The sequence below is a fragment of the Anoplolepis gracilipes genome, chromosome 2, assembly GCF_047496725.1.
Source record: "Anoplolepis gracilipes chromosome 2, ASM4749672v1, whole genome shotgun sequence".
Classification (NCBI taxonomy): domain Eukaryota; kingdom Metazoa; phylum Arthropoda; class Insecta; order Hymenoptera; family Formicidae; genus Anoplolepis; species Anoplolepis gracilipes.
This window is the reverse complement of record NC_132971.1, coordinates 19,232,501-19,345,597: the sequence shown is the minus strand read 5'-3', so window position 1 is coordinate 19,345,597 and position 113,097 is coordinate 19,232,501. Positions and strand designations below refer to the sequence as shown.

Sequence of the window (113,097 nt, the reverse complement as noted above, 5' to 3'; positions counted from 1 at the left end):
TTTCATTGAAAATGTCTGTCCGTTGCATCATACCGACGTTAAAGGCCAAAGTCGTATTTTTGCACACCCGATAATGTTCAATGCTACATGACAATAATGGAATTTCGAATACAATAAAATACCTTTGGGATCTATTGCGGTAGTGTCACCTACCACCAACCTCATCTCTTACGAAAGTGCTAAATACAAAGGGAAAAACTAAAATAAGAAAAAAGAAAGATCTCCTATGCATAATATAACGAAAAGCAATGGTCAAAATAAGAAGTGTCTGTGTACGGAAGTGTAAAAAAGCCGAAAAGTTCAATTGGATATAAATCAGGTAAGGCGCGTGGCGTTGACGCCATAGTTCTGTCGAAGGAAAGTACGTTCAAAGAAAATACCGATATGTCCTTTTCCTTTACCGACTTATAAAGAAGATTAAGTGTTTAGGTTACAGACAAATATTCATGAACATTTCAGAACTTAAAGAATTTTCTCCTTCTTTTTTTGTCTTTAATATATAGACTCGAAAATGTGACTCATGTTGAAACATAAGTTATCTTTTGATGTGAATAAAATTTTGCGAATATGTGATACTTTATTTTACTTATCCAACGAAGAGAGACATTATTTTATCGATGAATATCGTTTCTCAGTGAAAGAATTAATGAAAGTAAAGAAATGAAAGTAAAGCGATAACAAAATCATCGAATATTACAATGAAATGTAATTAACATTTACAAAAAATTATAATTACATAAGAAAATATTACTAATAAAATAAATATAAAAATTCATGAATCCAAGTACTTACAGTCAGATATTTTGATGAATTAAAAGATTGATGTAATATATGTTTAAAAAAATTTTATAAATACACATACACTACTAATTTATTACTTAATTTATTTCCTTTTAATTCATAAAAATATCTAACTGTAAGTGCTTCATTCATGAATTTTTATATTTATTTTATTAATAATACTTTATTATTTTAATATTTTATTATTTTTATATTTATTTTATTAATAATATTTCATCATTTATGATACTCCAGGAAATGCTCTTTATCTTCAAGCATCTGATAATATTATTAATCTGTTTAATTTGAATCCTGGCATATACAAGTATTGTATTTGTACGGGGAGGGGGAGGGGGAAGGGGAAGAGCTGTGCCCTTTCGATGAATAGGGCGTTCGAGTTAAGAAACTGGCGCGCGTTTATTTATAACGTTTAAAGAGAAGCAGACGCAGAGAGCGTGCGTGTACATGTGTACGTGTGTTGTATACCTATCTACCTACAACCGTACCTACGTTTCCCAGACAGGCTCTCTCGGCAGCTTTCTTCTGACATAACCGAATGAAGGCGCGGGCCGCGGTTATGCAATTCGAAAGTGCCCGCCTTACTTTACGTATCGCACTGAGGATATACGGTACCTTATGAAGGAGCGTACCGTTAGGTCGCGTACTTTTACTCAACGTTTGGTCTCCAATGAAAAGAAGAGAGAATAGGAAGAAATAAAAAAAAACCCACAACCTGCGTTTAAGAAAATAATCATTCTTCTTCAGCTATTCAAATTTAAAATATAAGACATAATAATTCAAGAAATATAACATGTAAACAAGCTCGTTTAATTTAAATGTTAGAAATTAAATGTTTTTATAATAAAGAGATTTATTTGTTAAAATATATAAAGGGAATTGGATCTCCCTTTCTCTTTTTCTCTCTTCTAAAATTATCATTATAGCACAAAAAAATGTCATAACTTTTTAATATTTAACATCAAATAAAAATTTTAAATAGATTTATACACACACACACACATATATATATATATATATATAAAATTTATAATTAAGTTTTAGCAAAAAGTAATTTATTCCATAGACATTCCGTAGACATTTTTAATTAAAATCATATTTGCATTTGTTAAGAACGCTGTATGACTAGAAAAGAAACATAACAATTTTGAATCCTATTTGTGTGCTCAAGCGAATATGATATTAAATATCTGACGGTTATATATACACTTTCAAATATTAACTGAAATAATATTCACGCGCGAGAAGTAATAAATCTTAGAATTACACGTAAGCAAATTTGCCCGACTATATTTTTATCTATTTATTGAGTTGAGTGTGACTAATCCGGCGATCATGTTGCCAAGTCAGAAGTATCATTGATCAAGATGTTTCGATATCTGGCTTAATTTAACAAGACTGACTGATTACTACTGCGATGATTATTGAGAAAAGTCATTAAGTTTTATATATATATATATATATATATATATAATTTATATATTTACATTGCGTGTGTCTTGAAAAAAAGGTTAATTCAAACAATTAATACCGTCGTTACTTCTTATTGTATATAAAAAGTATATTATATATTAATAATTAATACATTATTACTCATCTAGAGTAATCGAAAGAGATGCAGGCAATCAAGAAATATAATTTATTTTCCTGAAACCGCTTTTTCAAATAAAGAATAATGATATAATATTATATTTCTAGAGTTAATGCAAAATATCTACTTTTATGCTACAATAATATGACAATAATAAATATCTACATATCCAATATTTTTTTTGATGAAAGAGAGAGATGTCTAAAAAATATCCAACGATATATATAGCTGCCCTCGCGTCTAATTTTTTACGAAGGCAAAATGTTCTCACTGCCCTCAGTTGTGTGAGCTGTGCGGCTGTGAAAAACTTTGAGGACAAAGTGTCTTCCGACGGGGATTACGTAAGATCGATGCAGGTCCTCGCGTTGCGAGAGCTCGTCTGGGTATTATATTAAACGGCGGGACGCGCGCGAAAGAGAGTTGTGTACCTATCTACCTACCTACGGAGGCCGGCGTGGTTGGTGCACGCGTGTGTTACAATGTAAAAGCCTGCGAACGGTGAAAGTGAGCAGTGCTTTCCCCCGTATAAGACGGCTCGCGTCTCTCTCTCCGATGGTCTCCTTTAAACGCATGCATTACGTCGTTATGTCATAACTCGACGCGCGCGAAGGTACGCACACGTGTGCGCGCCGCGCGTATTTCACTCTCTTTGCGTACCTTTTGAAAACGCATAATATGTGGTTTCGATGATACTCTACGAGCGCGATATAAACGCAAGACACTCCGATAATCGTACCTAACTACTACTTGTCGGGTCTTGGCGAAGAGTTTCCTGTTTTTACTACTCTGTTTTGATGTTGTCAGATAAAGTTATACGTATATATTATCGTTTTAGTTATACTAATTGGTTTAAATACCGATTGTTATAGATAATATTCTTGCTATAATATTTTCTTTGAGTCACAATATTGTTATATTATTAATACAGTAGATTATATACATATAATGTTCCGCATCATATGCTTAAGTTATATGACACTTATGGATTATACAAAATTTAAAAAGTGTTTTTTTAAAAAAATATATAACTTTTTTAACACAATTTGAAATTTACTTATCATTTAATAAGAAAAATAATTTCAAAATAATTTATCTATTTGTTGTGTAGAATGATTTATCACCTTATACGAATCTGCATTATAGAAGTATCACGTTATACAGAGATTTATTGGAATTATATATATATATATATATATATATATATATATATAATGACTTGATTATAAAAATGTGAAGCTTAATTAATAAAATTTTGTGCGTGTGTAAATTATACATACGCATATCTCAAAACAAAATTTTATGGTCCATTTTCATGCAATATTGTATTCTCTAACACATCAACAAGTTGTCACAATATTATATAGAAACAGTTAGAAGATAGGTAAGTAATAGAAGATTTCGTAAATCCTTCCATCACACAAGACATCGACGATTGGTTAAACAGTAAGTACATAAACCAGCCAGGATCTTTTTTCGTTGACCATTGTGAAGTGTTTATAACTATTGGGTTGAATATATTCTCTATGAAAAGCCGATGTGATTGCCGAAAATAAAATTTCGCAAGCCCGCATTTCTAAAGTTAACAAACCTTTTACGTAAGAAATTTGTCATTGATTCCATTACTGATAAGGATAATCCGAAAAGCCTTCTTATGCACAGAAGCATACTAAGTGATCGATTTAAATATTTTAAATATTCTTTATCGCTTGTCATAATGAAGGTCGTATAAAAATTTTTTTGAATATACCTAGAAATGATTAACCATTGAAAGAAAATAAGAATAGATTCGCATAAAAGAAAAAAATTTTTATAACAAATTTTCATATTACTGTCATTCCACACAGAGAGGTATTTAAATTTCATTTTTCTTTACTTGTAATTATAAATCTACGATATTAAAAGAATAAAAAATTTTAAAGACACATTAAAAATTAAATACATTAAAAGATATGCTAAAAATTAACTTATCTTTATACAGAGATTTATCTCTATACAGAGATAGATTCAATCTCTAATTGTAAACTTTATAATATCTCGAAACTGTTATCTTAAAACTTTCTTAATTTTTTACGCTCATTAGAAAAGAACTGTTTAGCATAATCAGCTGATAGATTGATGGTTCTTCGGCTTCACGATACCTACAGAGCGAGCCGATAAATTTCCCATTCCTTTTAGGTATATAATTACGCATGTCGACAATAAAATTATGTGCTTCTATCACATGGTACGATGCGTATTTTTACCCTATGGCGATACGCAGCATTGCTCGGAGCATGAATATTAGGCAATCTAATGCGTCCAAGGCTAGCTGAGCCTTGAGCCGCCTTTCCAAGTGTTTCACTAACTCGACCAACCGCTCGCTCGATAGCGATTACTGGTCAGAATCTCCTTACGCTTAATTTTGCGATTGCTCTAAATGTTCTTTCTTTATCATGCAGAAAGAACAACTTCTTCGTTCACGCTGTTTCGTAACGTACTACTTTCACTATCAATAAACTTATACCTATCTTCTTTTCATCGAGAAGATAATATCTAGATGCAATTTATAGATACAATTTCTTTCTTCTGCTTTACATTTTAGTTAAAAAAAGAAATAGTATATTTATTCCGTGTAGTGGTATTATTATTTAATCATTTACTCTTTATAAAATCTGACATTGGAGTTTTATAATTTTTTAATTATTTATAAACTTTTAATACCTTTTTTGCTATATTTAATAATTTATATATGTTTGACTCTCTCTTTCTCAATTTGAAAAAATAATTTTTTATGTTAATTATTTTCTATATATTATAGATATATTTTTATAGAATCGATAGAATGTTAGATACATGTATGTATATGAGTGTACTTTATAGTATTGTATTCTTGTATACATACTCTCACGATTCATTGATTTCGATTTTATCCTCAATGGCATCGTATCGATGCCGATAAACGCGTGTGTCTTTGGCCTGTTTGTTCATCGCGATTTGGATCGGCAGTTCTCCGCACCGGGGGAACCAGTTTTTCCGACTCGGATGAAAGACCGGTTGGATCGCGCGACGGTTTATATAGCTGTCCGAGGCCTGATTGTTTTACCTAGTCTAACTGGAAAGCACGGTAGTTACTATTTAAGATGAAGATAAGCGGTAAAAAGTTGCATCACAGTGATTGGCGCGTTATTTACGAGTGAATCCAAACGGCTAAATGTACGATATTTGCGAATAAAAGAATCGTGACTTTTCACTTATCCTCGCAAAACCAATATTTGGGTACTAAAAAAATGTCTGTAATAAATGTTCTCGCATCTTTTAATACTTAAATAAACTTGACAAGCATTTTCAGATAATTAATTAAGTTTGATTGAAATTCGATTAAATTCTACTTTTAGATTTTAAATTCAAAAAGAGCCGTCTTTGTGTGAAACTTTTATTTTTGTATTTTAATATGAAAAAAATTGATATCTTCTAATTTTCTTGAAAGGATTATCTTGAATTTTATTGCATTTGAGATATTTATTACACAGAATCGAGATGTTGCAAGAAACTCGAGGATCGATTTCTATTTGAGAGATACAAAAGACCGACTGTGTGAAAACATTTCCTCCGTTACGACAAAGTAATGTAATTAGTTTCTTGTCCGACTGCCATCTTTCCATCCCCACCAAGTGTTTAACGTTTGTTTCCTACCAACCGGACGCAAGAACGAGTGTCTCGTGCTCGAATTATGTAACGCCGCACTTTCGTCGGCGTCTCTTATGTCAGTGCGATCGTATAGCTATTGCACGTGGTGAAGCGTCGGTAATTTTTTTTTTTCTTTTCTTTCTGTGTCTAAAATTAATTTTCTTCGCAAGGATTGTGTCGCGCGACCGTCAGAGTATAACAGTGGAAGTAAAATATGGTCTGTTCTTATTAAAATGTGAATAATGATTGTCTGTTGTAACATAACTTTAATATAATTTTATAATCTCTGTAAATATCTTAGTCAATATGTATATTAAAGATCTGCGTATAATTTCTAAACAATATTTCTAAAAAAAATTTTTAATTATGTATAAAAAAAAAATATTAGAAGCAGACAAGTTTAATTTGCGGAACGATATGATTGTTGACATTAAAAATTGATCAACTTGTTATATCAACAGGTTATATGAAACTGACTCTACAACTTGCAGATAAAGTCATATCTGAGCATATTAATACTTCTTCTTAATGTTAATTCACAAATTTTTGTTAATATAATTATTTTAATTCAAGACATCAGTATGCATAAATGAAACGTGCGTTATTTTATATAAGCTTTGAATTAATAAACCGATTGAGGAAATAATAGTTTCTATTACCTGCTAATTATTACGACATTACAAGTCAATATCTATTGTCAATATTTATTAAGTCAGAGAGAAAGTTTTGTGATATCGTAATGCCACCAATGATCCATGATGGCGTAAGGAGAGTGGGGAACGTCACTCGGCCTTTCACCCTACCGAATATTCGTAAAGCAATTTCGGGTGATGTCTCTTAAAAATTGTGTCCGATCTACATATTCGAATTTTAACAATCACAGATTACATTTACAATTTTATATTATTCCTTCATTGCTTTATTTACAGCTATAGAATAGCATTGCTAGGCAATTAAGGCATGCACAATAAATTTTATTCCATGTATTATATCATCCTTTTACTATTTTTTTATTATCTAGTCATTATCTTGTGACTAGTATCTATGCCGACAAATTGTTAATGGAAACTTAAATCGTAATTTGCATTTTACGCTATTGTTTCTTTATAGTATCGCGACGCGAGATCAAAGTAATTGTTGTTTTCATGCGTGCACGCATTGGACAATTATAATTATTCACTATTAGCATTGTGCTAATATATACTGTCATTTTAACGTGCGACAAGAATTACCGGTTGTCAAACGTTTCGATCGCGTGTAACTTAAATGTTACATTTGAAAAAAAATCCTGACGTTAATGCAATCAAACGGGTGTTTCTGTTCCGTCAGAGAGAAAGCACACTGTGCTTATATATGTATGTGTGGAACACTTCTACTCTCGAAAATTGTATAACCGAGAAGGCCCTTTAAGTGTTTGCTCGTGATAAATAATGTGTCGACAATGCTGAACAAACCGACGTGATAACCCAGAAAATCTGAACGAGTTTGCTCTGACACTTCTCTATAAAAGCGTGGTTAAAAATAATCATGTAAGTTTTTTTTTTCACAGATTTGCGTTGAGTTACTCTTTTATTTATCCACAAATCGAACGAACCGCACGTTGCATATATTTAAAAAATGCATGAGCATTTGATATTCGATACTTTGCTAATCAAAATTCTTAAATCATTCTGTAATCAAATTTAAAAAAAATACTCGGTGATGATCAATTTTTTGCTTAGTAAAATTTTGTTTAGAATTAATGTTAATAATTTTTTTCAAACTAATGTTCAATTTTTTAAATAAAAATGCGAACTCTCAAAGAGAGATGATAAAAAGTTAATATCACCAAGCTTTAAAGATGTAAATTAGAAATCGTGAGGAATTATATTCTCTCGATTTTTCGACAAGAAAACTTTGGGGGACCTCTATTAACGTATACCGGTTCTCTCTCGTCATCGTGACACGAGAAGAGAATCCACGCGGATCGAGATCCCAGCGATTCGTGAGCCGAGGCATAATCTCGTCACACCGCGGGCTTTACGCTTCGTAACAATGCCCCGACTTTCTCCGTCACTTTCATTTTCGTTGGTCGGCTGGTCGGACTCTTCTCCCCGCTTCTCTCTCCTCTGGATTAAGAAATAGTGCGTGCCCCTCCGCCGTGCCCCGCGCCGCGCTTACCGGGCCCTCCATCCGCCTGCGGTTGGCACCCGCGATTTTAGAAAGGGTCTCCTACCTCCTCTCTCTCTCTCTCTCTCTCTCTCGCACGTTGCTCCGTTCCGTATTGGTACCCTTGCGTTATGTTGCACCTCGCGGAACGTGAGGCACGCGCGACGCGCCCTTTTCCTACCTCGCGTGTTGTTTCGTACATTAAAATAATAATCTGGAAATAGGACACTTTAACATGTATCATTTAGGCTTATTATTTTTATTATACAAATTATATATGTGCAACAACAAAAAATCTTAAAATAGATATAAATACTAAAATATAAATATTAAAAATGTATTAAAAACTTTTCCAATTATTTTTTTTTACAGTATTAAAAAATAGTCATTTTTCCTTTTGATGTTATAAATTGATAAAATTATAATTAATGTATAATTATAATCAATTACTGATGATTTTTTTGTCAGTCCTACGTCGCTCTTATAACAACTATCGACGAGCAAAGAGAGAGATAGAGAGAAAGAGGGAAAGTATAAAACGGCAATATTTTTTTAACACGTATATTTCACTTTCCGTTGAAAAATAATGCCGTAAATCGTCGTAGGAAATAATAGAATCTGCACAAATCAACTCTCTCGGCGCACCGCTGTTATTATTCGCTAGAGATATTTACAATGACTGGAACTGTCGTCCGAAGAGGGATTCTTATTTCTGAAGGCGAGGGGTTGAAGCGGAAACGAGACCGGATCCTTAACACCACCGGATCTCCCACCGTTTTAAGAGGAGAGGAGAAGGGAAAGTAATTGGGAGAGTAGAGTAATACAATGTAATTTCGCGCGCGGAAACTAGCAGCTTCCGATTACACAGCGATAGCGAAAAAGTGTGCAGTTACAGCCTACCCTGTTCCTCCATTCCAAAAAACACTCACGAGATACGAATACATCATAGAATCCGACGATTTTTCGTTAAACCCACAACTTTAGAGCGTCGCAATAAATAGTAGCGAGCGAGATAATTATTAAATAGCGATATCGATAATTAGTTAATAGATGTGCACCTGGCAGTAATACGAGGAGAGAGTCACTCTCGTAATGTTTGCACGGTAAAGTCGATAGAGCAGACAGGGGTAAAGGGTGGGAAGGGAGAGGGGGAGAGGAGGGGAGGGCTCAGGATGAAGAGGGAAACGACGAGTAAAAGACGAGTGCGATAAAGTTTTGTGGTCGTGATCAGGAACGCATGCGACATTTAACACATCGAGTACATTTAAAAGTGCCTTACATTTGCCTCGCGCCGCAAATGCGATCTCTGAGCTCGCATGCTGTTCGATTTGCACCTGTTGCTCGCACGAAAGATGCGACGAAATAAATCAATTGTGATTAAGTGCAGAATTGTCTTGGGAAAATGGTTAGCCACGTACATTGATCATTTGTTTGTATCATTATCTTTCCTCTCAGTGGGAATTAAAATGGGAATTCGAAGAATGTAAATAGTTGATAAGACTCTTAAGACACGCAGGTAATTTTTAAAATTTACTCATTAATAGAGAAAGAAGATTTAAATCTCAAATAACGAAAATATAAAATAATTCTAAAGTAACAATGTCACGATCGATAATTTACGTCACGTTTTTTTATCAAATCGTATCTTTGCATACGTGAGAAATGTGTGTCATTAAAAGAAAAAACGAAGACTCTATTCTGATATATGTACATACTCTATAATATTGCTCTCTTGGGTATAATTCAATTTTATCCTGCGATATCAATCGCGTAGCGTGTTTAATACATGGATAAACGTGCTTTCTTGTCCTTCGTCTCGTTTGTATGCCTTACCAGCTTTAGTTGCTATTTGCGCAATTGCGCTTGCAACAGAAAAGATATGAAATAAGCACAATTGAATTAATACGATTACAAATTAATACTTTGGTATCTCAACATTACTCTTTTTCGCATATATTCTTATTCGTTTTAATAAATATATAAGATATAGAAAACCTATTTTATAGAATATATGTATATATATAAAAAAATAAAAATTGTTAAAGTTAAATTATTATTATTTTTTATAACATAAGACTAGATATTAATTATATATCTTACAGCTAGCCTCTTTATCAGACTCTTTTTATTCTTCTTTGGTAATTTTTTCTATATATGATGGAAATGTCATGGCGAAACCTTTCACCGTGTTTGTGTTCCGACATCTGCGATAATTTTATTTACACGACACAAAAATTCAAATAGCAAGGAAATGTTAAATATCAATCTGACATCAATAATGCAGCATTTCTTGATCCATTTAGCTATATAAAAATGTAAAAATATATGTTTTGCGTACCGAATAATATTTGTAAATAATACCAATTTTTTAAAAATAAACATTTAACTTTGATCTCAACGTCTATTATGAAAAGTTATTTGTATAATTGCGTGTAAAATTAAATAAAATACAAAAATATTTTAGATGTACTTCCTTCAATAACCAAATCCCATAGAACAGACGAAAAATTCTTGTTATTTTTGTTCGTATTTTTCATCTTAGTATTGTTCGATTATTATGTGACACGTCATAGAGGTCTGAATCAACAGAAAAGATCGCTAGTTAACGTACAGTCAAAAGGTTCGAGTGTCGAGATAATTTCGTACGCGGGGCCATTTTCCCGAGACCTGGTATTAAAATTCGACATCATTCTTGCGAGGTGCATTGGTGCTCGATGTCGACGACGCGAGTCGATGACGGGAATTCGAATTGGCATTTTCGTAGTGCAACTAATAAAGTATGCCTAACTACAAAGTACGTATAGTTTTTCGACTGCCCATTTACGCAACACATAACGTGCGGAGGTCATTTGCGACAACAATGGGATTTCTAAGTGTCCGGAGCTTTGCCTTTGCTGTCTCCATCCGTTCCGGTCACGATTATTCGAAGTTTCGCAATCAACGATTGATAATGAATAATGATCGAGCGACGCGGTCGGGTCGCCTTTCTGTACGGCTTACGTTAGATTCGCCTCGAGGCATTTTCATAGCGGAAAACTCGCGCGATTTGACAACGTACGGGCTCGACGATGATGGCGCAAACTCCCGTAAAGCGGAATGAATGAAATGCACCGACCTAATTAATCGATGTTGCGCGTTTACAGCCGTCTTATATAACGAATGTGTACATGTATCGTGTGTAGCGTTATATAATTTTATTAATATTTATTAATATTGTCTCTCTTTCTCAAATATGCAAAAATTATCTGTCACCGCTAAATTTTAGAACTTTTATCACTTTTAATATTTTCAATCTTTACATTTTATCATTTTTTTTTTTTTTTAATATAAAACACAAGTCTTCGTAGCAAATGCTTCAAGAAAACTTATCGATACGTATTACTTTCTCTCTTGTTTCGACATATAATTCATATTTCATAAATATATATATATATATATATATATAATAAAATCGAATGAAAGCGTATATTTGCAATACATTCCTCGCAAGTACATCCTACAAAACTCCGTTCTGACTGAATGCTGCTTTTCGTCATTTTATTTTCACGTTCTTGAGCAATAAATTCAAAAAGAGGCAGCGAGCTTTCTCAATGAATTGAATGCATGGCTTTCGCCATGGGAATTAAGTGATTCGTGGTACGCGTTAAGACGGCTATGTATTTGCAAACACTAATGAATAGAGCTTGAAGAAGTGACATTTTCATTCACACAGTCGCCTGAATCTCGCATTACAACTGCATCAAAAGGATAAAGAATTGCCACGCCGCAGGCGTACCTTGTGTGCGCGGAGACTGCGCATTTTCATGATTAAAGCAAAAGACCGCGTCTGTGAACTGTAACAATCTTTGTAAGATACATTCGAATAAATTTAACCAAGTGAAATGAGATTACCAGGGAGAATATTATTGTAGAAAGGATTTTCAACTTCTCTTGACAAGTTATTTTATAAATTGCGTATATAAATTGTAGAGAATTTTATGTAATTCATACGTTCAAATATTAATTATAAAGAACAAGAGAGAGAAAGAGAGAGAAAGAAAGAGAGAGATAGAGAGAGAGAGAGAGAGAGAGAGAGAGAGAGAGAGAGAGAGAGAGAGAGAGAGAAGATATAAAATATAAACTTTAATTAAATAAAAAATACCCTGAATGTGTTTGGCTTTGTATTACACATTCAATCTATTTGATTAAATTGACGACAAAATTTTTTTCATCGTGAAAGAAAAAGAAATATGTTTTAAATCATCCGCATTTAACACTGTCGAAGATAAAGCTCTTTTTTTAAAAATATTATCCGCGTTTTTCGCAGAAATCATTCAAATGCGAGATACAAAATATGTAAACGCACGTCCTAATTGCTATGGACGGATATGTCCTTGCCGATTATTTTAATCTTCCTTTGTGAGTTCTCGTCGATTAGACGACAATATTCTATTTTGATTCCTAATAGTAGCTGGTAAACAGAATTAATCACAGTACAAATGTCATCTGATATTACTATCGTTAAGGGCAGTATGTCGCAAATGGGCAGTGACGTTCAATTCCTTGCGAATTTGATTCTATTCTCTCTTCAGATCTTCAATTTGATTAAAAACTTAGTGGACGTACTTTCGGCGTTACGACTTTACGAATCGCTATAGTCGCTTGGTTATACTTATATATCGACTCGCAATTCGCGATGCAATCCAAACTAATTTTTTAATCGGCCGTGTGTGCATAAATCTAAACCGATCCATCATACGCTGTCGATCGCGGACGGACGATTTAAATAAATCCGCCTAGCGCATCGTGAAAATCTTGCAAATAGGCGAGCAATTGAGGCATGGTCGGCCGATTCCTGGAAGGACCGAGCCAACAGGCTTCCATACAGGCAAATAGTTCATCGGGACAAGGTCTCGGCTGAGCAAGTCGATATCCGTCTCGAAGACACGCCATCATCTCAAACGGATCCACCTCTACGTATGGCTGCTGACCTAGTGTCGCCAGTTCCCACAGGAAAACTCCAAAGGACCACTTGAAAGAAAAAAAAAAAACATATTGCCTAATACAATTAAATGTGTTTGTGTAGATAAATATGTAATTATAAATAACTTATTTTTTAATTGTTTAAACAATGAAATAACCAAATTGTCTTTTTAATACGCACGTGTATATTTTTATTATTTTAATTTTAAAACAGAATGAATTTGTAATGTATGTAAAAACATTGAAAATTCAATTCTTTCCTTGGAAATATTTTGTTAGAAATATATTTATTTAGTCAATCCGCGATATGTGTTTCCGCGAAAAAGGCAATACAGCAGTTGGATCTATCAGCATAAATTTGAATCGTACCACGTCGGTTGCCGTGCTATACTCATTGCGCTGAAGACTCTCCAATGCCATCCAGCGTATAGGTCGATTCTCGTTATCACCGAGACAATGGTAATCCTGAGGGAAGAGATCTCGAGCCAGGGCAGCGTCAGCCAATCTCACGCGAAGGCTGCTCGGTTCGATCAGACAATTTCTGGCAGCGATATCCCTGAAACGAATAATCGAGCCTCAAGTGGAAATGATCATGTTGACATCTCGATGATAACCGTGATGGACGAGCTCTATACATTACGAATAATAAGCTTTAATACGCCGAAAAAAATATTGTTGATTAAAAAAAAATCGCTTTGATTCAATTCAAACGTCTATGTCGCGAGTTGCCTCAAACATATGCAGTTGATTTTTCTACATGGTTGTTGAATCAATAAAAAATTTTCTATAACTTATTTTATATACAGTCTATTAAATTAAATTTCACTTAAAAGACTTTATTCAATTACATAATAAAAAAATTATTTACTTCATATTTAAAATTCAAAGTGAGTACTTATTTGTTTGAGAGGAGTAGATATTAAATACTAAATATATCAAATATTTAAAAAAATATTAAATGTCAGAAAAATTATAATTTATTTTAAGTTTGAGAAAAGGCCAGTCTTTTAAATCATTCTTGTACTAATGGCTCGTAATAATAACTTATGGCTAATAAATAACTTATTCATCAATAATAAATTTTAATGATGTTTTAGAATGGATAATAATTTACCTATGTAATAATCCTCGTCCGTGAAGAAATGCTCCAGCTCTAGCAACTTGTGCGCCAACATGTACCAAATCTCTAGTTACTGGATGATGATTTCCATCGGTAAGATAGACCTTCAGATTTAGTTCACCGGATGTACTTGTATAAGCCAACAAAGGGCATGAACTGTCCAGACAAGCAGCCGCCAAAGAAGCGATATTTGAGTGAACTAATCCAGCTAGCTGCGAACCCTCAACTACTAAAAGAGACGCCTGGTAAGCGGATGCAACTTCTGGAATAAACATAATTATATATTCAGTTTCAGTGATAAGAATAGTAATCAGAATATCTACGTAATAATCATGCGTTTATTTCATTAAACAATCTTTAAACAATTTTTTCTCAACAAATATATCAAATAATTATAATTAAAATAAATAAAATAATTATAATTCAAATATGTACAATAAAATTTAGCATTCTATTTAAATAAACGATTTTATTGTTTCAATAATCTTTTAATAAAAGATAATAGATTTATCTCTTTACTTTATTCAATTGGGTATGTAATTAAGAATTATTTCATAAACGTTTGTGAATCAAATAATTATATAATAAGTTAATGTATAAAAATTGAATCATAATTATTGGATTTTACATTTAAATAGAAAATAAAAATTGATTTTTCCAGTCATAGAATACAAGTAACCGATAGCAGATATTATAACTTTCTAGTTTATCGTAAACCGATATTTTAGTAGTCATATCTCGTATTTCACGTAATAGATGATCATAATTTAAATTATTTTAATAATTGAATAATTAAAATCTTTCCTAAATTTTCCTATCTTTTTTATATTACGTCAATTTTTTAATCTTTAATTAATAATTTCGACTAAACTAAGAAAAAATTGTAATTAAAAAATCCCACGTTATACGTTGCTCTATGCACAAATACACTACATATATCATATTAACGTAAATTTTTTAATATTTTTGTTTCAAATTCAACATCACCTGTGACAGTTTTTATTATGACTTCCTGTTCTCTTCCAGCCAATTCCAAAGTTCCTTTGTATACGCGACCAAAAGTACCCTCTTGCACGAGAGTACGGCAATACAATGCCGATCTCGATACCGCGAGCGCTCTGGCTTTCTCACACGGATCGGTTGACTGAAAATTGATGATACATATATTTTAGTTATGTTATAAATATTATATATATATCGATATATCAAGCACATTAATTATTTGAATAATTCTTAAATAATATAAAAGATATCTTTTTTTAAATTTTCCATACATGACAAATCAATTACCATTTTGTGCTTTTAAATCACGAAGTGTATTATGAACATTTAACAAATTAAAAATAAAATAATTATGTTAAAAAAAAACAAGCATAGAACTGATCTAAAAAGAAGATTGCGACCAAAAGAAAGAGAGCAAAACAAGAAATGATATCAGTATAATCAACATCCACTTCGGATCTTGTCCGTTATCTCTTGGAGAAAAATCGTTGGATTATACAATTATTTATATGTTAGTAGTTGACAACTCACGCTCGCTGTCGTTTAAAATCTCAATCGCGCGCGCGGACGGGTGGGTTTGCATAATTCATAACCTTCCAAAAAAAAAGAAAAAAAATCCCCATCGGGCGGGGATTCATTAAAAAGGCATTTGTCGCGTGTAAGGTGACGCCGACGAGACCTCGCCGCGCGGGTCCTCCGGGGAAGAAGCCTCCCCCCGGGCGTCGTTATGGCATCGTGTCGCGCGGCCCTCTTTGTTCGCCAGACGGATTTCCATTGGTCCCCGACGTAAAATGCGAGAAAGCTACGCGACGCGCGCGCAGGAGGGGTGACTATTCATTAATTTCAATTTTCCGGAGTTTTGCCTTCGGCCCCTCCCGTCCCCATTTCAACATACGCACACGCGTACACGCCCACGTATAGACAGCAACGAGAAGCGCGAGGGAGAACGGCGGGGACTGGATGGAAATGGAAAAAAAGGGGAAGGAAACGCGACGGAAAACCAGTTCGAAACACGTCGATGCGACCGCGTCGCAAAATTACCGCGCGATGTATTGGATTCGAGGAAAGGGAGCGGGATGCGACAGGGGCAACAGTTCGGATTCGAATGAACGGTGCGGTTGGTCCGCGGAGAACGGTCTCGGAAATTATTTACAAAATTCCCCTGGATAGCCGCGGGACGCTCGATGAAAATGCAAACACCGCGGCTAATTCCGCGGCTTATCCGAGGTCTGTGATTATTACGGAGGCGAATTGTGCCGGCGCGCCTGACGAACGTTGTTTTCGCGCGAACCACTGGCAAGAGTCTCGGAATCCTCGGAAGCGAACGCGGTTCTCGTCGTCGATCTCGTTTTCCCTCGCGGTTATATTTTTTCGCAATACTCGGTCCACGTTCTATACGCGTCCGCTATGTGTGTGGGTTTTTTTTTGTTTCCCGATGAAAATGTGATGAGCGAGATGGAAATTGCCAAGTAGGGACCCCGTTTCGCGTGTTAGAGGTGCGAATGGAATTCGTTGTTGCGTAACGAAGCTATAAATATAAATTAGATTAGAATTAAGAATTTAAGTCCTATCTGGTATCCGATTGTCATAAATTCATTAGTGCGATTAAAATTCTGAGACTTAACTTATAATTATATAACTTGATGTAATTTCTGATTAAATTTGACATATTGGATGAAATGGCAATTTTGAGGAGGATGCAATAGAATAAATTCAATGTACAGGGAAAAAATGTACGACTCGATATATTGCTCACAATAATTATTTTATTTTGTATTAAGTGATATATAAAATCGTTTGCTTATTAATCAGCGCGAGCGCAGGAGAATATATTGTGAAAATATATTTAAACGAATCGTTCGAAAACTAGTAATATATCTAGTAATGAATATTACTTCATTATTTGCATTACGGAATCGAAGTATCGAACGCGCAGTGCCATGGTCGAGCGTTTTTAACTCATCCAGTGCGGGGAGGAGGGGCAATTTGATTTATTTACTGAAAGGCTTTCGTCAAACATCACGTTCGTTCGTTCGTTCGACCCGCTGAAGGCGCTCTAAAAGCTTCGTTTTCAGACTACCATGCTCGACATGCCCAGAGCACTTTTAATTCGACTCTGCCGATGTAATAATACAATTTTCCGTCTCACCCGATTAAAAAACGACGGCTTCGGCATGACGGAGCGGAAGTTCGCGACGGCGAGAATTAATTAAATCGAAGAATCGACTTTTACGTAACTAATAATTGCGTGGCGTCAGCTCGATACATCGCAAAGTAATTGCTAATTCGACAACGCAATCGTTGCGAGGGACGCTAGCATTTTTTTCTAATTTTATTACTACTTTAAATATATGAGGTTTTTTTTTACCCTCGAGATTATTAATGTACAATATTATACACCGAGTCTTTCGACCTCGCGGATTTTTCAAAATAAACTGCTAGACGTTACTCTCTTTCCGAAATAAATCGCGCGTTTCGCTCATCGTCAACTTAGCTGTCGTGGAAACATCTTCACAGAAAATTTAAAAAATGTGAAATTATTCTTTTGCTATAGTTAATACCTGGAGTTATTTTTTCATTTACCTTCTCAAAATATTTTCAATCAGTTGGGCTCGAATTTCTCTCGCGGAAAAATAATGATAATCTTCTACGATAAAGAGTTCGTTGATTTTGCGGTTGATCTCCAATAATAATAATACACGCGTTGACAAATAACTAATTTGTTCCGTTACGTGGAGTTGGCGCAAAAACGTGGATCAAATTGAGATATCGGCAAATACACGATCGGTTATCTCGACCACGATGGTGGTACATATGTCTAACTTTTACGAGGAAAAGAAAAGGGGATTGTCGCGTCCGGACAGGCCATGCGGAAAATGGCCGGGTCGCCAGGCCATTTCCCTGCGTCCGACTCGCTCATACAGAAACCCACGGAGGAGAGATCCAGGAGGGAAAGAGAAACGACCACGGGTGTGTGTTTGTCCTCGTGCCGAAGATCGTTTCCCCGATAGACAGCGCCAGGTAATGGCTTCCCCAGCAATGGGATCTCAAGCGTATCGTTTTACAGGGTTGGGGTAAGACGCTGTCGCTGGATTACGTCAGTCGGTCGGTCCGAGAAGGCTGGCTGGAGGGTCGGGAGGGTAAGTTTTCACGAAGGTTCACGGTTACATCAAGCTGTTAGTGTATGTACGGTACGTGCGGGTACTCGTACGTGACTATATACATGACGTGTCCTTACGCGTGTGTGTATTTATATGCACGTGTATATGTGTGTTCACGGGGTCGGTTACGTTCGAGACGAAGCGTCGCGTCGAAGAGGGTTGTAGAGATGAGGGAAGAGGGGAGAGCGCGTATACGCGCGTATACCCGGTAAATTGATCCAAGATCAAAGCCGAAACAATCACAGGACCCACTTCCACAACCGCTCTCTGCCTCTGCCGGCTCCCTCAGCTCGATGCCGATCCTCACCCTCTCTTTCGTGTCTGAGGAGGGCAAACGCCGGCGTCAGCTACGGCAGCTACCTATAACCGTGTACGTACATGCATGTATAACCCGTTGCCTGCCGACACACTCTCTTTCTCTCTCTATCTTTCTTGTGCCTGATAATGTGTGCAGGCGTGTATATATATATATATATATATATATATATATATATATATATATATATATATATATATATATATATCTTTTTTCGGGGAAATTAATGCAAAACGCTTGTTTCGTGAGAAAGGACGTGGCGCGAACGCGCGATTCCATATTTATTCGACATTTTCGCGCGACCCTTCGCTCTTCTCTTCTCTTTGATTGCGCACTTTTGCGGAAAGATACTCCGGAGGAACGACGAGTAATAGCGGCGGGTAATAGCGCGTGCTTTAAAACGCGGTAGTTAAAACGACGCGGCGGCCCGTGACACGCGGCGATTGCGTGTGCGGTCGGTGATTGAAATCGACCTTTATCGCTTTTTTGCGGTCGCTCGTAAATATCACTGTACGTATGTGTAACGTGTATGAACGACGGGTTAGTACGCGCAAGGGTACTTACGAATTGCTCTTTATCTTCACATAAAGAGATGGTCGTATTATTAAATTAATCGTGAAGAAATTAAGCTAATTTCTTAAGCAATTACTATATATACGTTCTTTTTTGTTTAAGACATAAACAAATTTTTTTCTACATCTGCTGTGATAATAATAGATATACAAACTTTACAAAGAAAAATAATAAATATATGTTTATAAAAAAAAATATTGCTGTTGAGATATATTTAAAAATGATAGTTTGTATAAAAAAAATATGAATATAATTTTAAGACGCACTTTTCGTCCCGGATAGATTAACACAGATATAGTTGATTAATTCAAAATTCACATTATTAAATCAAATTTAAATTACTAACCAAAAGTTCATAAAATTAAACGTGAAATAACTGTGACAGTAAAATATATCTCTTATTAAAATATAAATAAAATATATCTCATATTAGAAACTTTCAACTTGAAGGAAAAAAATTTTATGGCATTTTCTTGAAGAAATAATTCTAAGGAAGTGATCGATGCGCCAAACATCTCGTTTCGCCGAACGCGAACTCAAAGCTATGAAAGGGATCAAAGACGCGGTCAGTCGTGTCAAAGCAACGATAGAACCTGAAGGAGAGAGAGATTCCGCTGGAAAGGCAGGAATCGGCGAACACGCTCGAGAAGACGCAAGTCGAAGCGAAAAAGGCACTACACGCGTACCAGCTTTTCCCCTACGTCTCGTCTCGTGAGCCGGGCAGAGGGGCGGGGGTTGTAGGTCGGCGGGTTTAGAATCGCTGAATAAAGAGCCGAAGGGCTGCAAAGGGTTGGGCGCCAAAGTTGTCCGTGGAAAGCGGCTCGCTCGGCCGCAAACTCGATAAAGTTACGAGGCGCGGCACTCATTGTGTGTGTGTATATATGTATACAGGACGGAACGAGACGAGAAGAGATGGGACGGGACGCGGGATGAGACAGGAGGAGGAGTCGTCTCGCACTGTTTCCGCTTCCGGTAGTCCGGTGGTAGACGCGGAGTTCGCGATAGCGAAGTGAAAAGAGACTCCGACCGGGGAAAAATCGGATTTCCTGACGCTCAATGCGAGTTTCTCGTCCATCCTCGAATCTGTTTCACGGACTATTTCGTCGTGCTATCTAAATCTATCATTAATCCTTAAAGAAGAATCAAATATACATATATATATATATGGGTCATTTTTTTGACCCTCCATATCCATAATTTAACAACAAAATATCCAAAAGACCTTAATCAATAAAAAAATGTTTAAAATGTATTTTTTAACTCTTTTTTATACATATGATTATTTTCTTTAAGAAAAATGCCATAAAATTTTCTTGCTTTAAGATAAAAGTTTCTAATATATATTTTAGTGTTAGTTATTTGACACTTAATTTATCAAGGAATATATATATAAATCTTTTTATAGATTTTTTTCAAACTACGACAAGACATTGCGATCCATATGTGATCAGGAATAGAGCAAAAAATGTATAACTTATAGGCTAATTATTTTGATAATTAAATTTCGAGTTAAAATTCTGACAAGCTCTAAAATTTATCTCGATTTAAAGTTTCTTATATTTCAAGTCTCGAAAATTATATCAGTGCCTTGACCTATTGTGATCCCAGAAAAGTGAAAAAAATTTTATTTAAAACCTAAAAATCCCTGAATTTGTGTCATATAACATAACAGCCATAAAGAGATATAAAAAAAGCCACATAAAATGGCATTTTACATGAAATGTGAATTAACAAACACTTTGTACATATTTTAACATCAAATAGATACATACAGTTCCGCTTTAGCATGCTCGCTAAATCGTTGTCATCGCATACCTGGCTCAGATGCGTCACATGGCTCGCCGCGTAGTAACTCGCTCTGGAACCGCACGGCCTCGCGTACAGCGGCTCGAGGTCGGCGATGGTGGCGTAACTTCCGGAATTCGCACTTCCGGGTCGCGGGTCGACTCTAACCAAGACGGAACTTCTAGCCAGGCCGCCGGTGTCAGCCGCCGAGTAACTGCAGCAGGGCAGAGTTTTCCTGAAAGGCGAAAGGACTCTGCAGCCGTGCGCGATTGTTATACCCGGGTTAATTATCGTCACAATGGTACCGTGTTGAGAAAGCGAGAGCTCGAGTAAAATTGTCTGGAAGCAGAAGCTGCGAAAGCCGCAGCGAGATGATTTCGTTGAAACATATTTTAATACGCTGTGCCGAATCTCTTCGACAAATCTAATAATCTGCGGACGTTGAGAATGTCGTCGAGAGGATTTTGGTCGACCATTTCACACGGTGTGTGTGCTTTAAATCGTAAATTTTTACTTTTTCTCAAGGTCATGAGAATATTAATTTTCTTTCCTATATGTTATTGTATATTAATCTCGGAGCAATTATATGATTTTATGAATTCAACGAAACTTGAGCTGTAGCTACGAATTATTCGTAAATAATCAAAATATTTATTATTTTTATCCACTTTCTTAAAATTAATATTTACATGGTTAATAATGAATTTAAAATTAAACATTTTTAAACACTTTAATCTGCATTAATTGATCCATGTTAAATCATACATTTCGTAATTCAAAAATATTTAATAAGCTTTATTGTCAGAGTCAGAAAATATATACCTTAACTGTTAATTTCACATCACTTTAATTTCGCCTGGGGATCACCGCGTAATAAGCTCTTTTAACAAGCTTTTCCTACAGGACTGTTCGGACAGTAATATGTCGGAGTAAACGCGTAGTTCAAATTACAACATCGTTTACGAGATAGACGGTCGCTTTATAAAGTCCGGCAAATACACTTGTGCCAGCAAAAGATAGAAGAGCATAAGTGGGAAGAACGGTGCATTATCATATTTCAAAAGCGTGCTCCATTCCGCACCTTGTGCATAACCTTCAACGAGAAATTATCTTCGACAAGAAGTTTCTCGGGTACTCCCCCCTCTTCTCTTTTCGCGCTTTCTCTCTCTCTCTCTCTCTCTCTCTCTCTTTCTCTCTCTCTCTCTCTATCTATCTATCTATCTTCAGGAGGATTTACATCCCGTCCCGGATGAACTCTCGAGGAGCTTGAAATGATCCTTTCTCTCTCGTACCGACAATCTCACGATAAAGAAAGGCGTCAATTCGATTCTAACTGGAGAAAAGCTATTTCTACCTTCGACTTAACCGATTTACTTTTGAATGCAATTTATCTCTATTCCACATCATTGGTCTAATATTACACCTGTATTTGGTTTGCCTTGCCTCTCTTTCTCATTTTTAAAGCATATATTTAGCATTATAATTAGCGATTTATAATTAAATACAATAACTTTAATATACGTGTATGTATATGTATAAATAAAAAGGAATCTTTTATTTAAATTAATAAAAAACAGAATTTGCATTTAAATATTCCATATTAATAATAGAATAATATTACCTTTTTAAGAGATCAATGGAAATCATTCTTGTTGTACCTTATAACTTTTGAATTTACAATTAATCCTACAATCTAATCTACAAATTTTTGTTTTTAACATTAAATTCTCGCAACAAGTATTTTCAGAGCAGGTCGTTAAATTGGGACAAAGACGTAATTTCCAAGCAGACAATCTGGAAAGAGAGAAAAGAAGAAACGAAACGGAACGACGACTGGAAAATAGCGGCGAGAAATAGAAGAGAATATTTTTAGCGATTTATTGGCCATTTCGTACATGTAAATCTGCCGCCGAACGTATTCGTTAAAAAGACGAGCAGTAGAAAAACGCGTACGGCCATCGATTTCAAATATCCCCCAGTTCGTCCATTCGTGTCCGTTTATTTTTACGCGACCCTTACGGAAGCGTTTTCGCAGCCAGATCGACTTCCGGCGAATCTGTCTACGCTCGTGAAAGCGAGGGACGGAAACGTTAAAGCGTCGTTCGGAAAGTAATATCATTTTTGTAACTCGTGAGCGAGTAATCGCGCTGAAATTTTCATACATCGAAAATTTATGGTGAAACCGAGAACGTGCCTGCCGTAATATTATCGGTTCGAGCAAGATCCGTAATTCCTTTTAATATAATCTAATATTTTGTAAATAAGAACGGCGTACAAAATGTCATAAGTTCAATAACTTTCTTTCAAAAGAAGAGGCAATAAAATTGTGCAAGCTTTACAATAAATTACGAACAGATTTTATCGTAAAAATAAACTTTAAATTTATTCATTTATTTAACAAATTAAACCCTCTAGCACATGGTAATGTGAAACAAAAATATATACAGTAATTACAAAAAGATAAATAAAAGGTGTTCTAAAAAATATCCTTTTTTTAATATCTTTCTAAATATATACACAAACATTAATAACTTGTGTCATATTTAAGATCAAATGTGAAGAATTATTACAAACTGACCCGTATCTTTATATATCTATCTATATATACATATATACGTGAATCTTCTTATTATAAAAAAAAGTCAATAAGTATACGTGCATCTACAGCGACGGAAAGACCAATCGAACCAATATCGAAATGCAAAAATAAACATCTCGGCGAAGGGGGAGCGAAAGTTGGAAGACTGCAACGAAATCCCGACGCGAGTTTCGTGAGTGGCGTAACTACTCTCGAGAAAACTTTTCGCTGCTTGCCGAATCTCGAAGGCGCCTTTTGTACGTCGAGTTCGATGCGGCAAGAAGGGCTTACGAGAGACGAGGGCGGCCGTGTTCGTTCGAGCGAACGGATGTAAAATCTGTAGTTTTACCCGCCGGCGAAGGATGTACGAAGGAGGGAAAAGAAAGAGAAAGAGAGGTAGAGAAGGAAAGACAGACCGAGGGAAGCAAAGATCCTCGTTCCTTCGCGTGTTATCAGGGTGGAGAGACTCAAAAGAGCTAATATATCCCGGGAGAGACAATTGGTCTCTGCGTCAGGAGGAACGCGAAGGCGCGTATAAAATAAGGGCGCGTCCCCTCCTTTGGGTTCCCTATAAAGGCCACTTTGCCATGCGATAAATATTTGATGTCCTCCGATGCGAGATCATTGTTACGGATGATAGTGCTCGATCGCATTCGTATCACGCACCGCCACCAATCGCGCGTTGTTTGTTGGAGCGAACATCTGTTGCTTTCTTTTTCAAATACTCCGGTCAGTACCGCGGTGAGATATTGATTTCAATTCCACGACAGATTGGCGTGTAATATTTCAATCTCGCGTAATATAACGCTGGGATTTAACGTAATATATCTTCCTATGCGCAGCATTTTTTTATCCTCAGCCTGTGCAGATCGATAAAAACATCGAGAAACAGATCTTATGCTTTGTAAGAAAAAGTAATTATAATTTTAACAAATATATATAGGCTGCCACGAAAAGTTTAGCTTCATGGTGAATGATTTTAAGTGTGAAATATATGCGTAAAATATACGTACACACACACACACACACACACACACAATTTTCCATCAAAGTTCGTCGAAAGAACAAATTCGCTGTTTATCGTTAACAGTATTAAGAAAAATTCGTCAAGAAAAATTTGCAAGGGAGGACATCAAAGAAGCTAATAAATATCCGGGTAAAAGACAATTCGCCCTCTTTGAAACAAATAATAGGGGAACAGAAGGAGGTGGCAGTAAAGTGAAGCGAAAGTGGCTTTGCTTCTGCTCAACTCTCCGACAGTATGGTTTCTATCTACATTCGAGTCTGTCGATTATATCCCGAAGTAGATGTGAAACGGAACATTCGATACACTAAAGTATAAAATAATTACAGTGAAAATAACGATCGAACTTTAAAAGCAACGGGTAGAAGTTTTCTCATAATATTCATCGTTAATGAGGAGACGGGTGCTAGAACACGATCTGCTTTTCGTTTAACGAGAAAAATTCATGGACGAGGGCTTTTCAGGACGCTCGATATATTCAGACAAAGACAATTTACCGACAAAAATAAGAGTCAATCCTATTAAAGAAAAAAAGTGGGGTTTAAAATATACTTTACCGCGTATCAAAAGATTCGAAATTGTATAGTGTATACGAGCAAAAATGATATTCTGTTCTATTTTAATAAAAATTTACATTGCAAAACAAGATAGAGAGAACTGCGTTTATGAACTTTACTCGCTTTATGAAAAATGGAATAATAACATTTGTTGTAAAATAAAATCAATTGATACGAAGCATTTACAAATGTTGAAAACATAGGTCTGCAGAAATAATTTTTTTGCGCGGCTTTGATTCTTGACGAGAGTCTTGTATGGTTTAGATCGTAGTTTATTTGAAGCTCGATTTTACTTGTAACAATTTTTAGTCATTTCAATTGAAAAATGTGTAAACTTTATTTAAATAAATATTAATTATTTTATATATATATATATATATATATATATATATATATATATATATTATATATTACATTATATACATTTTATTAATATATATTACTGTTAATATTAAATATTGATATTAAAAATTAATATTACGAAAATTAAACAATAACACAAAAACTGTTTGTGTTTGGAATAAACGGATTTGATGTTTGGAATGAACGTAAAAAAACAGATTTTATTCGAAAAAAAGAAACATTTTTATTAAAAGTGTGTCTAAATATTCGCAGACTTATTTAATCAATGTGAACAGAGTATCGTTTCAGAGGATCAGACGCGATATTAATTTCAGAAAAAATATCTTTGCAGCGAGTCCACTCAACTTATCCGCGCGACACGGTAAAAGGCGGTCGACGAACAAAGAAGTATAAAGCACGAATATGGAAAGAGAGGTAAAAGCGGATCCTCTCTCGACCCTTTACATCCTCCTTACATTCTCTCCCGCAGCCGGTCTCACGAATACAAGGTGGAGGGTGCGTATAGCTATGCAATAAAATGTCGGCTGCCGTGCCAAGCGGCCGACGGATCACTGGCGGCTTATTGAAAGGATATTTCATTCGGACGAGTTCCTCCTATCCAGCTTATCCCCGCGAATTTCCCGCGGGTGTACGAAAATCTTTTCGTCACCCTCCCTCCCTCCGCTCCACTCTCTCGCCCCTTCTATTTCCTCTCCCAAACAATTCTTTTGCTCGGCAGAAAATTCGCGACGTCTCGCAAAACACGTGCCCGCGACTCTTTCGTTCTCGAACGACTCGCGGAAAATGAAAGCGCGATACGTGAAAAGCCATATATACGACTCGTCTTACGCGAGACGGTAACGTCTTATGTAGTGGAAAAATCTACCAGCACCGATTTGTACTTCTTTCTTTTCTTTTTTTTTTGTTGAGCGGCGCAGGAAAAAGACGGTGCTTTGAAATGCGAATTTAATAAGTGATGTAAAACGGGAACCTGCACAACGTCCACGTTATTCTTCCTCGTGTCGGTTTTTCTCGAGCCAGACGTCGACTCGAAAATCAGCGGTAACGCGTTACCTGTGTGTGTGTGTGTGTGTGTGTGTCTGGAGTTATTACTGTTCCAATTATACTTCTTACTACCTCGTTTTTAACAATGCGCGAGCTTTGTTAAATAATTCTAACAAACCAAAGATTATGGCCAGGAATATATCAGGACAAAGTTTCCTTTCATTCTTTCTTACACCTACTTACTTTTTAAAGAATTCATTCTTGGACTTTTCTAATAAGAAGCGTGTTTTTAATCTAGACATTTTATAAAATATCGAAACAGCGGGAAAGTATAATACGTCGGAAAAGTAAATTACGACATAAAATACTCACACTACCACGCTTTTCTATATAATTAATGAAAAAAATTTACTCACTGTGATTCTTGAACGCGAGCCTTGCTGTTACGAATGTATAACGCACTGGCGACACTGCCGACGACAAGAATTAAAGCGCATGCACAAGTAGCTGCGACGTAAAGTGCACCGGCACCGTTCACGAGCGGATCGGGCTCCAAACGCACCGAATCGTTGCTGGGTGGAGTCTCGACACCTGAAAATAATATATAAATTAGTTTATTATTTCTTACACAATCTCTATACATTACTCTCCTGTATTTTATGCAATTTTAAAAATCAATATACAAATAAATGAAAGGGGATATATTACATTCGCTCGAAAGTTCAGTTATTGTCATAGATAAATTAAAGCTAATTGAATTAATTTGAAAAAAAAAAAAAATTCCTCCTCCTTTTTCATAAAAAATAAATTTTTCAACATGTTAAATATCAAATTAAAGTACTTCCCTCATGTTTTAATTTTTCAGAAAATGTGATAAACCATATACATACACATATAGTAGCTGTAATATATATATAATTTAATTTAATTTAATTTTGTTTATGTTTTATGGAAAAAAAATTGTTAGGCGACTCGTGAAGCCTCTTCACGTTTTATTCGACGAGTTTTATATCCGTCACCAAATATAAATGTATTCAATCTACAAAACTCGCACGACCGCCATTATAGTATCGGCAATCCATTTTGTCAATTGGAGCATTTCCACTCGAGCCACGTGCTCGAGATCCGAATCTATCGAGAAGCACTGGACGCGGATCGAGCCATTGTTTATAGGTATCGCGGCGCTATCGAACAAGCAGGAATATCGACGAGTCGTGGAAAGTGCTCAAAGAGATCTCACTTTGATGGCAAGTCATTGGCCGCAAACCACGAATTTTCCAGCAAGTGCTATTTCATTCGATTTACTTTTACCTCGCAAATAGTTACGCATTTCTCACGCGCCGTGGTATTCTTACGTTGCATACTAACGACTCCATCGTTTTATTCATCATTTTCTTTTATTTGTTTGTAAATAAAGTTTCAACAGACTATACAATATATTTAAAATTTTTCTCGAGTTTAACAACATGTATCTCTAAAAATCTCAATTAAATAATCGAATTTCCCTTTGTTTTTAAATTTATTAAAATGTCCCGACATATCGACTTGAACTTTATAAAGTATTTTCAGACATAATTTTAATTGAAATTTAATATGATTGAAAAGCACATTTGATAAGGAATTTAGGACGAATTAGCCAAACTCTGTTTCGCATCACGAAAGAGATTGCGAAACAACGAGTTTATCGAGACTTTCCTTTCTGCGTCGCGCACGTTTACATTTTTCCGCCATACTTGGCTTTCTGATATTTCTTTTCTCTCTATCTTTTCGTGCGTTGTGAGAAGTAAAGACTCGGGTCGAATGGAGCGGCGCCTTGTCGTCTCTTATAAAGGTAAATAACGTGGCCTAGACGGAGGAACTTTAGCGCGAGGGCTCAAAAGCTTTCAAGAACCGAGCACGTCAGCCTCGACTAGGATATGCCGAGGAAAAGAGGCGCATCCTTTCGGAGCGTCATGATAAAATTAAGTAAACTCCATCAGTTCTTAACTCGTGCCGAGATTATAGCGTCGTATAATCCTTAAATGCGTTCCTCCAATTTCAGGCGTTGCTCGAGTGAAATCTAAAACAACTCTTCATTTCTTCGCTAACTTATCTTTTTATGCGAACGAGCAAGATAGCCATTATCACAATCTGCTTCTCTTCTGACTTACAACTTTTCGCGCGCGTAAATAATTTTTTCCACATAAAATCTCGCAAAGTTATTAAATTTCCTCCTACATTTTCTTGGCGAATTTCTAATACCCTCTTTTTTCAATTTAGTAAAACGTTTTAATTATGGAAACTCAATCTTACTCTCTTCCGCTTGTTAGTATAGTATAAATGTGAAATGCAAAAAGATTTTAAAATTTTAGAAAAGAATGACACAAAACTCTGTTAAATTGACAAAATTGTCTTCCGATGATTTTGATTGTGGATATTAAATAGTAAGATGCTATTTTTCTTTATATATTTGAAAGCCACAATTTTTTGTGTTGTAAAGTAATTCTAGTAAGTAACTTCTATATCAGTTACAAAGAGAGAAAATGGTATGACTCTCTGAAATATTCGTCAAGTTGTAGTTGCGGTGAAAATAATAGTGCTTTAAAAATACATACCGCCTGCGGCGTAAGAAAATTCACGACGAAAATTAAAACATTGTTGACGTAATGCACAGTCTTTGCATTGTTCTTTTCTTTTTTCCTTCCTTCCCATCAGAAAGAAACTGGAAGTCAAAATTCTTTTACATAAAGACTTTACGATGTACTATCCCTTAACGTTACATTAAAATATGTAAACATGTTTGTAAGCTATTGTTACTTTATTCCAAAACAATGTTATACCTTTATATAAAATTCTAATTTTAATTATGAATAAAAATCATCTTTTATTAAGGTTTCAATTATAATTCTCACAAGCTATCAACGACAAAGCTGAAGAATGACTTCGTTCGTCTGTTTTTGCTCTTTAATTTTCCATGTTCTTTAATTATCAACAACTCATATGTAACTTGAAATTTATTATTAAACTTAACATTTAAATAACTAACATTCTTCATACTTTACTTTCAGCATTATTATTCTATTGTCTTCCTGTAAAAAATCATAAAAATAATTTTTCACTTTGATAAATACGTTACGGGCTCTAATAAGCCTCGATATTTATCTCTTTTCTCTTTTTCCCTCGCTCATTTCAGGAAAGAAGGAAATAGACTTCGTGCTCTTGCCAGGATAACGTAAACCAAGCAGATCAGCTTTACGTGATAGAGCACATCGCCAACACGAACTACGAGGAACGAGACGAGAAAGAGTTTGCTCGAGCGCGATGAGACGTGCGCAGGAAGCAACAGGAAAAGAAAAAGTTAAATAAATCGTAGTAGCCCTCGGCGTTGCACTGCAGTATCTTAGGAGCAACTCGTTCGCATCGTTCCTTTGCGGAGTCCTTCCATCTTCCTAAAATGTTTCTCTCACTCGCTACGATGCATCTCAGAAACGGAGCATCTTTGAGAGGTCTCTACTATTTCAATGTTAAAATTGCAATTGCGTTATCTTTTTTTTACACTTATCTAACAATAAATATAATTATAGCGCTCGGTATGTTTTTTACAATATTTTAATCTATCATGTTTTGCTATTCTCATTAAATTTATATCACGTTTACATTATTATGTGATATATATTTAAAAATGGTGTAATACAGATATGCTATATCTTCATTTCGTTCCGATCACGCTAGTAATATTGAAGCATCTATCGACATAAACTGTCGCGATTGATTCGCGACACTCAAAGAGCGACTATGAAGTCGGGAAGGCGTGTTAAGAGCGACTTCTCAATTAAATCCGACTGAGCTATGCTATCCGCTACCATCAAACAGACCTTAACCGAGATTTACGGAGGACCGGAATTAAGTCTCTAGAGGATTAACAGGGTGACCCTCTACGAATCGCGTTCCCTCATTCGCCGCGAGCGCTGTGGACTTTAGAAACAAATTTAGTCATGCTGAGAGATTCGCGTAAATCATGAAATTACACCTTTGGTATATGCGCGCTGATATGTTTATTTTATTTTATAAGTAAGAAAATTCAATGATAATTCCGAGAAACATATTTAAATTCTTATGTAAAATATTTACTATCATTTGTCAATCTTATTGATGCACGATTTCAAACATTTTTTAATACTCTTTAAATATAGTATGTATGCCTTGCAAGAGTTGTAAACTATTCACAATAATTCAAAAAACATCGATATTTTTCATAGATATTGAGACGAAAAATAATATAAATATTTGAAAACAACACAGAAAAATATAAAAATCACAGAACGTAGAATATATTGCTTCAAAATATCAACAGAAAAAATATCTAATATGTAGATTCTCAATGAAAAAAAAAATTCAAATCGTTAACAATTTTAAATAACAAAATAACTAAAAAGTTAAGAATCACAGTTTGCACATTATTGAATCTCTTTTTTTTTTTCAATTTGACATCAATAGTTTTCGATATATATCGTCTTCTTCGCGAACGTCATCAAATATAGAGAGTCCCGTGCAGAGAATTCGATTATTTTCGAGTGATCTCGAGACGCTTTCAGATTGCTGCCAGGACCTCTCGAGCTCGAAACGATCGCCAGGAGAGAAGGACTCGTCAGGAGTCAGTTTCTTTGGCGTTGCGGGAGCGAACAAGGAAGAAGCAAATTCGACAAAGCAGGAAATCTGCTCTTCAAGACGCGACTATGGTCCTCACCACGGTGATGCTTACTTATTTTCGTCCTTTTTCCTCCCCTTCAAGATTCCTGTCCACCTCGTTTTTCTACGCGGTCGACCCTCTTGATCTTCGACGAAGGAGGGATCTTCTCGGTACCTTCTCTTCTCTTTCATTAAATACACCGACCTCCGACGAAATTCAATTTTACTCGGAGAATTGCTTTTTGTTGTACCGTCGCCTGCTTGGGTAACCAGATCCGGATCTGCGACTTCTTTCTCTCTCTCTCTTCCTTCTTTTCATCTCTTTCTTATTTACTGTCCATCGAATCGTTCTCTATGTATCACGTAAATATACTTGTGTGTCTTCATGCATGACAGCAACAATCATTTATGAACATTTTAATATAGAGACTTGAAACAAATATTAATTTAAATTTGATAAGAAAAATTCTGTTTAATATAATAAAATGACGTAAAATATCAAGTATGAATATATTTTGTATAAAATTTCTTTAAAAAATTTACTCTTGATTTCACGTTTAATAATATTATTTCAGAGAATGATAAAATCACAACCAACTGTTGGTCAAAAATAGAAAAAAATTATTCTCAATTTAAAAATATATTTTTATTATCTTTTTGATTCTACAAAATCCAATTTTTACCTGTTTTCATCAGATATTAAAGAATCAATTTTCTTCTTAATTAAAAAGATGGAGTACACAGGATCCATCGCTGTGGTTTCAATTTATTTCGCATGAAACGTTTATTTATCGAAAACTGTGTGCAAAATTCATTTTGGTTATACAAAATCAGTATAAAGTATTATGGCGCTAAAGAGAGGGACGAAAATCGAGAGGAGAGGGGGGGGGGGAGGATATTTGCCAGATTGCATTCATCGTTGCTCCAATGGTTTGTTTTTTCAGAAAACACGTTTTCGAGATCGCGTGAAGTTTGCGGAGTCGAGAGAACCGCCTGTGAAGTACCATGCGTACAAGTTTACGAGCACCCTTGTCGGAAGTGGTGCGGAAATTACGTTTGTACCTTCACTCGCGTCCGTCATAACATTTCCATTTCTACTCGTAACGTAAACTACATGTGTATATATAATTCCATTATCTAAACATAATTACTTAAACGACCATGCGTGCCTCACCTTGTATTTCTATAATTTGACAATATTTATTTAGCCTTGAAGTATCGGAAAACTTCCAAACTGATTGTTATTCACTTAATAAAATAAATATTAATGATTATAATAAAATAAATAAATTATAACTACTTTCAATAAGACTTTTAATAAATAAAATAAATTATGTTCTTACTAATACTGTTAGATTATAGAAACGTTGCGATTTATAAATCTATAAATCTGTAAATCTTTTTCTATAAATAAAAAGTATATATTATACGAATTCAATCTTGTACATTCTAATGCAATTATGTAGATATTTATACTTCTTTTCTATCAATTTCTCTTCGCCTTATATGCAAAAGTAGTTTATCACATCAGCTCTATTTTACATTTCAAAAATTACTCTCTATTATTATTATTTTTAGTATTAAGTAAAACGCTTAACATCATGACGTCAAAGTTACCAAAAATCGCTCACTCTAGAGTCCATAAATCGCGTGGATAAATTGAGTTTGCGCGTGACGCGAAATGAATGCGCGTTTCTGTTTTAATCGCGACCACGTCGAAACTGTCTCGCCGTAACGAAGGTATTCAGTCGGGTTCGCGAACGCACTAATTAAATCCGATATTACGTAAACGAAATAATTATCAACAGGCAGCAATGGCGCCAAAGTGAGCACAGATGAATAAAGGCGCTTTCCGGTGTGACTCGCTCACGTACCGCAGAATATATGAACAAGAGAGCGAGTAAACCATATGTTACATAGATTACAGAGCTTGAATAGTATCATCTTTTGAAATGAATCTTCATATAACACAGTGTAGATCAATATTACCGCAATAAATAATAGCGCATAGAAATTTACAAACCTTTCGCGCCAATTTGACATTGTAATCATGTATCAATGTGTCTGTTTCATGGATTCTTAAGGAATGTATTTAATTTATGTAATTTTTGTTTTGTATGTATGCATTATAATCAAATTTATTAAATTAACAATACAATCATAAAATATAGAAATAAATCTAAATCTCAAAAAGTCAAATAAACATTATTCAGAATTAAGCAAGAATTGCAATTTTAATTAGACAAGTAGAAACGCCACTAAATGGAAGAGTTACATAATTCACACTTTAGCATTTTCATATTTCAAGTGAGATAAACGGCGAGTGGCGTCATGATTTTTTCACAGACTCTGAATAAAACAAGCGGAAGGAGAGAACACGCGGCATTCCTTCAACAAAAAAGAGAAAAAATCTAGAATCCGCATCTAGGTTTTCGGTTAATGCGTGGCTGCCATGAAAATCGCGGAATTTCAAGTCACATTGAATTTCATGTGCGAGAGAACAATGAAATAGATATACCGTTTTCTCTCCATTTCTTCTATTTTAGACTCTGTATATATTCTGTTGAATGGAATTAGTAATATTATTACTGATAAGCAGTATATAATATAATTCAGTTATAAATATAGCACTGCAAATAAAATGAAATCTCACTGAAAAGAATTAATTAGCGGTAGAGATTAATTTTTCAGTGCAATCTCTCTGCTATAACCAGTGAAATATAAAATGGAAGAACAAAATATAAGTGTTTTTATTGTAGAACAATGAAATACTCATTTTAAAATTTTGTCACTGCTTTAATCAGTGACATTTTCAATGATTTATTTTAAGAAAATCCTGGAAAATACGAAAATAATGAAACACAATGTATTTCGTTTTTTTTTTCAGCATTTAACATGACGATGTCCTACGACATGATCCGACACTTTCCAGATAATCGTCACGTATAATGCGGGCGAGGCGCTATATCTCAAACTAGATATTTGCACGTACCTTTCAAGCAGATCTTGTTCCTCTTGAAGACCAAGACGGTATCGTTGTACCTAGTGCCGGATGGTGCAGTGACATTCAATCTCAGCGCCAGAGGAATTTCGGCGCTAACAACCCCCGAACAGGGCAATCTGATCCTGAAGACTTGCAGGGTGACTGGGACCTCGCCCCTCGCAGAGACGTTCACTCTGGGTGGCAGCAACGCCATCAACCCGGAGGACGGTCCACCCAGCACTCCCACCACGTCATAATCCAGCTCCATGGAATATGGTAACTGTGTGAGAAAAGGAGTTACGTCAAAAAAACTTTTCTTCAGAGAGAGAACAGCGTAATCTTACATTACCATTGTCGCGAAGTTTGGGTAAACGACAGTTTTTAGCAGAGACGAAAATCTTTGAGAAAAACCTGATTTACTCTCGTGCTCCGATTACAAACTGCCCTCTCACGAGTCGACATTTCGCACGTAAAAGTAGTCCAGTTATCGTCCGCCGGCCGATAATCTGGCATGTAATAAAAATAGCGCCGCGCCCATAACTCACGTGGAAAAGCCGGAGACTCGCACGGTCCCTTCGTCGCGCACACCGCATACGATTGCACATATTAACATTATATTATAGATATATATGAATACGTATCGCCGCCGGTATCGGCCGGCGCATGCGATATTTCACGTTAAATCCCGCGCGTCGGTCTATTTCGTATTTACTGCCGCCTATCTCGTAATTTTTAACCCCGAGCCGAGGTGACGCAGGAGACCACGGTAGGTAGGGTAAAAGCACAGATCCTGGCGGGCACGATTGTACCGACCCCCCGTTCTGTCACACTCGAGATTGGCCCACCTCGAACGACGAGTAGTATGTTCAGGCACGCCACAAGTTTTACGAGGTGGCATAAATAACCCGGTTAGTGCTTCGTGATGCGGTGTCAACGGAAAGGCGACTCCACCCTCTCGACTCACCGGTAATCGTCGTAATCGTCGCGACGGGGGGTCGCACGGTGGCGTGACACCTGCCTATCGTACCCCCGTGGCGAACCGAGAGATCGCGCGCGCTACCTTTTCTCTTTCTCTCTTTCTCTCTGGATATTTATTTTTTTTTTTTTTTTTTCCAAACGTGTACGTAAGTTGCGAAACGTGAATGGACCGTGCACGCGTGTGCACTCTTCGTGCATGATACTCCCTCCGTTTCCCACTTGCGTAAGAGATACCGCGATGGGGGTCTCTATATCGGGACTCTCGAGCAGCTCTTAGATCATTCCGACCTTTCCCTTTAATTACAGAGAGTGCCTCAGTTTACGGTGGACGATTTATTTTGATTCAAGCATCGCACACGCGAATAGTTACTCACTGTCGTTGACATTGCTAGGTAAAAAGAGATCGTACAGAAGTTATATAATTTTAAGCATTTCTAAACTATTAGTGCAATTTTTAATTAGGGATTAATTAAATTTTTTACTTGACTTTAACAAATAAAATTTTATATTAAACATTAAATCCCGTTGGATAAAAGGGATAAAAATTTTTACCATAATAAGTCTAATATAATCTTCTACAGAAGATTTATTGTAATATCAATGACGCGCGCGATGTCCAACTTTTTTATAAAAATTCCATTTAACAAACTTTCCCATACAAACACCGGAGATGGTTAATAGAGCTCTCTTGGAGACGGGAAGATAAATGATATTTCCGATTCTCTTCAGACAGGCACGCGAGCTTTTTCATACTGAATGCGTTCATCCGGGCATTCGTCCTAATTGACGGTAACTTAATGACGATGCGGTTGAATCGAGGACGTGATGTCGAGGGTGCTTTCGAGACGGGACGCCGCCATTTGCCTCGTAATCGCTTCTCGGGGGTGACGATGACGTGACATCTATCCGTCGCGTTCGGGCTGCCAGGAATAAAACGTGTTTTCACCGTTCTACCTACGCGACACTAGTAATTGACAGAAGTGCCTCGTTCAGTCGTCGAAAAGCCACCCTTTTCTTTCATTCGCGCGCAGCCCTTTTCTCCCACGATAAATCAACTGCGAACTAAACGCGTTCACGTCTCTCGGAATTGCTCTCAAACGCGATCGGTAGAGAGAAATGGCCAATATCTCTAAACAAATCTGGATTGATTTGTAGTACGAAACGGTACAAATATATTTTAAAACACGAAACAAGATTTATAACTTGTAACAAGATTTATAAAAAATAAAATCCACTCAGACACGATATCAATAAATACTATCTATACTGACAAATATACATTTAAATAATCGTGTAAAGTTAAATTACTTTGCAATTGCGTAACGTAATTACAATAAATATTTCTTTCATTGTAATATAACGTTATTATTTTCGACAAAAAAAGCAATATATATTCTTGATGTAACTGTAAGTATAAATATCTCTTTTGGAAAGAATTTTCGCTATCGGGCGTATATTTTGCATTTCTTATTATCGCTCGTTACAAATTTCTCGATAAAAATTCGCGAAATACATCGCAAATCTCGATTCTCCTCGTTCAGCATCATTCGCGAAAGTACGAGGGAGACGTATAAGAGTGTACAAGACACGAAGGGTTCGAGCGATTTCCTGCAGCTGTAAGCGTTTGCTTAATATCCAGTCTCGGATTCCTGTAATAGCGTAAAAATGTTTGCTCAAGAAGCATCCGTTCTTATCGTGCGTCTCTCTCGAATCTAGAGAGAACGTAGTCATGGGCGTCGACATGACTTTTCCTGCGACGGCGGAAATTTTCTTGAAAAAAAAAAAGAAAAAAAAAAAAAAGAACTTGGAAACTTTTCTACTTTTTTTTTATTAATTAATGACGACAGCTATACGCGCAACATTAACCTTAAACACGTGTATTGCATTTAGGCTTGAGTGAATTTCAGTACTTTCAGTACTTTCTTATTAAGGCAAAATGGGACTTTGTGAGGTTCGTTAAACCACAATGCGCTCTTAATGAGTTTATCACGTAGTTATTTCACTCCTATAATTAACGACGAAATTCTCCGTTATATTTTTCACGCGAACAGAGTTGAGGGGTGCGATGGCACCCCGTTGTACTCCCGGCGACGCCCATGACGCCCAACACGGCAGTGTCGCGTGAATTGCGATCCGTCAACCTTCTCCCGTATCTTCCCCGTGTATGTGTGACGCGTTTTCGCGCGTGTTTCCGTGTACAGAACACTTGGATTCTGCTAGAAACGACGAGAGAAGCGACGAGTGTACCACGACGAGCGCCATTGTCGCTGTCGATGAAAAGGAAGTCGTATAACACGGGGAAATCCTATCGTTCGACACCAGGAAGGAAACGCCCGTGGCTTTTAAAGGGGGATAGAGAGAAAGAAAGAGAGAGAGAGAGAGAGAGAGAGAGAGAATGCACCCCGTCCGCACCCTTGCGTTTCCCCGCCCTCGATTTATACCGAAATTATGCCGCGATTTTGTATTATCGGACAGCACCAGGGAGAGAATATTAAAGGAAGGCGGGCTGATTTATCCTGGAATTATTCCCAGCTCCCGTATTATTCGCGTCCTTGTGTTATTCCAGTGAACGAGCCCGCCGGTTGATTCGGCTGGATACGCGTGAGCGATGAAAAATGTGCGGCCATGCGAAAAGTACGATGATAAACGCGGCATGAAGCGTACAGAAAAGAGTCAACGCCGCCGATCGCGGCTTCGGTGATTAATCGTGGCGCCGGGGATTTTCGCGAGATAGGTTTCAATATCGCGAATCAGTCGAGCATATGTTGTAAACACTAATAAGTTTAGACGTGATATTTCTTATCGGCCCTCCCTACGTACTGTTAACATTATTAGACCTTTTTTTATTTGCTGCTCGCATTTTGATAAATACGAAGACACTTTAATCTGATATCTCTAAAGAGAATTACTCACAATTTGTAGAATCACTTTAAATAATAATAATTTTAAATAATATTAAATAATATTAAATGATAATATTAATTAATGTTATTCTAAAAAAAAATATATATATATATATATATATATATATATATATATATACATGAACAAAATTTTTTAAATGTAATATTTTAAATGTTAATATTGTAAATTAATATATTACATATATGAGGATTGATGTATTTTTAATCTCTATACAATAATATGTTTATATTTTTTTTATATCAACAAATATCAATAATACGATTTAATTGAAATAATAGTTAGAGAATGTCAATTTTGTCTTTTTCTGATTTTTAAAAGATTTAGTATAACGAAAAACATAATCGCTAATGTACTCATAATATAAGAGTTATTTTATGTTTTAATCCTCATTTAAATGCACAGCCAAGAAATCTATTATTATTAAATGTTTTTATCTCTCATTCTTTGATCACGAAAATATTTAAAAATTCGCTTAATTAAATTCTCTTGTTATTTTAAAGAGAATAATAAAATTATTGTAATTATTATCAAATAATGAACCTACTGTGACAAACATGGTTTTTAAATTGAAAGAAAACGCATTAAGCAAATATCATCGAAACGTAGTTATATCGCAAACATTTCCGCGTAACCAAAAGTACATGATTCCAACCGATATCCATCGGTGCGTGAGCCACGAAATTAGTCACGTGTCGCTAAACACTCGAGGCACTGATCGTGTAATTTTTATGGGAATTTTCCGCTGGATCTTTTTACACGATTGAATCCATACGGTTTTATCCTATATCATACGGACGGTCGATTAAAATAACATATTTTCGAGTCTTTTCACGGATACCTGTTTTCATTTTAAATTTAAATTTGAGAAAGCAATGATATATATTTTCGTTAACCATACAGTTTCAAATTAAAAATTAAAATCTTGTTCGCTCGGTACAATGATGATAAAATATGAATGAATAATTTTTATCCGTATAGACACAAGTATCCGTATACAAACTGATAAAATCGTAAATTTTTTAATTGCAATATGAAATATGATAGTTTGATACAGTAAAATTAAAGTTTAATTACATTTAATCTCTCTCGTAAAAAATATTTTATTTAGAATAGAAGCCAATTTTCTATCTATTAATTTATATTATATCTTATCAATATTGTATAGCTCACTGTATCACTAAATTATCTCTAAATAACTATCAAAATACTACTATAATTAAATTTTTCGATTTAATACTTTATATTTGATCCAAATTAATTGTAATTAAATCTAATTAGTTTAAAAAAACAAACGTTTCAAATATAAACATATCAATGAAATTTTATTTCTTTTTTTATAGAATATCTATACGTGAAAAACAGAGAGGTGAAAAAGAAAAGTACATCGAGGGGAGGAGGCCAGCGAGATGCCTTGCTTTACGAGATTCCTCCTATGGTTTCCCTCTTGCTTTCGGTGTGCAATAACGAAATGCCATTGGTCTTTTTGCGTGTCCACTTTTCGTATCACCGCTGAGAACCCTCACACTTGAACTGTGGTGGACGAAAGTTTCGAGTTTACGCTTTGACTCGGTTCTCTTTTTTTTCTGACCAATGACCTTTACACTTTAGACGCAAGAAATTAAATTGAAGTCTTTGACAGCAACGCTATAGCAGACTCACAGTGTATTAAAAATTTCTCAATACACACATGAGATCTGGACGACAATAACTTTTTTTAAAAATATGCTTCCTAAACAATTTACAGTTTCAGACCCATAAAATAAAAATTTGAAATATATAAATATATAGAAAGAGAGAGAGAGAGAGATTTAATCGATCGCAGAAGAAAATTCAAATTAAAATAAATCCATCCGTTGAGTTTAAATACGATATGCTCAAGTTAACTCTAAGTACGCTTTAGATAGAGAAAATAATGCTAGATTAAAACTATATGAGCAAAATTAAAATTCTTCATAAAAAAAGAAAAATGACTAGGGATTGCAAACATCGCGTGCGTGCGAGCGGAAACCCCTTTAACATCCCTCTCGGCATTTACTTACAAGGCGCTCTTTAGAGGCACGCAACGGACGCTTAGTCTCGCCATAATATCTCAATCATATATATATGTATATATATATATATATATATTTATACATATAATATATAACCGCTAATGCTCTTATACTTAGATAGACGACTCGCCGCTTGAGAGACGAAAGCGACGCCTCTTCCTCTTTCGGACAACATTTATACGGGAGGCGTCTTAATGCCACTTTCGACGACACGATGAATTAATCACCCCTCGTTCCAGCGTCGTCTTTGACTGCCCTTCCCTAACCGTTACTTCGTAGGCAAATGAATGAACAAAAGAAAGAGAGAGAGAGAGAGAGAGAGAGAGAGAGAGAGAGAGGGGGGGGAGAGACATAGGGGAGGAAGAGGCGGAGGGCGGTTGCAAAGAGAAACCTTAACAATTAACCATCGTCATTTATATATATATCAGGAAGTGTAATGATACCGACGATACATGAGATTAATTAGGTGATAACAGGTAATGAAACTGATTAATACCGTTGCTACTACGAATAGACGGTATTCTCCCTAATTATGAGAGAAACAATAATACGTTTAAAAAAATAACTATTCTTTTATCAAGCACAAATTTTTTAAAAATATTTGAGTTACAAAATTGTGCATTTTTTTGTCTTCTTGATAATAAATATTAAATCTTTAGTTAAACATTTATTGACTGAAGAGATTGAATCATAAAATAAACTAAATAATTCGTGCATGATTTGTTTAAAATTTGTTTATGTATAATAATATTGTTTGTTATAATTTAAAAATTGTATACGCAAAGCATCTCTTTTTTTAATTATCAATCCCACAGCACATCAATCCTACGTTTAGACGCGTTAAAGTTTTTAATCGTACGAAATTATAATATATATGTTTTGTATGCACAGTTATCGAAAGATTATCTCTGCATTAATTTTCGGAATTACGCAACCGCGACGTAAATGACGACTTAACGACCGGTTTTAACGCTTTAATTATTAGCTCGACTGTACTGGCACGAAGAGAACAAGAACGTCGTACAAAGGGTGCAAAGCGAAGCAAGGGTGTGTTTGCGCCCTCGGTGTTAACGCAATATACTCGCTTTAGGGCGCGACGCACTTAACATGTGTACACGAACGCTGCCCGTCTGCGGACTGTCTGTCCATGTGCATCCATATTCCCTTATATGCTCTCCGTTAGCGTCTACAACGAGTTCGTCCCTTCCTTTGATTCTCTCCCTTAATGATTCGTATTCTTTGTAGCTGTTAAATTGGGTTTAATTATTGTTTGGAATATATTCTGCTAAGATGGATCATTCAATATTTAATTAATGCTTATATAATTTAACTATGTATTTGTCCGTACAATATCCCTTCGGGCGTTTTTTCTTGGAGAGAATGGTTTGCAGATTACTTATTTCGTTCTTATTCTTTATTTTTATTTTTCTTGTTCTTTCCTTATAGCTTGTAATATATAGTTAGCGATATGTTAGACATATTATATACAGTCATGATTTTAACATGTCTGTCGCAATATACATATCACTGCGCCAATCCCTTATTCATTTTCTTGAGCTTCATATCCCCAGGCATCACTTGTCTTCGTTATCTCCATGAAATATGAAATCTCTTGCCTCTATAACGTACCGTCTGCTACCACTCCTTTACCTTCACTATGTATACGTTTTCCTCCTTTAGTGCTTGTGGTTATTATTCTTTATTTCTTAATTCTCAGAATATGTATATGTATATACTCTATGCGATGTGTCTTGTGCATACATTGTTTACGTATTCTCTCATTCGCATCAAAGACAATGAAGAGCATCATTAATAAAGATAACAAAGGGAAAGCTACAGTAATGACAAGATAATGAGAACAAAGAGTAAATCGTATAAAATAAAAATTTACGCTTGAAAATGGTACGATTCGAAAGAATATAATAACTATTTGATGACTACAAACGAAAAAGTCATTAAGGTAAATTGAATGGAATCAGTGAATAAATTTTTAATGCAAGTCAATTTTCACACATCCCATTCTACACATGTATAATAATGTTGTACTTCGACCAGTTACACATATGAATATGTTTAAGCGTTTTCTAAAAATTAATCAATCGGTCTTTTAATTCGCCGACATTCACCTTTGGATCTATTATTACATCGATAAAAAGACAATTTATTTCCACTTGCGACTCCTACTTTGTATTTACTTTAAAAACTTCTTCAGGACTCTCGACGTCCGCCGGGGTGCAATATTCCGGACCTCTGCCATCGAGTTAACCTCGTTGCTGGGCGACAGGGTCTAATCGTGCAATACTAATTTTATTACGCGCAAGTCCAGTTAATTGGCGCCAGAAGCGTATAAATTGCAGCGGCTTGGCGACACTCGGCTCGTACGGACCGTAGGGACGTGGGGCAGTTTATCCTTAATGCGAAAACATTGCTTCCCCCTCGGCACCCTCGGTAGTAAGGGACCAGGTCGGGAGGTAGTCACGTAAAGGATTGCTGGAATTCCCGCAGGAATCTCGTGCGACGTCTACCTAGTGCTTACTTAGAAACCCGAGCGGTTCTCCACCGATATATATTGAACCTTGTAATCTTTTAATCCCGCCAGCGGCTTATTGGCGAATGGACGGGAAAAAAAAGAAACATCATCTCTTTCAACGACGACGTACGTAACGGACGTCGTTTTAAATCTACCGACGGAAATCTCCGCGGAAATCGAGGCGGCTTAACGGTGCGGTTACCGAGGTCGGGTGCGAACTTGGCGGGTAACAGCGGCGAAGTTCTAACCGAATCCGATGGCCCCGCGAAGTCTGCGAGCGATTAGAAGTCAAAGTTAGAGAACGCCCGTTATCGCGCGTGAGGCTTCCATTATTTCGCTCACGGCATTGTGCTCCATCTGTGACGTAAGATATTTACGCTAAAGATAACGCCAGGTAAATTATGCAACGTTGTAATGCCTTAATAGTGAATGCATCATATAATGCAATAATGTTAAACTAATCGCGAAACATTAGGTACTCTCTCGCATAATATTTTACACTACGAGTAATACGAGATACATTCTTTAGCATTATTTTAACGTTTTTTTTAATAACTAATAGAAAGTGTGAGATAATTTTGAATTAATTATAAAACATTATAACACGACACGACACTTTATGGTAAAAATAAATCAAAATTTTTTAAATTATTATAGATAGTACATAACACTGTGTTATTAAAAGAAAAATACTGGATATTTCTTTCTTGCGAGTGATTATATGTTTTTTTTATTCTTTACATTATTTGTCGATCAAGATTTTAGCCCTCCCTCTCCAGTCTTCAAACTATATTCTCTACTTCAATATATTCCATTATGCGCTGTTTACACGGCAGACGCTTCTGTAAGGAAATGAAAACGCCCTCGTGCACGATAATGGAAATCTGAACCGCACGGGAGAAATTAGTTTCTTTGACCAATAAAAGTGGCTATGTATTGCCGATAGAAATGAACGAATTCCACAAATTATTTTCCTAAATTTCCTACTTGACTTTATCAATGAAATAAAAAGTAAATCTTATATAGTTGAGATTCTTTTATCTAATCTAATTTCTATTTTATTCGCGCGTTTTCAATCTATATATATATATATATATATATATAATATATATTTATGCCATTTAATATTTAATTTTTAACAAATTGAAAGTAATTGTACAATGTTATTATTTTAAATCATAACTCTTTATATGTATTTTATATGTACTTTCATTTATAAAAAAAAAAATAAATTCATTTTATTCTGCAATATCAATATTATAATATTATATTGATTATTTATTAATGCTCTTTTTGTATGAATATAAATTGGCTCATTTATGTCGCATTATAGCTATGTATATACTTGAAACTACTTAAACACAATAATTGTAATCTCTCTTTTTTCGTTTCAATCACTACACTCTTTTATGAAGCTAAATATCTTTTTAAAGTTTAACAGTTGCAAATAAAAGTCTAGTATTTATAATCTGTTATATAAAAAATACTATAAAGAGTGCAATGATTGTAAAGAGATTTTAATATTAATGATGCGCCTGTAAATCTTAATAAATTGTATGTAATCCGTTTTATTTTATCTTTTACAATCTCAATATTATAATAAATTTTACTCTCTCTTATTTCCTATATCACGATACATATATATATATATCGACGTATCAAGTCAACTGCAAACGTTGAATAATGAGTACATCGTATCCGGCAACAGGAATAACGGTAATTAAGACAGACAGCGGGCGGAAAGACCCGTCTACTCTTAACATTGACTTAAGATTCGTTTACTTGGAGCGTTGTTCGAAAGATACCGCGAGCTCGAGGAGGTTCATCGAGAAGGCACAATTCGGCGAACCGTTTATCCTCGCTCACATCCGCAACGCGACAGGGACGGAAGAGGAGATTGGAATGACTGAAGTCCTGATGAAGGGTGGATGGTGAGGTACGAACGGGGTGGAACACGAGGGGAGGGATCGGGGAGAAAGAGGGGTCGAGGGTACGTAGGGCAATTTTCGCGTAATTCGATGGGGCGTGATCGTCATAGCAACCCCCGGTACCCTCCGTCCACCCTCTCTGGAAGCTGCAGCCTGTTCAAACAAGCCTCAAACTCCATACTAGGCTCGTATTTATTCTCTCTCTCTCTCTCTCTCTCTCTCTCTCTCTCTCTCTCTCTCTCTCTCTCTCTCTCTCTCTCTCTCTCTCTCTCTCCTCCTCTATTTATCTCTCTCTTTCTTGTTTCTATCGTCTCTCCTTTTCTTTCCCTCTCTCTCTCTCTCTCTTCCTCGCTATTCGTCTTTCTGTGGCTGCCGCATACCGCATCCGTCTTTCATTGTCCATCTCTCTCTTTCGATGCTCCTAACTCAAATCCGTGAACGGTACTCGGAACAGAATTTCAACAGTTGCGATAACTACCTGGATTCCTTCTATACTACACTGGCAGTGACGGTTCAATCATTTCATAGTAATTACTTGCGCGTTGATGTAGCGCCGTTGTACGCGAACGTAAACGCCGCGCGAGTTGACTAGCAACAACAGAGTCGTCCTCTCTCTCTCTCTCGTGTTTCTCAGGACGATATGTATCCGAGCCTCAAAGCTCGTCATTTAGTGGCCTGCGACCGGCAGAGAAACCTGCGGCCTGGCTCTCCGACGTGCCATAATACGGTCAACCATATGCGTCTCGTGGCCGCGGCTGCAATTACGTTCTCGCTGAGAATAGTCTGCTTGCAACGGGGCTTCATCGTTTATCATTGCTGTACCAAGCGTAATTCGTAAAGCGCCATATACAAACCGCCGCAAAATGGCTTTCGTCATGATACGACCTTAAACCTTACACACATTAAAATCTTTTTTTTAATATTTATATTCCGATAAGAAATATGAGGGAAGCGAAAACCTTTTCTTCATCTGATCCTATTATTTTTCGCGATAAATTTACGAATAGTCTTGATGAAACTTGTTTAAAATTTTTAAATTTTATAACAACTTTTTTATAATAAATGTTTTAGTGAATCTAGAAATCTAGAGAGTGCTCGCGACAGAGACATATAAATTTGCACGCGCGTTTCACGCGTATAACATCACTAACCATGCCTACTATTACAGTAATTTCTATGTAAATTAAACGCAGAAAACAAACACATATGTTTCTCGTTATTTCCGAAATGTTTTAATTAAACATACGTTCAATGAGGAAAGTTCATTGCGAAATAATGACTCGTCGCCATTATTTCCGTATATAAATACTCGAAAATTGCGTTTCTAATTCTCATCATTTGCACGTCCATAGCTTCTCATTATCGACCAATGCAGTCGCGTATGTCGATCGAATCCCGCAGAATTCCACGCGGACGAATATTTCATACTCTGTGATCATATAACGAGTCGCTTTAGTGCCAGCCGGGGCTGAAAAACAGCAACAACGAAAAAGAGAGAAAGAGGACTCGCTAACGAGATACCGTAGCTTCATCTCGCGACAAAATCAAACTTCCATTACCCATTCCACAGATAGGCAAAGCACTAGCAAACGACAGCAAGATTACTCATCGAAGTACCTAATCTCACCTGTAACTACTTCATCTTTCATTTGCCCGTTTTTAATTAACAAAGTTGCGCGTCGAAACTCGACACTTTTATACGAAACCAGATTCCTTTTTAACTTGTATATATATTTACCATCATGCATTTATAACAACACTTAAATATATGTCCGACCATCTAAATATTAAATTATTTTATTACATATCAGAGCAACTGCGTTGTTCGTGTATCTCTCCGTTTTTAAATTTAAAAGTAAAGTTTTACAAGTTTTTGCATTTTATTAAAAATATATCAAGCATCGTACTTATTCCAAATTAAAATCTAATTGGCTAAATTTTTTATTATTCATTCATATGGTTTTTCTTATCAAAACGATTCAATTGTCTATTTGAGCATTATAAACCATTTAAGCGCGTTGGAACGTGAGAGCGAGATCAGATTAAATTCTTTGCGCGCAAACCGGCGAACTTTTCGCTATCTCGTTTCGTTCGTTATCCTCCGCGGCTAGATGGCCGAAAAATGTTTACGTGCGAAACACGTAGCGAAAGACAAAAGAGATAGCATGAGGGTAGAGCTGCGAGAGCAAGGGAAAATTTAAGTTAACGAAACACAGACGCACGCCCCGCGCGCGTATTTCGAGAGTCCTCTCGTCGCGGAGAGATATATAAATTACCGTGCGAGAGTATTGCCCGAGCCACGCTTAATTATAAAACCGATAAATTCATCCCGTGGGACACGGGACAGACGTCTGGAATCCCGAGGTTGATAAACGAGCCCCTGATCCCGACCTCCTGCCTTACACGCCCGTCTACCGGCCACCCTCCGTGTCCTCTCTTCGCTTAAGTCGCGTCCTCCCGTACGTCGTACGCGCTTACGCCTCGATGGACTCGCATCATTGAGTTCCGGAATCTGGACGACCGTGTAATTAGATCCTTGGCCTCCGCAGACCTAACTATAATTACATTTATGTTACCTGCGAGGTTGTGCCGGCTATGAGATACCGGCCCGTCAAGGGACGTCCCTCGTGGGATCAAGTGTACGCGCAAACGCTCTCACACATTGTCCACTTTGAATCAAATTTTCATATCGAATTTACACGTTCGTTCCGTAATAACTTGTTCATTTCGGAAACGCTGTTGCGGAAATACTTTATTACAGAGATTTTGCGCAATTCGTTTATTATATATTACATATAAATATACATTCTTTAGGCTCGTTTATTGACACGCTTAGAAAATTGTACTAAATAAAGAAATTAAATAATTTATTTAATAATTAATAATCATTCTTTATAAATGAAGAAATTAAATAATTTTAATCTAAACATTACTTTTTTAAATTTACATATATCTATGAAGTAAGTTTTAAGTGTATACAATCCTTGTTAAATATTTAGAATAATTCTCTCTTATATGTTAAGTAAAATATGTTGGAAATCATAATATAAAATAGAGATGACTCATTGTGCAAAAATAAATCAAAAAGAAATATTTAAAAAAATAAAATCTTGTATTGCAATATATTTCATAATACACGTTTTATTTATTTTTGCAGAAAAAGAGAGAGCGAGAGAAATCATCTTTTTTCAATTGTGCTGCGCAATTTCTGACAGATGTCTTTTTGTATAATATAAAACTCTATACACACAAACATATGCAACATAAAATATGACATGTATTCAAGCCAGCGAAAAAGTAAAGTTTCGTTCTTTTCAATATTTTTCATTTTAGAGATAATAATTTTTATTACTTATTTAAACTATTTCAAGCAAGATTCTCGTTATTTACACCATTAAATTGTTTTAAATAAGAACCTCATTTATTATGTACACTAAGAGTAGCTTTGGACACTCGAGCTCAGTCTAACTGTTCTAAATCGCGTTAGATGCGAAGATTTAGATTCCTTACAGTTTTAATCGTCGTTAATCAAAGAGGCAGGTATGGACGTAATATTCCATCGATTCTCAAGTACTCGCTGATGGAAGGCGGACGCTCGCTCAATTTGGCGCGGTTCCAAAGCGGACAGATGTCCGTAATTCTCAGTTTGATAAACGAGCGCTTGATCCCAAGTTTCCTATAAAGTAGGAGGTGCCTTCAAGAGAGGCGCCTTCATACCTCGTCCTTATCGTGACACGTTCCCTGTATATTGTGTCCCATATATATTTTACATTATATTTTATTTTTAAGGATAAAACTGACGGCGCGGAAAGAAATAGATTGATGCATCGAACAGTGCCTTAAATAGATATGATTGTAACGATTTGTATAAGATTCTTTTATCGTAAAAAGTGTACCTTAATAATAATAGAACGTTTAAAGATCTTTATTTCCTTCCCTCCTCCGTATTATTTAGATGCTTCTCAACACAAATTATGCAAATAAATGAATATATATATATATATATATATATATATATATATATATATATATATATATATATATACATACTTGTTGAAATTGTATATTATTAATTCTCATTATTCATTTATTTGCATAATTTGTGTTGAGAAGCATCTAAATAATACGGAGGAGGGAGGGAAATAAAGATCTTTAAACGTTCTATTATTATTAAGGTACACTTTTTACGATATATATATATATATTTTGTAAGAATAAAATGGCAAAAAAATATAACGATGTCATTATTGAGAACGATTGTATATCCATGAACGAGGATGATTTTATCTCCTACCCTCTTAACCGCTCCGACGATTATTGAAGCACTTAGGTCGTTTGCTCCCCACCGAGATATTAATTCTCAAGGGGTTTAGTCGATTCCTTTTCTCGGGTAGTCACTCTCCACCAGAATCTCCATGGCTCGTCTACGACGAGGAAGAGAGAGAGAGAGAGAGAGAGAGAGAGAGAGAGAGAGGGGAATGGATTCAACGTAGCGGGTGTCGCCACAGTAACGAAGACTTCTCACGCATATAACGGATGCATCCGCGTATGGACAGGGACATATACACACACACACATACACACACGCGCGGCCGATATAGCATGGCCTTCCACCGAAGTTTGTGAACTATGAGTGAACCTATCGCAAGGACAAATTTCCTCATCTAACTTTCTCCGGGTAGATGAGATGATCGCTCAATGCCAGCGGCACCGACGCTACTATCTTCACTATGGCCCAGCCCCGCGCCCCCCCCCACCCCCCGTCCTCTTCCCCACCCTCCTTCTCACCTTTCCCCTCTCCCACAAGGGAAAATTAATGACGGAATCCGGGAGTTTTCTATAGGCAACTTTTACGTCGGAGATCCACGGCACCATCGAGTAGAACAAATTCACAAGGGAGACGAGGCACGAGGAGAATAACGACAATAGGTTCCCACCGACGCGGTTCGACACGAGGATGGACATCGCCGTTATCGTGTTTTCGTTCGACAAAGCTCTCGCGTTTAAATTGGCGGCGTGCTTCACGTCGGCGACGAACAACGTAGCGGGTCTTTTGTCGATAAACGAAGCGTCGTTGAAACGATAACGATGATTTATGTGCTAAATTCCCTCAGCGCGATTGTGTTTCATGTATTTTGATCAACAAGTATTTAATCGACAGCCACAAAATGATGAAAAATTTTTTTAATCGAAATTTTGTGATTCTGTAAAGTTAGAGATTCAATTTGAATCTTGCATGTTATATAAAGTATCTCTTTATTTGCGATTATTTATTTCAGTGAAACTAGAGTAATTTAAAAAAATTGTTGTACACACTGGCATAAGAGCATGTTCATTGTTACATAATTCGTGTATTCATGAAAATTTAATTACTTTACGCTGTGGAAGCTTTTAATCGTGGGCAACGCGTTCGCCTGATTTAACACATTAAAATTTTTGTCTGAGGTTTCACTAAGTCTCAAATGTATTATAGAAAAATTAGAGATGATTAACTGATTTTCGAATTAATGAAAATACAAAATAATAACATTTGCAATGCTTGAACAATAACAGTGTGTTTCGTGAAATAATTGATCTTTGAGATCTAGTAAAGATATATTGATAGTCGTCACGTAAAAACTAATAGTTATATTATATCTATAAAGTATGTATTTTGTTTAAATATATATATAATTTTTTTCATATCTTAAAAGTATTTTTTTATAATTCTTATTATTTCACTAAACAGTTACTTTAGCACACTGTGTAAAGACAAATGTATAGTCGGGGTGTCTATTCAAAAATCTTGTAAAAAAAATCCTTGAAAATTCCCAGATTTTCTACGTAATTTAGTTTAAAATTCCAAGTAAAGAGAATATTTTCCAAATTTTAATACAACTTTCATTAAAATAAATTTTTTTATTACATATATTTTCTAGTGTTTTTCATTTATACAAAGGAAAAACAGAGATCCTCTTAAGTTTCAAGTGTTAGATTTATAAATGTACTAAAAAACACTGATTAACTCTTCTAAGATAAGTATTTTCTTTCGCATAATATTTTCATTTCTTTATCATTAAAAATTATAAAAAATCGTCAGTGGACAAAGTAAGCAGGGTGAACTTGGCGTCTCGGTTTGTTCCGAGTCTTTTTTTTTAATAGCCAGAAATATTTATTTAATCTATTAAAAACTCTAAACTATTAAAAATAAAACGAGACCATTCTTAACAATTAATGAGTTTCCATAAAGTGGAATGCCAGTTTTACACAGACGGCTGACTGTTCACAATTGAGAGCAAAATTATCAAAAAGAAAGATTTCGAAAAAAATTCCTGAGACTTCTCTGATTTTTCCAGATACAAAAGAAATCCGTGAGAAATCTCCAGGCTTTTGCATGTTTTTCCAGAAAGTAGACGTTCTGACGATGACAATGTTTAAATAGAAATTTGAGCCGTGTTAAATGAAATTTTAAACAAAACACGAGATATGTTCATAATAACACGTGGCACTAGTCATGCGTTTTATAAATCTAATAAGCCGAAATTTTAATTTGAAATTGCTCCAATAATCAGACTCTCGAGAGACGACCGGCATCCGAAGCGCTTCGAGGACGCGTGATTTTCTCTTTCCCTCTTTTCCCTCTCCCCTCGCGTCGATCGCTTCACCCTATTTATCTATCCGCCACGGCAACGCGCGTCCCTCGCGTACCCTCATCCCATAACGAACTTTCCGTACGTCGCGTTCCGCGCACTCCACCGCGCCATTGAAAAGTCTTATTCTCGCAGGAATTAACGAGTTTCCCGAAGAATCGCGCGGAATTACATTGCCGCGCGTCGCGTCGCGTCGCGTCGCGTCGCGGCGCATGCAATTCTGCAAGTTGGAATTGAATCTACCAGCAGCCCGAAGAGAAAGGGGACGGATTCGATCCTCTCGCGGAAAATGCCTCGCGATGGCGCCAGGGAAATAGGGCTTCTGACACGGGGAATGAAATTATTAAAACGTCAACGCCATGTATATCTGACGATGAAAGCCGTTACGGTGTCGCCAGACGCAAGCCTGAAAATTAATACATATACGCGTCATTTGGCGTACCTCTCCTGATTTGCTTTCTGCTCTAACAGAATTCTTTCTCGCGAAAACTGCCGTGAATACAGAATCCCCGTGCCGTTTGACGTCGGAAAAAGAGATTATCTATATTTGGATTTTCAAACGCGTCACAACGGGACTATTAAAATAATGAAATTCAAAAACCTCTTGAAAAAATGCATCCTGTTGTATATGCTTTGGCAAGCTTTACTAATCGTGTAAAACACGTATGTACGGCCCTTTCATTTTAATATGCAAACAGTTGCAAATAAATAATTTACTCATTACAACACAACAAGTATTATTTTTCTCAATTTTTATGCTGCGTATGTATGTAAATGCTGTATACGTATGAATATATAAGCCACTCACGTATAAAAGTATACGCATAAAAAGATAAGATGCGTTAAATAATTGCTTATCAATTGTTTCGATATTTGCCTGCCGCAAGCTCATGCCTCGAATACAAGCGAGATATATTCACAGCGACATTTTTATTATTTCCTATTGCAACAATAATACCGGATAGCCGTCGTAGTAGAGAAAATATGAACGTTATCGAATCGTGAATATCGATATCGCGAGTGGGGTATCGAAACGACCACGAGTACTTCTATATCCCTTCCGCTCTGCTTTCTTCCCCCAACGGATACAGAGTCGAATCTCCACCTACGCTATCGAGCAAGTATTTCTAGGTGCAGCACTGTATTATGCATTCACCCCTCTCCCTCCTCCCCTCCCGGAGCCCGCGTCGCAGGGGTCTACCGTATACCTTAACATAATAAGGTCGTATTATGCAGTATATACAAAATTTCCAGTTTAAATGCGGCCCACGTTCGGGCCTTAACGTCTTGTTCGCGGACATTCGAGAGTTTCGAAACTCTGTTCCTTTCGTTTCGAAAAGTTGAGTTGAACTTCGGAACGATTTACTAAATCGACACAATGTGCACTTCACAGAACGGCATGGAATGTTAACTATGAGTAATGCGCTATTATTCGTAAGTTGGCGAACGTGAATCAATTAACTTCCTATCGATCGAGCTGTGTACTTTATGAAAAGCATCGGGTTGCAATAAAAATTATTCTCCTTCTTCTTCATAAAGATGCGGTAAATAATGTACCATAAATGTTAAAAGAAAATTCAGTTTATTTAATTTCAAATATAATTTATATAATTCAATTATGCCACTCTTGTAATTATATATCCAATTATAGTATTTTGTCAGAGTGAAAATTTTCCTGTTACAAGACACAACAAGGTATCTAATTATGCGTCAAAGTATATAATGTGTATAGTTAAAACTTATATGCGTTTATTCTATTTAGACAAATAGAAATACTCGTGTGAGATTATGATATTACGAGATTATAATGTAATATTGTGCGGATGAATATATGTCTGCTAGATTACTGAATTTTATAAGGATCAACGTGCTCTGCTGGGTGCATTTACGCGTTTTAACGAAGATCCGGAGAATAACGGTAAATTTTTTATCGACTCTTGAGTAATCCCAGAGGGCAATAAACGGTCTACATCGTTTTCTCGCTTCGACGTTGCAAAGCATTACAGGGTACGATCGTGCCATATGGAATTCCTTTTTGAATATTTTATATTATGGACGTGCGGATATTTCTCCAACAAGGTTTCTGCATTCAACAAAAAAGCTACTCCGTCAACACCGATTTTTCACATCATGGAAACATGAAGCGTAATGCAAGAAACCGAGAATCGCGTATCACACTTTATCCAAATAAGATTTATTATTTCATTTTGTGTCAATTAAAACTAATTTAAAGAAAAAAACATTTAGTTGATGTATAAAATAAAATTCTTGTAATGTCAAAAAGTTAACGTATAATAATAATATTACAAAATTTTCTTTTCAATTACATTAAATCAATTAAGTATATTTTAATAAAAAATTTAATTCCGCTTAAATTGAGATATTTTTTGTAGAAAATAGAATAACAACATTATATCAAATTCTGATATACTCGTGGAAACGTTGGCTCTGACTTATAAACAAGTAGCCACGCAATGTCTATTGAAATTACCACACGCGGTATGATAACACGGTGTAATCTACCATCGTTAAATCCGGCACAATCACCCCTTCGTCATTGTCTCTCGTTACATAGCGACGAGCGTGAACGTCCTTCGACACTGAAATCTTCCGTGAATATTTCAGGAAAATTACCGCGTGTTCGTCGGGCCGCTCGGGTTTCCAGCGATTATGCCGTATAATCCGCGGTGAGTGCGTTTGTCACGGCCCGCCACGACGACGACGGCGGGTTGGTGTCGGGTGTCCCCGTGGGTGATATTCCCTGTTATCCGAAACACGAGGCTGTTATCCCACAGCACTTACCATACGTAAGCGCCGCGATGGCCGGAAGAACGACGAGACGGACGGATCGTGGGGGCGGGAAGCCGCTCCCCGGATTACCGCGGGGACATTAATCACCTCCGCGTCACCCAGCGTGATCTCAGTGAATTTGCAATTAATTCGAAATTGCCGTCATCGTCGCGAAGAGCCCGTCGTTTACATCGTATATCGAAGCGGTCCAATGCGGACGATGCACGATCGCCGGTGATGAATGAGCCGCGGCTTCGGTCTCATTAATTAACGGAAGTGGCCGGAATTCGATGGAATTCGCGGATGCGGATCATTCGACGAAGCAAATGCCGGATGAGCGCATCACCAATTGATAATCCGGTGGTTAAGGGATACGTTTTCGGAGAAATAGATTGATCCGTTCTTTGCGCGAAAATATTTGAACAACAGGTAAGACTCAAAAGTACGCGGCAATAGTAGATTTTCGACAATAAAATCAATATATAAGAAAAGTTTATATTATATTTTTCAATAAATTTTAAATAAATCTTTTTTTTTCTTTTTTTAATTTAATAGCAATTTAAATCGATATATGATTATAAAGAATATATAAACTTTTCATACATATACGTGAATTAAATTAAATAAAAAGATCTATATTATGCACGAGAAGGCAATGATTGCTTGTTCGCGAGGATGCAACAACTTTTGCAATAATTTCTTTGTCAAATTTAGTACAGATTCAAGATTCGTTTAGAATCACTACTGAAATTCAATTACATAAATACGCCATTCACATGATAGACAGGACATACGCACATCTAATTGAAGAGCAGCCCCTGACAGATCAGACATGTCAGTCAGGATAAGACAAGAGCGACAGATCGTGACTCCTTCCGTAAGGGAGCGGCGCCGGACTCAATGTGGGCTACAGTAATATCTTTTTTTTCCTTACGGGGAAAGTACGCCCCGTCGAGTTCCCATCGGCCCCGAGAGACCGACGGTATTACAAGTAATTGTCGCCCTGGGGAGGACGCAGATCGACCCTACATCCACCCCAACCCGATCTCGAAGCGGGATAGAACGAGGGTGTAGGAGGAAGGAGGTAAAGCGAAGGAAAAATAGGTGGCCGAGAGAAGACGAAAAGAAAAAAAGAAAGAGGAAAAACACGACATGGAAGAAAACACGACAGGGAAAACGCGGAAATGGAAAAGAAGGGAAAACGTATAAGAGCGAGATATAAGAACGTGGGAGAGAATAACACGGAATGTACGAAAAAAAAAAAAAAAAAAAAAAGCGAAAGGAAAAGGAGAGGGGAAGGAGGAAAAGAAAAAAAGGAAGTTGAAAAAGGTCTGAAAGTGAGCGGGGAGAGAAGAAGAAGAGTACGACGTCGCTAGACTGCGACATCCACGTTTTCCACAAACCTTGCGCCGGTCTTCCCTGAGTCGAGGGAAAAAGTAGCGAGAAACTTTCGCCTAACAAGTGGATGATTCACAAATCATTCCCGATTCGTCGTCCCACGCTATCCCCTCCCCTCCCCCCCCCCCCACGCCGATGAGAAACTTCGTTTCAGTCTATATCCTTGCCCAGAACGACCAATAACTCGCACATCTCGCTGCAGGCGACGAATCGAGAATAGAGGAGGGCAAAAGGACGACATGGGAAAAAATAAACGCGTAATATTCTTCAATTCGCCATCGTGCAAATCGAGAATCTAATCGAGGGTGCTATCGCTTGAAGTTGCTTCCGCCTTCCGTATTATTTTACGATTTCTTTTGTCCTTCCAATGTCCTCGCTTCATTCCATTTTTCACTGTCGCAGTCTTCATGTCTTCCGGGGCAATCTCTTAAGATAAAACATCTTAAAAGTGAAAAATAGCGTTTCCTTCCTGTTCGTGTCGTCAACAACGAGGTCGACGATGCGGTTCCGTCGACATTTCACGACTCGAATATCAGAGGAATTATGTACATGAGAGCCTTTCGTCGCGATCGATTCATTCGCGGGGAACAATTCAATAGATGAAACCATCGGATAAAGCGAAGAACTAAGTGTCATGACTCATCGATCGAACCCGCCGGTTCAAATGGCCGGATTAGTTGGAACCTACATACTACATGGTGATATCTGACGGGAGATTCTTTCGTCTGATCACAAAATGCGCAAACGATACGACATTTTGGTGACTCAGAACCACGAAGGACACGTAGCGTTCTAATGATAAGGGAAAAGCTCTTGTTTTTGATGAACTGATAAAATCGAATAAAGCTTTAATCGAGTTGGTGCTGAATGTAGTATATAAGGATTATATCTCAATATTTATAAATGTTTTGAATGGCTTTCACCAAGCTTTTTTAACAGACAACAAGAACATTCAACACATATTCATAAAAATATTTCGAGATACATATATGACAGTATATCATTGTATGTATCAAATTTATATAATAATATAAATGAATTCTATAAATATTATATAAATTACATAAATTATATACATGTTATATAAATAATTATAAATAAATATATAAATAAATTATTGCTAAATTTTTTCATTTTTTCCAACTTGATAATGTAGAATTAAATAAAAAAAGTACTTGATTTTAAAAAGTAATTTTGCTAAAATTTTTAAAAGGAGTGTTTCTAAGAATATCTCCTTTCAAAATCATTGTTTAAATTCTATATTGTCAAGGTGGAAAAAAGTATGAAAATTTATCAATAAATTTATTTATACATATATTTATTTATAATTATATATATATATATATATATATATATATATATATATATATATATACATACAAGAAAGTCTCTCAAAATTAATTCCTTAAGACATACCTTGCGAAATACTTTCTCGATTCTACTTTAATTTAACATCGATTCTCAACAGGAAAACAATTTAAAATTAATTAAACATTCGCATTAAAATTCTTTGGTGGATGCAGCCATAAACTTGTCGTATCTACACGAAATTAAGCGACCAATTTCTGTGCACATTCTCATCTCGCTGCGCACGTTGTTCTTTCATTCTTTTGTATCAGCTACGGCCGTTTCTAGAAACGAGACTCTTCCATCGTATCGAAAGCAAGCAAGAGATAAGGCGAAACGACGGGTCCGTGATCACGGAAATGGTGCGATTTTGCGCGGTTAACGAACCTATGGATAAGTCCACCAAGATAACGGGCGAGAGTGGAGGGACTGGAAAACACTCTCTGCGGGATAAGGCGGAATCGTTGTGTTATTCCCACAACGACAATAAAGCGCCTATCCCATAATGGTACCGAGAGTACGTTGTACATCTACGAGCCTGTAGAAGAACGTCTTTTCAACGATCGCGATGTGGTCGTCGCGTCCAGGATTCGTGGCGCGGACATATCGACCTTTTACGGACGCTCGTTCTGAAAATCTCGAGATTCAATGAAATCACGATACGAGACTTCAACATGGATAGTGACAAGAAACGTGTCGACATCGTCATGAGCGTAGCTAGTGGGAAACAGGGAAAAAAGGGGGGCTTGCTCCCCTTCCTGGCACGAAAAAGAAATTTAAAAAAAAGTACAAAAATGTACCTAATTTCAACCGCATTTCAATCTACAAAATTTAATAAATAAAGCTATAATTGAGTATATACAGTGTATAATTAAAAATTAAGAAATTCTAATATTTCATGAAAATAAATAAAAACGTTAGGAGTTTTTCATTAACTCATTAAGATCTCAGAATTTTTCGCATCTTTTATATTACTTGATAAATTTTTTCTTCTCCCCTCTACCTGAATGAAATCCTGACTACGTTCATAAACATTGTCGAAAGAGACTTTAGAATCAACTAACTCGAAACAAATCGATATAGACGATCGATGTAGAAATTCTTTTTTTATAATCCTTACTCCTATTTATATAATAATTCTATTAAATTACTTGTGGTAGAGATACATCAACAGAATGTATAGTATTTTAAATAAAAGATATAAAAGTATAAATATTTACATAAGTTATTTTATATCTACTGGATTATAAACGATTAACGTAAAATAATAACTTATTTATACGTTAATTAAAATCCTATTTGTAATATTTAGTTAATTTTGTGAATAAATATTTCAAATGTACGAATATTTCGCGTCAGAGATTTCCATTAATCAATTTACATAATTATTTCTCTCATTATATGAACAGTAAAATATTTGAATATTGTTGTATTTTTACGAATTAATCGTACACTCTCATTCTATTTAATTTTCTCTTATATGTCTTTTAGATTCGTTTTTGCTCTACGTTTATTAAGTCATATTAACCGTCTTTATAAATTAATATTATGAAATAAATATTAGCTTTATTATTTTTCTATTTATTTTCTTTACATTTAATATAATATTTGAAATAGTATAAGAAAAATAATGTTTGAAATAGTCAATGCAAATTCGGGAATTTCAGACATATCAATAAGAATTTCTGAGTGTTCTTTTATTATCTTAATTAATAATTTTAATTATTGCATTTTTAATAAATATTTTCTCTATATATTCTCATGCCTGTCATTTTCAGAGAAAAAGTTTTCCAAATAATATTTTATATTTTAAACGAAACATTTTTAAGTGACTATTTCCAATATTTTGCGCTTAAAATATACCCATCGCTTGTCGCATAATAATGTGAGAAAAAAATATTCAAAATGATTTGAGAAACGTGGTCTCGAGCAGACTTGTGAAAAATAAATGTTAATTGTACTATCGGTATGTTCCATTCTCAAAAAATATATCTTTAAAATGTTCTGTCTTTTAAAAATATCAGTGAACGAGAATGGCTTCATATTTCTATAATTCTCAGTATTTCTAAACAAAGTCACACACATCAATAGCTAGTATATGATAATGGAAACATTAAAATCAATCGACAAAGGTTTATAGCAATTACGATCAATTAGATACGCAACGGTAGTTGCGGAATGCAGTTTTCCTCTCGTCATTTAACATCCCGATCGAGGGAGAGCGCGGCGACTTTTCACGTTTTTCCGCGTCCTACATCTCGTCACGAGGGGTTTCGAGGGCGCGTTCGGTTTCCTTGGTGACCGAAGGGAGCGCAAAACCGAACCACACCGGCTCGCTCCGTCTCTTTCATGCCCACGCCTCTATTCTATTTGTATTTCATATTGATAGAGTATTGATACAGCCCTCTGTACCGTCGTGTACCTCCCGACGAGCCCCTCTTAACCCTCGGCGAGCACAACCCCGGTAAACCACCGTGACGGGCCACCCATCCCGCAGCAAAACATAAACGAGGATATCCCGTGTGTTACCGTTCTGGCCGGGTCACGTGTTTACTTTGTTCCGCATTGTTGCGTCTCGTTAATGGCCGGCGGAAACGTTTTGCTCTCCGTGTACACGAGAGATCCGTTTCAACGTTTCCCTCGGCGAGGCGAATATGCATCCGCGTGTCGTGATTTCTTTTGTAACCCAAGACGTAAGAGGGATCTTGGAAGAGGCTCCGCCTGGATGACGGAAGGTACTATTTCCCGAGAGAAGACGCGGTTGGTTCTCTTTGTGCGCGTTTGTCATAGTATATACATGTATATATACTATGACAAACTATTACAAGAAACGGGCGTTCTTACGGTTTCGAGCATAAGTATTGAATAAAGACGCAATAAATAAACATTAAAATTAATAAATTAATAAATTAAAAAATTAATAAATAAATGTCAAAATTGTAATTTGTAAGCTCGAACGTTCGACACTCTCCGTTAGAGGTGGTTCTACTCGTAAATATACATACCGGGTGTCCTACGAGGCTTTGCCATGAAAATTCTAGGTCCGCTATGTTCGCCGGCACAGGAACGACGAAATTCATCGCGTACGTGTTGACCACCCCCTCCCGCACGTAGTACAACTCGGCCTCGAGTCCTGAAAGCAGAATAGCGAGGAGTGTATCGATTGGACGATCAATTATGAAAAAGCTGTACCGTGCCGTCGCCGGCAAAGTTTCCCTTCGCCAGCCCCGATGAATCGACCGATCGCAGACTACGGCACGTGCAGTCGCCCTTCTCGTTATAAGTTGAGGACATTGACCACAGTCGCGTCTTCTTTGCATGAAGTATCGTAGTCGTACGGAATACGTTTTGTATGGAAACTTCAGAGACGGAATAATTTTGTCGTTCGGTAGCACGCGAATGGTGCAGTTCAGAATCATCGTCATACTTTCGGTACAATCCTAATGCAAACTTTCGTATACTTTTTACTTTCATATATATATATATATATATATATATATATATATATTTATTCTTTACATATATTTTTACGAATCGCTGAAGAAAACGTATCAATGTATGTTTATTTTTTTATTATTATTATTATTAATACACTCTATGTATTTATAGCTATAACTTGTAGAAATATTTATTGAAAAATTAAGAGAAAAAAAAGCCAACAGAAAGGAAAATGCCAGTCGCAAACGTCAAGACGCGAAATTGGCGTGACAGGTGAGCGAGATCTAATGCGACGATTATTGTCGGCATATATTTTCTACAAGACGCGGAATCGTATCTCGACGATGTCTACCAAAAAATAACCACGAGGATGCCAGGAACGGATTTATAATACGGATCCCCGTCGATGCCAGACATATCCACCCTTTCTCCATTCTTCGCAGCCTCTTTTTCAGTACGGATCATGATCTGAAAATTCCTCCTGGGCACTCGCACGTACAGTCGCGTCTCCATCTCCCCCTTTTCTCCTCCCCTCTCTACCCCGAAAAAAATCCACGTCAAATAAATACACAGGGATCTGAATTTTCTCGGGCGATCGGATGCGTCATCCGTCTGCTTTCACGTATGACTACGCAATTCGATATCACGCTCGCGAACAAGCTCTATCAGACGTACCGTACGTACGTCATATTCGACGTCATGCGAACCGTGTGTCGTGTGGTCGTATTTTCTTCGCGATAAGATTCCTTTAAAGAAGCGAGATATTCAGATTCAGAGTGCTGTACAATCTCGGTAGAGAAGAAGCGCATAAAATGCAGTACAAGAGAGAAAACGAAAAAAGGAAAGAGCAAGTGGAAAGGATGTACTATAAATCTCTATATCGTAGTAGAGAGTACGTTGTGAGCAAGCGGAAACGGCGCACGTGACTTGGTAGAAATTAATAGTGTTAAAACCCGAAAAGTTTCTCCGTCTCCTCATAAATCGTGTTATATCGCTCTTAACATGTTTTTCGAGTTACACGCGCATTTTAGTTTGGAGTTACAACGAATAAATAGCTTTTCCTTGTTCTCAGCAATATTATTTCTCTGTATTTGTAAATTTGAATTGTTATGTATCATATTTTGTCGAGGACTATTTTTATTGTTCTATACTACTGTTTCAGACATCCTTACATCCGCGAATTGTACATCGAAGTCAAGAAAGTTCTGACTGCAATAGCAATTGAGAAAGATGGTCCGACTTTGTAGAGAGTTCCATTATTGCTTTTGTGCTTTCGGTTCTTTGACAGTCAAAGTACTCTATAACATTTAATATCTTGTTTGTGATTGCCATGTATATTTATATTCATTTCTAAAAATATATTAGATATGTTTTATATTTCCCTTAATAGAAGAAGCGAGAAAAAAATATAATATAAAAATATAATATTACTATTTTAACAATATTCTGAAAGTTATTAAAAATAATAAAAATAAAAATATTTGTGTTTAGATTCATAAGATATTTTTTAACAGATACGTATATAGATCTATTTATATGCGATAAACACATATGTAGATATATATTTGATTATATATTATATTATCGATTGCAAGATAGAATAACAAATAAAATGGAAAACTTCAAAAATCTCGTAATGGGTTGTACAATCTGTATTTCTTCGAGCAAAGCGTCGAAGCGAGACGCGAACGCTTGTGATACGGTTTAGCGAAAGCTTAGCGTTTCGTGAATATATACGTATACATTGAAATGCTAGTAGTTGAAGTTTAAGGCGGCATCGAGTGGAGGGAGTCGAGGGTAAGCGTAGTAAGAAGATTAAGTAACTTTCTACTCCGTGCCCCGGGTCTTACGAACGGAAGACTAACACTCGGCAGAGAAACTGATAATGACAGTCGGCCGTGTATTAAGCGAAGCATCCGCGAAATCGAATTAATCCTTCTGTACTCCATTTTATTATCAGGCGTTAATCCCGGCTAAAGTGGAGAATCGTGTCTGACTAAGTAAACGCGTTACCACTTGCACTTTAAGATGCCTCGAAATTCATTGTATAATATCACTGCCTAGTGATATTATGTTACGACTGCGACATAAATCTGTTACATGTTGGTATTGCAATTTTCTTTTTAATAAAAAACATATTTTATTATTCTATTTAGAAAATTCTTTCATAATTCTCTATAAAATAATAAAATTACTTCTCGCTTACATCATAATCGAATTATACTAAAAATTTCCATATTAAACTAACGTAAGTTTCATTCAAGTAGATAACTCCATTGCATTAATATGAAATTCAAAGGCTAATTTACTTCTCATCAAAATTCATACGTGAGCCACATCTCGTAAAAATAAAACAAATTACTTTCTAACAAAAAACTTTTTATTGCAAACGCCAGCGAGCAATTAGCTTACAGTTCCGGTCAATTAAATCGCTCGCTCGCAAATAATTGGAACAACACAAACAAACAACCGAAAAGTCGCGAATCTTTATTACCTATCCACTATGTGGCAAAATAACCGGGATGCAAAGTCGGGGATATTTATACGTCAGTTTATCAGTCGCAACTATCCCACGGGAATGCCGCGTAAAACGTAAAACGAGAACTGCTTCAAATATGGCTGAAGAAGCGAGCGTGAACTTGCCGAGAGAAAGAGAAAGAGTGCGTACTCTCGGTCTTTCTCCTATGCGTCGTAGAAGAGGTTCTGAAACACGAAACTCTACCGCGTGTCGGAAAGCCAAGGGTGGAAAATATTTCAGCAAGATAAATCTTAACCGATCCCACGAGAAACGGACACGCGCAAGCAACTAACTCGGGTGGATTAAGTTCCGCGATATCGCTCGACGGTTTCAAGCGGCACAACAAATGGACATAATCAGGTTGTCTAATGCGCGCTATGGCAAACCGTTGCATTATGTTGTCAAGATTACGTGGATGTTATATAGAACGACTCTGCGATCGTTTTGTAAGTTCCATTTTGTGATACTCATGATCTTCGTTTTGCCGTGCCGAAGAGTTCAAGACGGCAAAAAGTTGGCGGCGCAAACGAACGTGTAATTATATAGTATCACATCCCACGTATGATTTCGCACGGGTTCTTGCATTATTCATGTAAAATAACCGTGCAGAGTACAATTATAATGAACAAAATCAAAATCTTGGAAATTAAATCTGTTTTTTTAAATATTATTTTATGGTTTCGAAGGGAGAGTAATTTATTACGACAATTATTAATACATAATTTCTATCTGAAAAAAAAAAAAACGATATCAAATAAGATTTAGTCAAATTCAATTTTTATTTGGAACTGGATTTTTTATGAATTATAATTTTTCCTAATTCTACAAATATAATTGAGATTGAATCGTGAAAAGTTAATAATTTTGTAATTTATTTTGACGTTTTATAATATAAAATATAAAATAATATAAATGATGAAATAATAAAATGTGAAATATTATACAATAAAATTAAATAATCTGAAAAACAAAAATGTAGTTTAAAAATGTTTAATTCTGTTAATTATTATTGGACACCCTACAAATATTTATAGTTAAAGTTTGAGTTGATATAGAATCAGTTTTACTATATGTATACGTGTTTGGAAAAACTAATGCTATGATGTGTATTCTCTTTCTCTTAACGAATAAGCATTTTTTTCGACAACTTTATATTTTTATTTTGATTGAAATAAAAACTATGCAAAGTACTATATTTTTCATATTTTCTGACGTCTTAACTTTTATTAATAAAGTTTTGAATAAAGTCCCTCTATATAGTCATTTAATATCAGTCATTTAAAAGTTAATTGAAAAAAATTAAATATTGCTTTTTAAAAAGCTTCAATTTTAATTATGTTCATAAAATCATATTGCACGGCAATCGTTTCGTAGTCTTTTACATCGTGAGTTTTCAAAAAGTATTTGCACAAATTTGTAAAAGTTTCCTATCTTCCAAAGATGGAAATTCTACTAGACAAATCTGAATGATGCGGCGCGCGTGTACATACGAGCGCATACATAAATATCGCTCATTTTATCTTTTATTACATAGTTTTTGTGTCCCTTTCATATGATAAAATCGCGGTCAAATCCATCAAATCTCGTGACGTATCTTTCACAAGCACCCGCGCGAGATCACGGCGGGTCATAGGGCGATCTATCAATTTGCCGTCGAGACGGCACGGAAGAAAGAATTTAGGAAGAAGGGTGGCCAGCTCTCCTGTCTTATCCCGTGGGAGATCTCTTCTGGAAAAGAGCAGAGAGGATACGTTATGGGTGCTTCTTCAGGAATGAAACCTCGTCTATGTACGGGGCTCCCTGCTTTGATGGCGTTAAGTAAAATATCGTGTTTGGCATATGAACGACCAACGACTATTTTAGGCCATTAAAGCAGAGTGCGATTTCATCTACTGTGTTATCCTCTCGATTATCTCTGAACAAGACTATACCATCTCTGCGGACTATAATTATTTTGTTGAAAATTTTAATTAATATTGGCGAATTTACTATTAATGGTCTGCCCAATAATTTTCTCTTAATTAATACATATAATATTTAGAAACTTATTAAGAGACATATTAAAATTGATTATACGTGTCCTTTTAAGGTAGAAAGTCTCGTTCTAGAAACATATATCGTGCTAGGAAAATTGAATTAGCATAGGGATTGACGTTGTATCGCAGACTGATGCGACGCCAAATTGAATTTGAAATGAACGCGTGCGAGTAACTAGGTTTCGTATGATGTCCTCTGTCAATAACGTAAACGGTTTGTAAAGTTGAAATTTTAGAAACCATATCCCCTCCAAATATTATTTGTCTTGTTTCCAAATTATAAACATGAATGAAAATCCGTAAAGTAATAAAAGAGAAGAGCGAATTTTATATTAATATTGATTCCTTCAAGTTTCCACACGATAATCTCTTTCTGCAAAATTTTAATTGGCCTGTGAATTGGATAATTAAAGCAAATTAATCGTTGTCTTTCTTACCATGTAAAACTAACGAGTCTAATTTATTAGGATGAATTAACGCGCTAACATAGGCTTCTGAGGTCGTTCGCTTCTAAGCTTCTAAGACGATCCATTAACATTGCACCGCGTAATTTGTATTCACCTAACTATCGGACTGAGCGACGAAGAGTACAAGAATGTTCTTCAAGCGGATATTTCGGGCGCGCAGACGAGGGAAGATACGCGAGGGTTCGATCAGGGTCAGGAGCCAAGGTAAACACATTAAGGGTACAACATCCTGTGTAGGAGACACATCCCGCCGATGGGGAAACTCCACGCGTATGGTCGACTACAACGGAAATTCGAACGTCTCGCGGATCGCCGGAGATGGAAAAAGTCGTGCTGGGTCGATATATACCCTGGAAACTAATCTCCTGCGCTCGGATCTTGTTTCCCCCGATCATCGTTTCCACTCGTTTACCCCTTCGTCGATAACGTGCATGCTCCTTTCGACCATATCGTGGTCCATGATATTTACGCGCGTTTCAGATACTCGATTCTTACCCTTCGTTTACTTTGTCAATTCGCGGATTTATGATTCTTCGAATGTGTCTTACTTCGTAATACTTTGGCAAGATTTAGTGTTTTATTTTTTGTAATGTAACAATATTCCTCTTAAAGACGATATGTGATCACGATAAAAGTCAGAATTAAATTTTATTAATTATAATTATGTATATATTTTATTTATATATTATAATTATGTATATATTTTATTTATTTATTGTAATTATATATTTATTTTATTTATTTATTATGTATATATTTTATTTATTTATTATAATTATGTATATTAATTATTTATTTATTGTAATTTATATATTGTAATTTTATATATTGTATAATAAAGAAAAAATATTTAGAAAAATAAAATACACACATATACATACAAAAAATACATGCCAGATAAGAACATATATACATATATATTAAAATATAAAATTATAAATAGATTTCTCTGTTGAATTTTTTCACCAACTGATCTAAAGGGACCTTTATTCATGTAACAAATTTTATTGAACATACATATTTCTCTGATTGATAAATGTAATATCCTCGTAGAAAATATTACATATATTATATATATTTCTCATCAAATCTTGTACGTTCAAATAGTCGAATTATTTTGCATTTTTTTATCCTGAGATGTGAGACGACTCATGTTGAACTCTAATAAGAAGGAACCGCGAAAAAGCGATCGATACTGGTGCATCGACCGAACGCAATGCGGCACCTCGGTACGACCTTGAGCAGTTTCCACGATTCATTCTATCTGAGTCATTTATCGCGATCTCCGTCTTCGCGAGCCGAGCGTGTGCCTTGGAATCGGATGGAATTCCGGAGGAGTCATTTATTGTTCTCCTTGGGACGCGCGTAGAGCGCACGTCGACTAGTCGAATTTGCAATAAAGAAGATAGATGCGATGGAAGGAATATCGCCAGCAGCTAATCTTTTACTTTTCCATTCCGCTCGGTCTTCCTCGCTCATTCGTTATTCATTAGAGTCCAGCTTGTTTCACCGGTAAAGCGATACGGTACGAGCTGCGTTTCACTGCAAGAGACTTAACGATGTACGAGGACTTGAAAAGTACAAGTAACGTAACTAGTTATTTTCGTCGTGCGTCTTGAGGTAAGGATAAAAAATTTATATTATATATAAATCTCTCTCCGCATCCCGCATTAAACTAGCAAGTGAAAAATGTCATGACTTTTACCTTGGATTTTTCTTAGAGAAAGAAAAGAAATAAAACATGTTTTTTCTTTTATTAATAAATTTATTTACGTGACTTATACGTACTCATTATATCTTTCTTTTTATATATTTGTTTCTTTTTTCTTATAAATGCAAGCAAAGAGAAGCACATCCTTTATTTTATTTTAGCAACGTTACTTCGGATGTACGTATTAAACCGAGTAAAGAAGAAGATGCAATAAAGAAGGGTCGTTTGAGCAAGCTGACGTCACTTTTCGCAAATTATTTCGACCAAAGTCTAAACCAGGCTCCATCTCTTTGCTCGTGCGTTTTCTCTGAAACTTATCTACACTCGTGCAACGGTAACCCTCTCTCTCGAAGATCTTTCCTCCGTTCTATCGTCGGCTTTCTCTCTTCGCTCGGTTCGTTTGTATAGTTTTCGATGTTTCGTTCGAGGTTTCGTCGGATAGTTGGATATAGCGCAAAAGAGCCGAGGGCGAATGCCGCGGAAAATCAACGACGGAGTACCAAAGAGAAAAGAAAAGAAGAAAAACGAAAGAAAAGGGGAAAAACAAGAAGTGAAGAAAGACGGAAGAAAGACAAAGCGGAAGGAGCAAAAAGAAGCGAACGAGTCTTTCGGGACGGTTGTTCCTCGGAGTTGGCCGCGAAAGAGCGTCGCGTCGTCGTCTAGTTGAACAGGATGTTTGTCTTTAATTAAAATCAGTCGCAACTCGTCCGTTCCGCGAAAATTCGCCGTTGCTTCCCCTTTTCCTCCCTCCCCTAGCTTTACCCTCCTTCCCGCAATCGTCACCCTCTGTGTCTCCCGCCCCGCTGGTCGCTCGTCGCTTTGTCGGACAGAATTCTTAATATTCAATTATCCCCCCGTGCTTTTAATTAGTCGCGCATGGCCCCTCGAGCGCGGTTGTTCGACCGAGCGGTAATCGTTCCTAGCCAATAAATTTGTTGTTTCAGGTAGATTGAAACATTTATTAAATATTGATCCGACGTTACGAGAACGAGGTGAATATTACACGATCTGCCTCGTTACTCAATTATTGAATTTCGTTAATTTCCGGAATACCACGGAGGTTAGTGATAACCTGACGAATCGGCGCGCCATTAATTTGGACGATTGATAGGATACGTAAGCAATATTTGGGTTTCGCTCCCCGTCGAAAAGTCCGCGTATCCGGGTAAGTGCCTTATCTATACAGACGAGAAGCTAATATAAATTTAACTTTTCGTCGTTTATGAATTTGTACGACAAACATTCTCTCTACCTCTAATCATTTCCTCTGCTTATTTTGTAAATATACTATTGTGCAGCTGTAATTTACATTACATTTACATTTGCTCTCTATAATTCTAGTAAAAACAGAAACTAGATATCAATTCGCAAGAGAAAGAATTAAATATACTTTTAGAATTTATAATTATTATGAAATTGTCATTAAAACTTCTTTCTCTCTCTCTCTTTAAATGAAAAATCATAAACTCTCAATCATGTATATACAAGATGTAACTGAAAAAACATGACATATAATGGCAAATTCTCTGGCCAATTTGCAGATGATATTTCTTCAGCAAAAATATTGAGGCAGCAATCATTTTTGAGTTATAAGCAATTGAAAAAGAAGCGTTTCTTGCAAATTAAACTTTGGGGAGTTAAAAGATTTAACACAATTAAATTCTTCAGTTAATGTCAGGTAGAGTTTACATTAATAAAATCTTCAATTTTAAGTTACAAAAATATATAATGGCAAAAATTGGAAATTCGTAAAAAATGATAACCTCTGTCGATATTTTCACTAAAAAAAAAAACTTCTCCAAATTGGTCAGAGAATCTGGCATTATATGCCACATATGTTTTTTCATTTACACTCTGTATACATATGTGTGTACATTTATATATAAAAATAAATCCGCAGATTGATATTATTAAAGTGACAAAAGAGATTATTCCTTTTAAGAAATTAAACTATTTAAAAATCATTTGCTCTTTTTGAATAAATAAAAGTTCTCTTGCGTGTCGTTCTTTTAACAATTTAATGCGGAATGATAAAACCTTCCTGTTCCCTCAGCGACAGTAAATAGTTGAAGCTATAAACAAACGGAAGGTGGCTGACGCCGTGAAAAACTGTGCACGCAAGAGAAGCAGCAATGGAGGGATGAATGCGAAAGAGCCACCGCGATGCAAGAGCTTTCATTACATCGAGACTTCAGCTGAGCGGAGAAAAAGACCATTTTATTCGACCATCATCTCTTTGTTGGAAAAGTATTTCAGCACCAAACCAAGTGAGAGACTATTCACGAATTACTCGCAACACAGATTTCTCTTGGAAAAAAGCACATTCTATATAAACTGCACAATTGCAATGGCGCTGATGCATCGATCGTCATTGTTTGACTGTACGTGATGTATCCCTAACAAAAGCTTGAATCAGAATCGATGCAATCTACATTTTATTTAGTAACCGATTTTATGCAAAAATAAGAAAAATAATAAAAAAAACTTCTGTTGATATAAAACGCTTTAAATGTTGAATATTCTATTCTAAAAATTGTTAACATGAATACTCTAAAAAACCTGATAATATTTTAATTTTAGCTAGAAATTGCAAAGAGAAGAGATAATTTCTTTTCTCTTCTCTAACAATAAGATAAAAAGACGAAATCTGAAAAAACATCAATATACGGGCTCATGCTTTAATAATGGTCCAAGAAGTATGATTTGATCTAATATGCTTCAAGCTGACAAAATAAAATTGACATCGCGAAACGTCTATAGCTAGATCGATACAACATGTCGGTACGAAAACCGTTGCGATTCATTAGAACGATCGTAATGTAACGAGGCAGATAATGATCCAAGAAGTAAGAGAAATAATGGCGCGTTTGCTCAAATAAAGCGAACATACGAGGCGTAATTAGCGACAATTATTGCGAGAAGGAAAGTCGATGAGATACAAACGTGCCGACAGTTCGTTAATGAACGTAACACTGACGATATATCAATTTAATCGAACATACGTTAAGTGTTCCATTAAATTTTACAAATACATGTGTTTGATACTAGTATAAATGCTGCATTTAATTGAACTAAATTATAATAGTGCAATAATCCTAGCAGGAGAATTGTGAAACCTATGTTACTTTATTAATTAACTCTCTCACACACACGATATTCCTATATACATATTTCTACAATGTATAATTAAATTTAACTATACTTTTTTTCTATTAGAAAAAAAATTATTCTTTTTCTGAGAACAATTAATCAATTTACTTATTACTTTAAATAATTACATATTACTTTAATTACATATTACTTGAACCTAACAATTTTTCGCATAAATTTTAATCTAATTTCTTTGTAAATTTCTTTTTAGTTTCAATTTCGTATTTTATTTTGTGTCATAAGTTATTATAATTATCCAATTAGACAGCGATTAATTATCGTGTTCCTCTAAGTAGCGAACAAATTAATAAACTAGATTGCTAATGCTATCCTGGCGTTATTGCGAAAGCAGTCAATCTCTCTAACTCGCCTACCATCAGACGTTTTATCAGCGATCGTTAATCGCCCTCGAGTGACGGTACTTCCTCTCCGTCCTTCCCTTTCATGTCCAACCCCTCCTTCTTCCCTTCTTCGTTCTCCTCCCTCCTGTCTTGGGTGACGTTCCTCGGAATGCACATTCATTGCAGAGCTCAACAGGACTAAAATTTGATTACTTTTCTCACAACGTTCTACTTTACAATCGGTTGGCCATTTTCGAGTTTGCATAATTAAAAGAGGAAGGCGAGAAAATGCACATAAAGTAAATTCAAGTTTATTAAACTTCCTTTTTTTATCTATAGATTTCTGAATTAACTTGAATGTTTTTCTTTTAATAAAAATAAAAAAAAATATGGTTAAAAATAAAAATTTCCTTAAGTTGAAGTTTCAAAAATACTCTTAAAAAGTTTCTAAATATATTTAACTTTCTTAAAATATAAAGATAATACCATATATGTAGTTTACGCTGGAAATAATTTTAGTAAACTTCTGCAAATGTTTAAGGACTGGATATTAAAAATTGTAAGAAGAATATAGTAAGATATTATAATATTTCACCAAATTTATTAAATAAAAGTTCAATCACATGTCAGTCAAAGACTATAGAAAAAGTTTTAGTGAATCGGAAATTGAAGAATTTTTTAGTCTGCAAGAAATAATTCTCAATTCGCAAAGGTTATGAGAAGCAGAATTTTCGATCTTCTCGATTCATTTTCCTTTTTTTACTCGCTCTCCTTATGAAAAATAAAAGAGCTAACAGAGGTTCAGCTCACGGAGAAGCGTAGGAAAAAAGGGAGGCAGCGGCGCATACGTATCTGAAGCTTCCGCAAAAGTGGTTTTGTTCGCAAGATCGGTCGATCGCTACCGCAGCTTCTCAATTAACCGTCGCTGATTAAGAACTTCGCTCGACTGTTCGTGCACGGGCGATAATTAGGCGCGCTCAGCTATCCAGAATTTTTAATTGGGAGAACATCCGCTGAAAAAATTTTTGCTTCTCCGGTGACTGGCTGAGCAAGTTGCACAAAAAAAAAAAAGCAGAAGTTCCGGCGCTGCCAGAGAATGCTAATTTAATCGTCGAGTGAAACGCTCTGGCAATCGTATGAAAGTTTGCGTCATCTCGTGGCGATATTAATTTCGCGAGTCAATATCACCGTTTGTAAAGCGCAAATCGAGTCGTGAAGAAATCGCGATAATCGAATTGTCTCGTTTTAAAACCACCATTGGTCTAAAGACCTTAGGACCAAACTCTAGCTAATTTAACTGTTAATTAACTTACAGAGCGACCAAAATTTAAGAATTTATATTGTATTATATACCAGAATTATATAGTTAAAAATTTTCATGTTAATTGCCTTATAAGTTAATCAACAATTAAATTGATCAAAGTAGTTTTTAAAGGATATCTATAATTTACGACAAAATTTGAGACTAATTCATTTATAATTTTATATGTCGTATAATATAAGAACTATTTAAAGAAATAAAATATATACAAGATGTCTTAAAGCTTGTAAAAAAAGTCCCTGAAAATTCCTTAATTTTTCAAACATTTTTGTTCAAAATTCCAAATAAAGAGAATACTTCCATACAACGAGAATATTTTCCTACAAGAGAATTTTTCAATACAACTTTCCTTAAAATACATTTTTTTTATTATATACACATTTTCTGTTTTTTCATTTATACAAAGGAAAAACACAAAGCCTCGTTAAGTTTCTAGTGCTAGATTTGTAAATACTAAAAAAAAACTGAATAAGCTTTATTTTTAATAATTCTAGAGTTCTTCACAAATTAAACAGTTTTGATTACAGAAAAAAATTGCTCACAACAAAAGACGCAAAAGTTCACGTTGCGTCTCAATTTGTTTGCCAACGATTTTTTAAGTATTTCTTGTCAGATTTTAAGTACTTGAGAGTTACACAATAGTTTTATAAAAATTTTTAAGTCTCAAAATTATTAGAATGTCCATTTAACAAATTATATCACCCGAAATGTTAAACGTATATAAATATCGAGATAAGACACTGATCTTTCAATAGTTCTATCGACTTTAGATAAGATTTATATTATTTTTTTTGTATTATTTTCTTTGTGTTATTTTTTTCTGCAATCTTATTATACTTGCTAAAGAAGTATTTACGCGTATCTAGAACTCTGTTCAGATACGCGTAAAAATTATTAAAATATTTATTAAACAAAGATCGAGACGCCGTATAACACAAAATTTCATTTAAAACTGAGAACTACATATCAAAATATCGTTACGACCAACGACTCACTTTAATATTTATGTGTCCAGCGTCTCGGGTGATTTTTATAATTAATATTTTAATAATTGTTACACATAGAACTTTTTGCAGAATTATTGCAGCACTTTCACGCGCTTAAAATCTGACAAAAATGCTAAAACAAAATCATCGAAGCACAAAGTGAGGCGCAGCTTAAATTTTTTTCCCGCCATTCTTTTAATGACCGACCCTATTTGTTTAATCTATGAGGAATTCTAAAACTATTAAAAATAAAATCAAAACCCTCCGCAATTAATGATAATTTCCATGAGGTAAGACGCCAGCTTCACATATACCTAAATAGAATTGTATGAAATATCCTATGCAATAATCGCGACAAAAAAAATTAATTCCACGAATAATACGTAATAAATTATCTCATACGTAATAAATTATCTGATTGCTCCCAATGCCATTCCATGCCTGCTCATTTTCTCCTAATCCTTCGTTGATGTATCTTCAAAAACACTCACGCGATATTTTACACCACACTCCCGATATATATTACGTTTATTGATGCACGAAATCTATATCGGACTGGTCTATCTTCCCGTTTACGTATCGCCGAATGATAATATAATCACTGCGTACAACGCGTTTTAGACATACAAAACATTCGCTGTATACTTTTCCTTGAAATAATTATATAATTTATGTAAAACAAAATTTGCTTTTTTATACATTGTAGTTAGTTTTTTGCAGATTATCAATAACATTCATCAATATTAATAACGCAATAATTGATATAATCTAATGTTATACAATTTAATGTTTATAATTTATTTTTTACTTTTTACTTTTATATAAATTAAACACATTTACTATTTACTATTAAATTATGAATCTGTGTTTCATAATTTAATATCTAATACCGTGCAATACCAAGCATCAGGTTGTCTACTATTCGCATTATAAAGTTTCAATCACACAGCACTACGTCGAAAATCAATGTCGCAATGTCTCCAATGCACTGACCTGACTCCTCGAACTAATGTTCTCACCATGTTAATAACGATAAATGCTTCCTCGAGCTTCGAAATTATTCAAGTAGTTTCAAACAAAGTTATATTATACGCGAGAGAATCGTTACCATATTTATTCGTTTGGAAATATAATATAAATATATATTCATGAGATCTTCAATATTTTATACATCTGTTATGTACATTCACAAATAATGCTGGAAATAGATATACACAATTAATTTAGATAGTAACCTTTTTCTTTTTAATTATTGCGTATTTTCAAAATAAAATCAACAACAAGAGATACGAAATTTCTCTGCTAATTTCGCCATAAATCTATTATTGATACATTTCTAAAATTATTATAAGTTAAGATTTGAAATTGAAATGTATAATAAAAAAATTAAGACTATTAATTTTATGTTATGATTTTACTGACATACAAGCTTTTCTCTGAGACATAATTTTTCTTCAAAAACACATTTTTTCTTCCTTTAAGAAAAATACAAAAAATTACATAAGGCAATTTTCATAGAAAATGCTTCTTTTACAGAAACGTCAACCTCACCACTTATCGTACCACTTGCATACAACGATGCGTCGATGTCTTCCGCTATCTCTTCCATAAATCCGACGCGAATAACTCTCCCCTCAATATCCAAGTTCTGACAATACGTGCTTTGTATAGATATATCGCTTACGTATCGAAGCTATTTCTACTTTGAATTGCAACTTATCAGCGTACTAGCCAAAATTTAATCCAGAATGGTTGTCGATTTTAGATAAAGACTGTCGTAAAGTAAAGCTAATGAATATGTTGATGCCCTTTCTATTGACATAAATAATTTATATCCAGTATATATATTTTATATTTTTTAAATTTATTATTATAAAAAAAAAGATGTATAAGAAAACAATATTAAACATGTGATAAAACAGTATAAATTTTCGTTTACAAATATTAACGTACAAAAATATTTAATGAAGAGAGAATGTCTAATAAAAATATTCTTATCCAAATTTAAATAAAATTAATGAATATTTTCTAATATAAGTTTGTTTATTTAAAGAACGCGTGCAAAATTGTTCCTCACATTTTAACTTCACTAATTTAACACCACATTTTCCACTTTTAATATCTCATGATGTCTGACGACTAATTGTCAATTAGGATAATTGATCACGATGGAATGTACGCTCATTAGAATGTGAACGCGTAGCAACAATGTGGCCCCAATCACGCGCTGAATATTCATTCGACGTGCAATCGATATTAATTCTTCTAGTACCTGCGGTTTTTATCAACATGCGCGTTACGATATGCAGAATAAACGAATAACGTACACATAAATGCGCAATAAATTACTGAAACAGATAAATGGTTTTCGCGCAACGTAAAATCGAGAGCCAGATTTATTGGATATATTCATCAGTAATACTAATGATGTTTATTATCGTTACCATTTATCCTTTAATTTCTTAATGTTGCTGTCCTATGTAAACTTCGTCATATACATGTGATACAAAGAGAATAAATCTACGTGCGTAAAGATTTATTTTTTCAAGCATTTTTAAGCGCGTGTTTAAATCATACTCGAATAAAACATCAAAAAGCCGACCGACATCGCGATATAACGTGTGATTTACAAGTGTGGAGCGAACGATACGATATTATCTATCGCGGAGATCGGGCAATACGCGAAAAGAATAACGCAGAGGGGAGCGAACCCACCGATGAGGGAGAAAGGAATATAAAAAATGTTCGGGAATCACGAGCAATTTCCATTGGTCGCGGTAGAATGGCTATCGCACCTGCAGAAAGATTTCATACGATGATAGGTTTCGACAGGTACTGTGCGTGCGTGCGCAAGCGTGTGTGTATGTGTGTGTGTGTGCTAGATTTGCAATATGTGCAGCCGCAGAGAGCAACGGCAGACGGCGATTCCGACGATTTTCTGCGCATTTTGCGCTTCGATAGAAAGACTCTCATGCTCTATGGACTTTTTCCTGCTTTTACTTTGCCCGGTCGACTTTTTTTTTTCGCTCGACTCGAACGCGTGCATTATGCGCGGGCAATAAAATTCGATAGTTTACATATGTGAAAATACTGCCGACGCGACGCTCCATGTACCAAACTGAACGAAAATTTTGTTTCGAAAAAAAAATAATGCTTGGAAACGCGTATTTAGGTTCGCGTATATGTACATATACTGGGCGCTTTGCTTTATAAATTTGTTTCTATCGAAATGCGTTCGCGCACCGCGTCATGCGATTAAATGAAGGAATTAAATGACGCCAAATGTATGGAACGAGCTACACACGACAACGACACACGACAACGACACGCTTTTTGTCACTAAAACATTATCGATTCCATCAATCGATGTATACACGTTCAATTTACATGTACGTGTAACGATGTCAATGCTTAACATCATGCATGACACGTGTGTATATAAAGCATAAAGTGTTTTTTTTTTATTTTTTTTCATACTATATATCCTTGTTTCAGGTATATATCGCATATCCGACACGCGATATTTAAAAATACTCTAAAACGCTTAAACAAATAATGGTATACGATAAAAATATCACAATATTTAAAAAATATTTTTGATATAAATAAATCAGAATAGTCTCTCGCGAGAAAAAGAAATTTATATTAAATATATATATATGTATTTGAATGTAAAATTTGAGATAGACAAATTTTGACAACAGCATCCTCGGTAAAAGTATAATCAAAACGTGTCTACATAAAAATATTCAAAAACATTACTCATTATATTTAAATAACAAATGTGACGTTATAAAATACAGCATTTCGAAAATACGATGTTTTTGATCGGATGCATTTTTGCCGATTTGAAATAACATTTCATCGCTCGTGGTATGTGTACAAGGCTCGTATACACATAACGAGTTTAATGTTTGCCAATTAATACGAACGGATTTGACCCTAGCCGTGCACGTACAAATATGTTTAACCGTGCACGTGCGGATATCGACGATAGGCGAAACGTACTAATATGCAAGTGTCGGAGCGAATACCACGTAGCCTTCTACACCTCTATATACATATAATGTACTATTTGTACTCTCTCTACGAATATCCTATGAGACCACTTCGTACGTGACGCGTGCACGTTGTATTTGACACGTACCATACATCACGCATGAAACGATGAGTTCTCGAATCAATAGGAGTCTTTCAAAGCATCTAACGAGAAAAAAAATTAACAAACATATCGATATAGAAAACAAAGATACGATTTGTCAAAAACAATCATATCTATTTATTTAATGTGAAAAAATATTTTACTTGAAAAAAAACATATCTAAAAAGGCAATATTTTCTCTTTGAGTTTAAATTTATTTGTTTCATCTGCGAGTAGTTTAATTGGAGTTAATATTTGTTGTTAATTTTATATGTTTCAAGTTTAAATGTATCTTGAATATTACGCTAAAAAATATTTCTTCAACAAGATTCGTTTGGAATCAATTCAAATATTTTATCTATAATTTATTTACAATTTTGAAATTTAATATTTCAGAATTAATTTTGTTTCTTTAGGCGGTCTACCTACTTTTTTTGTAAGAAAAAGTCAATGTAGAAAAATGTAATAATGTGTACTTTAGCTATACTTTAGCTAGATCAATGATCTGCTGGAAGATAAATTTTCATCGGCGAATCTCCTCACGCGTTTGCGTAAATCACACGTGTCTGCTGGCGTGCAAACGAGACACGTGTAAATATGTACGAAATCGTGGATATGGGAGCGAATGGTGCGCATATCGCGAACATCGGCGTTTGTACGGTCATATCAATTTCCCGTGTAAACTGCCCGGCACAGCCGTATAAACCGGTCGACGTTCATGGATTGGATTGCAAATCAGCTGCATACTTGCTAGCCAACAAATTAACTGTGATATGTATATGATTTACTTTCGATATCGAATGGCTCATGTTTAAAAAGCCTTCTAATATATATATTTATTTCTCCAGAAATAACTTGTGCCATTGGGTATATAGATATATATTTTCTAAAATCTTCTAATATTCAATCACATAAAATTGATCAAATGTTTATCAATTTATTATTACTTATATTAAAAATTTTTGAATATAATGAGAGATAAGAAGAAAAATACATGAAAAAGAACTTTTTAACTTGTCATAAAAACAAATATATATTTATTCACACATAACACACAAGATGCAATTAATATATAATGAATAATACGAATTAATGGTGTTATTCTTATTATTTTTCTTTGTATCGTTTTATTAGAAACACAAAATTAATATTTAATCTCATGTTTCGTAAAAATTTAAGTCGTTTGTGCTTTGAAAAGGCATATATAAATTCATATCTCCCTCATATTAAGTTCTGAGTAATTAAAAAAAGCAAACAAAAATCTCATCGTAAAGATTATCCATCGAGATGCTTACCATCCTTAACCCTGCTCAATTTGTCGTAACTACGAAAGATGGAAATGCGTTGGTACATAAGCCGTTAATTACACAGTGAAGGCGTATTAATTAATCTATTATCGCCGGATCAAGGGCTATGCAATAACACACGCGGCTAAAGAGACCATTCCTACGGCGAATGCATACGGCGACGATCCTGCGTATGAGTATGCGTGAATGCGTGCGCGGCTATAAACCATGGCGGTTTACGTTATCGTCCGGTCGGATCTACCCGTCGGCAAACTACTGCAATTCGGGCTGACGGCGTTCCTCCACCTTGCCAGCTCCAGCCAGCGGCAATTTCGGAGAAATTGACACGGTCGGGTCCAGCGCGAAAATTACGCACGAGTGTGAAAAGGGTGGAGTAAAATTTTCGTAGCGTCAAAGTTTCGTAGCGTGACGAATGACAGACAATATAGAGTGGAAAGAGGAGGGAGAGTGGTGTGCATCTTGCGGAAGAAACTGTTATATATCATACACGAACTCTGTTCGTATCCGCTAACTAAATAAACTGTGATAAAGAAAATCAGAAAGAAGGAATCTCAGAATGGCAGCAATTTGTTTAACGAACAAGAAAATTAGGCTAACTTTGTTCCTTTAACTTCGAAACGTCAAAACTACGTAAGAAATTTGATCATACCGAAAATATATCTATTTCTTATCGAGTTATTCTTTATACTTTCTACATGTCACAGAAAAAAGAGATATATTTTTAAATAATATATCTCCGAATAAATATAAAATATAAATTCTAAGTTACTTAAAAATTCACTAATAATATATGTGTATTGGTAATATTATATTGATTTATATATAATTTTATATTCCATTTAATAAAAATGCAAGTTGAATATAAAATTAAAATAACATATATAATTTATATAATTTAAGTTCTATCTCTATCTCTTTCCTAACCTTCCCTCTCTTTCATTCTTCTTTCTCTTGAATAATCCCAAAATAATGAAGTCAATTGTAGGTTAACGTTAAGCGGCAAAAATATTCATGAACGTAAAAGAGAGAAATGTGCAGAAATGAGTACAGAGGGCATGCGTTAATCTTTTCGCGCAATACTATTTTTTTAATGGGCGTTCTTGTGGAATAATCGATTTTCTCGTGTCGTTTCCAGCGACACGACTGGAGCCTGGGGAATCGACAAGGGTCGTTTCACAAGCTAGTCCGACAGTCGTCGGCAATGAACACGTTGTCGGTTGTTTGTCGGACCGTTTCGTGGTCCAGACAGGACAAACATACGGAGGCGATTGCAGCGAGCGTGCATCGTGTACAAGGGTAAATTAAAAATCAATTCTAGAACGTCCGGCGGTCCCAAAGTTCCTGCTTATTGCGCGGAGCGTGTGGTTCCAAATTCTCGCAATATAAGCAAGGTAAATGTGCAAATATTCAACAACCAGGTTCTACGAGTCTGCATCTATTAGTTTCTGTATAATTGATATTCAGATCAAAAGTTAGTAAATTTATTCACATTTCAAAGTAAAATAAGACAATCTCATAACTATTAATAACTATTTATTACTTGTTTCAAGCTTGTCATTCATTAAACGACATAATATACGCAAATTATATTAAGCAACACAGAAATGAAAAAAGTAAAAAAAAAAAAAAAAAAAAAACAAGGAAATATACATATATATATTCTGTCTATGTATAGGATTATGTTGTCTCTAAGTAACTTCGTCGAGGAGTAAGATTCGGTGTTCTACACCATTGAAGCCGTGAGTTGACTAGCGCGAAGCAATTTCGGTAGTAAATCCAGGATGCCGAGAGACAACTCCATTCGAGGAATAAGGATATTACTTCAAAGCGCAAACTCATCCCGCGCCTTTCATCACATGGTGAGAAATCCCCTGCCCAATCAGAGCAAACCCCGTGTAAACGTTCCGAACTCGGCGACGGAAGTAAATGCTGAATCCGCACGGAGGTGTCAGGTAATAGTCGACTCGTATCTTCGTTCTCTCAAAAGGAGGACGTGCATGTGTATATGTGATAGTGAGTATTTTCTCTCCTCTTCGTCTCTCTCTCTCCTCCCCCACATACGTAACACACCACTTTCAACCACCTTCCGTACACGCTCTTTCTTTCTCTCTTTCGACTTTATTCTTTTTCTTCTTATTCTTCTATTTTTTTTTTTTCTCTCTTTTTCCTTCTTCCCTTTTTTTTGGTGCTTGCAGAGAAGAGATGCCTTTCCAACGGAACGAAGTTTTCCGGGGAAGTAAAGTCATTTCGCTCGTGCAATCTAAGTTAAGTGACTTTCGAGAGCGTCGGCGACGAAACTTGCCCCACCGCTTACTCCTCTTAGAAGCAACCCTTTCACTTTCCCCCAGCCTCCACCCCTTCAACAGCGGAATCCGAAATGTGACGAAGATTACCCTGTATCTCTTTCTAAAGACTACGACTGTTTGGACATTTGAAAAATAGATCCGTTCAAGAAATCATCGTTCTTTCCGCTAAATTATAACGGCATTATCTCCTCGATGTTGTACAAATGATCAAAGGACACATATTAATTTCAACAAACTTTAAAAACGTATATCTTCTACATTTCTAATTGACGGTAAAACTATAAAAATCCGTAACGTTTACAAAGAATAAAAAAGAAGAAAAGTACATTTATTTTTAAGAAAATTGAACAAAATGTATAGATATATGATTAAAGAAAAACTCATAAACCATAAGCTTTTGAAAAAGCAAAGAAGAAAAATGATGACTGTTTTCGAAAAACTTTTCCCAATCAACTTTATATATACTAAAAAAATTTGTCATTAAGATTAAGCGTTTTAAAGCACTGCCTCCGTAGAATACTAAACTTAATAACTTTATATGAACTAATATACTCAACACTACTTGTCTTTAATTTTAGAAACTGTAGATCCTATCAGCCCTCTCTTGGCGTTATTATCCCTCTTATCCTCGTTATCTTTCCTCAGTGTATCTCAGATACGTGCTTATACCACTCGTGTAATTTCGGCGAAATTTAATTATATATTCCTTCGAAGACGAGCTGAAGTTACCCACCTCCTAGGAGAAGCCAAGCTAGCTCAGTTTATCGATGTATTACGAGACTTGCATCTCTCATAAATATCTCATACCTAAGTGTTCTCAATACTACGTTATCTCCCGTAATCTTATGTTAGTTCCACTATTAGCGGATAAATCGTTATTAAATCAGACCACTATAGATATCAAAGAACGCAGAGAGGACAAACGCGTTAAGCTTCGCCGTTCGTTTTCAATTCGCACGCAAATTCGCTTCTACGTGTTGTGTCAGTCTTTTTTTTCCCCCTATCTCTTTCGCACATTCGCCGGTGCACCATATTTCGCGATTAACGTAAAATGTATGAAAGTGCCGCGCGCAATCTGTACCGCTATAGCGCGTAACGCAACCAGCGGAACGTGTGTCGGGTCGTTCTGCCGTTCGGAGAGTCGCGACCGCCGGGATTGCCTCGATTTTCGAAGAGTCACGAGCGACCGGCCGCTCGTAAATACGGCGATTTCACCTTTTTTTTTTTTTTTTCCCCGGCCTTTCACACACCTACCTAGCCGGCCCCGTTCAATCCACCGACCGACATCGAGTGGAGAACGCTTGATCCACGTTCGGTGTGGATTGCGAACGAACACGCGCGCGAATATGAATCACGGGGCCGTAAAGTGATATCGAATGGAACGGAGAGATATCTAGATGCATAGCAGGACCCCGATATATGGACCGGCGACCATTAAAACGAGCGGTTCGTGCCGCAAATTGCTGAAATGACACTCCGCGAGCGTTTGCCATAAGCGGTCCCGGACGCTAATTCGCTCTCTTTCATCGGTCATCCCGCGGTTTCGCTCTCACGATGCCTTGAGATATTTTATACAGCCCTCTATCTCTTTCTTTTTCTTCTTACTACAACACACGACCCCAAGTTTTTCCGCCTGTGTTCGTTAAAACTGTGCGCCAACGAGTTTCGTGAAAGAGTTTTTCCCTCGTGACACGTTACAATCGCGTTAATTGCACACTGGGGATGCAAAACGAAGCGAACGTTAAAGAGACAAAATTGGATAAGGTACAAAGGGTACTACAATCACAAATGGTTCGCAATTATGAACGTAAAAGTCAAAAAAAAATTTTCGACGTTAGTTGGCGTTAATACTTATATTATGCGCATGCATTTTTATTTCGTCGAAAATAAGAAAAATAATATTGTCAATTTTCTAAGGACATTTAGTTTTATAGTTCTTGTATAAAAATTTCCAAAGTTTTTAAAATTCTCTTAATATTTTAGAATCTAGCATATTCTTGTAAAAAGTGTAATGCCTTAAATCGATTTTAATCGTGTGTGTAAAGCGATGAAAAAAATTATTACCAACTATCTTGCAATAAAAATGTACAAATATATTTAACATTTTCGAAGCTTTATTTTTTTACATTTAATTGAAAAAATTTATTTTGAAAAGTATAAGAAACTTAAACTTTTCCAGAAAAAAAGGTCAAACTCTCTCCATTAAATTTCTGTAAGTAAAGTACTATAAAACTAGTACTAACTTTGTAAAAAATCTTATAATATTAAAAAAATATTACTTTTTATTCATGCTTCATTATTAATATCGACAGATTTTCAACTAGTTTTATAATATTAATTTTTAACTCTGTGCTGCTTTTCCGAGCTCGAATCTTTTCTGTTGATTTTATTTCTGTTTTTTTTTTTTTTTCCGTTTTTATCGTTGGTTGTGACTTTATGCACAAGCACCGGTGCGGCAACATAGTAATGGTCCGGTTTCACAGATTCTCTCTGTCAACTCTTTTTTCGCGCGTTCGCTGGCTTTCGTTTGCTCTCAGAAAATATTGCGCGCCCGACGCGCAATTGTAATGGGACCTGTTAACGAACATCACTATGGGAGAGGAACTTTTCATGTTTACCGCCACGCGGAAATGTACGCACGAGTTTCGATTGAATGGAAAAAGTAATGCAGAATAGAGAGGACGAGGCGAGCATTTTAACGCTTTTGTAACTAGCGCTTGCGCGATGTTAGCATGACACGGCATGACGAGAAAAAGATTGCTCGCGAGGGATGGGTTCTTCCATTAATAAATCAAATATAATTAAAACTGTTTCTCATGATAGACATTGGATGAGATAGACAAGTGAAATATATACATCAAATTCAATTAGCACAATTTGCTGGATAATTATCTTAAAATAAATTTTAAATCATTTTTATTCATATAAGATAAATTAATACAAATAAATTAATGTAAAATGTAAATTATATTTCCAAAATTCTTTTCATGAATTAATTAAAAAAAAAATTGTATTTTAAAAGTATAAAAATAAGTAACGCATTCATTGGATGTTGCATAAAATGTGAAAAAATACTTTATTCCTGATTATTTTCATATTTTTCAAAAAATTTAAACGTAATGCTTAAATAAACTTATGTTTGTTCGAATGAACAAAAAATTAAAAAGAAAAACTATTTTAAAAAGAATTTTTAAAAAATTATAAATAAATTGGTTAGGTTGTGTTACAAACACGATTTGAGTAAATACCAATATAAATCAAGCACACGAATGTGTATTTCCCAATTAATCTTTATGCAGTAATTTTTCCTTTTTACTAAATATATTTTTTCTAATTTTTTAAGTGACTAAATCTATGTATGAAACCGAAAGATGCGAATTCTATCTATGCATTTAGTTCCTCTCGGCATGCATTTATTTAGTCCCCCTATGACTGCATAGTACATTTTGACATTTTTACATTTTGACATGAATTTTCTTCATCTCAACATAAAAAGAGTTTTACATACCTAAGAGCTTCATGACCTGAGACTGACTGATGAATATATTGAGATAGCCATCGCTGCAGCCAATCAGAACGAGAAGGACGAAGAACTCGCGCCGCAGAAGATCGCAGGGACCACTACACAACCGCATTGTCTCACATGCTCCGTAAACACTACCGTTTCCACGCACCAAATAGCCCTTTAACTTCAACACCGTGTCGTTAACAATAAGAATCGCAAAAAAATCCTATCGTTCTCTTTGACATGGATTGCTCGCACGTGGTTCCATCCACCGACGTGCCCTGCCATTTCTCACCGGTCTCGCCGATCTTTTTATGTCAGTCTCTCTTTCTCGATCGCTCTACGCTTACAGAGATTTATTAATCATCGTAAGAAATATAATTATTGGCGGGGAACATTTTCCACCCTGATACGTAAAACGAACGAATTTTAACGATGTTTTCTCAACGCATTTTTCTCGCGCGCACACGCACCGTCATAAGTCGCTCATGATCGAACGGCAAAAACGATCACATGGCGAGGCGCGATGACGAGACGAGGATGACGCTCTGATATAGGGTGAGAAACGATGTCATCGTCGTCGACGTCGGTGCTCGACTGAACGGCGTGCCGTTCGAGTCCGTCGTATTCGAGTAGCGACGATGAATCTCGTCGCGCCTGCGCCTATGTAACCGTTGCTTATATACGACGACGAACGGACATATTATGCACACGTACGTGTGATGGATTGGACTAGAAAAACAGTGCGTGAGTACGCATCATGAATCCTGGTAAGGTGTAAATTACGTCGTCGAAAATAGACAGTCGGATAAATATCGCGGAAATCAGGCGCGAGATATCGCTGTGAAAATAGCGAGGGTGTATACATCACTGCGGATTGCGCGAAAAACCCCCTCCCCTTTTCCCCCTGCTTGCATTTTTTCCACAGCTTCTCCATGATTTTAATATAGGAATATTGCTATTTGTGCTATTTGTATCAAGATGTATTTCAACCATCATTAGGTATGGTTAGATATTTTGTATGATTATTGATGACATGTGAGATCAAGAGCAATCGCTGGATAAAACTTTTATGATTGTAGGCGATATTAATCGTAATCAATTTGTATTTGTGGTCATGTCCTTCCATGATTAAAATTAGGCCAACCACAATGATATCATGGAAATGTTTCAACCAAGAACACTTTGCGCGTTTATAATATATGTGTCTGTATCACGTTTATATGAATTACTGGAAATATAGCACTAGCACATGGTGAAATAAATCTTTGTATGCAACGCTTATTTTAAATGCGCACATAATGTTCTATGTAAATGACATTATTGGTATAATTTATCTTACAACAATCGTGCACACAACACATACCTAATCTCATCCATTGTGCTATTTATAATAAAAATATATTAATACAAAAATTAAAAAATTATTATATTTTAATCTGTATGTATTTAATATATTTAAATATATTGTAAATATTAATTATAGATTGTGAAAAACGCACACGTTTTACAACAAAACAAGAATTATATATAAATATCGAAATATAAAAATAAAAAGTAAAAGAAGATTTCCAATTTTAAACTGATGCAATATACAAGTTCGATAATTTATTCACAAAAATTGTACAACGCGAGAAATATAAAAATCAGCAACAATCTATCCCATATTTAGATGCGTGCGTTGTGTGTGTGTGTGTGTGTGTGTGTGTACGAGACGTGGAAAAATGAGAAATAGAATTTTCGCCTTTTAGATAGAACACGTACAAATATTTTTGCAACGACGTATTCCACGGCGTGGGAGCATACAAACGATCAGATTTATGATATAATTTCGTAATAATACGGGAAACCTTTGTCGCTCGTAATTCTATCGAACTTGTTATTGACGTGGCGGCGACAGAGTGCCGATTAACGGTCGCGATTCGGCACAACGACGAAATTGACGTCCAGCATCCAATAACATCAAAAACTTTCAATCCACTTGGAGCCGTGAAATTCCCCTTCCCCTGTGATAACCCCTTTCCCCCTTTCTCACCCTCCCCGCTCGTGTGCGTTTCCAGGTCCTCGTCAGAACGCAATATCGTCGCTGACGAGCTTTAGCCCGACACGCGAAAGCACAGAGAGAACGTAACGACGAAAGAAATAATTTCGAACGATCTCACGCGTCAGTCCAGATCACGCTGATTCCTCGTGTGATTCTGAAGAAGGGTGGGAAGAGTTAGAAGGGAGAAGAGGAAAGGGGAATCATCGGAGATATCGGTGCACGATCGACGCCACTCATTCGCGCGCGCGCGCGCGCGCGCGTGCGTTTCTCCGAAAGCGTTAGAATTTAATTAAATCGGTCTCTGGCTACCCCTGTCGTGTCGCAGAGTCCACTTCCTTTCCACCCTCTTCTGGCGAATCGCCGAACGGTCCCGGACAGTCCCGGATTCACAATTTGATCTTCGTAGAGTTTAACTTCCAGCGGGCACGCCTTCTATCCCCTTTCCCTTTACCTTTTGGTCTGACGAAACGGCGCTTTAATTATACCGCGGGATTAATTAACTCTCCGTCGAACTCGGCGGAACACACCCGCGGGACTTGCTCGAGCCAATCGCAAATAATTAAAGACTGTTTTTCGTTCGTTCCTTCGCCCTTTCGTCGAACCGCGCTTTCCTCGAACCGAGTTTGCACACAACAGACACTTTTGCAGACAGTTCCCGAAGTGATCTTATATCGACATTCGACACATGGGAAAAAAACTTTTAATTGCGATCGCACAAAAAATCTGGCACGATATGATATTGCAAACTACGCGCAAAGCTATATCATAATTTACACCAACCGATTTAAAAAATAATAAAAATAAAAAAAAAACAAAAAATATATTTTTATGTAATTACACACATCTGCATGTATTTCCTATTTCTCTCTCTCTGTCTCTCTCTTTCTCCCCCTTTTCTCTTGCTTTATTTATAATATAATTTTCTGTACCTCATCATGTAATTAAAATTTTCTATAATTTAAAAATATTTTTGAAAATTTTGTTTTATTATTTTAAATATAACATTTTACCTTTTTCCACGGATCATACATTGATTGATGTAATTTAACTTATCGTTGACGCATCCTATTTGATTGTATGCGTAAAACAGCTCTCTCTGACATCGCTGAAATGTGATTCGACTCCGACTCGTGAGGATATAGTTTGAGCTTTCGCAGAATCACGCGAGCGTATAGCGTATGTGCGTATATAAATTACACATACGAACTCAATGTACACGTATATACGAAAGTTACACGAATATAGCTAAAGCTAAGAGTGGATCTAGTCGAATCCATTAAATATTTGAGCGAACGAAAGAGGCTAGGGAAGCAAGCTCGTGGAGGAAGTCTCCCCTCGGTTCTTAAGATCCATATAGTAGTCCAACTCTCTCTGTATTAATATTTACATTTATATTTCTTCCTCGTCGTCCCTCTTATTTCAACTTAATGCCGCCGGGGATTTCAGTGTTCCAGACTGAATTATTATGGTTTTCACAATTCAACACATTTCGAGCAACTATATTTCGGATTATGCGTTTGATATAAGCGATACATACCTGTGTCGACCTTTCGAGTATTTTACACAAATTATTGAGGATAATTTTGATTTGCAACCATCATTATTGTTAATCTGCTATCTTTATTATAAGAAATTAAATATTTTTAAAGTTTTTATTATTTTTGTAATAATATTTTGGATCAATTATTTGATTTTTGTTTGCAATTTGCAAATATTTTTTAAAGACGGAGATTTTAGCATAATGTTAATTCATTCCCGTATTTAATATCAATTTCATACTAACGCAAGAGTAGTAAATTCAAAATTACAGCAACAGTTATCACTAAATTAATACATTATTTAATTATGCTGTAATTCTGAATTTGATTTCTCATGATAAAAATTATCAGCGATTGTAATCAGCCTTGTAATTCTAAATAAATAAATTTTTGATTACATTTTTTCTTTCGCAAATGTCTTATACATATATTTGTTTTATATCACACTCTTTTTAATCAATTCCTGTCGCATTGTATTTAAAAAGCATAGAGCATTAATAAAATAAAATTTATAATTAACACATGATTAACATTATGATTAACATGATTGATATATTAATTTTTATTATTATTATTAGAATATTAATTATTTCACTTATTTTATATTATAAAAATAAGCTGTTCTCACAGATTTTCTCTTAATTTTAATCTATTTTACCTTCTCATCAGTAATTTTACATAATATTTTATATATTAAATTAAAAAAAAACTTATTTTGCAAATTAGTAACAGAAATTTATATTGGAAATAAAAAAATGTGACAACATAAATATATATATATATATATATATATATATATTGTATATATATATATATATATAGGACTAGAGGAACATGAAATTCATGTTCCTGTAGTATTTTATTTATATTATTAAATTTCAATTTAGGAACCATCTTTTCATATTTAAATTGTCTCTTTATATTTAAAAATGTAACATATCAGTTAATATCATGCCAATAAATTTAATTATAAGTATCAATATCAAATTCCTAATTATATAAATTAAATAAATATATATAACGTTTGCAAATATTTGATTGCTGCATTTGATCGACTACAAGATTGACCGGACGCTTACTTTTAATTAAATCAATCAAGAAATTGAGAATTTTAACGGGGAAAATTATTTTGACACGTTATAATATATAAGTTATAATGTAAAGTTTAAAAGTAATTAGCAATAAATTTATTTCAACGGATAGGGAATATTTAATATTGAATATTAAAATTGAGAGATTAGCTAAATATATAAAGGACGAAATGTGTGTGTGTGTGTGTGTGTGTGTGTGTGTGTGTGTGTGTGTGTGTGTGTGTGTGTGTGTGTGTGTGTGTGTGTCTAACAAAAACAATACTTAACATAAAACTAACAAGATTCTTAAGGCAATTTATTTCAATCAATTAAATCAGTAATATTTTAATAATGAATAATGATTAGAAATCGATCGTGATATTATTATGTATGAGATATATTCATAGTTATGCAAACAAAATCTATCCTACAATATTATCATCTATTAATACATTTAACAGATTTACCTTTTGTATTTGGAACCAATCGCATCATTATTCATGTGCACCGCAATAAACTAGTTCCATAATGTAGAATAGAAATTAATATTAGGAACAATTTGCACATCGATCTTATTTAAAAGCAACATCAAACATTTTTATAATAATAACTTACGTACTTTGCTAAAATTTGAACATTCTTATCATATTTATTACGAATTTCATTTGTTTTATATAATATTTCAAATTTTCAACATTTTTCAACATTTTGTTTGAATATTTTCATTATTTTTTATATAAATTTTTATGTCAATATAAAAAAGAGAAATATTTGAAAATTTAAATATTAATATTAATTAGAAATTATACTTTGAGAAAATAAAAAATTTGAAATATAATCTGTTAAAAATTACATATAAAAAAAATGTTCTGAGTTTATTTTGCAATATATAATGAAAATATGATAAAAAGTTAAATATTATAATTATTTTAAATTTATTTTATAATTAATACATGTAGTTATGATCAATTGTAATTTATATAAAAAAAATTTTACTTAAATAATTAATAATTCTTAAATAACTTAAATATTTTCCTAGTAGACATATCTAAATATTACAAATATTACATATATGTTGTTGGATACTTTTTTTAAGTATCTCTTTCTCAATATAATAAATAAATAAATAAATTTCACCATCAGATACTTATATATATCGCACAATAATGCAAAGTCACATATATACATCGCACAATAACGCAAAGTCACACATATAATGCTTGATATGCGATTGTTGCTGAGGTAGGTAAATGATTAATTGCGTGCAAATAAAAAATAATAAATAATAAATTACCTCACGATTGTTTCACCGTCACCCGTTGCCTTCTCAAGCCTCCTCTCTTCCTCTCTCTCTCTCTCTCTCTCTCTCTCTCTCTCTCTCTCTCTCTCGCTCTCTCTCTCTCTCTCTCGCTCTCTCTTATTTCTCCAAGCTATTTTTTCATAGTATTCACGTAATACATTCGCAAGAACGCGGTTAATTACAATCACGCGATTACTGATTAACATTTACCACTACGGTCGTACAGCACTTTTCACGGCACTCCCGATATTAATCATGCGCGCGCGCGTGACGCGGGTTTTATAGTATATATTATGACGTAAAAGAAAAACTGCATTCGCACGAAACTACCGCTCGGCACTCGAGACCTCTCAGAAATTAGCGTAACGTACAAATCTCGGACGGAGGGGAAGGAATTCAACAATCGCGCATCCAATTTCACGCGTCATCTGACGCAACTACACCTGTTGCTTTTAGTTGTACTTTTATCTTTGTATACATATATATTTTAAATAACAAATAATATATGCCCCCGTGCGTTTTAGATAGCCAGATTATAAATAAAGAAATGTACGAGTAGAAATAGGAAGAAGTAAACAATTATTATTCGTGCAATGCAATCTCCGAAATTTCCGTTATTCGCGCAATTTCGTATATACATAAATCTCGCCAAATACGTATTTCAACAAATCACTGATATACAATTTATGTCGATTATGCTGATTCACATTGTTATGTTTACGCTTGTTATGCTGATAGATGCTAAAATAGAGAAGTAATTACGTCTTACTAATTAAACACGTCACACGCCGTTCAACTGGAAACCGATCCGTTCCATACTTGCGATATTTAATTAATGATCGAAAAGTTCGAAAAAATATCAATAATTTCATTTCATTACATCTGCGATGCGATGGGTATCAGATTGATTAATTGAGATGACGGATGGACGTTTGTGTGTGAAAATATGTAATCGGAATTTATTTATTACAATACATTTCGCAAACACACGATATATATATACGTATATTATTTATATGCTTACGAATTGTTGATGAGAAGCCTTGATTAACTTGATTAGTCGCGCGAATTGATAATCGCCAATTATAGAAATGATCGCTTCGAAGAATAAATAACGCGTTATAATATAACAGAACGACGTAGAGCTCGTACTTGCTACCTACCGACTAAAGTGTCGCCGTGTGAATGGCAGCAGCAGCGTAGAAACGAAGTCCAGTCTCGTGTAGAGGGAATGACTCCCACACCAAGCTATGTCCCGTGCACGTGTGACGTACAGAGTGCTTCCGCAACATATAGATCAGTAAGTTGGACTGCCTATCTAATGATCGGCAAAAACATGCTTTACCAACCTCGCATAATCGAAAAATAATAAAATCAGGGGATCAATTATGAAATATTTTTTTTTGATGAATAGTGAAAAATTTACAAGATTGATACCTTAAATGCAAATCCGGTTTCTTTGTAAAAATTTGAGTATATAATATAATCCCCTATAATTTTGAGCCACACATTCACAGTCCATTTGCCATGAATGTTTCTTTTATGCAGATTCTTTTTAATGTAGATTATGCTCTGCATCGAACATGTATTATAAGCATAAAAAAAAGTTTTTTGTTTAAATTTATTATATTTTATTTCTTATTTTATCTGTATTATTATATTTTAATTGTATTATCTATACGGAGAAAATTTTATATTAAAAATTATTATGGTATGTAGTAAAAATTATGTCAATTTTTACAGTTTTACATAGCATTTCAACTTGGAATGCTTCTAATAATCCACAGTTACTACATACCATCGTAATTTTTAATATAAAATTTTCTCCGCGTATGTTATTTTATTTATATTATTAAATACTACAATTATACTGTATGTTAAAAGCCGATTTTAGTTTCTTCATTTCCTACCGGATTTACATTTAAGGTATCAATCATGTAATTTTTTCACTTTTCACAAAGAAAAAATTACATGATGGATCCTCTGATTTTATTATTTTTCGATTATGCGAGGTCGATAAAACATCCCTGCCGATCGTCAGATAAGCAACCAACTTACTGATCTGTATATTGCGGAAACACCCTGTACGTATTTGTAATATACGGTACGCCGCAAAAAACGTACGTCGCGTCAGCCAGTTCTGTGTGTGTATTGCGTGGCGAAAATGATTACGGTTATCTTTTCAATAATACGTTATATATATCCCTTACTTCGCATTATTATTATTTTTGGCACTCTAACCGTACAGAATATGGGTATTCAGCATATTTCGATGCGTTTATTAATATGTAAAAGTGTTTCACAAAATCTGAAGAAATTTATATATCTTTTTTGATTCTCCTAAATAAAAATTAGAATAATAAAATTTGAAAAATAATTTGCTTAAATATATTGTTTTATGACCATTTGTTTCTTTTTTTTTTTTTTTTTTTGAAAAACTGACGTTAAAAAAATCAGATAAAAATGATTCGTGCGAAAAATAAGGGATATATATATATCCCTTATGATATATATACAGGGTATAACTGAAAAAAATATATATGACATATAATAAAATTCACTGACCAATTTGGAAACAATATTCTAATTATATTCAAAAATTCAAATAATTGAATGTATTAATAATATACAACGCTACGAACTTAAGTAACATGAGAATAACGAAACAAATATAATGTGTATAACATGTATAATTAACAAGTAGCATACGATCAATATAACTAGTAAAACACGCAAACTGCTTAAATCATTCAGGCAAACCAGATTAACTTTCGTAGTGATGTTATCTATCGGTCGATTTAAAGAAAGATAAAAATAATACGATCCTGCGATTTAAGAGATAGAATCATCAGTTGATTTCAATGTTAAAGCTGTAATGTTTGACAGAAGTTAAAGAGATATAATTTGATATAATGTTGGATAATTTATTTAAGTTTTTAGCCTCAATTTTGCAAAATTGACTAAAGTAAAAATTTAATTAGGCACATGATTAAAATTCGATCTTTTATATTAATTGCTGCTTAAAACATTTATTTTGTATTAATCTAGATTTTTATAATTGCTTACAATTAGTATTCAGAGCATAAAGACAAACTATTAACGTTATAATAATAATACAATTAATAAATAATAACAAAAATATAATAAAGCTCAAATATATTATCAGAAGCGATTTATCCGATAACAAAATGACACAAGGATTTGAAGTTTCCGAAACTTCTAAGTAATCCTAATAGAAGTCGAGGTCAGAAATTATCAGTCATGCAACATATTTTGTGTGAAACTTTTCGATGTGCTTACTTCGCAGAAAGAAAGCGTAAGTCTTTCAAAGTATGGTATCCATCGGATGAGTAGAAAACTCGCAAGAAATTCCGGTTAACTCGTGCGAGCAAGCTCAACGAGTTTTTGTAGGTATTTTTTTTAATACGAGACGTGACTATCAACGGCGGATTTCAACCAGGTTACCACAGTTCAATGGGACAAAGGAAACCATCATATTATCAGGTCGATCGATATTTACTGAAACATAATTTGATAAAATACACGAACAAACGTAGCACACAAATCACGTAATATAACTTATGTAATAACTTTCAGCTTTTAGAATTATTCCTAAGTCGGCATTAAATATAGACCGATTACTAAAAGAAATGTCATTAAATAAAGCTTATCGATGTACTCTACCTGAAAACAAAAGTAATATTATGTAATTTTAATATATGTAATTACACATACTATATGTATACTAATTAAGGTTAATTTTTAATTAATTGATATTTATAATATTGATTATTATTAATAATGACTAAAAAAGCACACTATATAACGATTATTAGAAAATATGTAGCCTATGGCCATCTTTTTCGTATGACCATCATACCTAGTTTACTCTATATTAATTACATATATAATTAATAATATGTATTTTTTCTTTTTATAAAGACAAACAAAACATATAGATTTTTATTTTCTTTAAATTTAGCATTAAATGTGGTTAGGTATCTTTGATATCATATATATATATATATATATGTGTGTGTATGTGTGTGTTTAATGAAGAATTATAAAAATAATAACCTTTAGTGCGTATTAAAAAATGTATTAATGTTTTGAATCACCGTGTATATGTACAGCATAAATATAAGCGAGAGGCAAACTGAGGTAAAAAAATTAAATAAAACTATGCCAGCAGCACAATAACATTTTCTATTCTGAAAAATAAAGTTCCGCGAGTATCTTGCGAGATAAAACCGCCTTTATTTTTCGCCTATTTTTTTTTATTTTGCCTCCATTCTGTTACACATGGTAATTTGGTACGCAAACGTAGATAAAAGATGTAATTTTCGGTGCAAACATTGCTCTTGCAATTTTGCCTGGATTTCGTGTACCCAGAATCTCTCTTTCTCGTTTTTCCTCTACAAAATATACGATGCCGTGTCTCTTCCCATATTCGAATTATTGACATTTAACCATCAATATCTCGTACGGTGGATAAATCCATCGCTCTTGCCTCCAGCCCTCCATATCGTGCGAGCCGGAAATATTATGGAAATTACGCTTTGAAAAGGACGAGATGGGATCTTGCGACTCGCAAATCAAACGCATTAAAAGTCCATTATCGGTCGCTGCGCAAAACGAGATACTCTCCTTTCCGATAGGAAAGGAGAGACAGAACAAGCAGGAGAGATAGAGAGAGATACAGAGAGAAACTCTAAGGAACGAGAGTGAGGCAAGTGGACCAAAGCAAGAAGGAAGATTCAATCGGTCATGGTAGAGCAGTTAGAACCCTACTATTTGTTAACCCCTAATGTGACAACTTGCCTCTCGTGGAATATTAATGGTTATGTAATAATTAACCATCCGTTTCCATAAATAATTTAGCCAATCCATTTCTAAAGTCATATAATATTCGTATAAATATTGAAATCTTACAAAGAGAGCATTGAAAATTAATAATTCTTGAATATTATAATTAATAGAAGTAATAAAAGCATCAAATTTTGTTCAGATACACTCGTTAACTTTCTATGCACTCGTTTACTCTACCTGTCATTATTTAAAGTCTATAAATTGTTTTGATTAGAGAATAATAATCAATGATTGTATTAAACTGTAAACAACATTTTAAGTTTTTCGTTAATAAATAAAAGGATTTTTATCTATTAAAAATTTTTTAAATGCTTTTTTTAACAATCAAAATATTATATTGCAATTTTGTCCTTTTCCGTCATTTTTTTTATATTCCTTTGATCCAATAAATACATATACGCGATGAAAGGATCTCATTAATACAACGTTTGGTTCGCAAGAGAAACTGTTTTCCCGATTATCTACCTAAGCAAGAGCGCTCAGTTCAACTAAAGCGCTGCCTGTGAAAGATAAGGGTGATCACCCCTCGAAGAGAAGGATCCTACAATATGCTAGATACAACATATAGCGAAAATATATTTCGTTGTGAATTCAAAGAAGAATAATGAATATAATAAAAATTAAAAAATTACTGCAAATTAGAAATATATATTTTTTTTTTGCTTGTTATATTATAACACATTTTATTTATTTTTAGTAAAAGAGTATAATCCTTTTTACTTAAACAAACTATATGTAAGATATTATTATATATAAGTTAATGTGTAACAATTTGACAAAACTGTATTCATAAAAAATATGTAAGATTGCAGAATGAAATGTGACGCAATCATATCCTAACTTATAAATATATATATATATATATATTTATATTTTTGTTTTCTTTGTCACAAAAAAACCTATATCATGAAAAGGAAATTCAGAAATATTTTATCCAATATTAGCACATTATATGCCTGTCAAAACCATTTTTCCCTATGAAATTTACAAAATGAGTGTCAAAGCATGTGATCAATGAAACCTTCAATCCAATCACGGAGAGCTACCGCTGAAATTCGAAACGTTCTCTCAGGATCGATGTCGCGTTCTCACTCTGCACGTCAGAGCGCGTGCAGAGAAAACGAGATACATACACATACATACATACATATATACGCGGTGCACATTGAAAAGCACTGAGAGAGACGTAGAGGAGAGAAACCACTGTATAAGCTTAAATACATGTGTCTACTCGGGGAGGATGTAGGGCGTTATCAACGCCAGCCATACTGGTCCAGAGGCCAAAATACGATTTCGTACTTTGTTCCCGCGCGGGGTCCACGATAATTGCGCAGAATTGCGCCGCTTAGATTACACCGGAGAGTGCCTTCTTTGATGGCAGCCCGCTCGGATGCCCTTCGGCAAAGGCGAGCAAATTCGAAGGCGATGGGCGCAAGTAATTGGTGCAGCGAGGCTGAAGCAGATGAGAACAGAGGCCGGAATTAGATGTTCTTATGTAACGTCGATAGAGAGACCGGAGAAGCTGGCATTTTTCGTATCTTTCTGGGGTTGCAGCAAAGAGAACGAGAGATACCGAAATACCATTTCTCTCTCATGTCCAGGATCAGAGGAAACGAAGTACAGCGCAAAACACCTTGATGAAAAAAATAAGTTATTAAAGACCGGCGTGTTTGACAGGGAAACGTCGGTTCTTCAAAGAATTGAGTTCTTTTGCAAAATTTATATACTTTTGCTTTATAAGCAGATTACAGAGAAAATCTAAAATCTCTCTTTTATATATATATATATATATATATATATATATATATATATATATATATTAACAAAAATAATATCAACTTTTAAAAAACTTCATACCCCTTTTTTTATTTTTTCCTAAGAGTTATTTTTCTCAAGTTTTATATTGAAAAGATAAATTCGTTATCAAATTTTTATTTTGCAATCTGTTCGCGATATTCTACATCTCGCTGTATTAAAGTTTATATAGGCGTTTACATCAGCTGTTTTGAAGGAAAACAGAACGATTTTGCAGCATTAAATTAATAGATCCGATCGTTGAGAAGCTGTTTGCACCATAAGCCTGTCTACGTGACTTCCGTTAAGGCCGTCGGTTTATTTTCTTCCGGCAACGATCATACTGGGTAAACAATTGCATTAAAATCTGTTTGAAACGATTCGACACTCTCGTTCTTGATATATTGTTGCATTCTAGCTTTTTACGGTTGCTAGGATAATTCAATCATCTAACTAATAAAACTTGGATATATTTAATTAACATGCGATATCGATAACGAACAATCAATAGTTTAAAAAATTGCTTCCTCGGTTTATTGTCAATTAAAATTGCTTTGCCGAGAAGCCTATTTTTTTTAGTTAGTTAGTGAATATTGTACCATTCACTTATATTAAAGAACACATGGGGCGCAACCTCAGGATGAATAATTTATTATTTGTATTATTATTTATACATTAATATGTATATGTATATAATTATAATATCTTACAAAAGCTTTTAAAATGACTAGATGTTTTTTAGAAATAATTTTTTATTAAATATCTATTTATTATTATATATATACATATATAAAATTTTATCTTTTAATGATTTCATTGAAAAAAGTGCACTTTTCCGATATCGTTGCGTAAAAAATGAGATCGTAGAAAGATAGTGATTGTGTTACAACATGTTTTTTTATCTGTAATTTTTTTCTAAATAGGACGGTCATTCTGTATCATCCTGTATATGTTGCAATTGAAATATATTTATATTTCCATTCCGCGAACCAAAGCACCATCTCTTATTGTCGTGAGAGTCGAAATGGAATCGATTTTGGGTTAACAAAATATCATGACCAGAAGCGGAAAGAATTTATAGTTTATTAGCTCTTGGGGGTTGGGCAGGCTATTGGGCAAAGTCCATTTAAACTTTGCTGGCACCAGGAATAGGATAATAAAAAAGGGATAGAAGAGAAAAGAGAAGAGAAGAAAAGAGGAATGAAATAAAAGCGATCATATAGAGAAATTGCGCCAAGTATAGAAACTTTAACAAGATGCGGGAAAATCAGAAATCAAATAAAGGTATTCTTCTCGTTGAAAAATTGTTTACATAATATATTATAAATATAATATAATTTTGCGCAGGCGAGAAAGAATTAAAAAAAAGTAAAAAAAAGACCTTTAATTTATAAAATATACATATCTGTATGTACATTTTGACTTGTTCCACTTTTTTCTAATATTTTTTTTACTTTTCTCTTTTTTTCTTTTTACATCAGCGAGTTAGTTCATAGATGGAACTCGATTCGATATTTCCGATGTCATCAGTCTACGTGCATGTTTTATCGGGAAACATTTCCAATATCGCGTACGTTCTCTAGCTCCGGTTCGCTTTCCCTCCTCGCTTTCCAGATGAAGCAACAAAAACTAGCCGGAACGCGCTAGCCCGATGGCAATCGGCCAAAAATTATGCATTCCGTTTGTTCGTTCGCGAATAGCAATTTATAACTATTTACGACGTCCGCAGGATCGCGGCTCATTCTTCTGAAGAAAGCGATGCAGGATTGGCCGAAATACGTCGTAGTTCGCCACCCCGATGGAAATTTGCCGCGCTCGCCCTCGATGACTCGATAGAGAGAGGGTGGCGCGAACAGGAGGGACGATCTTTTATGATGCTCTTGGCTCGGGTCGAAATTTGTCTGAATGCCATTCGGGTATCTCGCGCATCGGCTTTTCTCGGCGCGCCAGGAGTTAGGACCCGCCGAGAGACAGGAAGTAGTAAAAGAAGCACAACCGTCCCCCTTCATGTATCCTTAAACCGCCCTTGTATACGTGTTTCTTCTCTTCTACACCCTTATTTTACGCGATATTCTCGTTTACTGTCACATTTAGCTCTCCGGTCTCGCATCTAGTAAATTCATCGCTGTAGCCATATTACTCTCGTCCGATTACGAATAAACGACGCTACGGTATGAGCGAACCTGCATGGTACTCGGGATAAACGAAACGATAGGCGGACGAGACAAATAAATCATTGGACATGGCATTGCGCAGCATTCGTTTTTACGATTCGATGCATCAGTTGTGGATTTACGCAAAACTGGCAGTGCGACAAGTCAAATAGTAAATCACCTTGTTTACTTTCTCTTTTAAGCAATCCTTCAAGTGAGTGCTATTTATATGTAAAATTACAACCGTCTCAAAGAGAGAGAGAGAGAGAGAAAGAGGGAGAGGCAGGTCTAGCTAAACAATCAATCGTTATAACATAAAATTAATTTTTAAAATTATTACTTTTATTTATTTCATTATTAAAATTCTGACAAAACCAAAAATTATAACACTGGGCAATATGCGGAATAATTAAAATTGATAAAAAAATTTTAAGAATGTTTTGATAGATAGAAAGCAAAGATATTGTTAATTGCTTTTGATAAAACATTATAATCAACATATTATAATTAACAAGACTTTAGAAAGGAGAAAAAAAAGAAGAAAGTACTCGATTACTTCTTGTAATTTACATTCAACTTTTAAAACAATGTTATATGATATAATTGATTTCAGCCTTTTCTTAATGTAAATCTTTCATCAATATTTTTTACAATCATTTTTTTCTTCAGCATCACTTATGTAAATTGCGATATTTGTCTACTTACTTGTAAAAATAAATTTTGGAAAGGATTAAATTATCTCGTAATTATATTCTAGTATGAATCAAACTAATCTTCTGATTAACAAATTACGGTGATTATAAATTGTGCACTTCATTTGTGAGATGGCCATTAACGTGAAAGGCTGAGAAATGTTCCACGGCTTGATTCGCGACTCCGTTCTATCATTGACGACGAGTTCCGGAGCATTTATCACCGATCCTTTCCCTCTCCACTTCCCTATCTTCGTACCTTCGAGAAAGAGAAAGAGAAAGAAAACGCGAGAGAGAGAGAGAGAGAGAGAGAGAGAGAGAGAGAGAGAGAGAGAATTACAGAATCACCGGTACGTGAAAAGAAATGAAAGTAATTTCTTCGATTCTTGTTCCCGTCATTTCCGCTCCTACCACTGTCGAAGAGAAAGATGAACAAGCGAATTATCTGTTAAGGTGAACACATCGACATTCGCAAACAGGATTTTCAATTGCAATTAAAACTATTCGCCAATGCACATATTTGCTCTTTAACCCTTAAGTGTGTAGTCTAGCACATGTGCAATCTTTCGCTTACTCAAAATGTAATTAAACCTCTATAAACAGAGTTATATATACGTTCGATAATATTTAGATTAAATCTCTAATTTAAACGGCAATAAGGACTTTTAGTTCACATATGCATGCATGTAACAAAATTTAATACTAAATATTAATATAAGATTAATATTAAATATATTTATATATAAAATATTATATCATGTATGAAATATTATAAATTATAATTAATTTAATTAAATTAATTATTTTAGTTTATAATACTTTTAATTTGATTACATATTATTAAACGCGGTTGTACATATATGGTATAAGAATTTAAAAAGCTTATATATACAACTGAATTATTTTATAATCCAGTTTATTAATAATTATGGCTAATAAAGGTGCTGTTGACGCTGTTGTGCACAAGTCTACATATATTTTACTGTTATTAATACATATTTAACGATTACATAGTACGATTATATACTAAAATATGCGCGCATAAACTCTGTAAACATCTCGATATTAACAACAAGAGAGCGAAATAAACATATAACGACGCACATCTAGTGGAAAATGATCTCGAATAATCAATAGGAAAATTATATTATAGAGTTACGCAAATATCGAGAATATCTACAAGCGGCAAATTTTAGCCGCGAGTTATTAATTCAATTAATACATACGCGAGATTCTCAATTCCAGTTAAAACGCTCGCTAAATATTAATCGGTCGGACACTAAGCGTCGAATTATCATCGGCGGTAGGGAAGGGAAAGGCAATAAAGTGACTAAATATTGTTCCATCGCAAACATACGTGGCACGTGAGTTCCGTTAAAGCGTCACGTGTGACGGGAAGAAGTGTCGGCGATCGTGTTGTCGAAGTCCGCGATTATCACACCCACAGTTTAGTTTGACTCTCCTTCTCTTTCTCTCTCTCTCTCTCTCTCTCTTTTCTCTCTTTTGTATCCGATAGCGATAAAATTAGCATGAACGTCAGACTCACGTGCGCGTATGCACCTGCAGTTAAAGACTAACGGGCTATGAATGAATACGAGGGAACTGGGAAATGGAGCGTGAATGGGACATTTACAACGTGTATTTCGCGCTGTTTCTGACGCGTTTTCGTGGAAAACGCCAAAATTGTCTGAACCGGCGCGACGACGGCGTCTCGATGGAAAACGTATCGAGCGTACAATGAGACAATAACGATTATACACCACGAGGACTTTGGACGCGAAACGAGTTCCAAGCGTTCCGTTAAAGCGCGACGTTTCTCATTATCGCCAATTTTATGCAACACTTTCCTCGTTCGTTCGCGCAAGCTGGCAAATAAAATGAACAGTTAATACTTAACGATTATATAGAAAACGGTAGGAAAAAAATGGTATTAATTACGTAAAAAAATAATATTAAAAAATATGCTTTAGTGTATTCACACTGTTTCAAAAATAGATGATCAAATAGGAGGATATTCTGTTCATCGTAAGAATAAAAAAAAATTCTTGACATAAATGGAAAACCAAAGGATCCAATCGAGAAAGCGGACTATACAATTAAATTTAATTTGCCAATTTATTAATCGATGAAATTATTATTAAGAAACTCTGTCGTAAACAAAAAATTAATTTGAAAAAAAGCGTTTTTGAACATACTTTCATGTCTTTTTTTATCCTTATAATGAGTAGAATAAACTCTTGAAGTTTGAACATCTCTTTCATGAACCATCCTGTATAATTATCAAATGTAATAAATAAAAAATGTAAAATAAAGCAAATAAATTCTCATTATATTAATTGACTCATATTGCACGGCACGAGGGCCGATAACATGCAACGTAACAAAATGTAAAAATTGTTAATTACCGCCTGTCTTAACGCGCCACTTAATGCGCGATCCAATTTTCGCGTCACGCGAAACGGTCGTTACGCGAAACGACTCTCTTCTCAATTAATTCCGTGGATGAAGCTGTATCTCGCGCACCATCATGCACGGGCATGCATATCGCGTCTAAGTGCAAGTAGCGATGCACGAAACCGGCACGACGCATTTCCGAAAATGCACTAGGAAATGACATCGATTACTATGCGTTACATGGGCATGATTCACTTACAGCACCTCTTCGAACTACACTTAACACGCATCAAGTCTATGATCCCTTAATACACGAGGGTGCCCCCTCGGGCGAGCAACGACGTGGATAAGCTGCTGATAGGGGATAGACGGCTGCGGGGAGGAGAAGGGTTGTCTCTGCTTTAATAAGGCGCGCCACCCACGTCGAACGGTACCGAACTTTGGATCGACTTTGATTAGAGCATCCTGCTAATGACAGGGGATCGAGCGGCATTTAATCTAATATTCGAAACTGTCCGGGGCAGATTCATCGCGAACAGAATATCATTCCGTTCCGCTCCCTTTCGGGAGGATCTCCGCGAGGGCAAATCCTTCGACGTACCTATTCGCGATCGCATCCCTCGAGTTGATCCACGATGCGAAATCTTTCACCTCATCTCCCACCGACAGACAGGATATTAGAAACGTTTCGACGCGCTTCAATCTTCCCGCGATCTATCGCGTAGAATGAAAGGATTACGATGACTGGTTTTTTTTTTTCTTTTGCTCAAAAAATATACATTGACATGGTATCACTGATTATCTTGCAAAATTCTTAAATTCTTTTCTTTAAGTACCTTTTCGTTTTTAAAACGATAAAGAACAGCCGCGGCGATGATAACTGTAATTTAGCCAAGATATTATATTACGCATTACACAAAATCGCAAAGAATTGCCACCGCTGGTTGTATATTCATCAAGGAAACTTATTTCTCGCAAACGTGTCACTTTAGCGAAGACTAAAAGCGGACGAAAGCACTGTGGAAATCGCTCGTGACAAGAACGTAGAGATCTCTCAGGAAGTTCAAGCTCACCTGCTGCAAGCTCATTCCGCGAAAGTGCTCGCCTGAACGGATCGTGTGAACTAGAAACGTACCCGCTGACTGTAACAGTTATCCAAAATGCGCGAACGCAAGCTCACCCGACAGTTAAATTTTATGTCTATCCTTACCGCGATACGAGCCGTTATCACGTAGCTGCTAATCGAGAATACAAATCAACTTAAATGCTCTTCACCCTCAATTGGATGGGTATAATAAACCAATGTCACCTCATAATATTTTCAATGAAAATATAATTTCTTTGTTATAGTAACCACAAAATTTAAATTGCACTTTATTTCAAGATGTAAATTATATATTTTAAAAGGTTTAAAAGAAACAATTCTTAATATTAATTTACATGTTTTTTTTGTATAAAATTTTATGTACTTTTTTATTGATATTATCTCAGATTTATTAATAAAAATTTTATCTAATTTAATCTGAAATTTTCTTTGATTTGTAAAAAAAGGAAGCCCCAAATATATATGTAAGGTAATATCTTGCGAGACGTTTCTATTACGATAATACTAATAAGAAAAAATGTCGAGGGCTATATACAACGCAATTTGAGTAAAATTTTACGAGCAATTTTATCAGGTCGTTATTAACTCGGATATAAGAATACGGACAAGTATGATTTTACGATACAAGAGGTCTTCTTATTAGCTGCTTTATTTCACTTTGCCCAAGTCGTCTCTCTAGCGGACGCGTTTTACTTCGCTTTGTACGCAAACTATAAATCTTTATCGATACATAAAAATCGATAATCAAGTCTTAGAAGCATAAAACATGAGTATAAAAAAAAATACATCCTATAAAAGATTCTTCCAAATTATGTCTTCACCCTTATGAAACTATCGCATTTTTACGAGAAAGCGTAATCTAAATATTGAACATACTATTTTGTGCTACATGTATTGAATGTTTATTTTCAATTTATTAAAACATTACAGAAACAAATATCTTTTTATATAAAACTATACATGTAACATTTTTCAAAATTATCTAAAATGTCTGTAAAATAAACAAGAATATTGAACATGTTTTCGTTTAAAATTGACAATAACTGAGAAACTTATGTAATTTACCTAGATAAAATCATATATAATTAAACTCAAAATTTGGCGCGATTTAATTATATATGATCTGGCCATATATAATTAAATATATAATTAAATCCAAAATTTGACATGATCTTATTTTATTACATCATATTCGGCTGATTATGTGAAAACAGATCTAGCTGAATATGATCATATCGCGCTAAATTTCAGACATTATTATATATGATGATATAAAATTATATTACATATCTTATTTAATTATATATGTCATGAGATCTATTCATAATTATGTATATTTATGTAATTAGGTACATTCATATAATTATGTATATTTATATTATCAGATCTTTTCATAACTAATTATATTTATATCTGACTATTTTTTCTCGGATGAATATAAAATATTTGAACTGACAAATGAGCTCGAGCTAAAATGCTTGAATCGCGCATACTACAATGTAAAATGAAGAACTTTTTATCATAATAAAAGCAGCGAGATATAACATAGCGTCATTCCCAACATTATTACGAATTGCGATGAATATTTTTAAACGCACCTCTATTCTCATCTGCAATCAAGAAGGAAAACAGGATCAAAGGATTCATACTGAATTTCAGAACGACCGAGCACCCTCGGGCCATGTATCCCGTCAAGTCCTTTACACATGGACTATCAGGAAGTCATTTCTCGCGCGAGCGTCACCTTAATTGATAAAAGCTTTGAGAAAGAGACAAAGAGAGATAGAGATAGAGAGAAAAAGTGTACAACCGAATAATCGGAAGACGAGCTTTGATAAGCAAAAGAACGATCCTCAAAAGAATCATAGACTTGGGTGATAAATTTATCGGCGTGTAAATTCCTTGGCAACCGTCCTCTTCGGAAGTACGCGTATTCGCCAATAATTACATGAAATTCGTTTTCCTTTGAGCGCGAGCGAGGTATTACGGTCTCATCCGTAAGAAAACCGCGTTAACGATCCCCTCCCGTCCGTCTTCGCGTCTGAGGTAAAGTAAGCGGCGTGGATGCGTTAATTGAGGAACTCGGACGGGCGCCTCGGGGAACTATGTCCCTTAGGCATCGTGACGAGCCGGCCCCGTGCCAGTTCTCTCTCGCAAAAATAATTGCGAATGGGTGATAAAGCGACGGTGAGGCGCTTTGTAATTTCCGCGGGCTTTGAGAAGGAGAGCCGCGTTAATTGAGTGAGATGGGTAAAGAAACAAAAAAGAAAAATACAGGAACCATAACCTGAACTCTCTTTTCAAGAATAACGTAATAAGATACTTAATGCTCGTGCAAGAATTTTAAGTGAATTGTCTCTCGCTCGCGTAAATGCAATATTGCTCAGAGGAAAGTATATGCGCTTGCCTATTCATTAATGTCGGTTAATTGTAATTCAATATATTTTTTTTTATCGTTTCTTTTTTTACATTTCTTTCTCGTCTTCTAATATTTTATATTGCTTTATTTTCCGTCAAATGAAATATGAACTGCACTCTAATCGATCGCACTTGAAAATAGTTATTTCTTTATTTCATTAAAATGTGATCTTGCAATTTTTTAAATATTCTTAAAATACATTTGTTTGATATTATGTGAATTTATTTTAATAAAAAATTTTACATATAAATTTTTAGATAATTCTATATCATTTAAAGACATAAAGTTAGTCGCTTTCATCGTTTTTCGATAATTTCTGAAAATTGAATACGTAGTGCATCAGTCGAGGATGCAATTCGCGCTCATCAATTTTGCACTCATAAATCGCGCAAACCCATCAAGGGTGATATTTGATGAAAATCAGATTCCTACGCAATTACAAAACTGTACGTTGCGACGCAGAAATGAATAAACTTATCGAACTTTTGATATGACTAAATTCTTATCGACTGTCCTTTCATTTGAATTATTTAAATAACTTACGACACTATGATTGGTAATAATTCAGTATCGCTTAAAGAAGTTATTAGGTCAGTATAATAATTATAATTGAAAGTCAATGCTAAATCCAATATTCTACATTAGTGAAAAGTAAAGCAGTCTACATTTTTAATAACTAGGTTTTAGAAGACACGAATAAAATTGAAATTTATCATGCAAACGAAGATTAATCATGATTTAAATCTGGAATATGAGAATGAATAAAACGTTCGCGCGTGCGAATAGAGATTTAACTCTCGTCAGAATTCTGTAATATTTATGAGCACCAAAATTCTGTTGAAATCTACGAAGCTCGTAATTTTTACGCAACCGCGTGTTCAATTCGTATAAAACTGCCAGTCTGTTGTCACCCATCTAAATACATTCAGCAGACTATTAATAATATAAACATATAGCGCTGTCACATAATTTTAATTAAATTATTGTCAAATTTGCACATTGCACTTGTGTTCATAATTATTGTCTAATAATTCAAAATATTGTTTAAAATATTATATTATGAAACATATAAAAAAATCTATAATATAACGTAAAAGAAATTAAATTTAAAATGGCGTCAACAATTACGAGAAGATTCGTACGCAAAAACGTAAAATTGAACTCTAAAATTGAAAATCCAGAATCCTGGAATTTATTTAACAGCACCTAGACTCGCGCTGCTGAGAATGTTAGAATTATAAAGATGATTCGAGCGTTTTCACGGAGAGAAAGAGAGAGTTCATCGCAAATTTACCAACTTGGATACGTAGCGCTTGAATGGAATCCTCGAGTGGTCCAAACATTCTTGCACGCGGACGCGATTCCGCCGAGATGCAGATCCGCGCGACGATCTCTTTCCTTTAAGCGCGCAGAGAGGGCGAGCAGCTCTTTAAAAAAAGCTGCCGGAAACTCGGCATTTAAATTCCTCCACTATCGCAGGAAGATTATTCGACCGCGTGCTGGAACGTAGACTCGCTTCGTTACCTCTCACGGTTATTGCAAAGGACAAGAGGATTCTCCTCATATGACGCATACCGCGTCACTGCTACACTCACGATGACGATATTAATATTGCGCCTCGCGATATTATATTAATCTAGAATGTATGTATGTCGGAGCACATACACGACCCCCGCGGGATGCGGGAGACCATTGAGACGATTCCGGGAGGTCGTAAAAATTCTAAGTGAACCTCATCCGTCCTTTAACAGCGCCATGCGCAGGATCGTTTGAGGTATATGATTACTCGCGTTACGATAGCATTTCGTATTCCTGGAATTTATATCGTGAAAATGTGGAAATTCGATTTGTATAAAAGATCGTAAATACTCAGATCATGGCGATCATAGAGTCCATCGGAAAATTGTTATTTATCATATCAACGTTTTCTCGCGACTCGTTATTCCAAATATGTACATAAACTGCACTATAACTGCTATAATTCATCACGATTGCATCTTCTTTCCATTAATATCATAATATTGTAGCAAGTAGGTGCTTAACAAAGATGTATGAATATTTCGAACATTCTCTCTCTCTCATATCATCTCCAGTAATTTTTATATAAACACAAATATATCATATTATCTAATTTCGCTAGCCAGACTCCAAGATAACATGAATTCGATAAAATGAATTTGGTAAGCAAAAATCTATCTTTTACATCTAACATACAAAAAATTCTATATACAATAGAACAATTTTTTAAATATAATTAATAAACGAACACCAAATTCCACGGAAATTTATGCGCTCTAGAAATTGACTTAATAAACAAACAAAATAAAGTTTTATTTTAAACAATTGTCTACAACAACAGTATGACATCTGCGAACCATATTAACATTTCTGACATCACATTGCGTTAAATTTATGTAAGTCTAATGATTGTAATTTTTGATTAATTTATAATGGCTGCAGAGACAAAAGTTATTGCCGAAAGGTCTCATTTTTTTCTTTTATTTTTATGTCATTTGACAAATTATGTATTTATAATAATAAATCGAAAAATAACACCCATAGCTTGCTCGTAGAAGCCTATTACTTAATTACAATTAAATATGAATATTTATTTGTCAACTGTTTAATTTACTAAAAATTAAATATACGTATAATAATATATTTATGTAAAATGTTCTAAAGTCTTAGAAAATTAATTTGTAATTGAAAATTTTATTTAATCCTTGGTCTCTGTTATTGTTATACCTTTATTATATTCTTTATTAATATTAATTTTTATTACAATGCATTTTTTAAATATGTATAGAAAAAGTTTTTACTATTTTCGTTCTAACGTAACCGATTGCGCATAACATAATACATAAACCTTCTATGCGTTTAAAATTGAACACGAAAATGCGTAGGATATGTTGATTTCAGCAAACCTATTTCTCTCGCCATTTTCCCTTCTCTTTTTCAGTCGTATTCAAATGAATATTGCAGTTGCGCAGGAACGCGCTCGTATATAAAAGTATGCGGAGACTTGTTTGGGGCGGCCAATAAATTATATCTGGCGTCATAAAAAACTTTCAGAAACACCAGAGCGAATATTTGCTCTCTTATTCTTCTTGCGCCCTGTTCTCTTATTCTTCCTAGCAATCAACGTAATTGATGAAAGGGATTTCCACTTTCAGAGCTTTATATGCAATCTATACATCATATATTCTACGTGCATTATATATCTAAATTTTAATAATATATAATAAAATAAAAATATTATCAAATTTTATATGTAATAACGTCAATATTTTCGCTTTATATCTTATGTACCTCTTATATTTTCCATAAGATAAAAAAGTTATAAGTTCCAAAGATTCAAACTATCATTTTTATTTCTTAGAATGCATAGTCCGCATACCTTATTAGCGTTGTAAATGGCACTGTAAACATAAAGGTGACTGCGGGCTATCGCGAAAATTGAAACAAGCGCTGCTATCTCGCTTCGTGTAACGAATGTCAGTTGTCGCCTGTCGGAGGCTCGCTTTATCGACAAAAAGTGTCACGAGAAGCCGACGATTTACGACCAAGATTGGTATCGGCGAAACAAATGGTATAACGGCAGACTGATTTGCCAGAAAGATTCGCCATGAAGCACGTAATTCGCTCACCGTTGCGCAAAATTTGAACTAAACTTATTTAAAATTTGCCACTACGACGAATCTTTTGCAACAAAGCTTGCTGAATGTCAACGTCTGATAAAAAACCGAGGAAAAGAGATTACATTATAACGAGGTAAATTTCTCTTAAACTCTTTCAAATTACATATCTATTTGTTGCATAAATTGCAAAAATATAATTAAATTGCGTTTTTTAATATTGCCGATATAATAACACTCTCTACTACTTCCATTTTTGTGAAATTATCTAGCACATTTACATTTAGATTTTTAATTAGAATTCTTATATTATTCTCTTCTTTTTTTAGCCAAAAATTGTAAAACTAATATATTATGCCAAGCGTTTTACACAATTCTTCCCTTTTGAACCAATTCTATAGATAGTTTGGCCTACTTGCATTTATTTTATTCAGCTGATTATTTAAGTCAACTTAATCTCGTATCTTTCATATGCGAGATTAAGAAAGTCGAGCTAACAAAGTCACTTTATTACGTATTCATCATATAAAATCATATTTCTATTAAGCTTTTTTTAGAAATATTAATTATTTATTTAAACTATCGGTTTGTTATAAAATATATAATTCAAATTATTTTCACTAAAAGATATACATCACACATATTTGAAAAATATGTATGAAAAGCATCAAACATCGATTAAATCAAATTTGATCAATGAATATCAATCGACAATTATGAGTCTGGAGTGTTTTCTAAGGATATATAACATACTGAATAATTTTGTAGAGCTTCTTGAGTAAGTAAATTTTTCTTTATCTCTTTTTATATAATTCTTTTACATAATTTTTTCTTTTTATTCTTTATATTATACAATAATCGATTAAAAAAAAACTGTGGTCACGATAAGTCTCGTTTCAGATTTCGAGGCTTCAACTATTGTCCTGTTTATTATAAAAAAATACCATTGGAAGGAGCACTAGAAATTTTAAATAAAATGATGGCATCGAACATTCACGGAAATCTATTTGAACGAGAGATGAAACGGCCAGATACTTTTTATAATGCACATTATTCAAAATCGACAAATATATCAGAAGATATTGCAAACGAAGCAAGTATAATAAATAAAAAATTATTAACAATCAGTTTAAATAAATATGTCTGTTATTTGATACACAATTGTGTATAAATCTTTTCAGATTGTAACTACGATAAAGCATCTCACAAAATCGTCGACAATAAAAAATTATTCACAGATGGAATCCATCTTGTGTGCGTTAGCTGATTTATCGTGCATCTCTGCCTCCAAAAAACTTCAAATCCTATCTGTTTTATTAAAAAAAGCAACTGAAAGCATGACATGCTGCGAAGAAATCGCTAAAGGTATTATTCATTCAAGACAGAAGTAGGATATCATAAAATCTATATGCATGTGTATGAATGTGTGGATGTATGTGAACGTTTACAAAAATTTGTTTTATTAAACGTAAAAATGGCTATTAATTCAAGAAAAGCTATTCCTATTAATATTTAATTTTTAATTTGAATCTTATAAAATTTTATATCTTGTATGATAAATTTAATCTTGTATGGTAAATTAAATCTCTATAAATTGAAAATCATCTTTATAATAATATTATAATAATTTGCAATAGGTAATTGCAAATAAAACTATTATGTAAATATTTATATATCTTGTATTTAAACTAATTAAACAACCATTAACAATTATCAATTATAAATTACCGTATACCGAATGAATCAAATAAATGCATTATTATTATTATTATTATACATTAAAACAGAATTATATTTAGCTATCTCATAAATTATAAGCTAAGACTTACACAAATAACTATCCTTTTACTTATTTTTATTACTGTGCTCGCGCTAATTTACAAGAGATGGCATTTTTTCACGATGCTTCTCGCATTGCATAAAATTCTTGTAATATTGCAGAACTGCCGGCGCATATTCAGACAAAAACTCTCTTAAATCTCGCAAGTACTTTTATTCGCGAATGGGGAGAAAAGCCATGTAAAACGCGATCCCATTTCAAAATTTGCAAATTTTGCGACAGCATTATCAACGACGAGTCTCGGCAATACGCGGTATAAAATACAAGTTATTAACATAATACCTTAATAGAATGCACAAGAGAATTTTATCCTCTTTTTAAGAGATTTATTTTCGTGAAAATATTTTTTTCACTTTCATATAAAAATTATTTTAGAAGAAATTTTGTTGCGTCGAAGCAGAACATTTCGATCGACTATTAAAGGAATGGCTCTCGCTATACGTGTCACACGTAATATTTATTTAATTTATGAAATTATGCCTATGCTATAAACAGATTCTCTTATCATTATCTTATCTTTTTGTAGAATATGTCAAAATTAAAATCTGCTAATCCTACCGAAGTCGAATACAAAATAAATTATTCCAACGAGAATACTTTGCAAAAAAGTGATGTTACAAGAGTCGATAACATCAATAATGCAAGACTACAATTAATCTCCATTAACGAAAATGATATACCGACACTCGAGGATCACTACAAAAAAAGTCATATTGATTCTCAATCGAAGATATATCCGAATACTTTGAAATTACATGACAAACGTCAACATAACGTTTTAGATACTTTAGGAGAAATCGATTCGAGAAAAGCTAAGCGTCTCATTCAATCAACCATCGAAATGGGTCACCGTACCGGAATCACCAAGGATCAATCGAATGGCAATCATTCACATCGGCACGAAGAAACAAGAGTGTCGGCAGGTGAAGCACGTAGTGAGAACCGTACAAGAAATACCGACACAGAAACGGGGAGAATACGCGAAAAACGTGACAATAATCCATATCAGCACAAACTCGGCGAGATCGAAGATAAGGACCGGCAAGATTGCAACTCGACTCAACGTGACGTGCAAGAAAAAACGGACAGATCGTGGATCGTGGCTGGAAAAACACGAAAAGATGGAGATATGGAAAACAGGAGTACGGTGGAAGAGAGCAGCGAAAACCCCGGTAAGAATCCTTATCAGCATCGTCGCGGGAAGGAACACGAGACGCGATTGCTGGATAACGGGACGAAGAAGATTGGCCGATTGGATCGAGTCGAGGAGAAGAGCACTTCGATAGAGACATCGAAGCCAACGAAAAGGCCCGAGATAAAACAGGGTGGAAATCGTCGCAATCGACATGAAAACGAGGAAAACCCAATTATTCACCAAGATAGGAAGAAAGGAGAGGATAAAGACAAGAAGGAAGAAACGATGTTAAATAAGAATAAGGAGGCTGAAAGTAAAAAAACGGCGGTTTTGCTTGACGAGGCGGAAGAGGGACGCTTTGTCGTTAATGAAGAGGGAAAACTTTCTACAAATGATGAACAACGCAAAGTTGCTTCAATCAAAAAAAGATATGATCTCGAGGAGGCGCGAAAATGGTTAACAGTTAATAGTAAGTACAGTAATATACAGATATTTTTATAAAATAAAATAAAAATATTGCACAGAACATTTTTTCAATATGATGTAAAGGTTAAATTTCGCGTGATTGAATATGTGGAATGCCGTTGGCACAAAATGCGGATAAAATACCTCGCTAAAGTTAAATGAAATCATTTCTAGTACTGTGCTTCTCTTGTACTATCGCACAAATCGCATTATCAATCGCGTGAAATGATGCAATGCGGTCGAGTCTCGTTAACAGATTCCAGTTATGGGAAATTTCTGTTTTACAGACCCTTCAAATCCGATCGAGTACCAATTATCGAACGTGCACTTTGTGGAACTTGGCTGGACTCTGTTGCCGATTACCAAAACCATGAGAAAGATCGTACAGTATGAAGCCAGACCGGCAAAGCCCAGTCTAGATTGGTAGGTGATTCAGATATATCTAGAAAAAATAATATATAAAATATATAAAATATAAAATATATAAATAATATGCTTTTTAAATAATAATGAGAGTCATAAGCAACCTTATTATTTACTAGAATTCTATTGGAAATTATTC

The 113,097-nt window shown here is 34.9% G+C and overlaps 2 protein-coding genes across 3 annotated transcripts in view; one reads left to right on the top strand and one right to left on the bottom strand.

The window, feature by feature from the left end:
* Window positions 1-8,441: 8,441 nt before the first annotated feature.
* On the bottom strand, window positions 8,442-91,635 carry LOC140662740 (tyrosine-protein kinase Dnt). Of its 2 annotated transcripts, none has more exons than XM_072886339.1 (9): window positions 91,059-91,635; window positions 59,861-59,988; window positions 34,289-34,559; window positions 27,045-27,219; window positions 21,153-21,357; window positions 15,273-15,429; window positions 14,280-14,547; window positions 13,535-13,721; window positions 8,442-13,213 (listed from the first exon to the last, which is right to left on the bottom strand). In XM_072886339.1, the coding sequence occupies exons 2-9, from the start codon at window positions 59,933-59,935 to the stop codon at window positions 12,965-12,967; spliced, it is 1,587 nt and encodes a 528-aa protein (XP_072742440.1). In that variant the 5' UTR covers window positions 59,936-59,988; window positions 91,059-91,635; the 3' UTR covers window positions 8,442-12,964. The 2 variants fall into 2 exon arrangements, with proteins under 2 accessions (XP_072742440.1, XP_072742439.1); XM_072886338.1 differs by lacking the exon at window positions 91,059-91,635 and adding an exon at window positions 84,086-84,950.
* Window positions 91,636-110,138: 18,503 nt separating this feature from the next.
* Window positions 110,139-113,097, top strand: part of LOC140676287 (uncharacterized) — a 6,083-nt gene continuing 3,124 nt past the window's right edge. The window contains exons 1-6 of the mRNA XM_072911178.1: window positions 110,139-110,192; window positions 110,277-110,460; window positions 111,037-111,188; window positions 111,311-111,385; window positions 111,462-112,539; window positions 112,823-112,958. Coding sequence (XP_072767279.1) covers window positions 110,139-110,192; window positions 110,277-110,460; window positions 111,037-111,188; window positions 111,311-111,385; window positions 111,462-112,539; window positions 112,823-112,958 — 1,679 coding nt within the window. The remainder of the gene's footprint in view (window positions 110,193-110,276; window positions 110,461-111,036; window positions 111,189-111,310; window positions 111,386-111,461; window positions 112,540-112,822; window positions 112,959-113,097) is intronic.

Coding starts and splice junctions, on each gene's coding strand:
- LOC140662740 (XM_072886338.1), bottom strand. CDS start 84,212: ATGCGGTTGTGTAGTGGTCCCTGCGATCTTCTGCGGCGCGAGTTCTTC. Junction 15,430..21,152: donor ATGTGACGCATCTGAGCCAG/GTATGCGATGAC, acceptor ATCAATTTTCAG/TCAACCGATCCGTGTGAGAA. Junction 13,722..14,279: donor GGACGAGGATTATTACATAG/GTAAATTATTAT, acceptor TATTCGTTTCAG/GGATATCGCTGCCAGAAATT.